This window comes from Cololabis saira, chromosome 2, assembly GCF_033807715.1.
Source record: "Cololabis saira isolate AMF1-May2022 chromosome 2, fColSai1.1, whole genome shotgun sequence".
NCBI classification, from domain to species: Eukaryota; Metazoa; Chordata; class Actinopteri; order Beloniformes; family Belonidae; genus Cololabis; species Cololabis saira.
In genome coordinates, this window is record NC_084588.1 from 53,728,231 (window position 1) to 53,868,314 (window position 140,084).

The window sequence follows — 140,084 nt, forward strand, 5'->3', positions numbered from 1 at the left end:
CAGCTGCACGTAGAGACATGGCGGTCTGATGAGGGTGAACTCTGACACTTTGGTCGTTATGATTATTATGTTTGGAGGAGGAAGGCGATGAGGAGGCATCACGATGCTGCAGCCAGATCCCCCCCCCCCCCCCCCCCAGAGGAGGATAATGACGCCAGCGTGTCCAACACGGTTCAGATGGAATGATTTATTCATAATCATGATAGCATAATAAAACAACGAACATTGAAAGCACTGACAGTTGAACCCAAAGTCTCTCACACACAGCATGCACCACGCCGCCCCCCGGGCCCCCCGGGGTCGCCCGGGGTCGTCCTCTTCTGTCCTCCAGTCCGTCAGTTCTTCCTTGTTCTTTCTTTTAATCCTTTAAATATATTTTGATATAAAAACAAGCCCACATATGATGAATCAACCATGTTTGTGAACTCTCACCTCTCACCCCCGTCTCCTCCTCGTGTTAATCCTGCCCCAACCCCCCCCCGAATCCAACCCCCCCCACGAATCCAACCCCCCCATCGCCCCGAATCCAACCCCCCCCCCCATCGCCCCAAATTCACCCCCCCCCCCATCGCCCCGAATCCAACCCCTGCCCACAGACCCGCTCACTTCCTGTTTACCTTCTCCTCGTTGAGGGGGGAAATAAAAGTCTCAAACTTGAGTTATGGTTCTGCATCAAAACGACGGCGTGCCTACGGCGTGTGCTACGCGTCGACGCGTAACACACGCCGTCACTGACGTCACCTCCTGGAAATTGTAGCTACGCGTGGAGGCGACGCAGACCCAACGCAGACAAGAGGGCTGTGATTGGTTTCCAGTTTGAAGCAGTCGTGAACTTTCAGCCTCTTTTCTTCGTGTGTGTGTGATTTTTTTTGTTTTGTTTTTTTGCACAATAGTTGTCCTTATCTCTTTGATTCACTGTGACCAGAAAAAGTCGGATAAACCATTCAGGAAAAGATCGCTAACTAGCGGTCGTGGGGGGAACTGCACCGTGACGAAATGGAGTGACGGAGAAGTCCGAAGGTTCACGACGGCGTCACGGTGACGGCGTCACGGTGACGGCGTGTGCTCTACGTTGGTTTGATGCAGAACCATGATTCAGGCTTTAAGTGGAGATGGTGGCGGTGGGGGAGGGGGGGGGGGGGTTACAGCAACAACAACAACAATAATAATAATAATAATAATAGTAATAATAATAATAATGATAACAAAATTAATAACCTCCCTGAAAAAAATAAAGCAATTAAAAAAAACAACAAAAAAAACCTTTTTAAAAAAGTGGTAAAAAAATGAAAGAGTCCGTGTGTCCGAGTGGGGGGGGACGTCTCTGCAGACGGGAGGCACTTTGGCGCCGCGCGACGGCCCGGCAGCCCGACAGCACGGCCGAGGGAAGGGCTGGAATGACGGCTGGGCTGAGAGGCGAGCAGAGACACAGGGCGCCACGGGGGGGAATGATGGAGGGATGGAGGGAGGAATAAAAACTAAAGAGAGAGAGCACCTGACAAACGTGGAGGAAAAGGCCAGCCCCCCCCTCCAGGTAATGCCATGTCTCAGGGAGGGGAGGAAGGTGGGGGGGCGGTAACTGAAGGCTGATTTACGGTTCCGCGTTACACCGACGCAGAGCCCGCGCCGCACAGCCTGCGCCGTACGGCCCTGCGTTGGTGCAACGCGGAACCAGAAATCAGGCTTAAGAAAAGCAGCTTGGACCAGGTGAGAGAGAGAGCAGGTGAGCGGTGGGTGGGCGGGGTCAGAAGGGGGGTGGGCGGGGCCATAAGGGGGGGGGGGGGGCAGTGGCCCATCAGGAGGAGACGAAGTTGTCTGGCAAAAGCTATACAACACAAACAGGAAAACAGTCCTAGTGTGGAAGCAGAGGACGGCTGGTGGACGCCTGCGGTGGGGGGGTCGGGGGTCGGGGGTCAGGGGTCAGGGGGGGGCACGGCGTCCCAGTCCCGGGTCAGCAGGAGGGGGGTGCAGCGGTCCAGCTCCGCGCCCCCGCCCCCCCAGCACCTCCTCTTCACAGGTACAGCTCCTTGGCTCTGATATGCTGCAGCTTCTCCCTCAGCATGCGGAAGGAGGGCCGCACGGCGGCGTCCAGGGTCCAGCACTGCTTCATCAGGTCGAACACCACCGGCGGGCAGCCGTCCGGGGCGTCCATCTTGTAGCCCTTCTCCACCCGGGGCACCACGTCCTTCAGCGGCTGCAGAACCAAACACACACACCAGCTCCCGTCAGTCGTTAGAACCAATAACTACCAAAACACGGAGAACCAAACACACACACCAGCTCCCGTCAGTCGTTAGAACCAATAACTACCAAAACACAGAGAACCAAACAAACACACACACACACACACCAGGGGCCTGTACTACGAAGTGGGATTTGGGGTTAGCGAGGTAACTTCAGGTTTAACCCTGGGTTTTCAGGACTACGACGGTGGTTCACTTCTTACCGGGGTACATCGCCATGGTAACTTATGCTGAACCGCTAACCTGCTCCGGAGCAGGTTATGTTCGAGATACAGATCGCCGGGTGTAAAAGCACCGCCCACTGACCAATCAGCTCTCTTGGAAAATGGCATGCCCTTTCGAAGAGAATCCAGTGGAGCTTGGTGCGCGGATCGTGAGAGGATCCCTCCGAAGAGAACGCGTATTCAGGGACCCTCCTGTCTTCTTCTTGTCATTTGTTTTTCTGTTTGCTGCAAGTAATGTCAATGCTATTTCATTGTGCTTTTGTATACTGATATCATCCTAAAACAGAGAGTGATAGAAACACTAAAGCCTTGTACTTGTTGTACTTCTAAGATATGAAAGTGAGCCTACTTACCGCTTTGAATTATGTTTTTATATTTATTTTTTATTTGCTCCCATGTGCGTTTTACTCCGCTGGGGTTGCAGCTGAAGGGATGAGGCTACAATTGTCATACACGCCATACGAATACATCTAAGCAACACATGCATTCAACAGAATAGACAACTGTAATTATAGTCAGATCTACTTATGCCCTAATGATGGGGCAGTGATGTTTATATCCCTATGAACTTACGCATTTATACAGTCAGCGATCTTTTGCCAGCTGTCTTTCCTGCATTTTGCAGCTGCAACTGTGTTGCTTTTTGCCTGTATTCTATGCCTATACTCATCATATTTCCGTCAAATTATTGTTTGCTCTTCGCTACTGAAATAAGCGGCTCTGACAGCGGACTTCTCCATGCTTGCGATTGGTCATGCGCTGAAAACACCGCCCCTTTTATGTGCACGCGCTCATATCCAGATTGGAGAAACCTGGGTTGATATACCGAGTTGATAACCGCCGTCGTGTGACCGCTTAGCGTGATTGCAATTGTCCCGCTTAGTGAATCTGGATAAGGAAAAGATATCCTGGGTATGTTGAACTTGCTTCGTAGTACAGGCACCAGCTCCCGTCAGTCAGAACAACTAATACAGGGTTCATACACTTTTTAACCAACACATTTCCATGACTTTACATGACCTCTAAAACCAGGCTCGCCACCCGTCCCTTGAAATACGGAATTGTTACGTAATTGGGAATTAAAAGTTGCGTTCCGTATTGAACCAATACGGCCTTATATTATGGTCTTATTTATTGATGTAATAATATACAGGTGAAGGTTGGAAAATGTGAATATATTGCAAAACTTCATTCGTAGTAAATTCAACTAAAAGGTTAAACAAATATATTATTTCCCACTACATTCAAAGTGAGAAATTTCAAGCCTTTATTTGTTATAATTTTGATGATTATGACTTACAGTTTATGAAAACCCCAAATAAAAAATCTCAAAGAATTTGAATATTTCATGAAATCAATAAACAATTTAATCATCAAAATTATAACAAATAAAGGTTTAACATATCTTGCTTTGCATGTAAGACTGTGAAACTATGTAATATATTAGTTTCACCTTTAAAGTTGAATTATTGAAATAAGTTAACTTTTACACCATATTCTTCACCTGTAGGTTTATATTCTACATGTGGGCTGATGTGGACATACGTAGCATAGGAAGCTATTTCAGTTGCTCTATGGTTGTCTGTCTGTACAGTCATGCAAGGTCAATGCTATTAAAGCACTTTAAATCAAAGCATTTTGTTTTTTCATATAAAATAAACACATTTCTATGCAGTTTAGAAGTTTTGGGGATGTCCCTTTTTTTTTGGCTCCTGCGCTGCTGAAATCGGGGCGCGAAATAAACTATGTAAAAAGTCACCACAGTGGAGATCTAATGGCAATTATGGTTTTATACAAAATAAACATGTGTTTAAACTAACACCGATATACCAGCAATATGTTGCAGTATATGTTTTATAGTAATCTAATATAACTAATAATAACTGTTGGATGCTACAGTCGGCACGTCACGTGTTTTCACACGTGACGTGCCGACTGTAGCATCCAACAGTTATTTGTTATTACTAAACTTTATCATTAACAGAGAAAAATAAATTCCATGACTTTTCCAAAACATTTGGGGTGAACTTATGTGTGAAATTTTAAGAAAACACAACCTTTCAACTTTTGAAAACTTTGTGAATTTTAGTAGTCTTAAACTGGTTTTTAAATGTTTATATAATCATGTTTCACCTCTGTTCTCTGAAGTGGTTATTAGGCATCAGAGCTCTGGTAGAGTAACCACACGGGCCTGCACCAATGGTGACTGTTGTATCCCAAAGTACAAGACCTCTTTTGGTGAGTCGGTTTTTTCTGTGAAGGGTGCAAAACTCTGGAATTCTTTACCGACTAATTTAAAATTAGAAACATGTGGCAATATTTTCAACAGAGGACTCAAACTATGGCTCAAGTCTAAACAACAGTGCCTACATGAATAGGTCAGGTCTGGTTCTGCTCTTGAATGTTGTCTTTGCTTTATATCTTATGTCATCCTCTAATTTTATTGTATATCTTATTGTATTGTATTTATATTATTTTTTTAAAAGCCTCCTGTGGACAAGTGTTGCAAATTAGCATGTATGCTAAAACACTCAAACAGTGCATTTGGTTTGTCCTATGTTATTGTGATGTCCATACCAAATAAAGAAATATAATAATAATAATAATAATAATAATAATAATAATAATAATAATAAAACTTTTCCAGGCCTTGAAAATGACATTAATGACAGGAGACCTGAGCTCAGTGCAGGGCCCTCCCGGGGTTGGTAGAGGATGGCAATGCCCAGGACTGTCACTTAGGTAGGAGCACGGGGTGGTAAAAATAGGAAAAAACCGGGATAAAAATATAAAAAAAAAAAAAAGAAAATGACATTTTCAAATTCCATGACTTTTCCAGGTTTTTTGGAAACGTAAGAACCTGCTAATAACCACCAAAACACGGGACTGTAAGAGGTGAAGCTAAATAATGAGTCACGCTGGGAGTACAGCCAGTTATTCTGAAGGAGACGGATGTAAACGTCCCTCCTGCAGGACTGAGACACACCGCCCCCTGCTGGCCGGGGGGAGCACTTACAATTCTAGGGTAAGGCACTCGCCCGAAGGAGTAAATCTCCCACAGGAGGATTCCATAACTCCAGACGTCCGACTTGGTGGAAAACCTCTGTGGGACAAAAGGAAAAGGCACAAATTCAGGGTTTTTTATTTACATCCAAGCATTTAAAAAATGATTAAGGACATCTTAAACCTTCCAGACGGAGTTACTACTACATTTTTTTTTACTACTACTGTCATTTTAGCAGAACCTTTATCCAAAGCGACTTACATCTGAGAGAACAAACACACCATTTCGCCCGGAGAGCAATTAGGGTTAATATAAGGCCTTGCTCAAGGGGCCCAAGGTGGTTCATCTGGGTTGCTGTTCCAGGGCTAGAGATGCACCGAGTAGGATTTTGAGGGACGATCACTGATCACTATCAAAGCAGTATCTGCTGATCCTGATATTGCAGATCACAGATCACAACGTGAAATCCATAAATTCATCAATGAGAGACGACTTAGACTCGTGTAGTTTTCTAGCTTTGCTTCAGGGGGGGACCGAGCTGCCGATGCACAAACGCCCGGCTCCTTCTAGGGCTGGTTTTAAAACTAATCTTAAAAACTAATTTTTATGCACTATTTTTCATTTCATTCTTTATTTCATTCAAAAAATAAAACAAACAATTCAATACAAATACAAATGTTCATAAATTGTGAATGAAAAGGGAGCAGAAAGAAGAAGAATCTTATCTGATCTGCCCCTTTTTCCAAGAAATAAATTCACAAATGAGATAAATTAAAAATTTAAAAAACAACAACTAAGTAAATAAAAAACTAAAATAAAATAAAATTACTGCCGTCTATGGGTATGTCAATCAAACTTAACTAACATATTTCATTATATTTACTTAACATACAGGCTTTAATTGTTCTTTTGAATGTAATGTTTGATTTGGATTCTTTGTTTTATTTATTCAATTGTTCCATAAACTGATTCCTTTCACAGAAACACAACGTTCCATCAATTTAGTCCTGAATCTTAGTTTTTTTTAAATCTCTAGCAATCACTAGAATTTAACTTGCCATGATTGTTGTATTTCATTTGTGTTTTATGTTTTACGTTGTCTGTTTTGTTTTTATTTTCCTTTTGCTTGTCCAGCACTTTAGTCAGCTGTTGTTTTTAATGTGCTTTAGAAATAAACTTGAACTTGCTGTGGTAATAATTATGTACAACATGTGCACCAACACAGACAACAGTCTGTGAACAGTTCCTGTGAAAAAGGCATCTTTTTTGCCAATTGTTCAAATCTTTATAATTATAATCTACAATTACCAGGTAATATTATGGAAACAACACACACTTTCTTTTACAGTCCAGTTTCACTTTAATTAATGGGTAAATATCAGGTAATTATTTCTGTACTTAATGAGGAAGTACCAGGTAATATTATGGAAACAACACACACTTTCTTTTACAGTCCAGTTTCACTTTAATTACTGAGTAAAAACCAGGTACAAATGTCTGTACTTATTGGGTAAATACTTAGGAAATAGAATTACTGGCCAAGTAACTACAAGGTAAGTACCTGGATTACCAGGTAAAACATGGTAACTATCAGGTTAATTACAAGGTCAATAGAGTCATTTACACCCTCGGGGGAACATGCACCAATCCATTGATAATACATAAATCAATAATGAATGGGTAAATACCCGGTAGTTATCCATGAACTGTATAGTAAATACAAGGTAACTACATGGTCATTGAAGTGTAATTAGCTGGTAACTACCTCAAATATAGGTTATCATTTCCTGGTAGTTTGCAGAAAAATACTTAGTAATTACCTGGTACTTACTTAGAAATAATTCATGTAATTTCAGAGTAATTACATGGTAAATTGACTGGTAGTTACCAATATTAACCTAGTAAATACCTGTAATTTCCCTCATAGTTCCCATCTAATGTCTTTGTAATTACCTAGTAATGTTTAGTTTAAACAACCAGGTAGTTACCATGTTATTACATGGTAAATACACATGATTACATGGTACAAGAAAATACCTAATAATTACCTAGTACTTACTGGGTAAATTACCCGGTAGTTACCATGTAATTACCTTGTAAATACAAGGTACTACTAGATAATTACAGTGTAATACCATGGTATTACCTGTTATTACTGTACTGTAAAAGAAAGGGTTAGCAGTGTTGATGTTTTCTAGAGACGGTCACGCCCCCGTAGGAGAACTGGGTCTGATGTGGGAACGCACGCGCTGGCGGAGGTTTGTTGTCGTAAACGTCATCGTATCGGCTGCTTTGAACTATTGTTTTGAACTCCGATCTAAACCGATAGGGGTTTTATCGCAGATCCCGATTGGTTGCTGATCGATCGGTGCATCGCCAAGTTAAACCATGGATCTATTAAAAAACTGGATCGGACGTCAAAAATGGCCGCCCATTCATTTCAATGCATTCTGCTCAGCCAGCGCATAAGCCGAAAAAATCTCTGACTTCCGGGTTTACTTCCGCATACAGCGGCCCATAGAGCATGCTCAGTTGAGTCACCTCCCATGATGCTCTGGGGCCTCCCATCATGCCCCGGGGCAATGACGCGAGTATTAATATAATATGTATTAATATAATATCTTAATTAATGTATATTATTACATGTATAGTATTACATATATTATTAATGTATTAATATAATATAATTACATAATATATATTAATATAAACATCCGTGGAGTGCACAAACACGGCTGTGACGTCAGCCGTGACGTCTCGCCCAGAAAGAGACTTTTCTTTGACTTTTCTGGCCGTTATAAAACATTTTTGACGGATATAAAGTCCATGACTTAAAAATATAGAATACAAAGATTAGTAATAGCCGGTGATTCCAGCTGGAGGTGTCCTGTGAACAGTTTTAGAGGCTTCTCTTTTACTATTGCGGTCTATGGGAAAAAAGCTTTCTGGGCCGCATGGGATTTTCTGTTGCAGTACCGCGGCTGGACACTGGGGGAAACCGGCGTGCTGCTGAGTGCGAGACCCGGGGGCTGAGTTAAACTGGAGCAGTCGTCTTTCATTCGGAGGAAATCCCCTTCCTCTTCCTTTCCCCCTCACCTTCTCCCGTATGGCCTCGGGGACCCCCCCCCCCCAGAACGACCCGGTTCTCCCCTCACCTTCTCCCGGATGGCCTCGGGGACCCCCCCCTAAAACGACCCTCACCTTCTCCCGTATGGCCTCGGGGAACCCCCCCCCCCCCCCTAAAACGACCCGGTTCTCCCCCTCACCTTCTCCCGTATGCCCCCCCCCCCCCCCCCCCCCAGAACGACCCTCACTCTCCCCCTCACCTTCTCCCGTATGGCCTCGGGGAACCCCCCCCCCAGAACGACCCGGTTCTCCCCTCACCTTCTCCCGTATGGCCTCGGGGAACCCCCCCCCCCAGAACGACCCGGTTCTCCCCTCACCTTCTCCCGGATGGCCTCGGGGACCCCCCCCTAAAACGACCCTCACCTTCTCCCGTATGGCCTCGGGGAACCCCCCCCCCCCCCTAAAACGACCCGGTTCTCCCCCTCACCTTCTCCCGTATGCCCCCCCCCCCCCCCCCCCCAGAACGACCCTCACTCTCCCCCTCACCTTCTCCCGTATGGCCTCGGGGGACCCTCCCCCCTAAAACGACCCGGTTCTCCCCTCACCTTCTCCCGTATGGCCTCGGGGGACCCCCCCCCCCAGGACGACCCGGTTCTCCCCTCACCTTCTCCCGTATGGCCTCGGGGAACCCCCCCCCAGAACGACCCGGTTCTCCCCCTCACTCTCCCCCTCACCTTCTCCCGGATGGCCTCGGGGAACCCCCCCCAGAACGACCCTCACTCTCCCCCTCACCTTCTCCCGTATGGCCTCGGGGGACGTCCACTTGACGGGCAGCTTGGCCGTGTCCTGTATGGACGACGCCTCCTTGGTGAGGCCGAAGTCGCTGACCTTGGCGATGTTGTCGTCGGACACCAGCACGTTCCGCGCCGCCAGGTCTCGGTGGACGAAGTTGTTGTTCTCCAGGTATTCCATGGCCTCGCACACGTCGCTGGGGAGGAGAGGGTTAATATTACTGATCATGGTTTACAGCTTAAGAAAACTCAAATATCCTATCTCAAAAAATTCGAATATTCTGGGAATCTTAATCTTAAACTGTAAACCATAATCAGCAATATTAAAATAATAAAGGGCTTGTAATATTTCAGTTGATTTATAATGAATCCAGAATGGATGACATTTTTGTTTTTTTAATTGCATTACAGAAAAATAAAGAACTTTATCACAATATTCTAATTTTCTGAGACAGTCCTGTATGTATTTTTTAGAAAAGAAAAAGATCCTCTGACATTTATAAAATAGATTATTTTACTCAAATGTGACCGAGACCTTTATCCACCTAAACTACATGACCTTCTTTTACTCTTTACAAGTGTAATTTGTTGTATTTTAATAAGGAATCTTGCACCCGTTTGCATCGTTGAAGTTACTGCAGGAAACTGTTGATACAAACGTAACACGATCTGCATCTTTATAATTATGACCCCTAGTTTCAGCGGGCATAGACCCTCCACTTCGTTAAAATGCTTTTATTGTGAAATATTTGCAGAAAGCTGTTGGAGGAAATCTCATTACCTTCCAATGTCCAAGTTAGCGCTTGAAATTATAATAATGTAAAAAAACTAAAAAAAACAAAGAAGAAAATGATAAGCACAGAAATACATTTCATAATGTTGAGAGGATACTGCATAAATATCCTTTTTGTTAGATTTTCATACCAAGGAGCTGCTGCTGATTTAGGATTTTTTATTTTGTTCTGGAAAAAGCAGTTTCTGCCAAATCCCCCCCCAACTTGAACTTTGTGGAGAAACCACTAAGAGTCACTAAGAGACAGTCCTGCTGTCAGGAAACGGCTTTAAAAAGGTAAAAACTAAAGAACTGATGGATTCCTCTTTTTCTTCTCCTCTTTCATAAGTTCAGCTACAGTAAGTGTCACAGTTTCCTCTGTGAAGGAAGTATTAGAACAGCTTCACTTGCAGGATGTTTAATGTTTGCACTCGTTTGTCAAAAGCCCCAGAATGAGTTCAATAAGAGATCAAGAAGATAAATTAATGTTTGAACGCTCCTGACTCGCAGCCACAGTAAAAGCATCTATCAAAGACAATAACTCTTTATATCCTGACGTCTGAAGAGCTCGTTGTGGTGATTAAACACCGGTGTTTTGTGCAGAGGGGATGAAGAGGGATGGAGAGGACTCACAGGGAGAACTTGAGTAAGCAGTCGCCGCCGAGAACGGTCCGCCCTCTGGAGCGCAGGTAGTCCACGAGGCTGCCCTGCAACACGGGAAAAACACTCAGTCCAGAGTAATCAGAGTACTCAGGTCAACAATAGAGGGTCTGCATTGACGTCACTTTCCCACTGGACCAGCCCCCGTACTCTCACTGAGTGGCAGAAACATCAGCAAAAACAGCCGTAACTAGTGTGTTAGACGGGATAACAGCTGATTATCTGCTTAAATTAAAGGCAGTTGGACTTGACAGTAGGGCTGGGCGATATGGCAAAAAAAGTGATCACGATTTTTTTTCCCATATTGAATGATCTCGATTTTTAATCACGATTTTTTAAATCAGAAGATCCCCCCTCCCTTCTGGAATAAAATAGAAAGAAACCAGAGATTAGTTTTTTTTTATTAACAAATAAAGCAAATAGCATGTTTTAACAAGAATCCAGAATGCTACCAGTGGTACCCACCGAAAAAACTAGGGATGCACCGAAATGAAAATTTGAGGCCGAAACTGAAGCGGAATAAAATTTAAAGACTTGGCTGAATACTGAGTACTGAATAGCCTACGGAATGCGGTTGTTCACAGTTTTTCATTTATTTTGCCATTTTTTTCACAGTTGCATAGATAAAATTGCAATGACATTATTAACAACAAAAACAAGTAAACTAATGAGTTGAGCCACTGTCAAGCAGCTGGCGATGCGGTTGCTTAAATTGACCAAAAGGTGGCTCTCTAACATCACAGTTTGTGTACTGTGCGTGACTCTGACGCTGGTTGGTAATTAAGGAGTTAAAACTCACTCGCCACTTACAGGACTCAGTAGCCAGCAGAAACGGCAGTTTTATTACATTTATTAACTGTAGTACCGCTATTATGAGAGGTTATTTCTCACAGTATTAGCCTAAAGGGACTTGAGGCTGATTTATGGTCCCGCGTTACACCAACGCAGAGCCTACGGCGTCATCTGGTGAGCTCTGCTTGTTGCCTCCGCGCTCCGACACATTCACTCCGCTGAGCGCGCACACACGCACGCACGCACACACACACCCATGTCGGGGCCGCGGAGTTTCTGAAGTCGGCGGTGATCAGAGTAATTTGTGGTACAAGCAGAGCGAATCACAACTTTAATGAGTGCGGTTCGAATACACAATACATCCATCACGAAGGGCATTTTGTGAATCCATCACACCCTCCTCCTGTACGCTCGGAAGAAGTTGTCCGGCGAAATAAATAAATAAATAACCGCTAACCGTGAGTCCCGGTCGGCTCGAAGCTAAGCTAACGCTAGCCTGCGGTTGTTGTCTTGTAGTTTTATTCTCTCTGGTCACGCTTGCTCCCACCAGTGCAGGGGAGGCAGATGTGACTACTTTACTGCCTATGGTCATGCAACTTGCCGCGGCATGTCATGCATGATCAATTAATGCAGACAGCGCGGTGCCAGGAAAGCGGGTTGTGATTGGTTCTCGTGCACTTTGCTGCAGCATGTTTTGCACGTGATCGAGAAAGTAGACCCACAGCTGATCACCGTGATCGAACTAAATTTGATCGCGATCACAAATCGAGATCGTATAATTGCCCAGCCCTACTTGACAGTGACCCGTACAGTTACCCCAAGAACCAGTGGTCCATGGACATTAATATTTGGTACAGTTACCAAGAACCAGTGGTCCATGGACATTAATATTTGGTACAGTTACCCCAAGAACCAGTGGTCCATGGACATTAATATTTGGTACAGTTACCAAGAACCAGTGGTCCATGGACATTAATATTTGGTACAGTTACCAAGAACCAGTGGTCCATGGACATTAATATTTGGTACAGTTACCAAGAACCAGTGGTCCATGTACATTAATATTTGGTACAGTTACCAAGAACCAGTGGTCCATGGACATTAATATTTGGTACAGTTACCAAGAACCAGTGGTCCATGGACATTAATATTTGGTACAGTTACCAAGAACCAGTGGTCCATGGACATTAATATTTGGTACAGTTACCAAGAACCAGTGGTCCATGGATATTAATATTTGGTACAGTTACCAAGAACCAGTGGTCCATGGACATTAATATTTGGTACAGTTACCAAGAACCAGTGGTCCATGGACATTAATATTTGGTACAGTTACCCCAAGAACCAGTGGTCCATGGACATTAATATTTGGTACAGTTACCAAGAACCAGTGGTCCATGGACATTAATATTTGGTACAGTTACCAAGAACCAGTGGTCCATGGACATTAATATTTGGTACAGTTACCAAGAACCAGTGGTCCATGTACATTAATATTTGGTACAGTTACCAAGAACCAGTGGTCCATGGACATTAATATTTGGTACAGTTACCAAGAACCAGTGGTCCATGGACATTAATATTTGGTACAGTTACCAAGAACCAGTGGTCCATGGACATTAATATTTGGTACAGTTACCAAGAACCAGTGGTCCATGGATATTAATATTTGGTACAGTTACCAAGAACCAGTGGTCCATGGACATTAATATTTGGTACAGTTACCAAGAACCAGTGGTCCATGGACATTAATATTTGGCCACGAATCCAGTTTCCTGATATTTATTTGTACTTAATTTCTACGCCGGGGAAATACACGAAGCAAAGCTTGAAGGCTTACAAAAGTCTTGACGCTTGGTCCGACTTCAAGGCAGGATTTGTTGTAGAAATTAAAGTGATGAGGACACTAGAGTTGTCCCGATCCGATCACGTGATCGGAAATCGGGGCCGATCACGTGATTGCAGACTCGATCCGGACTCGGACGTTATGAGCCGATCAGGAATCGGATATATATACCCAGGTAAAAAAGTAATATACTTTAATGTACTAAAAATGTACTTAATTTTCTGAAAGTACATTTCCAGCACATTTTGACTTAATGTGTTAAAATAAAGTAAACCAAAAATATATTATAAATGTATTAATTACAAATGTATTATTCCCTCAGTAGTACTTAAGTTTACTTAGATAAAGTACACTACTTTGTACTAATACTTAAATTCATATTAAGTATATTCATATAAAATATACTAACATTGAAATATATATAAGTGTTTTATTAGTATATTAATTTATTATGTACTTTGAATGCCTTAAATATAAGTTTAATTTTAGTATATTTGCATCTACTTTTATTAAGTGCACTTTTAGCAACCTTTTTATAAGTTTACTTTTATAACATTTTTTTTCATATCATTGTTAGTATAGTAGTGTTAAAGTGCACTTAAAATAAGTGTATTAATAATTAAAAACTACTTCAGTGGTAAATTAGTGTATTCTTCATAAGTACACTATAAACCAGAACAAATTCATCAGTATTTAGCCACTTCTTTTAGTGTGCTTAGATCAGTTTAAAAGCATGTAGAATAACAGTTAATTTCTTTAGCTGACCCTTTCTCTTCAACCTTTTAAAATATTGTATTTTACTAGCAAAATGCAACATTGCTGTTATGTAATAATACCTTTTCTAATTGAAAAAATATCCTTACATTTCTATTTCAATTTTAAAATGTTAGCAATTAGTGATACAAAGTACATTTGGATTACTTCAACACCACCGTTGTTTTTATGCAATACTTAAAAATCCATCCATCTATTCTTCAAATTTAATGGTGAATTATGAATAAACATGAACAGCAACAACATAGAGCACCTTTCAATTGACCATATGCTTTTATATAATGCAGTAGTCACCAGTATTTCTAATTTAAAAAAACAGTACAACCTTGTGTATTTCTTATCATCACATGGAAAGTACATATTCCAAAGCTTGGATTGTTTCACTTACATTTTACAGCAATCAAAAAACACATAACATAACTGAAAAATTAAGTCTTTGATTTTGCATGAAAACAGTTTGTTAAAGTTCAACATTTTGAGGCCAGGTACAGTGCCTTGAAAAAGTATTCACCCCTATGATTTTGTTTGTATTTTGTTATACCACAACTGTTAGACTATTACTATTACCATTTTTGTTTTAAGGCACACCAAGAATACACACTGATATGTAATCCCTATTTTTTACAATTTGGCAGTGAAAATTTGCATGTGGTGCATTTTTCACATTTTTCAAATTGACCCTGAAGTACTCGCGGCTGCGCTGCCGCTGATTGGTTTCCCCCGAATGCAACCTGCTTGAATGAAGCTGAAGAAAACGTCGTCATAGTCGACTTACAATGGCGCAATTCAAGTTCGGGATGTTTTATTTTAGGGACAACACAATTCACGTCGAAAGTACTGACATTGTGACACCTCAGTACAGACAGCAGCTTGTTCAGGTATTAAAAACGGCCGGACCTGTCGAGTGAAGACGGATGGATACAGGTATGCTGGCCGACCAGGAAAGCACCTAAAAACAAGGAGGCCGCAAAACCGCTCCTACTCGGAGGTTTGTACTGCTCGTGCATGGTGTGAAGTATTTTATGAATGAATATTATTTCTACAATGACTAAACAAGTTAATAGGCAAAGCTATCATTCACATGCTGCATTAGCTAATAACTAGCTAGCTAGCTGTTGGCGACAGCTAATGCGTCAATTAGTGCAAACATTTGTGAGCATGCTGTGTGGAGCATGTTTAGCAAAAGTTTTGTGTGGTGCTAACCATAAATGGACAATTGCCACAATGTAAAGAAAAGAACAAGAACAAAATTGTTTGTACAAATTTGTTCTGCTAGCACTTGCCAGCCACCAAGTGTTAGTGATTATTTGATAAAGAATTTGCCAGTGGCTCATGCTAATGATTGTTAATGTTAACCTTGTATGTAATTTCAATTTTTATGTAACTGTGTTTATAAAAAAGACTTAAAGTGACTTGTGTATCATATTAGATTGACCGTGGTGCATTTCACGAGACATACAAAATATCTAAAATATTGAGCAAAAGAGGGAAAAAACCTGGTTTTGACAGTTTGTCTGATGTATGGTTGTGGTTACAGACAACTACAAGGAGTTGATGGAAAGAAAAGAAGCCTTCTTCAAGGATGAAGACATCTGGCACATGGCAGTTGCAAGGAGAAGGTCCTCACCTTGTACCACAACATATGACGGAAGCAAACCAAAGGTTATTTTTGTTGCTTGTGTTGGTAGTTTATTTAGAAAATATACTTAGATTAAAACACCTGTAGGTTCAAAATGCTGCTCCATTTCTTATACTTACCAGTCTTGATTCACTGAAATCCCTATTTGTAGGTTGGTTATGCTTTTAATATTGTCTCGTCATCTTGTTTATGAAAAATGATATGAAGTGAATGTCACCCACTGAATAATTTTTGTCTGAAACTATAGAACTTGAGTGATGAATTAATCTGTTTGAATATCCCAAAATGCACTACAGTAGCTAGTAAAACATTTTGTTTCTCCTGCTGGCTGCAAAGATGAAAGGGAAGAAGAGTGGCATGTCATACACATAAAATCCTTAATGAATTTATGACACTGTAATACTATGATGTTTTATATTTGAATTGTTTTTCTAAAAAATCTGTGGTATAGTTCATATGTTGTTGTCGTCATATAATACATTCTTTCTCTTCAGTACAGAAAAAAAGAATTACTGCAACTTCCAGTCTCACTTCAGATGAAGATGAAACACAGATTGACCCATCACAAGTTCTTCAAACAAATGTAAGTATTTACAGGAATAAGGGAATATTGTGGGAGGATAAGACACATTTTTCATTATAAGTTTAAGTCTATTTTTCCTTATTATCATTTTGTTTTTCTGCCTCCACCCTTGCCTTGGCCATAGCCAGAAGCAACATGTTTCAGGTTTTCCTCGTGTATGTAAGCCCCCTTCTTGCTAATGTGATAACTTTGGAAAAGCATGATTTGTAATACCATTTTATTTGTCCTTTTCTATTTTACAGATACAGTTATTGCTGAATTTCCAGGAACAACTGTCTGATGTGAGAGCAGTGATTCGGAGAAAATGCAACAATGAGAATTTTGTGACCAAAAAGAAACAGTAAGCAGTAACATCAGTAACTGATTGTAATAGTTTTTGTTTGTTTATTCTTTGGTGGACATCCATTTTGAGTTTACACAAACTGTGTCAATGTTTCAAAAGTCAGTTTAATGTTCATTTCTGTCATTACTAGCTTCTCTGCGGTGCACAGCTAGCACATCTATTGTTTCTTCTGAAGCTCAAGCTGTTCAGGTCTCTGTAAAATTTGTTGATAAACTTTTTTCTTTTTTTTTTGTGAACTTAATATTACTAAAAATAATTATCTGGGGTCAAATGATCCAAATTTGAAAAAAAATGTTACGATGAAGAGAAACTGTTTGAAAATGTTGTTTAGATGTACTGTACCAACACTACACTTTACATATTTAAGTTGTACTTAAATGTACTTGATTTATGCACATTTTTCCTGCAATGCCGTGCATGTTAAAAATAAACTTTTTTTCTACTCCAAGTATGTTCTAATTATTTTTTATGTTTACTTAAAAGTCATTCCAAATTCAAATTAATTATGAAAAAATTGTACTTTCTGTGTACTATTGAAGTGTATTTTAATGAAGTACATCTAGTATACTTCCTGCGCACATAATTAGTGTACTCACAGTGTACTATTTTCGATGTGCTAACAATGTACTTAGTATACTAATGATATATCATTAGTGCTACTTAAGACATACTGAAGTACAACTTAGTGTACTTATCTGTACTATTTTGAGACACCATTAAGATGAAATATAATATACTTAAGTACAACTTTTTAATTTTTATTAAATTTTTGTAAATATATTTAAAATGCAATGGCAACACATTATGATTAAATTAGAAATACATTTCCACTCACTCATCACTCATCTTCTCCCGCTTATCCGTTACCGGGTCGCGGGGGCAGCAGCCTCAGCAGGGATGCCCAGACTTCCCTCACCCCAGACACTTCCTCCAGCTCTTCCGGGGGGAGTCCGAGGCGTTCCCAGGCCAGCCGAGAGACATAGTCTCTCCAGCGTGTCCTGGGTCTTCCCCGGGGTCTCCTCCCGGTGGGACATGCCTGGAACACCTCCCTAGGGAGGCGTCCAGGAGGCATCCGGTACAGATGCCCAAGCCACCTCAGCTGACTCCTCTCAATGTGGAGGAGTAGCGGCTCGACTCCGAGCTCCTCCCGGGTGACCGAACTCCTCACCCTATCTCTAAGGGAGCGTCCAGCCACCCTGCGGAGGAAACTCATCTCGGCCGCTTGTATCCGCGATCTTGTCCTTTCGGTCACTACCCAAAGTTCATGACCATAGGTGAGGGTAGGTGCGTAGATTGACCGGTAAATCGAGAGCTTCGCCTTTCGACTCAGCTCCCTCTTTACCACGACGGTCCAGTACATCGACCGCATTACTGCGGACGCTGCACCGATCCGCCTGTCAATCTCACGCTCCATTGTTCCCTCACTCGTGAACAAGATCCCGAGATACTTGAACTCCTCCACCTGAGGCAGGACTTCTCCACCCACCCGGAGAAGGCATGCCACCCTTTTCCGGTCGAGAACCATGGCCTCGGTCTTGGAGGTGCTGATTCTCATCCCTGCCGCGTCGCACTCGGCCGCAAACCGCCCCAGCACATGCTGGAGGTCCCGGTCTGATGAGGCCAACAGGACAACATCATCTGCAAAAAGCAGAGATGAAATCCTGAGGTTCCCAAACCGGATCCCCTCCGGCCCCTGGCTGCGCCTAGAAATCCTGTCCATAAAAATTATGAACAGGACCGGTGACAAAGGGCAGCCCTGCCGGAGTCCAACATGCACCGGGAACAAGTCTGACTTACTGCCGGCAATGCGAACCAGACTCCTGCTCCGATCATACAGAGACCGGACAGCCCTCAGTAGAGGGCCCCGGACTCCATACTCACTCAGCACCCCCCACAGAATGGCACGAGGGACACGGTCAAATGCCTTCTCCAGATCCACAAAACACATGTAGACTGGTTGGGCAAATTCCCATGAACCCTCGAGCACCCTGCGGAGGGTATAGAGCTGGTCCAGTGTTCCACGACCGGGACGAAAACCGCATTGTTCCTCCTGAATCCGAGGTTCGACTATCGGCCGTAATCTCCTTTCCAGTACCCTGGCGTAGACTTTCCCCGGGAGGCTGAGAAGTGTGATCCCCCTGTAGTTGGAACACACTCTCCGGTCCCCCTTTTTAAACAGAGGGACCACCACCCCGGTTTGCCACCCCAGCGGTACTGTCCCCTTCCTCCATGCAATGTCGCACAGGCGTGTCAGCCAAGACAGCCCTACGACATCCAGAGACTTGAGGTACTCAGGGCGAATCTCATCCACCCCCGGTGCCCGGCCACCGAGGAGCTTACGAACCACCTCGGTGACCTCGGCTTGGGTGATGGATGAGCACGCCTCCGAGCCCCAACCCTCTGCTTCCTCAGTGGAAGGCATGTCAGTCGGGTTAAGGAGATCCTCAAAGTATTCCTTCCACCGTCCGACAATGTCCCCAGTCGAGGTCAACAGCTCCCCACCAGCACCATAAATGGTGCCGGCAGAGTACTGCTTCCCCCTTCTGAGGCGCCGAACGGTCCTCCAGAATTTCCTCGAGGCCGACCGAAAGTCCTCCTCCATGGCCTCCCCGAACTCCTCCCAGACCCGAGTTTTTGCCTCCAAGACTGCCCGAGCCGCGGCCCGCTTGGCCTGCCGGTACCTATCTACTGCGTCAGGAGTCCCACCGGCCAACATAGCCCGGTAGGACTCCTTCTTCAGTCTGACGGCATCCTGTACTTCCGGTGTCCACCACCGGGTTCTAGGATTGCCGCCACGACAGGCACCGGAGACCTTGCGTCCGCAGCTTCGAGCCGCCGCGTTGACAATGGAGGCAGAGAACATGGTCCACTCGGACTCGATGTCCCCCGCCTCCCCCGGGATCCGAGAGAAGCTCTCCCGGAGGTGGGAGTTGAAGATGTCCCTGACAGAGGGCTCGGCCAGACGTTCCCAACAGACCCTCACAATCCGTTTGGGTCTGCCCGGTCTGTCCAACCTCCTCCTCCGCCAGCGCATCCAACTCACCACCAGGTGGTGATCAGTTGACAGTTCAGCCCCTCTCTTCACCCGAGTGTCCAAGACATGCGGCCGAAGGTCAGATGAAACGACAACAAAGTCGATCATTGACCTCCGGCCTAGGGTGTCCTGGTGCCACGTGCACTGATGGACACCCTTATGCCTGAACATGGTGTTCGTGATGGACAAACTGTGACTCGCACAGAAGTCCAACAACAAAACACCACTCGGGTTCAGATCGGGGAGGCCGTTCCTCCCAATCACGCCTCTCCAGGTATCACTGTCATTGCCCACGTGAGCGTTGAAGTCCCCCAGTAGAACAATGGAGTCCCCAGTTGGAGCACTATCAAGTACTCCTCCCAGGGACTCCAAGAAGGCCGGGTACTCCCCACTGCTGTTCGGCCCGTAGGCACAAACAACAGTGAGAGACCTATCCCCGACCCGAAGGCGCAGGGAAGCGACCCTCTCGTTCACCGGGGTGAACTCCAACACATGGCGGCTGAGCTGGGGGGCTATAACCAAGCCCACACCAGCCCGCCGCCTCTCACCCTGGGCAACTCCAGAGTAGTGGAGGGTCCAGCCCCCTTCAAGGAGCTGGGTTCCAGAGCCCAAGCTATGTGTGGAGGTGAGCCCGACTATCTCTAGCCGGTATCTCTCAACCTCACGCACAAGCTCCGGCTCCTTCCCCCCCAGCGAGGTGACATTCCATGTCCCCACTGTGAGGGTTGATGTCCAGGGATTGGGTCGTCGAGGCACCCCGCCACGACTGCTACCCAGCCCACAATGCACCGGCCTGCCATGGTCCTTCCTGCGGGTGGTGGGCCTACTGGAAGGCGGACCCGCGTCGCCGTTTCGGGCTGAGCCCGGCCGGGTCCCACGGGCAAAGACCCGGCCACCAGGCGCTCGCCTACGAGCCCCGACCCCAGGCCTGGCTCCAGGGCGGGGCCCCGGTGACGCCGATCCGGGCGACGTAACGGTCCTTGATTTGTTTTTCTTCATGGAAAGCTTGTGAACCGCTCTTAGTCTGGCCCGTCACCCAGGACCTGTTTGCCATGGGAGTCCCCACCAGGGGCGAAAGTGCCCCCGACAACATAGCTCCTAGGATCACTCGGGCACACAAACCCCTCCACCACAGTAAGGTGGCGGTTCAAGGAGGGGCAATACATTTCCAGTATATTCTAAATGTATTAATAGTAATCTGAAAAGTGGATTAAAGTATACTTTAAATCGAATTAAAGAACATTTTAAATAAGTACAGTATTAGTAGAGAAAATTGTACTTAAGTATGTTTAAGTTGATCTTAATGGTGTCTCAAAATAGTACAGTCAAGTACACTAAGTTGTATTTAAGTACGTCTTAAGTAGCACTAATGATATATCATTAGTATACTAAGTACGTTTTTAGTACTTGAAAATAACACACTTTGAGTACAATAATTATGTGCTTATGAAGTATACTAAGTGTGCTTAAATTTATTATGCTAAAGTATACTTTTTTTTCGCCTGGGTATATATCAGGGTTTCCGTTGTCCAGTAATTGCCGGACTTTGTCCGGTAAAATATGCCGAAATCCGGTATTTTATAATCTCTCCGGTCAAAATGTCCGGTGAAAATACTCACTGGCGCCGACATCCACGTGTGCGTTGATTTATGGTTCCGCGTCGCACCGACGCAGAGTCTACAGCGTAGGGTTCGCGGCGACGCGCACCCTACGCCAGACCCTACGTTGAAGGCTCTGCGTTGCGCATGCGCGGAGAGCACGCCTGTTTGTTTTGAAGCTGAAGCAGCCCTATGCTATCATGTCTGTTGTGTGGAATTACTTCAGAGTGAACGAGGAGAACAATGCTGTCGCAAACTGTAAGATTTGTCAAATGGGGATTTCGAGGGGTGGCAAGGACAAAGCTGCTTTTAACACCACAAACCTAGTTCTAATGTTGCACTAGTAGTTGTTCTACTTCTAATGTGAAGAAAAATGTTTTATACTGACATAAGAATGTTCAAGCTGCCTACCTCCTATGTGCTCAGTTTACAGTACACATGTTAAAATATAATAAAAGGGTCATCCTGCATAATTTTCTTTTCTCTTCTTCATTTTTTATTGTTTTATAAAAGTATCGGATCGGGACTCGGTATCGGCAAGTCCTCAAAATCAAAGGACTCGGACTCGGGGGCAAAAAAACCTGATCGGGACATCCCTAGAGGACACCGAACCTTATGATTTGACCGTTCCAGTTGTTTCTGCAAATTGCAGCGATCCATTTGTCTCTCTTAAAGCAGCACAATGTAACTTTCAGCTTTTGTTGAGTTTGGCGGCTCCTTTGGACAAAAGCGGTAGTGCTTTACCAGTAGTGTGGCAGGGTTCCTACCATGCTCCTCAAAGTTACATAGTGCCAGTGAAGGCGATACAGACCCCTCAGACCATGACAGAGGTTCATTAAACCTGTCGTAAGTTGATGTACCATCACAATGTCTCTGGAAATGTTACATTAACGTGGAAAAGTTACATTGTGCTGCTTTAAGCTTATTTTTCGTCAGTCTGTAAAACGATAACTCCGATTACAGTCGATCGCACAACAGCTCTTTCTCATTTACGATGTTTTCCAGTTGCTCAAACTGAAAGTTTTGTGAAGTTAATCAAACTTCTGAACTACTTAGTCCTCATGAAACCATCATGTTAACAGATGACAGGGCAGCCCTTCCTGAGTTCTGTCAGGGGGTCGACTGTCCCACAACTGTCTCATTGTTAGCTTGGAGCATCTGTTAAAGACCCCCATGAAGTTCCCGTTTTTGTCCAGGAAGTCATTTGACCCCTTGACCTTTGTGTTCTTTTAAAGACTTTAAGCTAAAGATGTCTGTTTGTTTCTTCATACCAAGAAGATTCATACTCTTTAACTGAAAATGTCACATGTGTGACCTTTCTAACCTCGATGTCTGTTTCTCCATCTGTTTTCGTCCAATTGTCCATTCACTGTTCACTGTTCCTAATATGGTAATGTTCCTGTCAAAGTGTCTCAATAAAAGCTGATGCAAAGGAGGAGCCAGCGAAGCATTTGTCGAGAGCATCCGAGAGAGCCATGTTGCTCTGCAAGCTCCGACTTTGCTTCCCTTCTGCAGAAGGCCTTAAAAATCATTCTAACAGTCTCTGTGTCTTTCCTGGTTATGAATTTATGTTATGTTGATTTGGGACCCAACAGTTTACGCTGCCACTCAGTCTTTCTGACACTCAGTCTTTCTGACACTCAGTGGGAATAACCTGCTGTGACGTCCTGCTTATTCCCTCTATAAAAATGCGGCCCGAGTTGCAGACACTAAAAACCAACACTTGTGACGGCGGTCCGACCTTGGCCATGTACTCCGTGACGATGTAGAGGCTTCCTCTCTCCTCCACGATGACGCCCAGCAGCTGCACCAGGTTGTTGTGCCTCAGCTGCCTGAACAACAAACACACAAACAAACAGCTCTTACACGTCCAACTAAACCAAACATCCTCACAAACCACAGCACAGCTGAGAAATATACCGTATTTTACGTATTATAAGGCACGATATCCATGAACGGGTCTGTTTTCAGACATAAGCTGCACCGGGTTTTAAGGCGCACGATAAATCATACAGGACCCTCTCAGAAAATTTGAATATTGTGATGAAGTTCTTTATTGTCTGTAATGCAATTAAAATAACATCATACATTGTGGATTCATTACAAATCAACTGAAATATTGCAAGCTTTTTATTATTTTAATATTGCTGATTATGGCTTACAGTTTAAGATTAAAGCCGAGGACACACCAACCCGACGTCGCCCGCTGTCGGCCGACTGCTGTGTCGCCTCGCGTCGCCTGTGTCGGGCTGGGTCGGGCTCAAAAAGAAGCATTGACACACCGCAAAGACGACACCCAACGGCCGACTAGCGCGTACGTTCTGCGCATACGTGAGAGGTAATTCCCCTCCAGACCAGCAGGCGGCGCTAGTCTGTATTCAGGGGCTCAAGGAAGAGGACAACGCTTTTTTTTTTTCAAAGCTTTATTGAGAAAACACAAGTGCAATATAAAACAGCGGCGACCAGACGGCACTACCACCTGCAGCTCTGTGGAGAATTACCGCTGGCTGAAATAAATCATTTAGGAAGATAAATGTTGGTTTAATAGATGAAATCTAACAGTTGTAGCTACGTCTGGTAAGAAATTTGCTCCGGAAATTTCGGGATTTCTTCCTGCCGGCTCCGGAGCTGATTTATGGTCCCGGGTTAAATCGACGCAGAGCCTACGGCGTAGGGTACGGCGTACGGCGCGCGTCACCGCGTAACCTACGGTGTAGGTTCTGCGTTGGTGTAACGCAGAACCATAAATCAGCCTTTATTCTGGTTTCTGGCGAGGTTTGAAAAAGACTTCGCAACAACGGGCAAACGAGTGATTATGTACATTCACTAAGTGAATATTATGAAAGTAAAATATATATTTCTCGCTAGAAATGTAATCAACACGCATTTTTATGCAGAAACTAACTCAAAATATTGATTTTATTCACAAAAAAATAAGAAATGTCCGCCATGTTTTTTTTTTTTATTCAGTCCGCAAATGACGACAAAAAGCATTCTGGGAAATTCTGGGAACAGCCAATCACAGAGTGAGCTGTTTGACCGACGGCCGACGCCGATTCGACATGTGGAATCGGCTGAAAAGCTGCCGACGGGGGCCCGACCTGTGGCGACGTGCGGGACACACCGGGGAAACTAACGACAGACGCACCGACGCTCAACGACGGCCGACAGTCGGCTTGGTGTTTCAGGGCCTTAAGATTCCCAGAATATTCAAATTTTTTGAGATAGGATATTTGAGTTTTCTTAAACTGTAAACCATGATCAGCAATATTAAAATAATAAAAGCTTGCAATATTTCAGTTGATTTGTAATGAATCCAGAATGTTTGACATTTTTGTTTTTGTAATTGCATTACAGAAAATAAAGAACTTTATCACAATATTCTAATTTTCTGAGACAGTCCTGTAAATAAAACCAGAATAGAGGATTGTCTTGAACCTGAAAGAACATTACGGTACAGGGAGGTCTTACGTCATGACGGAGGCCTCGGCGATGAACGCCTGCGCCGTGGCGTCGTTTTTGATGCACTTGACGGCCACCTTGGTTCCTCTGTAGTCGCCCACCATCACATCTGACGGAGACCAACACAAGTTTATCTTTTTTGTTTAACTGATAAGAAACCGATTATAGCTTTGCTGTAACGAGTGAAAACGCGTCTCACCTCCGAACTCGCCCTTGCCGATGGTCTGGAGCAGTTTCAGCTCTTTCCTGTTCAAGGCCCAGCCGCCTGGAGAGGGAACAGAACCAGAGGTCAGAGGTCACGCTGTGTCATTTCAGTTCATTTAATTCTTTATTTCATTCAAAAAATAAAACAAACAATTCAATACAAACACAAATGTTCATAAATTGTGAATGAAAAGGGAGCAGAAAGAAGAAGAATCTCATCTAATCTGCCCCTTTTTCCAAGAAATAAATTGACAAATAACAAATTCAAAATTTAAAAAACAACAACTAAGTGAATAAAAAACTAAAATAAAATTACCGCCGTCTATGGGTATGTCAATCAAACTTAACTAACATATTTCATTATATTTCTTAACATACTGGCTTTAATTGTTCTTTTGAATGTAATGTTTGATTTGGATTCTTTGTTTTCTTTATTCAGATTGTTCCATAAACTGATTCTTTCACAGAAACACAACGTTCCATCAATTTAGTCCTGAATCTTGGTTTTTTAAAGATCTCTGTTCCTTTTAAGTTATACTTGCTTTCTCTTTTTTCAAATCTTTTCTGAATGTTGATTGGTAAAGTTTTCAACGTAGCGGAGCTACAACAACAAAAACACAAAAACACAAAAACACGCTCCGATCTTTCATTTCTCTGGCGTCTAAAACCGCCGGAGACGATGGAAACGGCGAGGAGGAGCGGGTTATCCACAACGACCTCCGGCGTTAGCGAGGCTTCAAACACAAAGAATGAACCCCACACGGTTGATTAATGCTATTAGAGCAGCTAATGCCGGGCTAATCAACCTTCAGGGGGTTAGGGAGTGTTTGTGAGGACAGTAAATAAAGAACTGTCCCTGAAGACGAGCGGAATGAGCTCTTACTCCTGGAGAACTCGTCCTGCGCCGCCACCGTCCCCTCCATCAGTTTGGGTTTAATCAGTCTGGTACAGAGGCCGTCGGCGTCTTTGGTGTAGTGCTGCAGAGACGGAGAGACGAGGGGGAATTACAAGATTAGTAGGAAAACTCAGGGTCACAGTAAAGAGCGTGGAGCACGTTGGAGATCAAGAAACTTTGACTGTGTTTCCAGCATCAATAACCCTTTTAAAACCTGAATATTATCAATAACCCGGTTACACGGCCATGTAAACACCAATAACCCCTTTGAATAACCAGAATTTGCTCATATTCTGGTTTTTAAAAACCCAATATGAGCCCTGGGTTCCTCCTTTTAAACCTGAATATTGGGTCATGTAAACGCCAAACAGAATATTCCCATCAAACGGAACATGAATCTGTTTTCTGCACATGCTCTGTTCACAAGGAATCCTGGTCTTTTGAGTCCAGGAAGTTCTTCTAAACACGGAGAAACAAGACCAGGAGGAGACTAATCACTTCATAAATGTAATGAAGGATATGAACATTTCTGCATTTGTAGACGCTAGAAAGTACCGGGATAGAAGATTTACAAGAAGGAGAGAGAAAAGTTGAAGCAGCATTTGTTTTGAATTTGGATACAGGAAGAAGAAGCAGAAATGACGGGAATTGCGTCATTCCTCTTTTTTTCCTTTTTTTTCCATTTTTTTCTCCCTTTTTTCTCTTTTCATCTTTTTTTCCTCTTTATCTTTTTTTCCTCTATCTTTTTCCCTTTTTTCATCTTTTTTTTCCTTTTTTTGTCTTCATCTTTTTTTCACCTTCTTTTCTTTCATTTTTTCCTCTTTTTTCTAATCTTTTTTCCTCTTTTTTTCCTCTTTTTTCCCCTTTTTTTTGATAGCCAGATTTACAAGAAGGAGAGAGAAAAGTTGAAGCAGCATTTGTTTTGAATTTGGATCCAGGAAGAAGAAGCAGAAATGACGGTAATTGCATCATCACGTTCTCCGCGCGTCGCTGGTTTGATCCAGATATCCTGAATGATTAATTATCATGTAAACGGAATATTCTGAATGTTTCAGTTACAGGAATATTAGCAATAACCTGAATTTTGACTGATGTAAACGTAGTCAGTGTTGATGAATTAAATCACGATGGGCAAAACTGTTTGCAAGCTTTTGATCTGCAGAACAAAAGCAGGAACATGAAGCAGCAGAGATGAGTAGATGGTGTGAGGCGTGATGAGGAGATTTAACCGTTATCATCGAGCATCAGTGTTGGGCTGAGCCGTCAGGAGGGACAGCAGGATCCCGCTTCATTTCCATTTAAAAGTAAAGCAGGAAGAGCCGCTGGGAGGATAAAGAGCCTTTCCCCTCCGGAGGAACAGGTAACGCTCAACTTACATTCACCATTTAGGCTCAAGTCTTTTGATTTCGATGCAAACGGAGCACAAAAGTAGGCCTGTGTTGAAAAAATCGATTTCCCAATTCTAAATCGATTCTCATATTAATTCCTAAAAATCGATTCATATGTCTAAAGATCGATTTTTTTTTTCCTTTCATTTATGTTTTTTTTTTCCATCATTACATTACATTTTGTTTTTTCTTTATTTTTTTTCTTTTATTTATTTATGTATTGTTTTTTTCATCATTACATTACAACTTTTGGTTATTTTTTTGTTTATCCCCAAAAAAGGAATGTTTTGTTGGACAGGAGAATAACTGGTGCCATGTTTTTGTCTTTAAATATGTTTAAAGGTATGAAAACATTAAAGTGTTAGGTTATAATTGCATAAATTGTCTATATTTCATTACTTTATATACTGTCTTGGGGTTACATTTGCAAAAAATGCTAAAAACCAAATGCTCAAAAATTAAAAACCAAAATAAACCAAAAATGGAACAAATAAAAACGGAATGTGGGAAAAAATAAAACTGATTTCATCGTCTCTGTTTCCTCCTGGATCTGTTTGGTAATTCTGACCCAGATGTTTCTGTTTCAGTTCTATCAGCATTCTGGGAGCTGATTGGTCCTTACAGCATCATTAGCTGCAATACTTGCTGTTGAATCTCAATATAATACTAGTATTAATATGTTGCAGAACTACAGTCATATCATTCATGCAACAGCTGAAAAAACTGTTTTATTAACACTAACCCAAATCAATATCGGAATCAAATCAAATCTTGATAATCGATTCTGAATCTTAAGAATCGGAATCGAATCTTGACATTTGAATCGATCCCCAGCCTTACACAAAAGAGAGAAAACTAACTGAGAGTTCTGGTCGTGCAATCGTTGGCCTGAGATACAGAACAAAAGGAAGAGAAATTCTCTGTTTATCATCAGAAACTAAAGCAAAAGAGTGAACTTAGTGAGCAATACTTTAAATCAGAGTCCCCTGACAGAATGGGAAAGACAAAGATGCAGAACTGCAGCAGTTCCTGCCGCGGCCAGCAGGGGGCAGCACGGCGCAGGGAAATACCCACCACATCTAAACAAAGGCTTTAACATTCAACACTTCTCTGGGATAAAATTATATTATTTATCACAGCATAGGAGGGGTTTATCATCTTGGAAATTACACAGTAAAATGAAGGGCTGATTAATTTTAACTTGTTTTTATCACTTTTATATGACGGTTATGTTAAAAGCATGGCATGTCTAGTGATGATATTTGGTTTTATTGTTTGTTTCTATGAAAAGAACGGTGTCCTTGAGTGCTGGAAAAGGTGCCTATAAATAAACTATTATTATAATAATGATCATTATAATATGTTGCAGCTGAAAGTGTATTTTGGTTTACGATTGTCTCAGCTGAATAAAGAGCGATAGTGTAAACAGACGTCGTTAACAATGTACTAAAAATACACAGATTGTGCACTAGACTGTTCATGCCGTTGTGTAATTACGCAGTTAAAACGCCGCAGGCGTTCGCTGCTCGTCTGGCGTGTGTAACGTTGTTGCCGCGGCGACGACGGCTGACAGGAAGTGAACCCGGATCCGTGTCATTTAGGCCTGGGGATCCATTCAGATTCTTAAGATTCAGAATCCATTATCAAGATTTGATTCTATTCCGATATTGATTTGGGTTAGTGTTATTAAAAATGTTTTTTCAGCTGTTGCATGAATTATATGACTGTAGTTCTGCAACATATTAATACTAGTATTATATTGAGATTCAACAGCAAGTATTGCAGCTAATGATGCTGTAAGGACCAATCAGCTCCCAGAATGCTGATAGAACTGAAACAGAAACATCGTGGGTCAGAATTACCAAACAGATCCAGGAGGAAACAGAGACGATGAAATCAGTTTTATTTTTTCTCACATTCCGTTTTTATTTGTTCCATTTTCGGTCTATTTTGGTTTTTAATTTTTGAGCATTTGGTTTTTCCAGGGAGGAAACAGAAATCGGTTTGATTTTTTTTTTTCCCATTTTTGAGAATTTGGTTTTTAGCATTTTAAGCAAATGTAACCCCAAGACAGTATATAAAGTAAAGAAATATAGACAATTTATGCAATTATAACCTAACACTTTAATGTTTTCATACCTTTAAACATATTTAAAGGCTAAAACATGCACCAGTTATTCTCATGTCCAACAAAACATTCCTTTTTTGGGGATAAAAATAAAAAATAACCAAAAGTTGTAATGTAATGATGAAAAAAAGATACATAAATACATAAAAAAAAAAAAATCTAAAAAAAAAAAATGGATCTTTAGACATATGAATCGATTTTTAGGAATTAATATGAGAATCGATTTAGAATTGGGAAATCGATTTTTTCAACACAGGCCTAGTGTCATGTGTCGTGTCTGTAAGCAGAGGGCCGGTGTTGATTTTCAAAGTTCATTTCTTGCACAATGTAAAACTGATAATATGAGATGTTGATTATTTGATCCTTCAAAATAAACTACCCATGACATGAATTGCATTACACTTTGTGAACATTATACGATAAAGAGAGAAAAAAAAACTATTCTATCGCTTTATTTGATATTCATTCAGTCATTGGCCTTAATTTAACCAGGCAGGTAATTAAGAACATTCTTATTTATAATAACTGTTGCTGTTTCATGTTCTGTTTTCGTGTGTAGCAATCGTCTGTTGTTGAGTTTATGTTAACCTGTGTTTTTATGTATTTTAGCTTAGTTTTTACCTCTTAATCTCTATTCTGATGTAGCTTTTTTATTCGGAAATGTTTTATTGATTGTATCTAACAATTCTTTCTTTTAGGTTGACTATTTTTACAACAGTCCAGGGACGGCGGATGCAAAATAGCCTTTTTGGCTCATTCCGGCACATTTTACATTGGTTTAAATGTGTTATTAATGTGCATTGTCCCTGCAATCTAAACCTTTAAATAAAATAAATAAATAAATAAATAAATAAATAAATAAATAAATAAAATAAATAACGGCCTGGCAAGAGACAAGGACCACTTGGGGGGGAAAGGAAGTAGTTTAGGGAGTAAAACACAGTAAAGTTGTAGCTCTACAAATGTAGAAAACCATTAGGGAGCATTTTTTGGCAAAGCAGCAGAAACGGTCAGAACCCCGGGTGAACTCTGCCGGGGCCGCCGGCCGGCACAGCTGAGGACGCCTCGCACAAGAATGTGAGGAATCCCAGCACGGGCTATTTACAGAGAGAGCAGGCCGGCTGCTGAGGAAGAGGAGGATGAAGAGCAGGCCGGCTGCTGAGGAAGAGGAGGAGGAAGAGGAAGAGCGAGTGACGGCACCGTGAAGGAGAGAGAGATGGACGACAAAGAGAGCAGGACAGGAGGATGCCAGATATCCACAAGGGTCCGTGTGAAATCACAAAATAAAAATAGAGAAATAATCCAAAATAATCCGTTTCCCATCTTTTGTTTTGATAATAAAAAACGGAAAACGGATCGTTATCCATTATCCGTTATCCGTTTTCCGATTTCATTGATGTGTTTGAAAATCTAAATTGGGAATTAAAACAGCGAGTGGAAAACTCTTTTCTCTATTTCCTGTTCGTTTCCAAGGAAACTGAAAACAAGGATTGGACAAATGGGGGGATATAAGAATACTGCACATGCGCAGTAATAAATGAAGAAAGTTGTTTCTGGTTCTTTTGTTGATCAGATTGAAAATTAACAGTTTTAGATTTTTTTAATGTTGAAACAGAAAATAAATCAAATATAAACCTGGGAGTGAAACATGAGTTTAATGTGTAATCTGTCTTCACTCCGTCATGAAACTGCAGTGATGTTGTGACAGTCCGTTCAGCTGCAGCGTCCAATCAATAATCAATAACATGTACTGAACTCTAACATACTGGAAACCAATAGGAAATAGAGAAAAGAGTTTTCCACTCGCTGTTTTAATTCACAATTTAGATTTTCAAACACATTAATGAAATCGGATAACGGATAACGATCTGTTTTCCGTTTTTTATTATCAAAACAAAAGATGGAAACGGATTATTTTGGATTATTTCTCTATTTTTATTTAATCATTTCAAAACAAAAAACTGATGGCCGCAAAGTCCACGGACCGTGGGGGGTTGATAACAAGAATACCAAGAATGAACGAGGGATGAACGTGGTACCACTGCCACCTGGAATAGAACTGTCTTGTAGTGTATAAGATTGCAACACATTTGTATTTATATTTCCATCATAATATACAAACTAAGTTTGACTGATGTCCATTTTATGAAACATCATGTGGCGCGACCTTTAAAAAACAACCATTTTTGTAAAATACTGAAAACTTGTAAAAAGTTCTTAAAAAGAAAAGATGTTAATTTATTTTAATATGAATCACGGTTGCACCACATGACCTTTTTTAAGGCTAGTGCCAATTCATCTTGACAAAAATCACTTAATTTAAAATGTTTATATGAATTTTTGTGCACACAACATTCTTAATGTTTGAACTACTGCAATAGATATTCTTTTTAAATTATTTTAAAATTGACCTGCTGGAAATCCTTATTGGTCATTGACCCGTAAGTAATCGTACGTCAGTACAAACATAATGTCAGTAATGCAAGAACACAGTCCATATCCACATGGACTTTTCCTTTAAAGAAAAGACTCAACACGTTGAAAAAGCCGGCCGATCTTTTCATGTGAGTTATCTGATGGAAGGACGGGTGGAGGAAACGGTGACGGAGGGAGAGACGGAGAGAGAGAGCTTTCACCCTTTCATCCTCTCTGATAGAGAGGAGCTGGATCGGATCAGCGTTTTAATTGGGCCTCGTGTCTGCCCCGAGGTGTCAAGTAACGAAGTACAAATACTTGGTTACCTTACTTAAGTAGAAAGTTTGGTTATCTATACTTCACTGGAGTAATTATTTTTCAGACGACTTTTTACTTTTACTGCTTACATTTTCACGCAATTATCTGTACTTTTTACTCCTTACATTTTAAAAACAGCCTCGTTACTCTATTTCATTTGGGCCTTTAATAAAAACTATCCAGTTAAATTGCTCCATCCGGATAGAGTGAATTTGGTTGTGGTTGTTTCAGATGTTCTTGTCCAGTTTTGTTCTTACATCCGTTCCCTCAGATTCCTGCAACTAAACTTGGATGTACATTCCAATAAAGGTTAGGATAAATGATAACATGAACATGAAGTTTGACTTTTTGCACCATTACAATACTTATAGACAACTAGTCATCATATCTGCTGCTCTCTGAAACACATGTTAATGCTCAATAGTACACATATATGCTTCTTTAATATATTTATATTAACACATGTTAATGCTCAATAGTACACATATATGCTTCTTTAATATATTTATATTAACACATGTTAATGCTCAATAGTACACATATATGCTTCTTTAATATATTTGCATTATACTAAGATACATTCATTTTCAATGGCTTTTGTCCTTAATGGCTTTTTCCCCTTACATTACTTTTACTTTTATACTTTAAGTAGTTTTTAAACCAGTACTTTTATACTTTTACTTGAGTAAAAAACTTGAGTTGATACTTCAACTTCTACAGGAGTATTTTTAAACTCTAGTATCTATACTTCTACCTGAGGAATGAATGTGAATACTGAAGACACCTCTGATTGCTGCGCATATAAAGGCAGCTCACGTCAGGACTGACGAGAGCGTTTCCACGGACCCTTCACGAAGCTAATAAACTAAAACTAGAGTAAAAGCCTCACCTCCACCAGCTGCATGAGGTTCTCGAAGTATTCCTCCTCGTCGATGGTGAGCTTGCCGTTGTGGTAGATGATGCGGTAGTGCTCCACCTTGCCGTCGCAGCTGACGCAGAGCGTGTAGTCGCCGGGGTAGTTGGTGCTCTCCCGGACCAGGAACAGGCCGGTCTCGGGCGGGTACAGGAGCCGCTCCGCCTGCTCGCGGGTTATCTTCCCGTGGAACCAGCTGCAGGGACGGAAACGCCGGGAAACCAGGGTCAGACGGGGACAACCGAGTACAAAGTGTGTGTGGCATTTAGGGGTGTGCAATCAAGGGTACCTCACGATTCGATTCGATTATTGGAGCTTCGATTCTTCGATTATAACGATTGTCGATTCGATTATTGGTGCCACGATTCTTGGATTATTGTGATTTTTAATGCTTTTTTCCATACCAGATTGATTTTGTCTTCATCTGTGGCTACATTTGTAAATAAATAGCCAATCAATTAACTCAGTTCCTCTAACAACACTCATTAAGTAAATAACAAGGTTTTTTGAACATTTGTATTTTTCAAAGACACTAAATAATGTATTTTATGACTATGTAAACATTTGCTCTTTGACTTCCTTAACTTTGACCAGGGAAAGCTGCACTTGCATGAGAGCGCCCTCTATTGGTGAAAACACTGAAAACGGTCAAGCCCTGGATTTAATGAGTTCATTAATTCAAGTAAACTAGATATGAACTTAGTGTAAACATATCTGCCATATTTACAGTGAACAATAAGAAATGTGCATTCTTGAAAATGAAATGATTCAGCAGCTTATTCAGTCTGGAATCTGGATAGGATAACTTAAAAAAAAAAAAAAAAACATTTTTTTTTTAATTAATCGATTCCAACGCATCGCGATACATCGACACATCGATGAATTGCACCCACCTCTAGTTGCATTGTAAATTGCCCTAGTACCGTATTGGCCCGAATATAAGACAGTGTTTTTTGCATTGAAATAAGACTGAAAAAGTGGGTCGTCTTACATTCGGGGTCTAGATGTTATACCCATTCACAACGCTAGATGGAGCCAGATATCTTTAAAGTATATGCTGAACTAAACTCCCCAGGCCAAAGCGAACCACTGTCACGAAGAAGAAAAATAAAAAATAGTATAAGAAAGAAAAGAGAAGAAAATAAGAGAAGAGATAACAGAAGATGGAGAAACGAGAAAAGAGGGTGGAAGATCGGCAGGTAAACCGGCAGCTGAGGAGAAGTTATGATGCAAACTTCAACATGATGATTTGAATGAGGCAAAATAACACGCTTTTTTTCTCCAATATATTATTATAATCATTTGTTTCAGATGTACTGTAATTATTTTCTGTATAAAAACTGAATTTGGTGTTAAAAAAGTATTTTTTCAAACTTGAGTCTTGGAAAAGAGGGGGTCGTCTTATAATCAGGGTCGTCTTATATTCGGGCCAATACGGTATGTACGAATTAAAACAGTAAAAAAAACAACTAAAAACAATAAAAAAAACAGATAATTAAAACAAACTACACCAGTTTAATCCTGGTTGTGATGACAGTGTTGTTCCTCCAATAGCCAGGATTTAAAATGTCTGGTGAAAGGTTTACGCTAGCGTCTGAAAAGGTTGAGCTGTTTTTGCAGGTGACAGACATTCATATAATCATGTACGTCTTCATAAGGCTCTTTTTTGGTTCTACTGCACAAATATTCACCAACAGCATTGATGTTCTGGTTGTTCTGGTTGTTCTGGCTGCTGATCAGCACAATATCTACAATGTTTTTGTGGCAGGGTGGAGGTGCAGCCAGCAGATTGGGCACAGGTGTGCCCAATCAACCTCTCCACCCTGCCTGGCTACATAAGAAGTGGCTGCACACCAGCAAGAGGTCTCTGCTGGGAGAAAGTTCTGCTGGTGCACGTGTGTGATTGAATAAAGAGTTCCTGCACTAAACCCTGTGTCCTCTGTCCTGTTGGTCGGCCCCAGTGGCAACGAGCTTGCTACAGTGGCGCCCAACGTGGGGCCCGACAGGATGGAGGAGGGATGCGGGGAGCAGACCCTGGAGGCGCTGGCACAGGTACTGGCAGACCTGGCAGCCCTGTTGCAGGGCCAGGGGGAGCAGCAGCTCGCAGCGCTGGAGGCGCTGGTGGCGCCGCAGCCAGCAGGCCGTGAGGCGGAGGCTGCAGGCTGCCAAGTGGCGGCTCCTGAGGCAGCCCTAGCGGCGGTGGGACCCGCAGCGCAACCCACGCCGGAGGTTCGTCACGGAGACGGAGGTCGCGGAGACGGACCAGCGGCCGGAGCAGTGCTGCGTCGGGGAGGGGGTGGTCCTGGACGCACCCCGGCCGCGGATGCCGTCTGGCCCGAGGCCGCCCTGGGCCCGGTTCCGAGAGCGGCCCTCTCGGCGGTCGGCCCGACGCCATCCGAACCTGGATGGCCTGGAGGTTCGGATGGCGGTCATTGCCTTCTTTTCCCGCGAGGGTGGGGAGTTAGTTATGCCGGATGGACCCCGGCCTGAGTTGGGCGATGGGGGTGTGTGGCAGGGTAGAGGTGCAGCCCCTCAGGTGATTGGGCACAGGTGGGCCCCATTACCTCTCCACCCTACATAAGGAGCAGCTGCACTCCAGCAAAGGGGTCTCTGCTGAAGGTGCTGGTGGATGTGTGTCTGCAGTGAAGGAGTGAATAAACGAGTTCCTGCACTAAACCCTGTGTCCTGTCGGTCAGCCCCAGTGGCAACGAGTTTGCTACAGTTTTGTTTTGGTTATCTTCCCGTGGAACCAGCTGCACGGACAGAAACGCGGTGAAATGAGGGTCAGACGGGGATGAACTGATAATACTGTTAATGCAACAGTTGAGAAGTTTGATTTGTGTGGTTCTTATTCAAAAGTGGAGTTTATACAATCAGAAACACCCAAATCAGAACTCCAAATGTGATCCCACTGGCTATTCCCGCCCTGGAAATCATTTACACTTTCACCCAGCGTCTGGAAAGAGTTGGAAGAAGCAAAGTGGGAACCGGCGGCACTTCCAGTCTGGAGTGGGAAGAGGGTGGGGGGGACGGGGCTCTGGGGGAGTCACTGGAAATGTACCTGAACCCAAACAACAGGAAACACTGGACACACACACACACACACACACACACACACACACACACACACACACACACACACACACACACACACACACACACACACACACACACACACACACACACACACACACACACACACACACACACACACACACACACACACACACACACACACACACACACACACACACACACACACACACACTCTGCAGGGCAGAGCCGGAAACTGACACAAAATAACAGGAAAACCCAAAAACTGCCTAGACGAGGCCGGAGTGGGTCGGGTTTGTAGACCCGGGGCTGGGGGGGGGCGGACGGGGGACCCGGGGGGAGGGGGGGTCTGGCCCGGGTCTGAGGGGAACCGGGGCTGGGGGGGGACCCGGGGACCCGGGGCTGATTCCTCAGCCTGCTCGGATACAAACACGATCAGCTGATGATCTTCACATGCTACGATAGCATAAAGGGCTATTGTTCCTTTACTGACGGCTCTTTTCCACTAGAACCCACTCAGCTCGGCTCCACTCTGGTTCTTCTCCACCAGGGTCTAACGTGCCGAGTACCGTGTTTTCTGCACTATAAAGCTAAACCTAAAAGCCTTTAATTTTCTCAAAAACTGGCAGTGCCTTATATATGATCATTACGGTAATTTCTGTTACTGTAGTCAGGGGGATTGTGGGTAATGTAGTCAGGGGGATTGTGGGTAATGTAGTCAGGGGGATTGTGGGAAATGTAGTTGGTGTCGCAGAAATAACGGCGCTAAAAACGTCAGGAATGGTCACAGACGTTCAAGACAACATAATAATGGCGACTTTGACAAGACGGAGCAAAGCTGGTTTTTATTTTGTTAATAAAGTTTGACATACGGTACTTTTCTTATTGTTTTTTTTTTGCATTTGCTGTAGGATTTTGTAGCATTTCCTGTAGCAGCTCCATCAGGTAGATACGTAACTCAACCCCAGACACTATAGTCGGTATTTTACCAGATATTTAGTTAGTGTAGCCTTATAATGCAGTGCGCCTTATATATGGAAAAGGTTTTAGAATACGTCATTCATTGAAGGTGCGCCTTATAGTGCAGAAAATACGGTAGATACTTTTTCTGTAACTATTCTACTGAGGTTCTAAACAGCTGAGTCGGGCTGTGACATCATCACACTCCAGGCCACCGATTGGTCGGGGGGTTGGAGTCAGACGTCTGAGTCAGGATGTGACATCAGAGAAAGAGACTCTGACGGAGATTCTGGTTCATTTTATTCCACCAGCAACGGCAGCAGAAGTATCAAAATATCCAAAATCAGGTCATTTCTTTCATCTAAAAACTTAGAGACAGTTATACATGCATTTATTTCATCCCCGTTAGATTACTGCAATTCACTTTTTTCATGCCTCACTCAGCAAAATCTAAATAAACTACAGTTAATTCAAAATGCAGCAGCCAGACTCATTACCCGGTCCAACAGGAGAGAACACGTCACACCAATTTTAAAGTCCCTTCACCGGCTCCCAGTCCGTTTTAGAGTGGATTTTAAAATTTTAATTATTACTTTTAAGGCTGGCTTCGTGGCGCTCGAAACCCGGGGACTGTTGAGGGGGGCTGATAAGAGTGGGGGGCCGAGGAAGGCGTTGAGTTGAGGGAGGTGTGGTTATCAGTAAGTGTGTGTGTAGCGGTAAGTCCGTGAACTTCGCTCAGAGCTGCTCTCAGCAAATGTCCTTGATGTTATCAGGCGGCTCGGTCAGTTCTGAAAACAGGGTCCGCAGGTGGTCGTGGGAGACGGGAGGGCTATTGGGGGAAGAGTCACCCTGTTTACATTCCACCAGGAAGATTGTGACCAGAGCGATCGGCCAAAACCATGATCAGCAATAATACAATTTTAATTATTACTTTTAAGGCTGGTATGGGGCTAGCTCCTGATTCCATAGCTGACCTTTGACCTCACCCTGGGATCCTCTGGTGGGTCATTCCTGGACATTCCTGGGTCTAACTTAAAGACCAAGGGTGACCGGGCCTTTTCTGTTTCAGCCCTCGCTGATGGAACGACCTGCCGGAGGAGATCAGGGAAATAACACACTGTCTTCTTTTGAGTCACTTTTAAAAACTCACTATTTTAGACTTGCGTTTAACTGACTGTGTTATTTGTCTGTTTTTATTATCTCTCAATTGTATCTTAATATTGTACTAATTGTTTGTTTCCTGTTTTTAATTGCATGTAAAGCACTTTGTGACTTGTTTTTGAAAAGCGCTTTATAAATAAAGGTATTATTATTATTATTATTATTATTATTATTATTATAAGTCTGTTTGGTGATCCAACTCTGAGGGTCAGATGTTCATAAACCTGGTGCTGAGGAGAGAATTAAAAAGGGATCTAGACGGAGATAAGGAACCATCAGGAGATCTGTCTCTTCATAGCTGCTCACGGCTCCAGCTGACTTTTCAGCAGCAGAGACAAACTAAAGAAAATTAAAAAGCGTCACTGCTTGAAGCTTCTCTCTCTCTCATTTTTAAACTTGATATTGATTAATGTTGAAGTACAATCTTGAAACGTTGAGAAGAGTCGAAATGTCGGGATTAAAAAGGAAAGGAAAAAGGAAGATCCTCCAGGTTCTCCATCTTTATCTATCATCTCCTCCAGGTTCTACATCTTTATCTATCATCTCCTCCAGGTTCTACATCTTTATCTATCATCTCCTCCATCTTTATCTATCATCTCCTCCAGGTTCTACATCTTTATCTATCATCTCCTCCATCTTTATCTATCATCTCCTCCAGGTTCTCCATCTTTATCTATCATCTCCTCCAGGTTCTACATCTTTATCTATCATCTCCTCCAGGTTCTCCATCTTTATCTATCATCTCCTCCATCTTTATCTATCATCTCCTCCATCTTTATCTATCATCTCCTCCAGGTTCTCCATCTTTATCTATCATCTCCTCCAGGTTCTACATCTTTATCTATCATCTCCTCCAGGTTCTCCATCTTTATCTATCATCTCCTCCAGGTTCTACATCTTTATCTATCATCTCCTCCATCTTTATCTATCATCTCCTCCATCTTTATCTATCATCTCCTCCAGGTTCTACATCTTTATCTATCATCTCCTCCAGGTTCTACATCTTTAGTGTTGTTCTCTTCTTCCTTTAGATACACAATCAAATATGTCTCAGCAGCTTCTCCAACCTCCTACTTCTGCTGCAGGTGAAGGATTGTAGTGGAAAAGAAACCAGGCCGAGTTGAGATGTGAAGAGTTGGTACTAGTGGAAAAGTGCCATTAGAGGTTATTGCTTCACATAAGAGCTGAAGCTAATGATGAAGCATCACATTTATCACCTTTACAGGTGTATTTCTGTCGTGTTACAGCACCGGCTAATGATCTGGTACCTGTGGCCTGCAGGTGTCTTGGTTTTTAATAAGTGTAGTAATTGTAAAAGTCATTTTCTCCATCTCCACGGATCCCACAACCATCAGGAAATCCAGCGATTTACGCCACTCCGTATGTGCTGGGTCAGATTAGACGGCGACGGCCACCGCGCTCGGGTTCTCCCCACAGGGTTTGACTGGTCAATGGGTGGTAATTAACTGGTCTAATTGATTTATCCTGTTTTCCTGTGGCTGACTCCGTCACACACACGCCTCCTCCTCCTCCTCCTCTTCCTCCTGAAACAGCACTAGCCCTTGTGGCTAAGCAGCTTAATACGGGTTGAGTTGATTAGATCAGTGCAGCAGCGTCTCCGATGGACAGCAGCTCTTTAACTCCCACTAATCTGAGCGTGGGCGCCAAGTGGAGGCTCGTCATGGCGGAGACGCGCGGGGAAACACCCGCCGCTTTGTCCCCAGAAATCAGCTGCAGTTTTCAGAGAAACGGCATCACGCTGAGACAAGAGAGTCCTGGAAATGTGGTAAACAAGTGGATCAGCAGGACGGAGGAAGGAGGGCGGACAACGAGGGCGGAATAGCCCAGATTTCTTTGAGATGATGCTATTATTCTGTGGGGCAGAAATCTGCCACAAGGGGGCGGCGGAGAGAGAGGAGGTGGATGCAGGGGGGCCGGAGCAGAATAGAATAGAAGACTTTATTGATCTCCCAGAGGAGAAATTAAATCGTGCAGCAGCCAAACACACACGCTCAACGGTTTATATAAAAAATGTAAATAGAAATAACCAATAAATAGTTAAATAATAAAAAAAGAGTAGTGATGCACCGAAATGAAAATTTGTGGCCGAAACCGCAACTAATAATAAACCGAATACCGAACATGGTTCTTCAGCAGTTTTTCATTTATTTTGCCAATTTTTTCACCATTGCATAAATCAAATACATTTGATTTAGGCTTTTCAAAGAAAAAAAACTTTTACAAAATTACAAGGTAGAAAATATCTATTTAACGTAAAAAACTGAACATGTTTTAATTTCCAGCATTATGTTGTTTTGGTTCCACCTCCTGGTGAATGTTGGTAAAATTCTTACGTGGTTACTATTTGGTTGGCCAACGATTTATGTTTGTGGTGCAACAGTTACGGAGCGGCCAGTCTATTTCCTTATTTTACAACGCCGTTATTAATTGTTCGTTTTTTTTCCCACTTATTCCACCGAAAGTGTTTTTTTGCCATTTTCGGCCGAACAATTTCGGTTACCCAACAATCGGTGTATCACTAAAAAAGAGCAATATAAAATGTAGAAAAATGAGTAATATACAAGAGGAAAAAATAGTAAACACAAAAAAAACGGATAAAAAAACCCCAAAAAAACCAAACTGCTAATATTTACACGAACCAGAAGCAGCGCCGTGTGTGGAGCCGTCCGTGTGAGCAGGGGGATACGAGACCACAGCTGAACTCTTATGTAACCCAGAACGGGAGGACAGCTCCTCTCCTGAGACGTGTTAGTAATTCATGACAAAAATCATCCACGAGCCCCGAAAAAAAACAGCGTCTGGTCGCCGGAGTACGAAGGAAACACATCAGGGAAGGAAGTGAATCCACGACGACATCCACGTCAAAATAATCAATCAAGCCAATGTCAAACAGGCCGATAATGAGAATGTCTCTGTGACTTTATGAGAAGAAAGAAGAAAAGTGATAGCTATACAGGACTGTCTCAGAAAATTAGAATATTGTGATAAAGTTCTTTATTTTCTGTAATGCAATTAAAAAAACAAAAAAGTCATACATTCTGGATTCATTACAAATCAACTGAAATATTGCAAGCCTTTTATTATTTTAATATTGCTGATTATGGCTTAGGAGTTTAAGATTAAGATTCCCAGAATATTCAAATTTTTTGAGATAGGATATTTCAGAATCAGAATCAGAAAAAGCTTTATTGCCAAGTCAGACATAAATCAGACGAGAGAACTATTAACGAGTGCACCATTAATACGGACGCCATTTTTTAGAGGAAGGATGACACTGGGATGGAGGAGGAGGAAAAAAAAGGCATCTTCACACTGTGTATTAATACCTAGTGTCAAGGTGCAAAAAAACACAGCCCAGTACATCCAAGTGATCGCCGCGGCTTCGTGGCGCTCGAAACCCGGAGACTGTTGGGGGGGCTGATAAGAGGGGGGGGCCGAGGAAGGCGTTGAGTTGAGGGAGGTGTGGTTATCAGTAAGTGTGTGTAGCGGTAAGTCCGTGAACTTCTCTCAGAGCTGCTCTCAGCCAATGTCCTTGATGTTATCAGACGGCTCGGTCAGTTCTGAAACAGGTCCACAGATGTTCCTGAGAGGGGAGGGCTAGTGGGGGCAGAGTGCCTTGTTTACATTCCACCAGAGAGATTGTGACCAGAGCGATCGGCCAAAACCGCCCTGTCAAGGCCAGATTATAGAATCAACAATTATATTGCAAACCAGGCAGCCTCAGTAATTTTCCGTCTGCCTTAAGTCTCTGGTTCATCAATGGCGACTCCAATCAGACGAATTTGTGATCAATTTCCACCAAGCCGAACTTCCAACTTCTCCAAGGTCTTCTCCATCTTGCCAATGAGCTCAAAGACGCCGCCAGCCTGCAATTCTGTCCGAGAATCGCATCCAAGTTACGGTTTTGCTCCCCCAGCGTTAAAGTCTGAGTGTTGATCACCTTGCTTGATCCTTCAGCCACGTCCGGCAGCTCTGAAAGAGCCAAAACAGCTGTCGACGACTTACGCGTTTGTCGGTAGACCAGGAATCCCCCTACTCCAATTAGAAGAAATCCTGCTATCATGAATCCAATTATGAAGCGTCTTCAACGTCCTCAACAGACAGAATCTTGAGGCACAAAGGTTTCCAGTTTTTGTAGGAATCCATTGTGTATCCAGCTTAAAATGTCCCATCGGGGCAGGAGGGCTCCCTTACCCCCTGACTTCTTGTCGCAAAAATTTGGTCAATTGTGCTGAGAGACCAGTTAATCAATTCCATGATTGTAGAGTTTCGGAGGAGTGAAAAGGAGAGACTCTGAAGACAAGACAGGACAAAAGCAGTAGCAGGGCAGATGGATAAGGGAGAGGAGCAGAAAAAGCGTCCGCCTTCGTCAAGAGCCGGAAAAAGAAAGAAATTTGAGTTTCCTTAAGCTGTAAGCCATGATCAGCAATAATAAAATAATAAAAGGCTTGCAATATTTCAGTTTATTTGTAATGAATCCAGAATGTATGACATTTTTGTTTTTGTGATTGCATTACAGAAAATCACAATATTCTAATTTTTTGAGACAGTCCTGTATACAAATATGGAAATAAATATAGATTTAAAGATTGGAGGGTTAACAAAACTAACAAAATAGCATAATGAAAGCATCTTAAATCAATAGCGCATATACGGATCAGTCGGTTCAATCTGGGTTTTTTCATATCGGTACATTTTAGCTCCGAGTTCAGAAGAGTTGGATGGAAACCTGAAGATTAAACTTCTTCCTCCCACACAATTACAGTCATCAAATGTCAGAATAACCACCCGTGGCTGAAGTGTCTTTTCATGAAACAGAACTACCGCTCAACGTGGATAACGTAAAGTTTCCACGAGGCCGTTTCAGGACACACGACGGCACAGACGCAGCGTCAGGCCGGAGCCGGACAGACAGACAGACAGACAGACAGACAGACAGACAGACAGACAGACAGACAGACAGACAGACAGACAGACAGACAGACAGACAGACAGACAGACAGACAGACAGACAGACAGACAGACAGACAGACAGACAGACAGACAGACAGACAGGGCTGAAGCTTTCACTGGTGCTGATGAGGAGACAGAAAAAAGTCTATTAAAAAGCTTCCTGCCATCAAGATGTTACAGACTCAGAAAAGCTGAGCAGATTTATGGCTGATCTCTGCACGTAAAGACCTCGCGCTCCCGGGATCGTAAACCCGGGAGTCGTCACAGGAGGAACAGTGGGGGCCGAGGTTCGGCCCGTACGCCGTACTGCACATCTCCACTGAAGATCACGTCTCCAGAAAAAAACATACCGGATTTTCGGGACTATAATAATAATAATAATGACTTGGATTTATATAGCGCCCTTCAAGGCACCCAGAGCGCTTTACAGAAATCATTATTCATTCATTCACATTCTCTCCGGTGGTGGTAAACTACATTGTAGCCACAGCTGCCCTGGGGCAGACTGACGGAAGCGTGGCTGCCATATCACGCCTAACGGCCCCTCCGACCACCACCAACATTCATACACATTCAAACACATTCACACGGGGCAAGGTGGGTAAGGTGTCTTGCCCAAGGACACTACGACAGCAAACTGGGACAGAGCGGGATTCGAACCGCCGACCTTCCGATCATTGGACGACCCGCTCTACCACCTGAGCTACTGCCGCCCCAGACGTACCTTTGTATAAGCTGCTGGTTGAAAACCTATGGAAAAAGTAGCGGCTTATAGTCCAGAAAATACTGTAATTTCAGTCCAGTTCTTGTAAGTTTTTTTTTTATAATTTAAAAAGTCAAACGTACTTTCTGCAATACAATTAAATATTAAAAACAAAGAAAGCATGACATAACTGAGCAATCCTCCATCAGGAAGCTTTTTATAACTTTAAAGTCAAACATCAAACTTCAACACTCCATTTGAAGGTTTTTAACGGCTTTCTGCTTTTCACGCTCGGCTTTCCCGTCTCATTTCGTTTGTCTCCTGTCTCGTTACGTCTCTGAATTACTCCGGCTTCAAAGAGGGAGACGCCGCTCAGATCTGACCTCTCCGGCGGTGACGGAGACGACGGCACGACGATTACAGCCCGAAGACTGGAGGAGAATTCACACCGTCTGAAGTCGACGCAGACGGGGGAACGATAGCACCGTCACACACCCGAGTGTGCTTTTCAACACAACTCACACACACTTCTCAGGCCGTACAGTCGTCTCTAAGGATGGGAATCGAGAACCGGTTCTTGTTGAGAACCGGTTCCCAGTGTTTCAATTCCTTGGAATCGTTTGCCTTTTTTGCAAACGATTCCCTTATCGATTCCAGTGGGAGCAAATCACGTCACCAAGCACGTTGCGCAACGTGCGCATTCGCGCCCAGCAGGAAAACACGGGGACAAAGTGGCATAAACGCTCTAAAGTTTGGTTACATTTTACCATAAAGGATGAAAACAGGGCGACAATTCTTGCAATGTGGACATTTCAACAACGGGGGGAAACTGTTAGGACTCAGCCGGCTGATCCGCTGGGAGTGCGGAGTCAGCCGGCGTGTGGTAAGAATGATTTATGGTTCCGCGTTACACCAACGCAGAGCATACGGCATAGGGTACGCGTCGACACGCACCGTACGGCGTACGCTACGCCGTAGGCTCTGCGTAATTCATGCTTTAGAAGAGCTGCGCGCTCGGCCACGCGGACGTGCCGGGCGCTCCGGAGCTCCTGACACAGCTGCAGCTCGTCAGCTCATCTATGGGAGAAGTTAAAGAGCTTCTACCGCTAGATTCTCCTTTCATCAAGGCAGGGAAGAGAATCAGGCCAGAATAGATGAATGTTACCAGCAGTGACTTTAAATCGTCTCTGGGAACAATGATTGTCATGTAAAGCTTGTGGTGTTGAACATGTTACTGGACATTCTTGTGTAATTGCCACAAAATAATTAGTTGTATTTAGTTAATTTCTACAGAAGAATATTTATTTTATTATTTTATATTAAATACATATTTCATATTACAAATAATTTAGTGGGGACCCCCTGGCACCATGGAGGATCCCAATGCTGGGGGCGTCTTAAGACCTCACTTATATTTTTTTGTTCAAAGATATAAAACAAAGATACAAATTTAGATACCATTTTTGATACTAAAATTGTTTGTTCTCCTTTTTGCTAAATGAGAATCGATAAAGAATTGAATCGTTCGGCAGGATCTCTCTGGATCTCTGCAGGATCTATCTGAATCTCTGCTGGATCTCTGCAGGATCTCTCTGAATCTCTGCAGGATCTTTCTGGATCTCTGCAGGATCTCTCTGGATCTCTGCAGGATCTCTGCAGGATCTCTGCAGGATCTCTCCGGATCTCTGCAGGATCTCTCTGGATCTCTCTGGATCTCTCTGGTACTCACGGCATCAGGCTCAGCTTCCCTCCAGACTTCACTCCTTCCCTCTTCTGGACATAGTTGGCTGGAATGGTTCCCTCTCTGCCCACCGTGTTCCTCGCTCGGTACCAGTTCGGATCCTGAAACCGTCAAAACGGGACACGTTTTAAGTTTATTTTAGACGGGACAATGCATATTCATGAACACTACATTAATCAGTGTAAATACACCAGGTTTTAGCAGAAATTATAGTTTCCACCCGCTAGTCCCCACAGAAAACAAACTATTCAGTCAAACAAGGGAACAAACGTAAAACATACATAGTAGCAAAACAGATTTAGCAGCATTTAAAAGCAGGATGGATTGTATCTAAAATGACTTCAGTCTAAAGTGACTTGAGCTAAAAAATGCATATTACGATAATGAAATACCAGCGATGGTAATATTATGGTACTGAGAATATCCAAGTTGTGTCACATACAGTACAAAGTGTGTGTTGCATTGTAAATTGCCGTAGTATGTACGAATTAAAACAATAAAAAACAGATAATTAACATTAAAACAAACCACCAGTTTAATCCTGGTTTTGATGACAGTGTTGTTCCTCCAATAGCCAGGATTTAAAAAAGGTGAAAGGTTTACGCTAGCGCTAGCAGGTGACAGACATTCATATAATCATGTACGTCTTCATAAGGCTCTTTTTTGGTTCTACTGCACAAATATTCACTAACAGCATAGATGTTCTGGTTGTTCTGGTTGTTCTGGTTGTTCTGCTTGTTCTGGCTGCTGATCAGCACAATATCTACTATGTTTTGTCTGTTGGCATCGCCTTTTACCTAGAAGCTCCAGGCCCCGGCTCACAGGGCTGCTGGAGAAGATACCCAGACACGCCAGGATGGGAATTTTACATTCTAGAGCAGGGGTGTCAAACTCATTTTGCTTGGCGGGCCGGATTTTACCAGTTTTTTTCTCGCGGGCCGCACGCTCAAAATAACAAAAACGGTGCGGAAAATGTTTTCTCTAATTCTTTTTTTTTTTTACTATTGTTATCTAATCCAATATCAGTTTAGTTAATTTGAAAGGAAATATGCACTTTGTTTACACTCTAATTATGTAAAATATATTTCTTCAGGATCTTTTCTTGAAATTTCTCGTTTTTTTTCAAATTATGTAAGATACTTTTAATATCATTTTACAAAGATAAACAGAAACAAGTATGTTTTTTTTATATTTCGCTTTTTTATAGGAAATTTAATTAAAAGCAAAATCTTTCTTATTACATCCGAGAGTGTTTCTTTGTGATTTAGAGATTTTTCCAGTACAATTAAGTGTATTTATTTTTAAAAATTGGCGCGGATATTTACGCCAGTGTGCCGAAAAAGTCAGCACTTCTTTTTTAACTGTTTTACTTTGTCACTATCCTCGTGTTCAAAACTGAAATTCTCTGAATAAAAATCTTCTATCATCTTTTTTAGCAGTGATATTTTTCCTGTGAAGATATATAATAGTAGTCAGTTAATAAAAATAAACGGCCGTCTACAAAGAAATAAAATCGGCAAATGCATTCTAAAAAACTAAAAAAATGTCAAACTGCTGCATCTGCTGCACATCTGCTTTGATTTGTAGAAGAAATATATTATCGGATATGCTGCGATTCATGGCAATTATTTATGCCTTTCTTTTTAGTAAATTAACATTTGACACCCCTGTTCTAGAGAGATAGTCGTTTATGAACCCTGGAACTCTGGAGAAGCTGTTTTATTTAGGTGTACGTGTTCGCACACTTTCTTCTAGACTAAAAAAACTCAAAATTCAGAACCTGATCTTTGATCTTGAGTGAACTCTCTCTGAGATGTAAATACTTTAATAGCTAAACTTTCCTGAGAGGTGATGAGTGCATGAGGACGTGAGCTGTGAGAGTTTCTCCTCCTCTCTTACCCTGGTGACTCCGATGATGGTCAGCACGTCTCCTTTACAGAAGGGCAGGTCCTGTTCGTTGGCGGTCTGGAAGTTGTATTTGGCCACGCACTCGGTGCCAGTCGACCACGGCGCCTACGACACAAGAAAGTGTGAGATAAATGAGATAAATGAGATAAATACCCCAGATCTCTGCTGGTCCTGGGTAGTTTGTGAAACTACACTGAAAAAACTCAAAATCTTACCAGGAATATTTGTCTTATTTCTAGTTAAAATGTCTCATTTTTAGTCAAAAAAAAATCTCATTCCACTTAAAACAAGATTCATCACTGGAAAAAAACAACAATTTTCACCTGTTTCAAGTAGATTTTCACTTGAAATAAGTAGGAAAATCTGCTAGTTGAACAATGTAATGAGAAGATAAATCTTGTCCCACTGGCAGATTTTTCTACTTATTTCAAGTGAAAATCTACTTGAAACAAGTGAAAACTGTCAAATAAGTTATTTCTCTGGTAATGAGTCTTGTTTTAAGTGTATCCCGACATTTCAACTTTTTTCTCAAAATTTCAACTTTTCTCTCGACATTTCAACTTTTTTCTCAACATTTTTCTCAAAATTTCTAGAAAAAAAAAGTCTAAATGTCGAGAAAAAAGTCAAGAAAAAAAGTCTAAATGTCGTTGGAAAAAAAAACAAAACAATTTTCACCTGTTTCAAAGTAGATTTTCACTTAAAATACATAGAAAGATTTTTTTTGCTTGTAATAAGAAGATAAATCTTGTCCCACTGGAAGATTTTTCTACTTATTTCAAGTGAAAATTTACTTGAAAAAAGGTGAAAATTGTCAAATAAGTTTTTTTTCTGGTAATTACTGGTAAGATTTTGAGTTTTTGCAGTGTGTTTGAGCTGATCATTCTCCCCGGTGACAGTAAAGCTGTCCTGAAGTTAGTTGACCTCGAGTTCCCCCCGTCCCCCGCCCTAACCATCCATCATGTGATGATAAAATAACATGGATCAGATGAAATGACATGACGCTCTAAAGCAGAGAGATCATGAGACACCAGTGACCCTCACGATGATGTGGAGGATCTCGGTGACCTGCAGCTTTGCAGGGATGGGTTTTTCCTGGTGCGTTCCTTCAACGCTCCACTGGGACCTGGACAGTTTGGAACCCGGGGTCAAAGCTTGAAGCTCGGCATCATGTTTCGTTTCTGTGCACCTCCCGTGATGATCAGGACACACGGTTTTGGGGAGAGTCGTCAGCATGTGAGGGCAGGGAGGAATCAGACCGAGAATGGAGGGAATAAGCATGACGTCACGGATGAGACTTCACAGCAGGTTACGCCCTCTGAGTGTCAGAAAGACTGAGTGTCAGAAAGACTGAGTGTCAGAAAGACTGAGTGTCAGAAAGACTGAGTGTCAGAAAGACTGAGTGTCAGAAAGACTGAGTGTCAGAAAGACTGAGTGTCAGCGTAAACTTTCAGTTTGAGCAACTGGAAAACATCTAAAATGGGAAAGAGCTGTTGTGCGATCGACTGTACTCATAGATATAGCGAGTTATCGTTTTACAGACTGCCCAAAAATAAGTTCAAGAGAGACAAATGGATCACTGCAATTCTCAGAAACAACTGGATTCCAGGCACCGAAACGTGGTTTACTGGTTCCCATTTTGTATCAGGTAATGTTGGATTTTTGGGTAGCTAACGTTAAACGGTCAAATCATAAAGTTCGGTGTCCTCATCACTTTAATTTCTACAACAAATCCTGCCTTGAAGTCGGACCAAGCGTCAAGACTTTTGTATCTTCAAGCTTTGCTTCGTGTATTTCCCCGGCGTAGAAATTAAGTACATATAAATATCAGGAAACTGGATTCGTGGCCAAATATTAATGTCCATGGACCACTGGTTCTTGGTAACTGTACCAAATATTAATGTCCATGGACCACTGGTTCTTGGTAACTGTACCAAATATTAATGTCCATGGACCACTGGTTCTTGGTAACTGTACCAAATATTAATGTCCATGGACCACTGGTTCTTGGGGTAACTGTACCAAATATTAATGTCCATGGACCACTGGTTCTTGGTAACTGTACCAAATATTAATGTCCATGGACCACTGGTTCTTGGGGTAACTGTACCAAATATTAATGTCCATGGACCACTGGTTCTTGGGGTAACTGTACCAAATATTAATGTCCATGGACCACTGGTTCTTGGGGTAACTGTACCAAATATTAATGTCCATGGACCACTGGTTCTTGGGGTAACTGTACCAAATATTAATGTCCATGGACCACTGGTTCTTGGTAACTGTACCAAATATTAATGTCCATGGACCACTGGTTCTTGGTAACTGTACCAAATATTAATGTCCATGAACCACTGGTTCTTGGTAACTGTACCAAATATTAATGTCCATGGACCACTGGTTCTTGGTAACTGTACCAAATATTAATGTCCATGGACCACTGGTTCTTGGTAACTGTACCAAATATTAATGTCCATGGACCACTGGTTCTTGGTAACTGTACCAAATATTAATGTCCATGGACCACTGGTTCTTGGTAACTGTACCAAATATTAATGTCCATGGACCACTGGTTCTTGGTAACTGTACCAAATATTAATGTCCATGGACCACTGGTTCTTGGTAACTGTACCAAATATTAATGTCCATGGACCACTGGTTCTTGGTAACTGTACCAAATATTAATGTCCATGGACCACTGGTTCTTGGGGTAACTGTACCAAATATTAATGTCCATGGACCACTGGTTCTTGGTAACTGTACCAAATATTAATGTCCATGGACCACTGGTTCTTGGTAACTGTACCAAATATTAATGTCCATGGACCACTGGTTCTTGGTAACTGTACCAAATATTAATGTCCATGGACCACTGGTTCTTGGGGTAACTGTACCAAATATTAATGTCCATGGACCACTGGTTCTTGGGGTAACTGTACCAAATATTAATGTCCATGGACCACTGGTTCTTGGTAACTGTACCAAATATTAATGTCCATGAACCACTGGTTCTTGGTAACTGTACCAAATATTAATGTCCATGGACCACTGGTTCTTGGTAACTGTACCAAATATTAATGTCCATGGACCACTGGTTCTTGGTAACTGTACCAAATATTAATGTCCATGGACCACTGGTTCTTGGTAACTGTACCAAATATTAATGTCCATGGACCACTGGTTCTTGGTAACTGTACCAAATATTAATGTCCATGGACCACTGGTTCTTGGTAACTGTACCAAATATTAATGTCCATGGACCACTGGTTCTTGGTAACTGTACCAAATATTAATGTCCATGGACCACTGGTTCTTGGTAACTGTACCAAATATTAATGTCCATGGACCACTGGTTCTTGGGGTAACTGTACGGGTCACTGTCAAGTCCAACTGCCTTTAATTTAAGCCGATAATCAACTGTTATCCCGTCTTCTCCACTAGTTGCAGCTGTTTTTCCTCTATAGAGGAGAATAGAGGGGCTGCAGAGATGTGGCGAACTGACTGCGTAAATGTGTCTGTATGCATGTTTTCATTTTAGTAACCTAAACTACCGTTTGATCAGGCATCCTGGCATCCACGCTACCTGATTCACCCGGACTACACGTGATCATCACCCGAAGACGAGCGTCAGACGAGCGTCAGCGGCGAGGAACGATGTGGTGATGGAGCAGAAATCTCTGCTGACCTTGTCCGTAGTGTCAGCCGTTACGCAGTTAAAATCCACTTTTAATAAACACTGCCTACGAGTGCAGCCAGAGAAATCTGCAGCAAAGATTCATTCCAGCAGTTTTCACTCATGTGCCAACGTCCACTGGGCATGGGTGGCTGTTTGATAAGTTTATACGGGTGTGGATGGATCCAACCTGCTTGTTTTAGTCTTTAATACTGTATCATCTGATAGTGTGTGCATTGTGTCTTTATGAATATAATAGGAAGTAGTCACTAAAGAAGGTGCTCTTTAAGGCTATTGCATCATCTTTTGTTGCATACACACACTCCAATAATCAAATCAAGTGCAACATTCCCATGAGCCTTTGCAACCCGACTGAAAAACTGCAGTTTCAGATTTATAATCAGCATTAGAGTTCTTGGCGGATGTTTTTCCACCATGGGGAGGATTTCTAAACGGCCTTGTATCTTTTGAAGGGGTCAGTTTAAAGAGCATGGTGGCGACGCCAAAGCTGCTCGTCCTGCTGACGTGAGAGGAACAAAGCTCGGCACCGGCTGGGGTAAATGAAGGAGAAGAAAAGGTTTTCCAGTAGCGTTTCATACCGTACTGTTTTCAGAAAAGTGTGGCTCATATAATGTATTTCTTCACTGAAGTGTAGCATATGTTGAGCTGGTAGATGATGCTGACATGATGCTGTATGCTAAAGCCAACATGCTTGTCAGGAGGTTTCACTACTGCTCGTCTGAGGTTAAGGTCAATCTGTTTAGAGCATACTGCACCCCTGTATATACAGCCCCCTTATGGGTGAAATACACTAAAGAGAGTATGAGAAGCTCCAGGTGGCCTATAATGATGCACTCAGGATCCTGATGAAAGTTCCTAGGGGTGGCAGCGCTAGTGGGCTTTTTAAGGACCAGGGGCCTCATCTATAAAGCTTGCTTGCGCAGAAAAAGCGCCTGAAAGTTGCGGAAGCCACCTTCTACGCAAATCCTCGGATCTAAAAAGAAAAAAATAACCGAAAAATCTGCGTATCTTTACGGCAACCCTGACCCTCCCGTAAGAATTGACTTAAGACACGGGGAACTGGCGACGCAGGCTGTGAGGTGGTGAAATGAAGCCAGATTCATGTCATACTCTTAATAATGTCATCACATATCACAACATATATCAGACTTAAAATAATAAAATAAAATAAAATAGCGCTGATCGTGTCCTCTGTGTGTGAAGCTCAGTCAGTCAGGACTCTGGTGGAGCAGACGGGGGCGGCCGCTCCGAGCCCACTACTCCACGCCGAAGAGGAAAAAAGAAAGTGTTCTGATTAAAATAAGGAAAGTTGGACTATATAACAATGGTGTTCATAAGGATAAAGTTTTCAAAAAAATAAAAATTAAAGTAATAGTCTCTTCTCTCCGTGTGTATCTGCCTGTCATGCACGGGTACGTGCGCGCATGTTGTGTTTACTTTTAAGCCTGAATTATGGTTCTGCGTCACACCAACGCAGAGCCTACGCCGTAGGGTGCGCGTTGCCGCGTACCCTACGGCGTAGGCTCTGCGTTGGTGACGCAGAACCATAAATCAGCTTAGAGCAGCTCTGAGGGGAGGAGGGGGAGCTGGTCCCGTCCCGTCTTCCCATCGAGAGTCTTGATGATTTGCAATCACAGGTTGAGCCTACCGTAAAAAGTGGGGGGGACAAAAACGTGATTTTGAAAAGACGGGGGGACATGTCCCCCCCTGTAGCGCCGGGGAACTCACGTTGTTTAGCGCAGCAACGGCGTTCTGCTACCCCCTCGCTTTATTTTATCCACTATTTATATACTTTTTCTACTTGTACTGTGACCACCAGATAATGTGGTTTTCCTGTCCTCCACCTCATCCTCAACATTTCGATCTCAGATCTCAGTGAAATTTAGTGGCTGGATACTTCTCATTCATCCTGAAGCCAAACAGGCTGCAGGAAGCTGCTGCGCATGCTCAGCAGGCTCATCCATATGCAAAAACACACCATTTATGGTATGGAGTGGGCGTGTAGAGGGAGGGATATGAGGCGGATTCAGCTGCGCAACCTTCCAGCTGGACCGTGATTTATGAAGCGAACATTGCTTGCAAGTGTGCGTGCACGCGGTTTTATAGATCCAGATATTTTTTTGCGCCCGGCATTTTCGGCTTTTGAGTGTACGTGCACTTTTAGTATGACTCCTACGCACTCCATTTTAAATGAGGCCCCTGCTCTTCCCTCCTTTCAAGCCTTGCTGAGAATACACATGTATAAGATTAAGGGTCGCTTACATGCATCACAGAATGATATTGTAATAGCACTGATTAACCCTCGCTACAGCTCGGTTCGCTACCAATCGCACATGTGGAAACATTGGTACGCATGCCTTTTATAGTTTTTATTGCTTTTATTTATTTTAATGGTGCTTTTATTTGTTAGCTCTATGTGTATTTATATTATCATGAATCATTGTCTTTGTTGTATTGTATGTTTCCTTTACCCTCTTTCCCTGCTGACTACGGTCGATAATAAAGATGATTGATTGATATAGTCCAGCTACTAACCTGTCATTCACTGTTTGGACCAATCGAGTTTGAACAAGTGACAGAGTAACTTAAACCATCTAACCTTTACCAATCTGCTGCCCAGTGATATCTCTGTAGGAAGGGTTTTTCTTTTACACAAGAAATTATATTAAATGTTAGTGCTGGGCGGTACCGGTTCATACCGAATACCGGTGTTTATTTTTCTTATGATATGAATTTTTCATATACCGTAATACCGGTGAGTATGTACAGTAGCTAGACAACGTTGGGAACGTAGCGCCGCTGGACAGTGTTTGTGAGGGGACTGTTTAGCAGCAGTGATGCACTGATTGTTCGGTAACCGGAATTGTTTGGCCGAAAATGACAAAAAAACACTTTCGGAGTTCGGTGGAATAAGTGGGAAAAACCCGAACAATTAATAACGACGTTGTAAAATAAGGAAATAGACTGGCCGGTCCCGTAACGGTTGCACCACAAACATAAATCGTTGGCCAACCAAAAAGTAACCACATAAGAATTTTACAAACATTCACCAGGAGGTGGAACCAAAACAACATAATGCTGGAAATCAAAACATGTTCAGTTTTTTATGTTCAATAAATATTTTCAACCTTGTAATTTTGTAAAAGATTTTTTTCTTTGAAAAGCCTAAATCAAATGTATTTGATTTATGCATCCTCCTCATGACAGTAAAATAGGCCATTTTAAGCCAATTTACTGCAGCAATTCCTTTCCAAATCATTAGAAAATGTGGTTAACACCCAGTTGTGCATGAAAAAAAAAAAAAAATACTGTGATATACCGTGAAACCGATGTAATTTTGAAAAATACCGTGATATACATTTTTGGTCATACCGCCCAGCACTATTAAATGTTCTTTAAAAGTTGTACATGCACTCGTATCCCAAACTTTCACAGAACTTTCCGGTATCCCAAAGCAGCTTTTAATGTGTAGTAATTCCTGTCTACGAGGCGGCGGTGAGAGCCGGGGCCGCACACTGGCTGCTCCGTTAATGAGTGAAAGAGCTGGAGACGAAGCTCAACACAAAGCTCTGGCTGTCAAACGTTAACTCCAGTTAGATCACGACCGCTCCAACACCAGCCATGAAACGCCGCGGGACCGGAGTTTCCCACAGACTGACTGGGTGAACGACCACCAGACGACGGCTGTGGTTTTATTTCTCTGCCGTTCCCATCCACCGTCAGGCTGACGACATGTGAAATGAAGCGTCGGAGGAATGTAATGACACGCTGCGTAAATGTATATATTTAATGGGTGTAAATGCAGATGACAAAAACAGTTTTTTTTTTTTTTCTTAGTCACATTAAATCAGGCGGTACATAAGTGCTTTATAATCAACATAGTTTGATGGTGGGAACCAAAGATTAGTCTCAATAACTCATTACGTGACCAAATGTGAAATATGATCACAATTTCTCCGGCTGCTGAAGAGAAGAAGAGTGTTCTTGGAGAAGATGCCGTCACAGAAAAAGTTATTCCTCCTCCCAATTTGTTCCCATACGAAGGTGAAAGACAAACTTCAGCAAATCCCCTCAAGATTTTCAAGACATATCAGGTACATCAGAATTGAATAAATAAACATCACGACTCCCATCACAGTTGCTGCCGACACAGAGGTTTGTGATAAATAATAGTATGTGATGATAATCACATTTTCAGAATCCAATTTAAAATTGTATTACTTGCATATAAAGCCCAAAACGGCTTAGCTCCGCAGTATTTACAAGACCTGATAGTGCCTTATGTTCCTGGCAGAGCTCTCCGTTCTCAGAGTGCAGGTTTACTCGTAGTTCCTAGAGTATCTAAATGTAGATTTGGAGGGCGGGCGTTCTGCTATCAGGCACCATTACTTTGGAACCAACTTCCAATCTGGGTTAAGGAGGCTGACACCACCTCCACCTTTAAAACTAAACTTAAAACCTTTCTGTTTAGTAAAGCCTATAGTTAGTGTTTAGTAAACCTCTAGCTGGTGTTGGTAAATCTCTAGGTAGTGTAAACTCTAGTGTGTTAGAGTCGCTCCTGTAGTTTCTTGTGCTGGCCCCCCCTACTCCTCCCTTTTTTTCTCTTTTGTACATGGTGCAGCATCCTCTGCCGGTGGTGAAGAGCATCTCTGAATGCACAACACTGGAACCTGCAGCGTGGGAGTGAGAGGGGCAGGGTAACGGCCCGGTCTGGCGGGGGAGAGATTTGTCCCTCAAGACTCCTCTCCCTGTCCCTGCCCCTTCTCAACCTTTCCCCGACCTTGAACCCCAACCTGGGACTTGCTGATAAGGCCGGAGCTTCGGGAGCTGCATGCTGGCCTGCGGTCCCCACCCCCGGTCATCCTGTTGCTGCTTCCACCTGCCTGCGGTCCCCACCCCCGGTCATCCCGCTGCTGCTTCCACCTGCCTGCTGTGCTGTTGCCGTCCCTGACCCCCCAGTCTGGCCCTCGGCAGGAGGGTCCCCCCTTATGATCCTGGTCCTGGTCCAGGTTTCTTCCTCCTAAAGGGGAGTTTTTCTTGCCACTGTTTGGCTTAAGGTTTTTCTCCCACTAGGGGAGTTTTTACCTGCCATTGTTTATGTAATAATTGCTCGGGGGTTTATGTTTATGTTCATGTTCATGTTCTGGATCTCTGGAAACATCCTAGAGACAACTTTTGTTGTATGACGCTATTTAATAAAATTGAAAATGGAATAATAATGAAAAGCTTACGTGGATCCCGGACATGGTGAAGGGCGTTGGGCAGCGGGTCCTCAGGCAGCAGCGCTCACTGTTCACTTGGTACCATCAGAGCTGCAACGCACAAAGGCCAAGAGGTCAGCGGGAACGCATCCAACAACAGTGTGGTAATAGTTCTGGGAACTTCTTGGTTCAGACGTCCCGGTACCATTTCTTTCCTTTCTGATACTTATTACAAACCCTGCATGATCATGACTGTCATTGTTTGGTGGCCTAACTCTTTCTAAAGCATTAAATAAGCACACGATGCAAACAATAATTGCCACAGATCTTTTATCTAGGGTTGTCCCGATCAGGATTTTTTTTTCCGATACTTTTTCCCGATCAGATACATTTTGGCAATTAATTAAAAGTTTCTTTTATTGTCCATTGGAGAACAACATGGACATTTATTTCTACAAAGCTTATCAGCACTGGCGCCACAAAATGTAAAAACATGAAATTGTAAACTAATACAAAAAGTTTAGAATAATGCAATAACAAAAATAAATACATTTAACTTCAAAAGAGGAAGTTGAACGACATCCAGTCAAACTCACAAACACAAGAAAATTAAAATACTTTCTGGCTTAACCTTAGTGCAACATTCTGAATGGATGAAATGAATAGCAGCAGCTTAATGAACATGAACAGATATTAAATTTCACAATTCAAACCTGTAAATCATGTTAGTTTAGCTGGTAACCCTTTCTTTTACAGTACAGTAATTAACCAGGTATTACCATGGTAATTACACTGTAATTACCTAGTAGTACCTTGTATTTACAAGGTAATTACATGGTAACTACCGGGTAATTTACCCAGTAAGTACTAGGTAATTATTACGTATTTTCTTGTACCATGTAATTATGTGTATTTACCATGTAATAACATGGTAAATACCTGGTTGTTTAAACTAAACATTACTAGGTAATTACAAAGACATTAGATGGAACTATGAGGGAAATTACAGGTATTTACTAGGTTAATATTGGTAACTACCAGTCAATTTACCATGTAATTACTCTGAAATTACATGAATTATTTCTAAGTAAGTACCAGGTAATTACTAAGTATTTTTCTGCAAACTACCAGGAAATTATAACCTATATTTGAGGTAGTTACCAGCTAATTACACTTCAATGACCGTGTAGTTACCTTGTATTTACTATACATTTCATGGATAACTACCGGGTATTTACCCATTCATTATTGATTTATGTATTATCAATGGATTGGTGCATGTACCCCCGAGGGTGTAAATGACTCTATTGACCTTGTAATTAACCTGATAGTTACCATGTTTTACCTGGTAATCCAGGTACTTACCTTGTAGTTACTTGCCCAGTAATTCTATTTACTAAGTATTTACCCAATAAGTACAGACATTTTTACCTGGCTTTTACTCAGTAATTAAAGTGAAACTGGACTGTAAAAGAAAGCGTGTGTTGTTTCCATAATATTACCTGGTAATTGTAGATTATAATTATAAAGATTTGAACAATTGGCAAAATGTCTGATAATTAGCTCCCCTTTACCCCCAATTAGAAAGTTGGACCACACCCCCTCACACACACCCCCTCACACACACCCCCTCACATATACCCCCTCACACACACCCCCTCAAACACACACACCCCCTCACACACACCCCCTCACACACACCTCCTCACACACCTCCTCACACACACCCCCTCACACACACCCCCTCACACACCCCCCCTCACACACACCTCCTCACACACACCCCCTCACACACACCTCCTCATATACCTCCTCACACACACCCCCTCACACACACCCCCTCACACACACCCCCTCACACACACCTCCTCATATACCTCCTCACACACACCCCCTCACACACACCCCCTCACACACCCCCCCTCACACACACCTCCTCACACACACCCCCTCACACACACCTCCTCATATACCTCCTCACACACACCCCCTCACACACACCCCCTCACACACACCCCCTCACACACACCCCCTCACACACACCCCCTCACACACACACCCTCACATATACTTCCTCACACACACACCCTCACATATACTTCCTCACACACACACCCTCACACACACACCCTCACATATACCCCCTCACATACACCCCCTCACACACACCCCCTCACATATACCACCTCACACACACCCTCACATATACCCCCTCACACACTCCCCCTCACACACACCTCCTCACACACACCCCCTCACACACACCCCCTCACACACACACCCCCTCACACACACCCCCTCACATATCCCTCCTCACACACACCTCCTCACACACACCCCCTCACACACACCCCCTCACACACACACCCACACACACACCTCCTCACACACACCTCCTCACACACACCCCCTCACACACACCCCCTCACACACACCCCCTCACACACACACCCCCTCACACACACACCCCCCCTCACACACACCCCCTCACACACACACACCCCCTCACACACACACACCCCCTCACACACACACCCCCTCACACACACACCCCCTCACACACACACCCCCTCACACACACACCCCCTCACACACACACCCCCCCTCACACACACCCCCCCTCACACACACACACCCCCTCACACACACCCCCTCACACACACCCCCTCACACACACCCCCTCACACACACCTCCTCACACACACCTCCTCACACACACCCCCTCACACACACCCCCTCACACACACCCCCTCACACACACCACCACCTTGTAACAAATGCGCCAAAACAGGTGTTTTGGTGCATGTACCCCGAGGTAAGTGACGTTAAATGCAATAAATGCAATAAAAATCCTGGCTATCAAAGCATCTCACTCCCAACCAGCACAGAGAACAGGAAGTTGAAATGAGAAGGAGGAAGTAGCTGACACACAATTTCCAGTGCTTTCAGGGAGGGAGGGAGGGAGGGAGGGATGGAAGGAAGGAGGGAGAGAGGGATGGAAGGAAGGAGGGAGAGAGGGATGGAAGGAAGGAAGGAGGGAAGGAAGGGAAGGGAGGGAGGGAGGGAGGGAGGGAGGGAGGGAGGGAGGGAAGGAGGGATGAGGGAGGGATGAGGGAGGGAGGGGGTGTATTTGGAAAGCATGTGAGAATTGGTACTTTGAGCCAATTACTACGACTCTTGATGAAGACGATTGGAGAACGTCTAAAGTATCATCGTATGGATCTCCTGGAATATCTTTCTCCATCTAGTTAAGAGTCTCTCCCAGCTGTGATTGGACGAGAGGCAGCATTCACCTCAAATACCTCATACGTAATCTCTGATACGAGTCAAATGACCACGCACTCCAAAGATTATCTAGATATGATTTATAGTTTATTAAAGTCACCAGTTCTGTTCCCTTTAATACAAAAGAACTGGACGATCTCCGTCATCGCTGACACATGAAGATGATGCAACTAGTGATGCACCGATTGTTCGGTAACCGAAATTGTTCGGCCGAAAATGGCAAAAAAACACTTTCATGTTCGGTGGAATAAGTGGGAAAAAAACCGAACAATTAATAACGGCGTTGTAAAATAAGGAAATAGACTGGCCGCTCCGTAACGGTTGCACCACAAACATAAATCGTTGGCCAACCAAAAAGTAACCACATAAGAATTTTACCAACATTCACCAGGAGGTGGAACCAAAACAACATAATGCTGGAAATCAAAACATGTTCAGTTTTTTATGGTCAATGGTCAACAAATTTATTTGATTTATGCATCCTCCATGACAGTAAAATAGGCCATTCTAAGCCAATTTACTGCAGCAATTCCTTTCCAAATCATTAGAAAATGTGGTTAACACTCAGTTGTGCATGAAAAACAAAAATACCGTGATATACCGTGAAACCGATATAATTTTGAAAAATACCGTGATATCAATTTTTGGTCATACTGCCCAGTACTAGATGCAACCCCGTCAGAAGACCCGGCCACCAGCCGGCCTTCTCCCCGTCAGAAGGCCCGGCCACCGGCCGGCTTTCTCCCCGTCAGAAGGCCCGGCCACCGGCCGGCCTTCTCCCCGACACCGGACATGGCAGCGCAACAGGAAGCGGCCTAATTGCAGACCATCGCAGACGTGTATGCGAACTGACAGAGCCAAATATATCCGAGGCCGGGCCGCTCTGGTGAACCCGGAGACGACGCACTCCTTTCCCCTTTGGCCAGTCTTCACTTCTGCAGCAGCGCGGTGTAAAAACGGAGCAGCCGCACCGATATCCAGCAGTGAAGGAAGAGAGGAGACCGATATCCAGCAGTGAAGGAAGAGAGGAGACCGATATCCAGCAGTGAAGGAAGAGAGCTCTTCAGGAGCTGCTTGAGTTAGTCAAACGGTTTTCAGTACGGCCAGTGACCTTTCCACTCCAGTTTCTATTGTTTAACATGCTCAATGTACGAATGTGGTTTTAAAAACTAAACATTTCTACTTTAGAGTCAAAGTCATGGACTACGTTTACATGCAGTCAAAATTGGGGTTATTGCTAATATTCCGGTTACTGAAACATTGGGAATATTCCGTTTCCATGGTAATTAATTATTCAGGATATCTGGATCAAACCAGTGACGCACGGAGAACGTGATGACACAATTCCCGTCATTTCTGCTTCTTCCTCCTGTATCCAAATTCAAAACAAATGCTGCTTCAACTTTTCTCTCTCCTTCTTGTAAATCTAGCTATCAAAAAAATGAAAAAAGAAAGAGGAAAAAAAAAGAGGAAAAAGAGGAAAAAAATGAAAAAAGAAAAAAAAGAGGAAAAAACTGAAAATAGAAGGTGAAAAAAAGATGAAGAGAAAAAAGATGAAAAAAAGGAAAAAAGATAGAGGAAAAAAAGAGGGGAAAAAAGAGGAAAAAAATAGAAAAAAAGGAAAAAAAGAACAAGAAAAAAGATAAAGAGGAAAAAAATAGGAAAGAAATGATGAAAAAAGAGGAAAAAAAGAGGAAAAGAGAAAAAAGATGAAAAAGGAAAAAAGATAAAGAGGAAAAAAAGAGGAAAAAAATAGAAAAAAAAGAAAAAAGATAAAGAGGAAAAAAGAGGGAAAAAAATATGAAAAAAAGAAAAAGGAAAAAAAGAGGGAAAAAAGATTAAAAAAGAGAAATAAGAGGAATGACGTAATTCCCGTCATTTCTGCTTCTTCTTCCTGTATCCAAATCCAAAACAAATGCTGCTTCAACTTTTCTCTCACCTTCTTGTAAATCTTCTATCCCGGTACTTTCTACCGTCTACAAATGCAGAAATGTTCATATCCTTCATTACATTTATGAAGTGATTAGTCTCCTCCTGGTCTTGTTTCTCCGTGTTTAGAAGAACTTCCTGGACTCAAAAGACCAGGATTCCTTGTGAACAGAACATGTGCAGAAAACAGATTCCTGTTCCGTTTGATGGAGATATTCTGTTTGGCGTTTACATGACCCAATATTCAGGTTTAAAAGGAGTAACCCAGGGCTCATATTGGGGTTTTAAAAACCTGAATATGAGCAAATTCAGGTTATTCAAAGGGGTTATTGGTGTTTACATGGCCGTCTAACCGGGTTATTGATCATATTCAGGTTTTAAAAAGGGTTATTGATGCTGGAAACACAGTCTTTGATCTTTAAGGTGGACCTGGTAGACGAGCTAGAAGACTAAACGGCTCCACTCGCTTGTTAAACCATCACATGAATACACGTCACCGTCGCTCTTCTCCAGTTTTGCAGTAGACTGATATTTTGATATTTTTACATTTTTACATCCGACTTTTGTGGACTAAACTCTGTTTCTTTTTAAAAGTGCCTGAACACACATTTGTGATTTATAATAACTGACAACTACTGCAACTGTCTTACTGCATTCATCATTTTTTCGGGTTTAGTTTTAATGATCTGTTCATGTTTGCGTCTATGCACCATCTGGTAACCACGTCATCCATGCAATATCTGTCTGAACCTCACACTCATTCTACCTGCTGTTTTTGCACTGTTTTTTTTCCTTTGCACTATTTTTTATCTCCACCGCAATGTATATACTGTTTATATCTTGTAATGATATACATCTTTCACTTTTTTACCCCTTTCCTTGCATGTGTGTGTTAAGTTACTGCTGCTAACACGTGAGTTTCCCCATTGAGGGAGTAATAAAAGGAATATCTTATTTTATCTTTAGAGAAAAAAAAAAAAACAGTATTGGAACGCTGCAAAGATGCTCTGAATCAGAACTTTCTTTTAGCGCAGAGGAAGTGGTGAGAACCCTCAAAAAGACCAGCAGCCGCGGCCGACGGCCAAACGCCACGGACATTTCTGTTTTCAACCTCGAGTCAATGCATTAAATGCTATAATATAACTGTAATTATTACTAACTATTATTACAGTTATTACAGCTATTATTATTATTATTATTATTATTAGGGCCCGAGCACTTACAGTGCGAAGGCCCTATTGTATCTGTAGGAATTCTTTATTATTATTCATGTGATGAAAGGAGGGCCTTTTTTCCCCCTAAACGTGCCCCAAAAGTCACCAAATTTTTCACCAAGCCAGGCCTGGTGATAAATTTGATATTTCATGGTTTGCATTAATGGGCGTGACCTAATGGCTCAACAGCGCCCCCTAGAAAACTTTGTTCCTCAAGCCCCATAATACGGTTTGACGTACATGCACGAAAATTGGTACACACCTGTATCATGTCACAACTTAAAGAAAAGTCTCTTGGCGCCATGGCCGAAACCCAACAGGAAGTCGGCCATTTTAGGGGCGGCAGTAGCTCAGGTGGTAGAGCGGGTCGTCCAATGATCGGAAGGTCGGCGGTTCGAATCCTGCTCTGTCCCAGTTTGCTGTCGTAGTGTCCTTGGGCAAGACACCTTACCCACCTTGCCCCGTGTGAATGTGTATGAAAGTGTATGAATGTTGGTGGTGGTCAGAGGGGCCGTTTGGCGCGATATGGCAGCCACGCTTCTGTCAGTCTGCCCCAGGGCAGCTGTGGCTACAGATGTAGTTTACCACCACTGGTGAGAATGTGTATGAATGAATAATGATTTCTGTAAAGCGCTCTGGGTGCCTAGAAGGGCGCTATATAAATCCAAGTCATTATTATTATTATTTTGAATTAATCATGTCATTTTGGCGCAATTTATGCCATTCCATCGGCAATTAATACGGCCCGAACCGTAACGTGCACCCAGGTGTGTTATACATCAAAATGTGCGTCTCCATCCTGCGACAACACGCATTACTTTTCTCTTTCAAAAGTGTTACCGTGGCGACGCTAGACGCCAAAAAGCGCGCCCACCCTTCATCTGATTGGTCCATATTTGATAGTCACCAAATTTTGCATGCAAGACAGACTTGGTGATAAATTTGATATTTCATGGTTTGCATTAATGGGCGTGGCCTAACGGCTCAACAGCGCCCCCTAGAATACTTTTCTCTGCCATAACTTTTAAATGGTTTGACATAAAGAGTCGTGGGTGGTGTCATGGGACTCTGTAATGAGTCCTTGACCATAATTGGCCTGAATTAGTCCCGCCCCTTCTTCTGATTGGTTGTCCCTTTTTTCTGCTATAACTTTTGAATGGTTTGACATAGGAAGTTGTGGGTGGTGTCATCAGATTCTGTATGGAGTCCTTGACCTTCATTGGCCTGAATTAGCCCCGCCCCTTCTTCTGATTGGTTGTCCCTTTTTTCTGCTATAACTTTTGAATGGTTTGACATAGGAAGTTGTGGGTGGTGTCATTTCTGATATGCTTATGGGGGGCGGTGGCCGTGAGTGCGAGGGCCCGTTCATCGCTGCTTGCAGCTTTAATTATTATTATTATTATTATTGTGTAGCCTTGTGCTACTTCATTTGTTCTTTTTGCATATTCTATTCTGTTAAAAGGTGGGCAAGATAAGCTTTATGCTTCAAGCCCAGACCTTTTTGGTCAAAATAATCACCATGTTGACCTAAGAAAAACCTAAATGTTTATCTTGCTTATTGATTTTTATGCTTATAATTGACCGACTAACTAACTAACTATAACCCCGGTGTAAACGTGTGACAGCAGCTCTGCAGAAACCCCGGCGGGGTTCGGCTGAAGGAGCTGGTGAGCTGTTTCTGCCGGCGTCCGAAGCCACCAAGGTTCAAACCCGGTCTTCAGAAAGCAACGGGTCACGTGAACCGATGTCTCGTCTACTGTTTTACAGCCGGCGGCGGTAAAACCCTCAGGAAGACGCAGCTTCCCAGGTTGCAGGACGCGGAGCGGGAAGCAACGTTTGTTCACTCACTCACGCACGCACGCAATATTAAAATAATAAAAGGCTTGTAATGTTTCAGTTGATTTGTAATGAATCCAGAATGGATGACATTTTTGCATTACAGAAAATAAAAAGGACTTTATCACAATATTCTAATTTTCTGAGACGGTCCTGTATATATAATGAAATGTACGTGCACAAGTCACTGAGAGAATTATTAGCCGAGTCTTGCTGTCAGAGCTCCCTGAATAAATAAAAGCTTAGGAAGAAAATCACCAGAGAAGGCTGGTTTTAACGGAGACTGCTGTTAGCGGTTTCTCAAACGACTGTGAGAAAACCTCAAGTTGCATAACTGCAGATGCAGCCCGTCCCAGAACCATCTACACATTACAGCTGCTGCTGCTGCTGCTGCAGCATTAACAGCAGCATTAGCAGCAGCAGCAGCAACTCGTCCCAGATACGTCCGTTTAAATGAGCACTTCATGACCTATCTGACGGAAACTCATTGAGCCGACATTTAACAACATCTGACACGCTCAACAGGCAGAAACTTTCTGTTTTAAATCACTAAACTTCATACCTATTGAATTTCAAGCCCAGTTAGCAAAACTAAAGCCACACACTTTGCTCAAAAGAACGCTGTGTTTTCACTATCTCAGATTTCCTAGAATTCAGCTGCGTCCTGGATTTTAATGTCATTTTAACTAACTTTGTCATTTGCCATAACTGTTCCCTGAAAATATAATGTGATTGCCGTATTTTGCTGAAACGTCGTTAGGACGAGACAGAGGAGACTTTAATGAGATAGTGAGTCCTGGTGGTGGAACTGAGCCAAACGGAGCGGCGTGGATTGATCGGGCTTTGCTTCACATTTAGAGGAGAAACATCACTGAAGCTTCTCAGAGTAAAGAAGTGGGTCGACCTCCTGATTACAGATTAATGAAGCACATTTCCTGAAGGCAGAACGACCTGGAAACTTAACCAGGAAGCTGCAGGAAAGAAGCAGCAGGAAAGAAGCTGCAGGAAAGAAGCTGCAGGAAGAAGCAGCAGAAAGAAGCTGCAGGAAGAAGCAGCAGAAAGAAGCTGCAGGAAAGAAGCTGCAGGAAAGAAGCTGCAGGAAGAAGCAGCAGAAAGAAGCTGCAGGAAGAAGCAGCAGAAAGAAGCTGCAGGAAAGAAGCTGCAGGAAAGAAGCTGCAGGAAAGAAGCTGCAGGAAAGAAGCTGCAGGAATAAGCAGCAGAAAGAAGCTGCAGGAAAGAAGCTGCAGGAAAGAAGCTGCAGGAAGAAGCAGCAGAAAGAAGCTGCAGGAAGAAGCAGCAGAAAGAAGCTGCAGGAAAGAAGCTGCAGGAAAGAAGCTGCAGGAAAGAAGCTGCAGGAAAGAAGCTGCAGGAAAGAAGCTGCAGGAAGAAGCAGCAGAAAGAAGCTGCAGGAAGAAGCAGCAGAAAGAAGCTGCAGGAAAGAAGCTGCAGGAAAGAAGCTGCAGGAAAGAAGCTGCAGGAAAGAAGCTGCAGGAATAAGCAGCAGAAAGAAGCTGCAGGAAAGAAGCTGCAGGAAGAAGCAGCAGAAAGAAGCTGCAGGAAAGAAGCTGCAGGAAAGAAGCTGCAGGCCTAACGTTCTCAAGGAGGAAACGGCACAGCTGATGTCCAAGGCTTTGACACTTCAGAAATTGTTGATTAACATAATTATTAAAAAAAACAAACTAATGAAATAGGGCTGGACAAAAATGATAAAAAACAAAGCGTTATTCAACAATTCAAAAGTAATGGCTGATTTTGATTATTTAATTTTCAATACATTTTTAGTTATTGTTACTTTTGTAAGTTTCAAGTGATTTCAAGTAGTTAATGGAGTGATGTAATTGTAATTACTTATGTATTTAGTTATGTATTCATACATTTAAAATGTAAAGTTCTATAGGAAGTATATATATGTATAATTGTGCTTTTATATGAATGTATTTTAATTTTCATGGACCCCAGGAAGACTAGTTGGCGTTTTGCGTCCGCTAATGGGGATCCAAAATAAAAAACAAAACAAAACAAAACAAAACATAATTATTAAAAAAAACAAACTAATGAAAGAGGGCTGGACAAAAATGATTAAAAACAAAGCGTTATTCAACAATTCAAAAGTAATGGCTGAATTTCATTATTTAATTTTCAATACATTTTTAGTTATTGTTACTTTTGTAAGTTTCAAGTGATTTCAGTGAGAGTTGTGGGTTTTTCCTTCTTTAACTGAGGGGTACCAACAATTTTGTCCACATGTGTATATAAATATACACTATATAAACTACATAAATATCCCTATAAATATATATGTGCTACATACCCAATAAATATATAACATGCATTACATAATTTCAACAGATAAATACTACATAGATATCTAAACATATCTTAAGCAAGAATAAGAATACTTCTACTGTGATGGTGAGAGTACTCGCTAAGAGTTCTGACCTGTTGCTTCCACTCACTCACTCAATACTGGAGATCCATCAGATTCACAAAAACTGTTAAAGGAGAAACATCCACCCCATCTTTTCCAGTGTGCCACAAAAAAAAGTAAATAAATGCAGTAATGCTTTTGGGAGATTGAAGAAAAGTCAGAGAACCACTGAGAAATACCACTTAAACCTTTAAGTATAGTGCGTTTATTGTGAACAAACCAGAGATATCTCGATTTAGCCAGTTTGGTTTTTTCTAAAGAACTCTTACAAAAAAAGAGGTTTTAAAGACGCTCTTCAGAAAACCTGTGGGTTTATGCTGCGGATCGACCGTGAAATAGTAATTTTAAGTATATAGTTCACCCAGTTAAATCCTTCCACGTTACAATAAAACTCCTACTGAGGCCGTTCCACCGGCTTCACGTTGAATGTGCTGCTGAGTAAGGGTCAATGACTTGACGCCTAGATTTTCAGAAAAACAGATTTTTTTTTAATTCAAAAAAGGTTTAAATGGATAATAAAATACCATAAATATGACCTATCTGTCCCACATATGGACTCACTTGAATTTTACAAAAATACTAGTTATTTGGGATTTTGTTGTTGTTTTAAGCGTCAAAATGTCACGTGGTGCGACCGTCCCACCAGGACTCTTATTTTGAAAACTTATTTGAAATCACTCTAAATGTATTTAAATCAATCTTCTTCTATCTGGCAGGATTTCCAAAATGTCTTGTAGTGTATAAGATTTATACACATTTATATTTACATCATAATAAACAAAGTTTGACTGATGTCCATTTTATAAAATATCATGTGGCGCAACTATTAAAAAAAATAACATTTTTTGTATAATACTGAAAACTTGTAAAAAAAAAAAAAAAGATGTCAAGATGTTAAGAAAATGAATTTATTTTAATATGAATCATGTTTGCACCACATGACTTTTTTTTAAGGCTAGTGCAAATTCATCTTGACAAAAATCACTTACCGGTAATTTAAAAGTTTTGTATGAATTTATGTGTACACAACAATCTTAATGTTTGAACTACTGCAATAGATATTCTTTTTTTTTATTATTTTAAAATCCTTATTTGTCATTGACCCATGTATAGCAGATGCACAAAACTGACTGTAAAAGAATTAGAGTGAGGGTGACCAGCACCAGCTGGTAAAAGAGAAAAAATTAAGAAAAACATCAGCAAACTTTGGTCCCTGGCCAGTCGGTCGGTGCATCTTTAAAACTAAAGACTAAAATGTGACACTGTAGTGGGTGTCGGCAAAAAAGGAGGAGAAAATATGGAAATGTGATCTACAGTCTATGCAAATGACAGAACATAAGCTTAGCAACATAATAATAACCAGCATGGACAGCGTGCTCACGGGGCGGCTGCTCGGCCTCTAAAGCAGCGTCGACAACAAACACGGAAACTATTGGTTACGCCGGGACCACCAAACGTTCGCCTGATGCGTAAAAAAGAGACAACACATGAACACATAACACCGCCGTCCCTTTAACATATCATTTATATGTTTTTGATGGAACAGATTAATTGTGACTTTGGAGTAGATTTGTACCGTATTTTCCGCACTATAAGTTGCACCTAAAAGCCTTTAATTTTCTCAAAAACCGGCAGTGTCTTATATATAGGGTTGCAAAATTCCGGGAATTTTCAAAGTTGGAAACTTTCCATGGGAATTAACGGGAATATATGGGAATTAACGGGAATAAATAAGAAATTTACAGAATTGAAGGTTGGCCCTTAACAGGGAACTTAAATATAGTTGGGGGAAATATATTGTAGCATAGTCTTGGCTAAAACAACCAGATTTAATGCAAGTACACTCCTCAATCACATGCACACAGCACATTGCTTATTGCAGGGCTATTGAGGCCACGCCCCCTACATGCACTGTGCATTCCTCCATCACATGCACACAGCTTACTGCAGGGCTATGGAGGCCACACATTTGAGCTCAAAGCACAAGACTATTGAAGCCACACATTTGAGCCCACGGACTATATAAAGTCAAGTAAGTTTTGATAATATTATGGGGTAAATATATTTGATCTATAATGGTATTAATGTTTAACTTGCAAATATTAAATAAAAATGTATTAACACAGTAGCTAGCTAGCTGGTAAGTTAGGTGCTAATGTTTGGATATGATACAGTTTGTTTAAATTACCCCCAATTTCCAGTTAATTCCCATAAATTCCCAATAATTCCCATAAATTCCCATAATTCCCATGGAAAGTTTCCAATTTGGAATATTTCCAAAATTCCCCAGCTTAACTTCCCATGGAAAGTTTCCGGAAAGTTTCCGGAAATTTACCGGACATTTTCCACCCCTTTGCAACCCTACTTATATATGATCATTACGGTAATTTCTGTTACTGTAGTCAGGGGGATTGTGGGTAATGTAGTCAGGGGGATTGTGGGTAATGTAGTCAGGGGGATTGTGGGTAATGTAGTTGGTGTCGCTGAAGTAACGGCGCTAAAAACGTCCGGAATCGTCACAGACGTTCAAGACAACAACGGAGCAAAGCTGGTTTTTATTTTGTTAATAAAGTTTGACATACGGTACTTTTCTTCTTGTTTTTTTTTTTGCATTTGCTGTAGAATTTTGTAACATTTCCTGCAGCAGCTCCATCAGGTAGATGCTAACTCAACCCCAGACACTATAGTCGGTATTTTACCAGATATTTAGTGCTTAGCCTTATAATACGGTGCACCTTATATATGGAAACGTTTTAAAATACGTCATTCGTTGAAGGTGCGTCTTATAGTGCGGAAAATACGGTATTCAACATCGCCTAAGCCGAGACCAGAGAGGATCAAGACCAAGACCAGTTCAGCTCCAGACCAAAAACAAACCCAGTTCTGTCCTGATCCTGCGTGATTGTAGAATCATCCTGGATCAGAGATCAGATCTGTGTGGCGACTGCACTACCGCTATTTCTACACTATTGGAGGATTGACACGACTACTAACTAGTCCCTAACTAGTCCTCTAGCAGAATAACCAGCTCCAACACCCCCCTCCTCCTCAGAAACTACTAACTAGTCCCTAACTAGTCCTCTAGCAGAATAAACAGCCCCCTCCACCTCAGAAACTACTAACTAGTCCCTAACTAGTCCTCTAGCAGAATAAACAGCCCCCTCCACCTCAGAAACTACTAACTAGTCCCTAACTAGTCCTCTAGCAGAATAACCAGCCCCTCCACCTCAGAAACTACTAACTAGTCCCTAACTAGTCCTCTAGCAGAATAACCAGCCCCCTCCTCCTCAGAAACTACTAACTAGTCCCTAACTAGTCCTCTAGCAGAATAACCAGCCCCCTCCTCCTCAGAAACTACTAACTAGTCCCTAACTAGTCCTCTAGCAGAATAACCAGCTCCTCCCCCTCAGAAACTACTAACTAGTCCCTAACTAGTCCCTAACTAGTCCTCTAGCAGAATAACCAGCCCCTCCACCTCAGAAACTACTAACTAGTCCCTAACTAGTCCTCTAGCAGAATAACCAGCCCCCTCCTCCTCAGAAACTACTAACTAGTCCCTAACTAGTCCTCTAGCAGAATAACCAGCCCCCTCCTCCTCAGAAACTACTAACTAGTCCCTAACTAGTCCTCTAGCAGAATAACCAGCCCCCTCCACCTCAGAAACTACTAACTAGTCCCTAACTAGTCCTCTAGCAGAATAACCAGCCCCCTCCTCCTCAGAAACTACTAACTAGTCCCTAACTAGTCCTCTAGCAGAATAACCAGCCCCCTCCTCCTCAGAAACTACTAACTAGTCCCTAACTAGTCCTCTAGCAGAATAACCAGCCCCCTCCACCTCAGAAACTACTAACTAGTCCCTAACTAGTCCTCTAGCAGAATAACCAGCCCCCTCCTCCTCAGAAACTACTAACTAGTCCCTAACTAGTCCTCTAGCAGAATAACCAGCCCCCTCCACCTCAGAAACTACTAACTAGTCCCTAACTAGTCCTCTAGCAGAATAACCAGCCCCCTCCTCCTCAGAAACTACTAACTAGTCCCTAACTAGTCCTCTAGCAGAATAACCAGCTCCAACACCCCCCTCCTCCTCAGAAACTACTAACTAGTCCCTAACTAGTCCTCTAGCAGAATAACCAGCCCCCTCCACCTCAGAAACTACTAACTAGTCCCTAACTAGTCCTCTAGCAGAATAACCAGCTCCCTCCACCTCAGAAACTACTAACTAGTCCCTAACTAGTCCTCTAGCAGAATAACCAGCCCCCTCCTCCTCAGAAACTACTAACTAGTCCCTAACTAGTCCTCTAGCAGAATAACCAGCCCCCTCCTCCTCAGAAACTACTAACTAGTCCCTAACTAGTCCTCTAGCAGAATAACCAGCCCCCTCCTCCTCAGAAACTACTAACTAGTCCCTAACTAGTCCTCTAGCAGAATAACCAGCCCCCTCCACCTCAGAAACTACTAACTAGTCCCTAACTAGTCCTCTAGCAGAATAACCAGCTCCCTCCACCTCAGAAACTACTAACTAGTCCCTAACTAGTCCTCTAGCAGAATAACCAGCCCCTCCACCTCAGAAACTACTAACTAGTCCCTAACTAGTCCTCTAGCAGAATAACCAGCCCCCTCCTCCTCAGAAACTACTTACTAGTCCCTAACTAGTCCTCTAGCAGAATAACCAGCTCCTCCACCTCAGAAACTACTAACTAGTCCCTAACTAGTCCTCTAGCAGAATAACCAGCCCCCTCCACCTCAGAAACTACTAACTAGTCCCTAACTAGTCCCTAACTAGTCCTCTAGCAGAATAACCAGCCCCTCCACCTCAGAAACTACTAACTAGTCCCTAACTAGTCCCTAACTAGTCCTCTAGCAGAATAACCAGCTCCAACACCCCCCTCCACCTCAGAAACTACTAACTAGTCCCTAACTAGTCCTCTAGCAGAATAACCAGCCCCCTCCTCCTCAGAAACTACTAACTAGTCCCTAACTAGTCCTCTAGCAGAATAACCAGCCCCCTCCTCCTCAGAAACTACTAACTAGTCCCTAACTAGTCCTCTAGCAGAATAACCAGCCCCCTCCACCTCAGAAACTACTAACTAGTCCCTAACTAGTCCTCTAGCAGAATAACCAGCCCCCTCCTCCTCAGAAACTACTAACTAGTCCCTAACTAGTCCTCTAGCAGAATAACCAGCCCCCTCCACCTCAGAAACTACTAACTAGTCCCTAACTAGTCCTCTAGCAGAATAACCAGCCCCCTCCTCCTCAGAAACTACTAACTAGTCCCTAACTAGTCCTCTAGCAGAATAACCAGCTCCAACACCCCCCTCCTCCTCAGAAACTACTAACTAGTCCCTAACTAGTCCTCTAGCAGAATAACCAGCCCCCTCCTCCTCAGAAACTACTAACTAGTCCCTAACTAGTCCTCTAGCAGAATAACCAGCTCCTCCACCTCAGAAACTACTAACTAGTCCCTAACTAGTCCTCTAGCAGAATAACCAGCCCCCTCCACCTCAGAAACTACTAACTAGTCCCTAACTAGTCCTCTAGCAGAATAACCAGCTCCCTCCACCTCAGAAACTACTAACTAGTCCCTAACTAGTCCTCTAGCAGAATAACCAGCCCCCTCCTCCTCAGAAACTACTAACTAGTCCCTAACTAGTCCTCTAGCAGAATAACCAGCCCCCTCCTCCTCAGAAACTACTAACTAGTCCCTAACTAGTCCTCTAGCAGAATAACCAGCCCCCTCCTCCTCAGAAACTACTAACTAGTCCCTAACTAGTCCTCTAGCAGAATAACCAGCCCCCTCCACCTCAGAAACTACTAACTAGTCCCTAACTAGTCCTCTAGCAGAATAACCAGCCCCCTCCACCTCAGAAACTACTAACTAGTCCCTAACTAGTCCTCTAGCAGAATAACCAGCTCCCTCCATCTCAGAAACTACTAACTAGTCCCTAACTAGTCCTCTAGCAGAATAACCAGCTCCAACACCTCAGAAACTACTAACTAGTCCCTAACTAGTCCTCTAGCAGAATAACCAGCTCCCTCCACCTCAGAAACTACTAACTAGTCCCTAACTAGTCCTCTAGCAGAATAACCAGCCCCTCCACCTCAGAAACTACTAACTAGTCCCTAACTAGTCTCTAACTAGTCCTCTAGCAGAATAACCAGCCCCCTCCACCTCAGAAACTACTAACGAGTCCCTAACTAGTCCTCTAGTAGAATAACCACCCCCTCCTCCTCAGAAACTACTAACTAGTCCCTAACTAGTCCTCTAGCAGAATAACCAGCCCCCTCCACCTCAGAAACTACTAACTAGTCCCTAACTAGTCCCTAACTAGTCCTCTAGTAGAATAACCACCCCCTCCTCCTCAGAAACTACTAACTAGTCCCTAACTAGTCCTCTAGCAGAATAACCAGCCCCCTCCTCCTCAGAAACTACTAACTAGTCCCTAACTAGTCCTCTAGCAGAATAACCAGCCCCCTCCACCTCAGAAACTACTAACTAGTCCCTAACTAGTCCTCTAGCAGAATAACCAGCCCCCTCCTCCTCAGAAACTACTAACTAGTCCCTAACTAGTCCTCTAGCAGAATAACCAGCCCCCTCCTCCTCAGAAACTACTTACTAGTCCCTAACTAGTCCTCTAGCAGAATAACCAGCCCCCTCCTCCTCAGAAACTACTAACTAGTCCCTAACTAGTCCTCTAGCAGAATAACCAGCCCCCTCCTCCTCAGAAACTACTAACTAGTCCCTAACTAGTCCTCTAGCAGAATAACCAGCCCCCTCCTCCTCAGAAACTACTAACTAGTCCCTAACTAGTCCTCTAGCAGAATAACCAGCCCCCACCTCCTCAGAAACTACTAACTAGTCCCTAACTAGTCCTCTAGCAGAATAACCAGCCCCCTCCTCCTCAGAAACTACTAACTAGTCCCTAACTAGTCCCTAACTAGTCCTCTAGCAGAATAACCAGCTCCTCCACCTCAGAAACTACTAACTAGTCCCTAACTAGTCCTCTAGCAGAATAACCAGCCCCTCCACCTCAGGAAAGGAAGGAAGAGTAAATGTTACTGATTTAAATTGGACTTTATTTGGAGATGAAACCTGAATTTTAAATATTAAATATACAATTACCGACTTGAAATTACCTTATTTACCATTATAGTAATCAGATTACACCGTATATCAGCATCACTGAAATAGACCTGATGCTTAATCAATCACAGCGATGTGCAAATATTATTCATATATTTATTCAAACAAGGCCGTTATAAACACTAAACTGTAATTAAATACAGACACATGCAGATGCACCAAAATATTCAATCAAATGCAAAATACAAATAGTTTACAAAACTGTACATTAACAAGAGGAAGATGGTGATCACCAGATTCTGTCACCGTGGTAACGGCATCTCAATGATCCGAGTCTGAGACCTGGAGAGACCGAGACGAGACCAAGATCTCTAAAAAGTGGTCTGAAAAACTACAAGTCTACTTTGGAATAATAGCATTTATTTTCTTCACTACTCTGTTCGTGAAAGCCAAAGTTAAAAGATGGAAAAACAAAGAGTACTACTTCAGTCTTTCAGTGAGGCAGCTGTTGAATGGAAGACATATTTTGTTCTAATTCAAAAGATCCTCATGTATTTATTCCGGCCTCCAGACGTAGTGAAGGTTTAAGGAGGAACAGCACACGAGCAGGACGGCTGTGTCTGATGTGAATCACTCTCCCTGCGGCTGCAGCTGCTGATGCGTCTGTGTCTTTGTATTTTAATGTATTCTGCAGATGTGTGTGTAATCTACATGTTTGTGCCCAGACCCCCCGTGAGTAATCCTAATATAGAAACCTCTGGCTGAAAGAACAGAGAGATGATGCAGCAGGTGATGCAAACAGATTCCTCTTCAAGCCTCTTTGTTCTCATGCTTTTCATTTGGATGTGGAGACATTTCCCCCGTCACAGCCGTCGTTACTAATAAAAAAATAAATAAATAATAATATATATATATATATAAACTAATAAAAAAAAAATATATATATATATATATATATATATATACATTTTTTTATTAGTTTATATATATATATATATATATATATATACACACACTAATAAAAAAAAAATATATATATATATAAACTAATAAAAAAATGTATAATATATATATATATATATACACATTTTTTTATTAGTTTATGTTTATATATATATATATATATATATATATATATATATATATATATATATATATATATATATATATATATATAACCTCCGCACGACTATGATGGCTGGCATTAAGCTTCCTCACAGCGCCTAAATGAAATAACCATTCAATCAAAAGTTTAAAGTTATTAAACCAAAAAAAAGCAAAACTCCTAACTTCTATCTTTTAAAAAGCAAAGTTCTTAAATTAAGGTGTTTCACTGAGACTTTGTCAAACAAAAGTTATCTGTAAAAATGCTGCCTATAAGTGGTAGCTTATATACAGGACTGTCTCAGAAAATTAGAATATTGTGATAAAGTTCTTTATTTTCTGTAATGCAATTAAAAAAACAAAAATGTCATCCATTCTGGATTCATTACAAATCAACTGAAATATTGCAAGCCTTTTATTATTTTAATATTGCTGATTATGGTTTACAGTTTAAGATTAAGATTCCCAGAATATTCTAATTTTTTAGATAAGATATTTGAGTTTTCTTAAGCTGTAAACCATAATCAGCAATATTAAAATAATAAAAGGCTTGCAATATATCAGTTGTTTGTAATGAATCCAGAATGGATGACATTTTTGTTTTTGTAATTGCATTACAGAAAATCACAATATTCTAATTTTCTGAGACAGTCCTGTATATACAGGTGGTTATTGAATTTGAAGTTCCTTGCTTTTATTAACAACAACTGCACCTGAGCTCCTACTGTTTTAATAACAGAGTAAACGTCACTTCCAGCATGTAATGAAACCACTTAAGTGCACTGAGGTCTTGCAAAAGACAAAAAATGTTTGCATAAAATCACTAAAAAAGGGAAACATTTAGAGGGAAAAACGCAAGAAATGTCATTATTTTCAGTATCTGCACAAATGATCAGGAGGCTGAAAGAGGGAACGGTTGTGCGTGCTTGTTTTCAGAAAAGCTGCTAATAGATGTGATCCCTCCCTCATATTTCCATTTCATCATCACAAGTCAAAAGTTCAAAGATGCAGAATGTTTTTGTCCAGAAATCCTAACAAGTTCCACGGCAAAAAAATAAATACAAACCAATCAACAACACTGGCTAACACTGTGATTAGCACACAGCTTGGTTTTAATGATCCCAAACATCCTGGTCAAACCCAACTGGACAAAAATCACCTCAATCAATCATCAAGTTTATTATTATTAATGAACTTGTAGGGCTGGGCGATATATCGAGATTTTAATATATATCGATATATTTTCAAATGCAATATGGTACGAGACAATATCGTTTATATCGATTTAATTTTTTTTTTTTTTTTTTATGATTTTGATATAGCTTATTTTGTGACAAATTGACTTGAATGTTTTATTTGAGATTTGCACAAACGTTTTGTTATTTGCACAACTGTCAACCTCAGTGGAAAAGTCTGCCTGTTACTGTCTACATTGTATTAATTACAGTGTATTTTAATTTAATTGTTATGCAGGAAAGGGATATTTGTTTTATTTTATTCAAGAAGCATTTTTATTCTATATATGCAGGCAGTTTATTTTTATTTCATTTGTTTTATACATGTTGATATTGTGCAGACCTCTGTTAATAAAGGAACCTGTGTGACATTTGGCACGAGGCTTTGGATTAAAACTGACTGTTTTTTTAAGAAATGAAGCTAACAGAGATGCTAACAGAGATGCTAACAGAGATGCTATGCTATAATGCTTTGGGGGAAACCCCAATTATGGCACAGAAAAAATATGGATATATATCGAGTATCAACATTCAGCTAGAAGATATGGAGATATGACTTTTGGTCCGTATCGCCCAGCCCTATTAACTTGTGTTTCTGTTTTTGTCTCTTGTACGTTCAGTTAGTCTGTAACTTGGTGTTTTGCTGCTGCCTACCTGAACCAGGTCTCTTGTAAATGTGACCCTGGGTCTCAATGAGACTTTACCTTTATGAAGAAAAGTTAATAAAAAAAATAAAAAAATAAAATCAGGTCTACAGTAACTGGTTTTGGTTGCTACTTTTTTCACAGTTCTTCTTTTTTGGGGTAATATAGGTACAGCTTTGAAAACTATATATTTAGTGTAGAGTAGTGGTGGTGATGGGGGGAGTTAATGCATCAGCTCTGATGTTTTTAATAGTAAATAATCCAACTTTAGTTCCCTCCAAAAGCCTTCCCAGGACTGACTTGGGTACGAGCACTGGGTGATAAGAATGTGGGGGGGGGGGGGGGGGGGGTATTTGAGCGAGGATTTATTTATTTATTTTTATCAGATTTATAATAATATAATAAACAAATTCTTCTTCCGGCTCTCGGCGAAGGCGGACGCTTTTCTGCTCCTCTCCTTTATCTATCTGCTGCTGCTTTTGTTTGTCTCGTCTTCAGAGTCTCTTCTTTTCACTCCTCCCAAACTCTACAATCATGGAATTGATTAACTGGTCTCTCAGCACAATTGACCACATTTTTGCGACGAGAAGTCAGGGGGTAAGGGAGCCCTCCTGCCCCGATGGGATGTTTTTTACTGGATACACAATGGATTCCTGGAAACATTGGAAACCGTTGTGTTTGGTGATTCTGTCTGTCGAGGACGTTGAAGATGCTTCATAATTGGATTAATGATAACAGGATTTCTCTTGATAGGAGGAGGGGGATTCCTGGTCTACCGACAAACGCGTAAGTCGTCGACAGCTGTTCTGGCTCTTTCAGAGCTGCCTGACGTGGCTGAAGGATCAAGTAAGGTGATCAACACTCAGACTCTAACGTTGGGGGAGCAAAGCCGTAAACTGGATGCGATTCTCGAACAGAATCGCAGGCTAGCGGCGTCTTTGAGCTCATTGGCAAGATGGATAAGACCCTGGAGAAGTTGGAAGCTCGGCTTGGCGGGAATTGATCACAAATTCGTCTGATTGGAGTCGCCATTGATGAACCAGAGACTAAAGGCAGATGGAAAATTACTGAGTCTGTCTGTTCTTTAATACAATTGTTGATTCTATAATCTGGCCTTGACAGGGCGGTTTTGGCCGATCGCTCTGGTCACAATCTCCCTGGTGGAATTTAAACAAGGTGACTCTGCCCCCACTAGCCCTCCCCTCTCAGGAACATCTGTGGACCTGTTTCAGAACTGTACTGAGCTGCCTGATAACATCAAGGACATTGGCTGAGAGCAGCTCTGAGAGAAGTTCACGGACTTACCGCTACACACACTTGCTGATAACCACACCTCCCTCATCTCAACGCCTTCCCGGGCCCCCCTCTTATCAGCCCCCCCAACGCAGTCTCCGGGTTTCGAGCGCCATGAAGCCGCGGTGATCACTTAGATGCACCGTTCCGGGACGGAATGGATCTCATAAATCCCTGTTTCACTTAAGTGAAGACTTATTTGAATCAAAAAGTAACATTCATATCCAATTATATTATAATCAACAACGTCTTATTCAAGTATCAAAAACAACAACGAAACGTTGTAATCAGAAGCGAGTAGTCTGCAGTAGATTAAGAAAGGAGTCTGGTTCTGAGTCTAATCCACAGAATATTTTATTTAACTGAATAAGTAACCGGAGCGGAGCAGGAGGGAAGGAGGAAGAGAAGAGAAGAAACCCTGCCAGTAGTCGGACTCAGACGGCAGAAAACCGGCAGAAAACCCTTCCTGCCCGTCTGACGTAACGAGTGACAGGACCGCGCTCGCCGCTGATGACAGATTACACAAGCAGGGAGCCAGGAAGTGAAAGAAAGAAAGGAAGAGAGAGAATAACCCGCCCCCCCGGCCCCGCTGAGCCCCAGAGCTCCTGGCCAGGAGAAAGCAGAGGGAGGAAGGGAGGGGAAGTGATGGCTGCTTATTGTTTGAGCCCTGTGTGCTGTGGTTTTAGTCTCCACACTCGCCCAGGCGGTTATTTATATCCTCTCACACGCAGGCGGAGGCTGCAGCCCTTTTCTCCTTCTCATCGTTGCATTCATCATGGAGACTCAGTATTACAGGACTTGAAGGCTTACACTATGTTTTTGTTGTTTTTTTTAGCAGAGGATTTCCTCTTTTATCATTCTAACAGTATATTTTTCTGAATTGTATGCTACAATTATTGGTTTTAGAAGAATATGTACAACTAACAATAAAATCCGAGGCTTATTCTGACAACTAAGGACTTCAATTAATTTAAAAAGCAATCAAGTTATTGGAGACTTGTTTAAAACCGAGTATGCTGATGTAAGCGGCTGAAACTGAAATTCAGATTTTTGTCTGTGCGCCTACATTTCCCATGATGCAACCCATAAACTCATCAGTGGCACATTCTTGTTCCCAGAGGCAGAGAACTGAAAACAATGTTATTTGAATTAAGTTTATGCAAGTTAAGCAAATATTAAAAAGGCACAGCTTCTTGGGTTGAACACATGGAAAACCACAGTGGTGGCTCGATATCAGAGGAATTCAGAGAAAGCTTGGACTAAAAATGCAATTAGCAGAGGACATAGTAGTGCAGAATATCTGAAACTCTTCCTGGACGACCCACAATCCAGACCAGAGGCAACGGGACCGCAGATCACTTAGCCGAGCTTTAAGCCCAGTCCCAATACCCCCACTACCCCTCGTTTTCAACCCTACCCCTAAATTTTGCTTGTTCCCGTGAGGGTAGTGGTTCCAATTCCTCTTTCCACCTAGAGGGAGTGGAGAAAACTAGTGTAGCAGTTATGAATCTGTCCCTACGGATCCAGGGATTTCAGATCCTCACTAGCTGATCTAGGGACAGAAACATTTCCCAGAATGCTTTTCGTCGTCATTTGTGGACTGAATCCAAAAAAAAAAACATGGCGGACATTTCTTATTTTTTCATGAATAAAATCAATATTTTGAGTTATTTTCTGCATAAAAATGCGTTTTGATTCATTTCATTTCTAGCAAGAAATATATATTTTACTTTCATAATATTCACTCAGTGAATGTACGTAATCACTAGTTTGCCCGTTGTTGCAACCTCGCCAGAATAAAGGCTGATTTACGGTCCCACGTTACACCAACGCAGAGCCTACGGCGTAGGTTACGCGGCGACGCGCACCGTACGTAGGCTACACCGTAGGCTCTGCGGCGATTTAACGCGGAACCATAAATCAGCTCCGGTGCCGGCAGGCAGAAATCCCAATATTTTCAGAGCAAATTTCTTAACAGGCGTAGCTGCAACTGTTAGATTTCATCTATTAAACCAACATTTATCTTCCTAAATGATTTATTTCAGCCAGCGGTAATTCTCCACAGAGCTGCAGGTTTCTCCCCGGTTACTTTTACACCTGAAAAAATATTAAAACTTAATAAAGTGGCATATTAACAGCTACAGCTGAAATTAAAACAGCTTTTGGCTCTCAGATTCCTGATTTTAGTGGTGGTGCTGAAAGTAGGAGTAGTGGGAGTATTGGGACAGACCTGGGAAGATTTCAAGTCCCTAAAATCTGTCCCTTCTTTTTTAGGGCTAGTGAAAGAAAGTAGGGCTAGTGGTAGAAAGTAGGGGGAGTATTGGGATTGGGACTTAGTCATCGGGTCCTCGTGGCCAGTAAAACGTTCTCCGTCTCCCCGGAGGGCGTGACGATCAGAGGCCGACTTCAAAACCGTGAACATTGCTCAAGTGTTAATCACGGAGACACTGAGCTCTTACAAACATGTTTTAGGAGATGTGTCATCGTGGTTCATGTGCTTCTTCTCAAGCACATGGAGTACGAACAGTTACAGACGCCGTCCCAGTCCCAACAGAACCCTGCAGGAAAAGCCCAGCGTCCTGACGGCTTAACGCTGCTCCACGTCGTCACCAACACGAGTTCAGGGAGCGCAGGAAACGCTAGTCACGTCCCCACAAAGATCAGGCCAGAAACTTTGATTAAAAAGAATAAAAGAAGAAGATTGGATTAAGAAATGCTAAACAGAGGGAAGACCTTTGGCTTAAACCCGGCCGGGTTTAAGCCAAAAATGTTAAAATGTTTCACATTGAAATATTTGTTTCAGTTTTATTTTGAAGGAGTATTTGTATTCATACGATATATACATATACATATATATATATATATATATATATATATATATATATATATATATATATATATATATATATATATATATATATATATATATATAGATATATTTGCTTATGACCTTGTCTGGTTCTTGTCTCACGTACCTGCCATCGACTAAACCTATAAAAACCTCTTCAGGGCTTCAACAAAACCACCATTTTAGAGCCAAGTAGTCTTTGGATTATTGAAAAACTACTTGGGTAATTAATTGCAACATAAAATTTAAAATTAGACACGTGTCAACTAACAATAAAACACTGAAAATGATTTATTCTGCAAAAAATATGTGATTTATTTAACTTTTGTAATGAACAAAGTTTTGCTGGTCAAAAACAAACAAAGTTAGGTCAAGTTAAAATCCCTTTTGTGCATCGGACCTTACTGACCGTTTAAGATTTAATTAAAGAAGGACCAGACCAGGGTTATAATAGTTAGAAATTTTCATTTTAGTTTAGTTTTATTTCGTTTTGACTTTTTCTCCTTCAATTCAGTTAGTTTTAATTGTTTTTAGTGTGGGTTTGCTAGTTTTTATATTTTAAAAAATGCTTAGTTTTAGTTACGTTTTTATTAGTTTTAGTTTTGACGTCACGGACCGTGAGACGTTCAGGTGCCGTGAGACATTCAGGTGCAGTAGCTGCCAGGTGGAGATAAACGGCCAGAGCAGAATAAATTCATCATACCAAGAGGTTTATGACGGGGACGAAAACGGAGGAAATAATATCTATAATTTCAGTTCGTTTTAGTTAGTTTTCTAAACACGCAATATAGTTTCAGTTAGTTATCGTTTTTGTCTTTTAATATTCGTTTTTTATTCGGTTCAGTTAACAAAATTGTTTTTTCAATTTTAGTTTTCGTTATTTCGTTAGTTTTGGTGAACGATAATAACTCTGGGCCAGACGTGACGGAGGACGTGACGGAGGACGTGTAGTGGGTGAGAAAGGAGGAAAGGAGGACGGAGTTAGGGAGCGGCTGATTTACCGTGGAGACCCTGAAGGAACAGCTGGACGCTAAAGAAGACTGAAGAGCAGAGAAGTGGAGAGAAGTGGAGCTCTGCAGGCGTATATGAGTCTTTACGACGCCTCCGGGACGTCTCAAGTACGACCAGATCCACCAGCGCGTCACGCGTGTATTTAGAGTCCAGGGGAACATCAGCACAACTACCCCTAACTACGCCTAATCAAGCAAATCAAAGATTTAAAAGTTTTTTGGGAAACAATCAGAGCTGGTAGAGGAGCCACAAACTGTACTCAAGTAAAAGTACTGTTACTTCAGAATAATATGACTCAAGTAGAAGTAAAAAGTAGTCATCTATATAATTACTTGAGTAAAAGTAAAAAAGTACTTGGTGAAAAAACTACTCAAGTACTGAGTAACTGTTTATTTTTTTAACACAACCATTCAAACAGACAAAAGTACAAAATAATCATCTTCAGGCAAATTAAATCAATAAAATAATAATAAATTAAAATTAATAAAAATAGCTTAAATTAAAATAATCTTAAAGTAAATTTAAGTACTTTAATAAATAATAAAATAAATAAAATAATAACAGAATAAGAAAATAAATTAAGCACAAGTAGCACAACATTCCAAGCCTTTGTACTTTTCTTTTTTAACCAGCAGAACTAGAACAAACATGAACTCATAGAAACTCTGTGTGTGTTTGAGTCTGTGTAAATGTGACAAAACATGCAAAAACTAACATTTTTACCAAAGAATCACTCAGTGATGTCATGAGATTGACGCGTACGTGGATAAAAGGGATAAAAGAAAAGTAACAGCTCAACGTAGCCTAATGTAGCGGAGTAAGAGGAACAGTTTCTTCTTCACAAATCTACTCAAGTAAAAGTAACAAGTATAGTGATTCAAAACTACTCCTAAAAGTACAACATTTCCCAAAACTAACTCAAGTAAATGTAACAGAGTAAATGGAACTCGTTACTACCACCTCTGGAAACAAGAGATTTCCGAATCTGTACCAGACGATAAACAACTAGAAGTTCCAACTCACGGCCTGAACCAGACTCCATGATGTAACCAACTGATCACAGATCATTTCATTCTTTGGCAACCAATTCTGCCATTGATTTTTGTCAACTACGCCCTGAAACCCTAACGGCATTAGATCACATATCAGCAGTGATGAAGCTCAGTGGGCAGCATGGTAGAGGTTAGTGATGCACCGAATGTTCGGTAATTTGTTCGGCCGAAAATAGCAAAAAAAACACTTTTCGGTGTTCGGAATAAGTGGGAAAAAATTTAACAATTAATAACGGCGTGTGATGTCGCAATCAAACAGCGAACAGCGTGGAGTGAGGGGCGTGCGGTGTTAATGCAGCAAACATGTCAGCATGTCAGATCTTTACTTGGATGTGGGAAAAAGCAGAGGACACGAGAAATGATCCAGGTTAAGTTGGATTTGGGAAACCACTGGTGATGGAGACGGTTACGGACGCACAGCAGAGGAAAGATCGTACTACCGACGCGGTGGAGAAACATCACTGTCTGATACGACCAGATCCTCCAAGAAAATAACCCAGATTTTTACAATTATTATACAAGCCTTCATTAACTGGATTTGAACGGGAGAAAATGAAAAAGGATTATGAGAAAAAAATACAATAAGTATATTAAGATAAATTGTGACTGGCGGGTTTTTCACTGCACATATTTGATTTATGCAATGGTGAAAAAATTGGCAAAATAAATGAAAAACTGCGAAGAACCATTGGTCGGTATTATTCGGTATTCGGCCCAGTGTTTTTTATTATTTTCGGTTTCGGTTTCGGCCACAAATTTTCATTTCGGTGCTTCACTAGTAGAGGTAGTGGAGGTTAGGACGCCCAGAGCGAAATGGAAACGAGAGTGACCGAGTAAGAGGCTGAATGGAGCTCATAACGTTGCTGTTGAAGGAATTTGTTTTGCGTAATAACTAACTAGGCCTGTGTTGAAAATAAAAATAAAAATGTCTGATTCTAAATCTATTCTCATATTAATTCCTAAAAATCGATTTGTATGTCTAAAGATGGTTTTTGTCATTATTACATTTTCGCACAGTGGACTTTAATCCCAATAGTCGTGTAATTTAATTTGCGCATGCGTGTGGTGTGAAACTATCAAACAATGAACGCGGCATTCCAGATAATTCTCCTATAAAACCTCCGTCTTGGAGGACGGAAACTAAATGAAACAAAAAGAAATCAATGCAACTCGGGATGTCATCGCTTATGGAAACACTGCACCACTACAAATGCGAACTGTAGCGGAGATAGACACAATCAAAGTATGATAGATGTTACGTCTTGTCCAGGCAGTGTGTATTTCATCTGAATACCAATAGAAAATGCACCATCATTAATAAACGTGTGAAAATACACAGTCAGCCTTTGTGAATCCTGTTTTCTACAGCACATTGAGTAAGAGTCAACAGCCAACTGTAAACTTTTAAAACGTCAGTAAAAAGTCAGTCCTCTACTACTGAAGCTACAGTGTCCAGGACAACGGTCCCCTCCGCGGACACTGATGCTTCATTTTGCATCAAAGTTCTCGGTGCCAGCGTAGCACCAGTTTTCCCAGCGTAGCACCAGTTTTCCCAGCGTAGCACCAGTTTTCCCAGCGTAGCACCAGTTTTCCCAGCGTAGCACCAGTTTTCCCAGCGTAGCACCAGTTTTCCCAGCGTAGCACCAGTTTTCCCAGCGTAACACCAGTTTTCCCAGCGTAACACCAGTTTTCCCAGCGTAACACCAGTTTTCCCAGCGTAACACCAGTTTTCCCAGCGTAGCACCAGTTTTCCCAGCGTAACGCCAGTTTTCCCAGCGTAGCGCCAGTTTTCCCAGCGTAGCGCCAGTTTTCCCAGCGTAGCGCCAGTTTTCCCAGCGTAGCGCCAGTTTTCCCAGCGTAGCGCCAGTTTTCCCAGCGTAGCGCCAGTTTTCCCAGCGTAGCGCCAGTTTTCCCAGCGTAGCGCCAGTTTTCCCAGCGTAGCGCCAGTTTTCCCAGCGTAGCACCAGTTTTCCCAGCGTAGCACCAGTTTTCCCAGCGTAGCGCCAGTTTTCCCAGCGTAGCGCCAGTTTTCCCAGCGTAGCGCCAGTTTTCCCAGCGTAGCGCCAGTTTTCCCAGCGTAGCGCCAGTTTTCCCAGCGTAGCACCAGTTTTCCCAGCGTAGCACCAGTTTTCCCAGCGTAGCACCAGTTTTCCCAGCGTAACACCAGTTTTCCCAGCGTAGCGCCAGTTTTCCCAGCGTAGCACGAGTTTTCCCAGCGTAGCACCAGTTTCCCCAGCGTAGCACCAGTTTTCCCAGTGTAGCACCAGTTTTCCCAGCGTAGCACCAGTTTTCCCAGGTCCCAACAGGGGCTTCCTTCACAGCCAGAGGTTGAAAAACAAAGGGCGAGTTCCAAGTTAAGCACTAAAAAAGCCCTAAAACTGGGGATGGGAAGTTTCAGATTCAGGCCGACGGGGCTGGGAACTCTTAAGGTCCTTTTACACTCCCTTTCGTACATAAATAGACACGTCCGTTTCAAGTGTTGTCATCCATTGCCACCCTCGTACTTCCATGCGTCTTTTCGTTCCCTAGGTCGTTAAATCAATAGTAACAACAGCTGATAAGACGTGTCACATTCTCTGAAGAAGGTGGAAGTTCTGCCGAAACGGTCAGAAAAGTTTGAAGGTAAGACTTCGGATCCTTTGTCTGAACAAAAGATAACCACAAGGCTTATCAACACTGAAGACATAATGAACACAATACAACTATAAGTCAATTTGAGTTCATGTTCATGTCCACGTTTTGACAAAGAAAAAGACCAACAGTCTTGGCGAACATGCTGCCAGTTGAGGATATCGTGATACGGATGTCTGTTCCACCATTAAATGCATCGCAGCATATGGACAGATAATTCCTTTTCTCTGGTTTGTTCCTTTTGCTGGTGGCATATTAGCTATACTACAAGCAACAGGTCCATAAGGGCCTTAAAAACTGGCCAAATTACACATGTAGACCAGGTAAGAGATGGATGAAAGGGTTGGTCTTTTACGTCGAGCATGAATAGGCCTTTAGAGGTGACGTGCTCTCCCTGACAACATGCAACCACATTACCACCAACTAAATGAATATATGCTGACGTTTGCATGCATTACTCCATCATCATATCCTAATCCATGCTAAACTTTTAACAGGCATCAAAAACTGGCTTTAACAACCCAAGAGGTGAGAGAACGATAGAGGAATGTAGCTAGGGATGGGAATTGATAAGATTTTTCCGATTCCATTTTCGATTCTGCTTAACGATTCGATTCTTTATCGATTCTCTTATCTAAACTAAGGGCGACCGGGCCTTTGCTATCAGAGCCCCGTCGCTCTGGAATGACCTGCCGGAGGAGATCAGGCGAGCCACATCTCTGTCCATTTTTAAATCTCTTTTAAAAACACACTTTTTTTAATGTGCTTTTACTTAACATCTAATAATGTACTTTATAATATCCAATGTTATTATTTTCTAATGTTTTATTGTATTTCTATGTTCTTATGTTTTTATAGTTTTGTCATTTTATTGGATTCTGCCATTAAATTCTGCTTTGTAAAAGCACCTTGTAACTGTGTTTGGAAAGGTGCTATACAAATAAAGCTTATTATTATCGATTCTCATTTGGAAAAAAGGAGAACAAACAATTTTAGTATCAACTTTGTTTTATATCTTTGAACAATAAAATTTAAGTGAGGTCTTAAGACGCCTCAGCCTTGGACTCCTCCATGGTGCCAGGGGGTCCCAACAAAATTATTAGTAATATAAAATATGTATTTATTATAAAATAATAATAATAAAATAAATATTATTGTGTAGAATTTAACTAAATACAACAAATTATTTTGTGGCAATTACACAAGAATGTCCAGTAACATGTTCAACACCACAAACTTAGTCCCTGCTGGTGTCATTCATCTATTCTGGCCTGATTCTCTTCCCTGCCTTGATGAAAGGAGAAGCTAGCAGTAGAAGCTAGCGGTAGAAGCTAGCGGTAGAAGCTGGCGGTAGAAGCTAGCGGTAGAAGCTAGCGGTAGATGCTCTTTAACTTCTCCATAGATGAGCTGATGCTGCAGCTGTGTCAGGAGCGCGCTCCTAATTTATGGTTCTGCGTTAAATCGACGCAGAGCCTACGGCGTAGGGTACGCCGTACGGTGCGTGTCGCCGCGTACCCTACGCCGTAGGCTCTGCGTTGGTGTAACGCGGAACCATAAATCAGCCTGTAACACGCCGGCTGACTCCGCGCTCCCAGCGCATCAGCCGGCTGAGTCCTAACAGTTTCCCCCCTTTGTTGAAATGTCCACATTGCAAGAATTGTCGCCCTGTTGTCATCCTTTTTGGTAAAATGTAACCAAACTTTCGAGCGTTTCTGTCGCTTTGTCCCCGTGTTTTCCTGCTGGGCACGAATGTGCACGTTGCACAACGTGCTTGGTGACGTCATTCGCGCCCACTGGAATCGATAAGGGAATCGTTTGCGAAAAAGGCAAACGATTCCAAGGAATTGAAACACTGGGAACTGGTTCTCAACAAGAACCGGTTCTCAACAAGAACCGGTTCTCAACAAGACCCGGTTCTCGATTCCCATCCCTAGATGTAGCAGAGCTCTGCCTGCTGCTGCTTTCACTGAATCTCCTTCTCTTTTCATGGCAAAGCACGACAACTCCTCCATTCACACCAGCCGAGACGATGAGGAGGCAAAGCGCCGGCACGGCGACACAAAGACTCTCATTAGACGGAGCCACAGCGGGGTGCTGGTACAATATGGCAGCACCATCAGCAGCAGCACAACTTCCAAATCTCTTTAATAAAAGACGCATTCAGTGCAGCAGCACTGACAGCGTGGAGAAAAATCTGACTAAGTGGCAAAAAAGAAGAAGGGATTGGGTGAAAAGGGGGCAGTATAAAAGGAGATCCGGAGAGGGACAGGCGACGGGGAAAACTTAAATTGCAAATGACATTGGACTGCTATTATGGCTCAGATGAAAGATTATAAAGATTACCTACACAGTAAGTAATCATAACATTGAAAAAGAGAAAAGCTGTGGTCTAAATCTGTCGTCCTGGAAAACGGCTCATTTCCTTCTACACTGTAACCAAACAAATCACAGCCATCTCCCCAATTTATGTCTGACAACTGTTACATAAGGTTTCCTGAAGTGTTTGGCAGTTTAGGAAAGTGTTTCATTTGAGATACCAGAATAAGGACATGGAAAAAGAGAATGGGATAAAAGCATCTGATACCCAGAGGAGACATGGGAACGAACAAAGGGAGACACAGATGGAGAGGACAAAGAGCAGGCGAGCAAGGACAAAGAGCAGGCGAGCAAGGACACGGCGAGGAGGAGTCGGGAGAGATGGGTGGCAGCTAGGCCTGCGTTGAAAACATTGATTTCACAATTCTAAATCGATTCTCATATTAATTCCTAAAAATCGATTCATATGTCTAAAGATCGATTTTTTTTTCCTTTTATTTATTAATGTATTTTTTTTTTTCATCATTACATTACTTTTTTCCATGAAATAATATACAAAGTAAAGTTGTAAATTAACTGTAAACATTAATTAAATGTTAATAATAATACTATATAAAACGTAATTATATAATAATCTGGGGTCTGAATGAGAGAAATCAAATTAATTCATTTTCAGATTTTAAGTCTTTTACGGTGTTTCAATAAATAGCAAGTTCTTTTAAAACAAATTAGGAAATATGGCGAACCATTCATGAATTTACACCTTTATAAAACATATTTATCCAATTTTTTTTTTTTTTTCATCATTACATTACAACTTTTGGTTATTTTTTTTGTTTATCCCCAAAATAGGAATGTTTTGTTGGACACGAGAATAACTAGTGCCATGTTTTTGCCTTTAAATATGTTTAAAGGTATGAAAACATTAAAGTGTTAGGTTATAATTGCATACATTGTCTATATTTCATTACTTTATATACTGTCTTGGGGTTACATTTGCAAAAAATGCTAAAAACCAAATGCTCAAAAATTAAAAACCAAAATAGACCGAAAATGGAACAAATAAAAACGGAATGTGGGGAAAAATAAAACGATTTCCTCCGTCTCTGTTTCCTCCCTGGATCTGTTTGGTAATTCTGACCCACGATGTTTCTGTTTCAGTTCTATCAGCATTCTGGGAGCTGATTGGTCCTTACAGCATCATTAGCTGCAATACTTGCTGTTGAATCTCAACATAATACTAGTATTAATATGTTGCAGAACTACAGTCATATAATTCATGCAACAGCTCAAAAAACTGTTTTAATAACACTAACCCAAATCAATATTGGAATCAAATCAAATCTTGATAATCGATTCTGAATCTTAAGAATCGGAATCTAATCGATTCTTGACATTTGAATGGATCCCTAACCCTAGCGGTAAAAGACCCGGGACAGAAGCACCAGGACGGCCCGGGAACTTGGCAGGTCTGCCGGTCCTCAGTATTAACAGCCGTCATCATGAATAATACAGACCCCACCCATGTGTGCCAGCACGCTGAATTATTCATTCACAACCACAAACTTGCATTAGCGCTCACTGTTGGGTGCAGGCAGAAGGACTTAGACTTAGAAAGACTTCCCGACATGTGTGCGTTAACATAAAAGCAGCGTTTGTGTGCACACAATAAGAGCGCCACAAGCATGTTCGTGCAGACGTGAAGAGATTATTGATGCAGAACTGTGGACGCATTTCACACAAAAGGTGCTTTAATCATTCAAAATGCAAAAAAAAGGTGAGAGATAAATGATTTCCGTGAAAATAAGATGCAAAATTGCCTTTTAGCTATCATTACTCATTCAGCCACAATAGAATAACTCCAGAGACCAAACTAACTAGGTCACTGGTTTCTTTTCATAGACTAGATTAAGAAATGTAGCTCAATTGGCTCTGAAGAGACCTGGCAGTTGTAAATCAGCACAAAGAAGCTGGATGTTGCAGCGTATATCTCAGCACCGTGCACGTATGTGAAGGTCTGTGGGCGGACGCACACCTGACCAAAAACACCACGTATACAATTACACAACCGTGCTCGTGCAGTCGTGAAAACACATTAAACTACCGACTGCAGCCAGAGTCCTCCACCTCTCCACACAGAGCAGAAAACAGAGCATTCAGTACAGAAGAAAGCAGGTAAATACAACCTGGTCCAGTATCAGGCGATAAAAACATGTGCAGCAGTTTAACAGAAAACCTGCTCCAGGGTTGAAGTGCATGTGCATTTACAGGGTGATGTATGGGAGGAAAACGGTACATGTGGGCATCGTATGTGAAGAATGATGTTACCTGTATGAGAGGATGATGATGTGGGGATAAGGATGTTGGGGAGGCAGTGAGGCGGACGAGACACAGCTCAGAGGAGACTTGATGCTAATGCAGAGCTAATGTTTGGAGAGCCAGCAGCTGCAGATCCTGCAGGGAGCTCAGGCTTCGCTTCGGCCCGAGACACGCCGCATGTGATGGACCTGTTCACTCAAACCCCACAGTCAAGGGGTCTAAACCCAAAATGTTTTAGAGCCATATTGGACCAAAAACACAAAAAACAAATATGTCTGGAGGCGCAAAAAATGAAAAGTCTTGTATCAGAATTAGAATGAAGGCAAATGGTGAAAGGTGAAATGTTGAGAAAAAAGTCGAAATGTTGAGAAAAAAATTTGAAATGTCGAGATTAATGTTGAAGTAGAATCTCGAGAAAAAAAAGTCGAAATCTCGAGATTAAAAAGGAAAGGAAAAAGGAAGAAAAAAAAGGGGAAGAAAAGAAAAAAAAGGACAAAAAAAGAAAAAAAGAAGAAAAGAGAAAAAATAAAGAAGAAAAAAGGGAAAAAAAGGGAAAAAATGAAATGTTGAGAAAAAAGTTGAAATGTCGAGAAAAAAGTCGAAATGTCGAGATTAATGTTGAAGTACAATCTCAAGAAAAAAGTGAAAATGTTGAGAAAAAAGTGAAAATTTCGAGAAAAAAGTGAAGATTTCGAGAAAAGGGTTGAAATTTCGAGAAAAAAGTGAAAATTTCGAGAAAAGGGTTGAAATTTCGAGATTAAAAAGGAAAGGAAAAAGGAAGAAAAAAAGAGGAAAAAAAAGGAAAAAAAAAGAAAAAAAAGGTCAAACATTTTTGAAAAAGCTCCAGGAGCCACTAGGGCGGCGCTAAAGAGCCGCGGGTTTAGATCCCGCCACAGACAGTCATCAAGACTTAAACAGGACGGCTGAACTGGACTCATGTTTGGTACCGATCATTTATAAACACACCATTGGAATCCGTCTCAGCACAACAATAAATAAACAATGTACGGAGAATAATCTAGTCACACACGCACTGTACACCCAGAGAATCTCACTGACTACGTTTACATCAGTCAAAATTCGGGTTATTGCTAATATTCCGGTTACTGAAACAATTCCCGTCATTCTTATTCTTCTTCTTCTTCCTGGATCCAAATTCAAAACAAATGCTGCTTCAACTTTTCTCTCACCTTCTTGTAAATCTTCTATCCCGGTACTTTCTACCGTCTACAAATGCAGAAATGTTCATATCCTTCATTACATTTATGAAGTGATTAGTCTCCTCCTGGTCTTGTTTCTCCGTGTTTAGAAGAACTTCCTGGACTCAAAAGACCAGGATTCCTTGTGAACAGAGCATGTGCAGAAAACACATTCCTGTTCCGTTTGATGGGAATATTCCGTTTGCAGGTAAAGGTGCAAGTAAAGGCGGACCAGCTGAATCACAACAACAGAGCCATCATGGTATTCTGAAAACCTTTCAGAATAAGAGTCTGATCGTTGTAGAGATGGTGCAAAGTTTATTGGGCCAGCTTCACCGTTAACATCCAGATGACGTGGCCGCCCTGAGCCCACCCAGACTCTCTCTACAAGGAGAGATGGATTTGATCCCCTTGACTTTTGCTCATCATTAATGAGCTCAACAGATGATAGCTAGGTGTACCTGCTAGGCAAATGTATATTTGCTAGCGGCGCGTCTAGATTTCTAGGCTACTAAGCACCTCCTTTGCCAATAACAACACAGTCCTGTTTCCTGGCTGAGCCAAGTACAGAAAGCAAACATGGAAATAATCTACCACCTAATATCTAATTACGCTGTTAAAACTCAAAACAACATGAATTAGTCCAGAGAAATTTGAGATCAATAGCTTTATTTTTCTCTAATGGCGACTAACAGATCAGCAGAAATAGCAGAAGATCTGTGGGCTTCAGTTTGAAAATGTGAGCGTAAAAGTCAGATTTGTCAAGACAAAGGGCAGAGATAAAGTTAGGAAAATGTCTTCCTTTCATCCCGAATAAAATCTGTACTGGGAAAATTCATCAATAAAAAAAAATAAAGAAAGAAATAATTTCCACTAATCCAATTGAGTGAAAGTTTAGAGTCTCTGCGTTCATTCCTAAGTTTTATCATTTGATTCAAGCTCCAGCAAAACAATGCTTATGCTGGAAATTACAATAGCAAACATTACCATACAGTTGCAATGCATCATTTATACAACGTTAACCAGCTGTTCAGAACGTGGATACTCTCAGATACTCCTCGTCTTCTGAAGTTAAAAAAAAACTAAAGTAAAAGATGATCAGATAATCCAACACCAGACTTTGCTTCATTTAATGAAGACAGCTGCTACTGTATTTATGCTACATTCAGTTAATACATTTCTAAGTGATACAGCATCTAGTTTCTCCTCTTTCATGAGGATAGTTTAACATCTGGTTACAAGACCATCAGTTTTAAATGGCTAGGGGTGTAACGATACACTAATCTCACGATACGGTACGATACACAATACTGAGGTCACGATAACGATACGATACGATATTATAGCAGTATTTTTTTGAGGAACATATGACTGGAAAAAATTGTCTTTTATTTGAAAGACACAAAATACAAAACAATACTGTGCGTTTGCCCTATTGTTACAGTTTGTAATGCTTTATAACTGTTTAAGTTTTAAAGAGAAAGCCAGGCCAACCATTTTCCACAAACTGAACTAAAAGTAAATGTCAGGTTTGCATTATGATCTTCAGTTTCATACAAGTACAAATATTTAGCCACAAACTGAATAGTTTCTCTCATGTAGGATTTGACTTTTTTCTTTCTAATTTAAAAACTAAAATTAAATAAATAAATAAAAGTAAATATATACATACAATTTTACATCATAAAAAAGAACATCAACACGGCACTAGGTGCTGTGTTGATGTTCTAAAATCCTACACTGTTGAGGGACATTAAAGTACACTGGAACTCAGCAGAAGTTTCCCCGTGTTTATCCTACTCACCACCCCAAAAAGGTTTAATTTAATAAGGTAAGGCTTAACTCTACACCAGACTTACATAAGTAAACGTTCAGAACTCAAAACCCCCAAGAGTCCCGTGATCGGGACCAAAACGGGACTAGTTTCTTCTGAGCGGAGGAAGATTTTGGTCCGCGGGTCGAGCCGCGGTCGTTTCTAGTCAACACAATAGATTAATATTAATAATCCAATATCGCGATACAGTTTGTCACCTCCACGACACGTATCGTGACATTTTTGTATCGCGAAATTTCGTGGCACGATATTAAAAAATATATAAAGAATTTTTACTTTAATCCTTTAATGTACAAATATAAATCAATTTAAAAAACGGTACAAAAAGGAAATTCTGAGAAGTTATTTGATTGAGGAGTTATGTTAAGGAAAGATTGTGTTTGTTAGCTGGTTAGGTGCAAAGGCTCAACCAATGGGAAGTTCGGTAGCCTAATAGGTAAATTAGAAGCTATTTATTATTAATATTTATGTTTAATTTATAATAGCGGTAACAAAGGAGAAGGGTTAAATAAGTTTTACTTCTACCTGCTCCTTTTCAGACACTGTTTTTTTTTTCCTGTTTGTATTACGTTTTTGTTGTTTTTTTCTGTATGTTCTGAATTTGTTTTAAAATGTTATATTTTTTTTTTCCTTATGTGTTCGAAATAAAAAATTAAATCAATCAATCAATCAATAATCCTCTGCATCTCAAACACTGACTGGAGGAATGAGTGTGGTGATACTGTAAAAGTGGCATTACTGTGTATGAAACATTACAGGGCAGTTATGAGTTCAGTACCAGATTCACTGATATATCTATTATAAAAAATAAAATAAATCAGCTGATGCACATCAGATAAAAGCCACTGCCAACAATAAGCACCTTGGTACGTGTTCATTCTCTTAATCTGTTCATTCTCTTAATCTGTCATTTGAGAAAATCAGGGAAGAAAAAACAGCTTTTCTGAACCAGCCGGAGGAACGTTAGACGTTAGACGTTAGACGGAGACGATCAAGTCCAATCTTCCCTGATGGAAGTACAAAGAACCAGAGTTCATTTCATTCAGGAGGAATTACTGGGGTTTCCATCGCTCTGAATGAACGAATGAATGAATGAATGAATGAATGAATGAATGAATGAATAAATGAATGAATGAATGAATGAATGAATGAAGGAATGAATGAATGAATGAATGAAAGCAGAAGCATGTTCTGCCTCTAAAGTGTAACCGATGACTGAACCACAGAAACATAACTATTCTGAAGGAGATTGTGAAGCAGGTTTTAAAAGAAGAAGCTTCTCCCGCTGAGACAGAACACACCGTCATCATCATCGCCAGTGTTTACTCCCATTGTCTTTTCTTTATTATTATTATTTCTTCATTGAACGAGACAGACCATCACAATATAATAGTTCCCTCACCGGGTCAGTTATGTGTGATTATTATGTGTTTAATATTATGTGTGATTATTATGTGTGATTATTATGTGTGATTATTATGTGTGATTATTATGTGTGATTATTATGTGTGATTATTATGTGTGATTATTATGTGTGATTATTATGTGTGATGTGCAGGAGGACACACAGATTCCTCAGTAACAGCAGGAAGACCCAAAATTATGTTCATGTTGGGAAAACCCTTCGTTACACTTCCTGCCGGGGTAGGAACTTGTGTACAAATGTACAAAAAGCATATTAGTTCAATATTTCCAATAATATTGTATAATCCTGTATAGGCATGGGCAGTATGGACTAAAAAATTTATCATGATAATTTCTGGCATTTATCCCGATAACGATAAAAATGACGATAAAAAAAATACCAATTGAACTCCACCTTTGTAACTATAAATCTATCTCCACATTCAGTCTTTGGAGCCAAAACACTGCTCTAAAAGATACTAAATACTAAACTACAACAATTAAATTTAATTAATAAAAACCAATTAAATGAGTTACACCTGTACTGCAAAACTGGAATGACTCAGATGAAACAGGTTTGAAATGTAAGAACAGATTCAACATTTATTCTAACTGTTTGGCTTAAACAGTGGGATAACAGTGCAAACAGAACAAGTACCATGTCCTTCAAGTTTTCTTAGCTTATAAAATCACAAAGTAGAAAAAAATACAACCTGATAAATAAAGAAACAGGACCAATAAATAAAAGCCAATCGTTTGCACTCACTGTTTTTTTGCAGACTCTGCACATAATAGATGATGTTTGTTCCTCGTCTCTTTTTAAATCCAAACCAGTTCCAGATAACGGAGCTGGAGCCTCGTTTAACAACGAGATCCTTCCGCCATGTTTGTTACACAAAAACATCATCAACGGGAATTTATCGTTTTTATGACAAATTCTTACCGTGGGGAATTTTTTTGACGGTTTATCGTGAACGGTAAAATATCGCCCATCCCTAATCCTGTATAATTATGGAGAAACCCTCTGTGATTGGTGGGACACTGCGCTTAAAAAATGTCCACGAGTTCATCCCGCGCTCGTCTTACACTTATACAGTTTAAAGTTCTGTTTAGAGTCCACTTTTCTAAAGCTCGACTGTCACAGATCTATCCCAGTATCACTGACAAATGCCACAAATGTCCTGCTTCATCCCCATTTATCTCATATGTTTTACTCTTGCCCACTACTTTCTCGCTTTTGGTTGAATTATTTTGACACCATGTCATATTCTAGCCGGGGGAACTGCCAATGGGAATTAGCCAATAGGCTACATTTGGTGCATCTGCCTTTATTTTTAAACACGTAATGATGTGCAGTGTCCATCCTCATCAAATAAATAAATTAAAAAAATAAAAAAATACTTTCAGTGAATATAAAAGTCTCCCCCCATGTTTCCGTATTCTCCAGAGGAACCAGAGCCGCTTTACTTCAACTCAACTACACATTTTGGCTTTTATTTCCTTACTGGCGAGACGGCAACGTCTTCTCCACTGGAGTCGACTAAGGTTCCTCTAGAACTCAGTGGCTCAACGACACCAACCAATCAGTTTCCTGATATTTATATGTACTTAATTTCTACGCCGGGGAAATACACGAAGCAAAGCTTGAAGATACAAAAGTCTTGACGCTTGGTCGGACTTCAAGGCAGGATTTGTTGTAGAAATTAAAGCGATGAGGACACCGAACTTTATGATTTGACCGTTTAACGTTAGCTACCCAAAAATCCAACATTACCTGATACAAAATGGGAACCACAAATCCACGTTTCTGTCCTGGAATCCAGTTGTTTCTGTGTAATTAAGTGATCCATTTGTCTCTCTTAAGATTATTTTTCTGCAGTCTGTAAAACGATAACTCCGATTTCTTCTAAATCTATGAGTACAGTCGATCGCACAACAGCTCTTTCCCATTTTAGATGTTTTCCAGTTGCTCAAACTGAAAGTTTACGCTGACACTCAGTCTTTCTGACACTCAGTCTTTCTGACACTCAGTCTTTCTGACACTCAGTCTTTCTGACACTCAGTCTTTCTGACACTCAGTCTTTCTGACACTCATTGGTTTAACCCGGTGTGAAGTCGCATCTGTGACGTCATGCACGTTCCCTCTATTTAAGCAAAACAATTAATAAATAAAAAAAACACTCAAAAAGCTAAAATGCAACTGTAAAAATCCAAAGTGTAGCAGGAGCCAGCTACTAAGGGTTATCTCCAGCAACGCTCAACGATCCAGTTTATTCAGGTACTAGAATCCAGGCCCTTTGGTCCCGGGTGTCACTGTTTAAATAGAGACGTTAGTGGGCTAAGTGATGACAGCCGGATCACCTGACCCGCCGTGATCACCTGACCCGCTGCCACACAGACCCACAACATTCTGCCACCATGCTTAGTGAAAGCCCACGTTAGGGGAGGGAATCCTGCAGCTTTGTGACGTCACTGTGGAACCACAACATGAGGAGTGACGGTACGTTAGAGATGGAACCTCCAGGGCGCTTTTATACCGAGACGAGTGTTTGAAAGTGTGAGAGATGACCACTCAGATACAAGAGCACAACTAATTACTTTCCTGCATACAATCTAGATCAGCGGTCGGCAACCCAAAATGTTTTAGATCATATTGGACCAAAAACACAAAAAACAAATATGTCTGGAGCCGCAAAAAATGTAAAGTCTTGTATCAGAATTAGAATGAAGACAAATGGCGAAAGGTGAAATGTCAAGAAAAAAAATCGAAATGTCGAGATTAAAAAAAGAAAGGAAAAAGGAAGAAAAAAGAGAAAATAAAGAGGAAAAAAAGAAGAAAAAAAGGAAAAAAAAGGTCAATCATTTTTGAAAAAGCTCCAGTAGCCACTAGGGCGGCGCTAAAGGGTTGCTGATCCCTGATCTAGAGAAACTCCTGGCTGTAGGAAAAGCAACAAAATATAATCTGAGATAAGAAAAGGGAAGAATGAGTTAGTTAGATGCTTGTTAAGACTAGTTAGGATCATTAGTAGCGTCTCCTCAATACGAGCAAATCTCCCGTACAGTTACATCAGGAAATAGGTGGACTGTGACAGAAGTTTTATGTTTTTGCCTTTCCACCATCAGAATTGATAAAAAAAAAAAGATGTGATGAACGTTTAGACATTTGGCTTTGCTTTACAAGGCTGCACAAACATGTGGCATTTACCATTAAGGAATTATAGCCATTTTCAGGGTCTTTTTGCACAAATTCACTAAAGAAAAGCATTACATTTCCCAGATGCAACAAATTCCCTTGTTACCTCAAGACAAATAAAGCAAGTAAGAGTTTGGTTGATATCAGACGGCTCGTTACTGAAGCTCCTAGCATGAAGTTTAAAAAGATCTCAACTAGGGCTGTGCGATTAATCGATTTTAAATCTAAATCGGATTTATTAATCAAGAAGATGTTAAAAAAGGAAAATGGGAAAATGGATTTTCCTTTTTTGCAGCTGCATTACAGACGGAGCTCGTCTAGTCATCTTTGTTTGGTCAAGAAAATTGTAAATGTTGTCACTTTACTAAACTCAAGGAGGATTTACAGGATCTTTCAATTGCACTTCATTCCCAATAGGGACATTTGTTTGCTATTTTTCTATGAAAAATAAAGATAAAATATTTGAAACAATTTATTCCATTGTCTTTTGTAGTTTTACCAAAAAAAATCAAAATCAAAAATCGGGTTTTCAGAGAAAAAAAATGGGGATTTTATTTTTGTCCAAAATCGCCCAGCCCTAATCTCAATGCAAATGAAGGATAGCGAGACCGTAGGCACGATCAAGTCAATATGTACATGATTAAAGTGATTATTTTGGCATTTTCTTAAAAATAAAGAAGGTACTGCTGAGTTGGACAACATCAACAGGTTTGAAGACAACAGAAGAAAAATAAGAGGAAGATTAAAGAAGAACAATCCCTCCAACCTCAGTAGAATCAATAAACTCTGGAAAAGGCAGGACTATCACGTTCAAACTCTACAATCAATAATGTCCTGATGAACCTAAACGCCTCACAACAAGCTGCAAACCAACAGCAACATTCACCAAGAGGAAAACAGATTCCACTTTGCCAGAAAACATTGAAACAATCCTTCCACGTTCCAGAATCAAATAAAACCAGAGATAAACTTGTATAAGAATTATGGGAAGAGAAAAGCGTGGAGAAGGAAACGCCGTGCGATCCAAAACATTCCTCATTATAGGCCCATTTGTGGAATCCTCGTAAACCTGTGAGGATAAAATATAAAACATAAATCACCTCCTGACTAAAAACCTTCTCCAGATTCACAAACTCAACCTGGCACTTTCATAAAAGAACCATCGTCAACCTGCACCTCTGCCTGCCGATGTAGAGCATGTTCAATAATAGAAACCAGAGCAAGAGAGAGGGATGAGAAACATTGTTCAGACTTGGGGATGAAGGTGATTCTAACTATAGGGACTAGTGATGCACCGGAATGAAAATCTGTGGCCGAAACCGAGAATAATAAAAACACTTGGCTGAATACCATAAAACTCATATTGCACAGAAATAAGACGTGTGTGTGTCGTTACCTACTGAAGAGGCAGCTGGCAGTTTTAAAGTCTTCTCTTTCAACAAAGACTAGTTGTCTGACATGATACCAGAGAGTTTTTACTCAAGTAAAAGTACTGTTACTTCAGAGTAATATGACTCAAGTAGAAGTAAAAAGTATCATCCAAATAATTACTTGAGTAAAAGTAAAAAAGTACTTGGTGAAAAAACTACTCAAGTACTGAGTATTTTTTTAACACAACCATTCAAACAGACAGAAGTACAAAATAATCATCTTCAGGCAAATTAAATCAATAAAATAATACAATTAATTAAAATTAATAAAAAATTAAAAATAGCTTAAATTTAAATAATCTTAAAGTAAATTCAAGTACTTTAATAAATAACAAAATAACAGAATAAAAAATAAATTAAGCACAAGTAGCACTTTTCTTTTTTAACCAGCAGAACTAGAACAAACATGAACTCATAGAAACTCTGTGTGTGTTTGAGTTTGTGTAAATGTGAAAAAACATGCAAAAACTAACATTTTTCCCAAAGAATCACCCAGTGATGTCATGAGATTGACGCGTACGTGGATAAAAGGGATAAAAGAAAAGTAACAGCTCAACGTAGCCTAATGTAGCGGAGGAAGAGGAACAGTTTCTTCTTCACAAATCTACTCAAGTAAAAGTAAAAAGTATAGTGATTCAAAACTACTCCTAAAAGTACAACATTTCACAAAACTTACTCACGTAAATGTGACAGAGTAAATGGAACTCGTTAGTACCCAGCTCTGCATGATACAGATATAAGAAATGATATGAGCTTTAATCATGTTCTCTATTCAGAATATGCTGAAGACGCCCTGATGCATGTGTGGAATAAAAGCTTCATCTGCTTAATCAAACTGGTGAATAAAGCTTTACAGTCACATCAAAACTCCTCCTCCTGAGCTCCTGTACACGGTTCTGCTCAAACAGGAAGCTTTTTTAACAGTTTGACAGTAAATGCTTCTCCTTTTTGTCCTTTTCATTCAAATCTTCCAGAACACAGACCAGCGTCATCGAGCTGACATGTTGAAGGGAGAAATATATATTTTGTGTCCTGGAAAATGCCCTGAATTCCCAAAACACAGTTTCATATCAGCTCTGCACCTGCTGTTTATTAACAAATGTAACTGTGAGAGAGGCGCCCCCTGTGTGGCTTGTTCACACGGGACTGAGTTCGCGAGCTACGTGGCGGGAAGCCAAGACTTAGTAAAGTTATAAAGACGGGACAGCCGGAAGTTCGGGCAGAGTCAGCTGTGGGTTTGGTGCACGACGCCCAGCCGGGTTTTTTTGGCCACTCTGTCCAGGACTGTCGGCTCTCCAGTCTCCTGTGTCGAGGTAAGAGTATTATAAAGCCTAGCCCTGTGTAATTGTCAGTGATCTTGCTCTACCATTTGTGGGGGATAACTTGACACATTTATTCTAGCAAAAGAGCAATTGTGTGTGTGTAATGCTTGCTTTTCTTGTGGTAATAAAGGTATTCATATATCATTATAGCAAAAGCGAGTGTGTGTGTGTGTGTGTGTGATTCATTTTGTGCAGCCGACCACTCTCAAGCCTTAATTGATTTTTTCCCAAAACACATGTTATTTACGTATATTACGTTCAGCTGAGAACTAAGATTTCACCATCATTTTAAGCCAAGTACCCCAAAAAAAAAAACACCTCAAAAATTGAATGCCAACAAATATGGCTCTACATTTAATTGAATTTTAATTTCCAACAATCATTGCCCAACAATCACAAAAATAATGTGCTTAAAATAAAAAGCCACTTCAGGGAAACCATCATGATTGGGATCTCCAGCAGCTTCTTCTATCAACAGTGATTTTAACATATTTCCTTTAAGATACTTCCTCAGAGCAGATCATTCCAATGGCCATTTCTGATTTATTTTAGCATGTATTAACAAAACAAACACCAAAAGCATCTAGAAGAAGCTTCAGGCGTGTTAAACTCCCTGCAGGAGCAGAATACTGGATTCTGGTCCCAATAAGCTGCAGAAAAACAGCTTCTGTACCTGATGAAAAACAATAACGTCACAAAGAAGTACCTAGTAAACAGACTGTACAGCAGATGTACCAAATACACACGCATTAAGAACTTATAACAAGCATATACTTTGTTATTGACTCTAAGACTCCCAGCAGCTTGATGAATACAATTACCATGTTAGTCCCTTCATTTATTTGCAAGACGCTTAATGCAACAAATATTCCTCAAACCCTGATACGGTTGGATGTAAAGAGAGAGACCGGCCCGCTGATCGCTGTACTCGCCCTCACACCTGAAGAACCAGCCAGAAAGAGTCACAGCTTTAAGTTGAGTGCCCGTTCTTAGTTTTCTGTAATATCGGCATCAATATTACAATAGTAAGGACCTGCCCCAAAACTCCCACTACCCCTCGTTTTCATCCCTACCCCTAAATGTTGTGTGTTCCCGTGAGGGTAGTGGTTCCAATTCCTCTTTCCAGGAGTGGAGAAAACTAGTGTAGTGTCTGAATCTGTCCCTACGGATCCAGGGATTTCCGATCCTCACTAGCTGATCTAGGGACAGAAACATTTCCCAGAATGCTTTTCGTCGTCATTTGCGGACTGAATGAAAAAAAAACATGGCGGACATTTCTTATTTTTTAGTGAATAAAATCAATATTTTGAGTTAGTTTCTGCATAAAAATGCGGTTTGATTACATTTCTAGCGAGAAATATATATTTTACTCGCTTGCCCGTTGTTGCAACCTCGCCAGAATAAAGGCTGATTTATGGTCCCGTGTTACACCAACGCAGAGCCTACGGCGTAGGTTACGCGACGACGCACGATAAACTGAGCCCAGGTTGGGGATCTTAACGGTTACTTTTACGCCTGAAAAAATACTTAAACTTAATAAAGTGGCATATTAACAGCGCTACAGCTGAAATTAAAACAGCTTTTGGTTCTCAGATTCCTGATTTTAGGGGTGGTTCTGAAAGTAGGAGTAGTGGGAGTATTGGGACAGACCTGGGAAGATTTCAAGGGCCCTAAAATCTGTCCCTTCATTTTCAGGGGTAGTGGTAGAAAGTAGGGGGAGTATTGGGATTGGGCCTAAGTCTTCACTGAAAATACTGAGGATCATTTCCAAACATACACAGCTCTACTGTCCTCGGCCATTTGTCCTGATAACATAAGGACACAAAGCTGTGAAAGAGGAGTTTCTACAAATGCTGGATTATCACTCTCCTCTTGTCATTGGTTCCTCCAGGAACTCTCCGTTCACGATATACCGTCAAAAAACTCCCCACGGTAAGAAATTATCATCTCGCGATAAAAACGATAAATTCCTGAAAGAAAGAAAGAAAGAAAGAAAGAAAGAAAGAAAGAAAGAAAGAAAGAAAGAAAGAAAGAAAGAAAGAAAGAAAGAAAGAAAGAAAGAAAGAAAGAAAGAAAGAAAGAAAGAAAGAAAGAAAGAAAGAAAGAAAGAAAGAAAGAAAGAAAGAAAGAAAGAAAGAAAGAAAGAAAGAAAGAAAGAAAGAAAGAAAGAAAGAAAGATTCTCGTTGATGAGGTTTTTGATTAACAAACATGGTGGATCTGAGAGTGAGATACATTTATATTTACAAAGATGGAGTTGAATTGGTATTTTTTTTATCGTCATTTTTATGATACATTTTTTTGTCCGTACCGCCCATCCCTAGTGCAGAGAGACCCGTGGGTGCAGAGAGGCCCGTGGGTGCAGAGACACTGAGGCGTCTGTCGGGCCAGCGTTCCCTCCTCATCGCCACATTGTGCAGCAGCCGGAGGGCGTGGCGGCCAGAGCCGTCCGGCTGCCGAGGAGCCGTCCAGCCGCTGCCCAGATGGAGGTTTCAGTCACAATAGCAGTATTCTGCTGGGTGGCATGATCGCTGGGGAGGGGGGGCTGACGGAGGGAGGGATGGATGGAGCTGCTCCACCTCTGGATCTGCTCCACCTCTGCAGGTGCTGAACTAGGGCTGGGCGATATGGACCAAGTGATATCTGGATATTTTCTAGCTGAATGTTGATACTGGATATATATCCATATTTTTTCTGTGCCATAATTGGGGTTTCCCCCAAAGCATTATAGCATAGCATCTCTGTTAGCATCTGTGTTAGCATCTCTGTTAGCATCTCTGTTAGCATCTCTGCATATATAGAATAAAAATGCTTCTTGAATAAAATAAAACAAATATCCCTTTCCTGCATAACAATTAAATTAAAATACACTGTAATTAATACAATGTAGACAGTAACAGGCAGACTTTTCCACTGAGGTTGACAGTTGTGCAAATAACTAAACATTTGTGACAATCTCAAATAAAACATTCAAGTCAATTTGTCACAAAATAAGTTATATCAAAATCATTTAAAAAAAAATATATATATTTTTTTTTAATAATCGATATAAACGATATTGTCTCGTACCATATCGCGTTTGAAAATATATCGATATATATTAAAATCTTGATATATCGCCCAGCCCTATGCTGAACACACCAGAGAGATGGAGCAGTGACAGAAGTAGATGAAGGCCGGATTATTTTCCTCCCAGTACTGAACTTATTTATTCATTTGATTGATTATGACTTACAGCTTAAGAAAACTCAAATATCCTATCTCAAAAAATTAGAATATTCTGGGAATCTTAATCTTAAACTGTAAACCATAATCAGCAATATTTAAATAATAAAAGGCTTGCAATATTTCAGTTGATTTGTAAGTGTGTGTCAAATCTGAAAAACAATTAGTGATCAAATAAAACTACTAGTAATGATGATGATAAATCCAATGCACACATAACATGTAAGCAACATTATCATTTGCTTTACATAATGATTTGGAGAATCACGAGCAGGAAACACGAACCAGCCAGAAATGAATCCTCTCCGACAGTCACACAAACGCCGTCTTTACAACCTTCCCAGCTAAAGACAATCAAACCGTTGTGTCCATCTCATACTGGTCTGTACTAGTGTTGAAAAAATCTATTTCCCAATTCTAAATCGATTCTCATATTAATTCCTAAAAATCGATTCATATGTCTAAAGATCGATTTTTTTATTTTTTATTTTGGGGGGGGGGTTCTTTTTCTTTTATTTATTTATGTATTTTTTTTTCATCATTACAACTTTTGGTTATTTTTTTGTTTATCCCCAAAAAAGGAATGTTTTGTTGGACACGAGAATAACTGGTTCCATGTTTTTGCCTTTAAATATGTTTAAAGGTATGAAAACATTAAAGTGTTAGGTTATAATTGCATAAAGTGTCTATATTTCATTACTTTATATAATGTCTTGGGGTTACATTTGCAAAAAATGATAAAAACCAAATTCTCAAAAATTAAAAACCAAAATAGACCGAAAATGGAACAAATAAAAACGGAATGTGGGTAAAAATAAAACTGATTTCCTCCGTCTCTGTTTCCTCCTGGATCTGTTTGGTAATTCTGACCCACGATGTTTCTGTTTCAGTTCTATCAGCATTCTGGGAGCTGATTGGTCCTTACAGCATCATTAGCTGCAATACTTGCTGTTGAATCTCAATATAATACTAGTATTAATATGTTGCAGAACTACAGTCATATCATTCATGCAACAGCTCAAAAAACTGTTTTAATAACAGTAACCCAAACCAATATCGGAATCAAATCGGATCAAATCTTGATAATCGAGTCTGAATCTTAAGAATCGATTCTTGACATGTGAATGGATCCCCAGCCCTGGTCTGTACTGAACTACGATGCACCTACTCCGTCTGAAAAGAGGAAGTGCAGGTGTGGATCCACCGTCACTCTTCCTTCACTACTGGAGCGTGACACGATTTGCCGCTTTGCATCTACATGGTCTACTATGAAAACGCGGGACTCGTAACGTGCATGCATCCCCAACATTCATTTGCATGCTTGGATTTTACAGCTACAAGCACAATGCCAGGCTGAGGGAAAAGCAGATAACCCGGTAATAAATGAAGCCGGGTCGGTTATGCAGACTGATGCAACACAGCTCTCCCTCGCGGGGATAAAACCTCACACCGTCTGGGACGTCCTGTTGCTCACGAGTGTCGGCACACGGTTAATCTGTGCACTGGAGTCAACAGGAAATCTCTCTGTTATTGCTCTGGCTGGTTTAAAAAAAAGAAGGACAGTCAGAAGTATGGAGGGGAAATAAAAGAAAAGCGGGCGTTGTGTGGAGGTTGGAGGGGAAATAAAAGAGAAGCGGCGTTGTGTGGAGGTTGGAGGGGAAATAAAAGAAAAGCGGCGTTGTGTGGATTGTGTGGAGGTCAGCGGGGCCTTGGACCGGCTTCAGATGTGCCATGAGACGGTCGGTGTGACGAGGAGCCAGCACTTCCTGCTGAGTGCATAAGCCCGGCTCAAGCTTAACATGAGACAGTAACACAGCTCTGCTTTTCACAGCTTTGAGGATCGACCAGACCGTCCTGAGCCAAACCCCCCCCCAAATAAACTCAATGCTAATCAGAGGACAGACGAGAAACAGCCAAGATGCAGCTCTTCCTGCAGGCCGGTCCTAACGGCTCAAGATCAACCTCGGTTAGACCTGGTTCGTTTGCTCACAGGAAAAAATCGATTTTCCGATTCTAAATCGATTCTCATATTAATTCCTAAAAATCGATTCATATGTCTAAAGATGGATTTTTTATTCTTTTATTTATTTATGTTTTTTTTTTTTCATCATTACAACTTTTGGTTATTTTTTTGTTTATCCCCAAAAAAGGAACGTTTTGTTGGACACGAGAATAACTGGTGCCGTGTTTTTGCCTTTAAATATGTTTAAAAGTATGAAAACATTAAAGTGTTAGGTTATAATTGCATAAATTGTCTATATTTCATTACTTTATAAACTGTCTTGGGGTTACATTTGCAAAAAATGCTAAAAACCAAATGCTCAAAAATTAAAATAGACCGAAAATGGATCAAATAAAAACGGAATGTGGGAAAAAATAAAACTGATTTCATCGTCTCTGTTTCCTCCTGGATCTGTTTGGTAATTCTGACCCACGATGTTTCTGTTTCAGTTCTATCAGCATTCTGGGAGCTGATTGGTCCTTACAGCATCATTAGCTGCAATACTTGCTGTTGAATCTCAATATAATACTAGTATTAATATGTTGCAGAACTACAGTCATATCATTCATGCAACAGCTGAAAAAACTGTTTTAATAACACTAACCCAAATCAATATCGGATCGAATCAAATCTTGATAATCGATTCTGAATCTTAAGAATCGGAATCGAATCTTGACATTTGAATTGATCCCCAGCCCTGGTCACAGGTTCATTAAGGAAAAGGCACTACTAAGTTTCATACAAGCATGGCGTTTTACTCACGTAAAATGATTAAGAGGGAACCGAGTAGGACACCCCAGCATATGAGCAGCAATGACTGTGTTTCCAGCATCAATAACCCTTTAAAACCTGAATATTATCAATAACCCGGTTACACTGCCATGTAAACACCAATAATCCCTTTGAATAACCAGAATTTGCTCATATTCAGGTTTTTAAAACCCCAATATGAGCCCTGGGTTACTCCTTTTAAAACCTGAATATTGGGTCATGTAAACGTAACAGAATATCCCCATCAAACGGAACAGGAATGTGTTTTCTGCACATGCTCTGTTCACAAGGAATCCTGGTCTTTTGAGTCCAGGAAGTTCTTCTAAACACGGAGAAACCAAGACCAGGAGGAGACTAATCACTTCATAAATGTAATGAAGGATATGAACATTTCTGCATTTGTAGACGGTAGAAAGTACCGGGATAGAAGATTTACAAGAAGGAGAGAGAAAAGTTGAAGCAGCATTTGTTTTGAATTTGGATCCAGGAAGAAGAAGCAGAAATGACGGGAATTGTGTCATCACGTTCTCCGTGCGTCGCTGGTTTGATCCAGATATCCTGAATGATTAATTACCATGGAAACGGAATATTCTGAATGTTTCAGTAACCGGAATATTAGCAATAACCTGAATTTTGACTGATGTAAACGTAGTCATTGACCATGTTGCAGTTTGCTTCACCAAATTCCTCCAGAGATGAAGACCGAACCAGCAATACCTGCCAAATGTGAATACTGTATCGTCTTCCTGTTTGTGTCCTTTTAGAGATTATTTATTTTTATAGTTGTTGTTTTAATATATCTATTTTTTTAAATCATGCACCTTAAAGGAGCATGAGGCAGGATTGAGGCAGGATTTATGAAACAAATTCGTATACATTTTAAGTTTTCTAGTAATAATGTCAGATGAAGCGTTCCAAACCCAAAAGAATGTTTCCTCTAGTGTATCTCTCCGTTTCCTTGAACAGGCTGTTGCTGCAAAATGTGCTGCAATTGTGACCAGAATTTCCCGTGCTGTCCTGCGGATGTGACGTCACATGACGCTGCATGCACGTTCTCGGCGGCGCACGAGTAAACATTGGATACGTGTTTGAGTCATGGAGGAGCTTCAACTTGAATTGGGACTGAAAACAGATGCTGACATGGCTCATTTCTAGTGATGCACCGATTGTTCGGTAACTGAAATTGTTCGGCCGAAAATGGCAAAAAAACACTTTCGTGTTCGGTGGAATAAGTGGGAAAAAAACCGAACAATTAATAACGGCGTTGTAAAATAAGGAAATAGACTGGCCACTCCCGTAACGGTTGCACCACAAACATAAATCGTTGGCCAACCAAAAAGTAACCACATAAGAATTTTACCAACATTCACCAGGAGGTGGAACCAAAACAACATAAATCAATCTATTCCAGGTGCGTTTAGATGAGGAAATCAAACGTTAGAGCGTGGAGTGAAGTGGTGCAAACATGTCAGCAGTCTGGAAGTATTTTAGAGTGGCAAAGAATAAAACAAGAATGGCTGTTTGACATGAATGTTCTGCTCAAATATCTAGAGGGGAAACATCTGCAAAGTCTTTCAGCTACAAGTTTGATTTATCATTTGAAATGATAAAAAACCCTGAGCGCTTTAATGCATTTTTATTGTTTTAAGGCCTATGTTACAATGTTCAGTCAGTTAAGCCTAACGTAAGCTCAAAGATGGCCACAAAATGTATTTTGCTAATTTATTTATTTTAAGTTATTGTTCTTTGCTGGTATAATGTCTGCTGGAATATTTAAGAAATGCTGGGAAATTAAAAAATGTTCCGTTTTTTATGTTCAACAAATGTTTTCTACCTTGTAATTTTGTAAAAGATTTTTTTCTTTTAAATGCCTAAATCAAATTTATTTGATTTATGCAATGGTGAAAAAATTGGCAAAATAAATGAAAAACTGCGAAGAACCATGTTCGGTATTCGGCCAAGTGTTTATTATTATTTTCGGTTTCGGTTTCGGCCACAAATTTTCATTTCGGTGCATCACTAATTGTAAATCTTATTTAGAGCTGGATTTGAACATCACATGAGATTACACACGCGCTCCCGTGCCGGCTTCACTGTTGCTGCAGGAACCCCGACAGCCGTCGTGACGCTAATGAGTCTCATTTCTTATTCTTGCATCATGCTCCTTTAAACAAGATTGCATCCAATTTGGTTGTACCTGTACAAATGACAATAAAGACATTCTATTCTACGATGAAGTCCTCACCTCAACTGGCTCAAACCAGTCACGATAACAGATTTTTCCAACAGAAAAACATAAAGCTCTCATAAAAAGCAAGAGTCTTTCATGTCTGAGAGTCTTTTCAATTAATCAGTGTATGGATTATAGTTCTAGCGAAGCTAGTTAAAATTCAAAAGGAAACAAACACCTGAAACAAGATCTCTCCAAAAAGACGGTCCTTATACGTGTACGCCTCTGTCCCCGTTTAGATTCTAATGCAAAGGAGAACTGTTGATCAGACCGGCCAGGTCCATCAGCAACACCGTTTCCTCAGACCATAAAGACTCAGGCCCCGTTTCCACATAGCCGGGTATTTACAAAAACGGATATTTCCCCCTCTATGTTTTGAAAAATTCCATCGTTTACACGAGATCGTTTTCAAAATCTCTTCGTTTACACGAACCCGCATAAATACGCTGTTAACGTCATGCCAGCCAATCAGAATCCTGGAAAGAAACATCAACAAATGACACGTGTAACTTCCAGTTAAGGCTGATTTATGGTTCCGCGTTACACCAACGCAGAGCTACGGCGTAGGGTATGCAGCGACGCACACCGTACAGCGCATCGCCGCGTACCCTACGCCGTAGCTCTGCGTCGATTTAACGCGGGACCATAATTCAGGCTTTACTTCCAAGATGAACCAGAGTCTTTGGTTTGGAGTGACAGAGAAGTGGAGTTACTTTTAAGTGTGACGTTAGAATATAAAACAGGTAAAATACATGAACATATTGACGGTTACAAACTAATTGTAACCACAGGTGTCACTCATGACGCTGGTGACGTTTCTGTCTCATAACGTGACGTTCTGAAGCCTAAATGTCCGTTTCTCTCCGTTTACAAGCAAACGTGAAGACGGAGTTTTTGTAAATCTCCACTTTAGCCGGAGTTTTCAGAAATTATGGTTTTTGGAGACTTTGAGCTTCGTTTTCGTGTAAACGAACGAACAAAACGCATGAACGCCAGCGTTTTTGCTCCGTGTAAACGGGGCCTTAGAGCTCGCACAACACACCAACATGCCCGATAACACACACTGATATAACAGAGCAATCATCATGTTTATTCCCTGAGAATAACCTCCAGGTTAAGATGATTAGATATCTGCACAGCGTTCACCTAAACTGCATGTACCTGTTATGAAAAGTGAGGAACTTCACAGACGCTAAAACACTGTTACATCCGTCGTGCCAAGGCTTGCAAAGGTATGCACATTCAACATTTAAGGGTTACCTTGAACCACTGAAGTGGATAACGGTGCAAACTGCAGCAGAGAAAGAAGAGAAAGAAGAGAAGGAAGTCCCTCTGTAGGTGCAATTCTTAAGTTTTCACGTTGTTCTTTTTAAAATCAGCTACTGATTATGATTTCTATTAGGAATGGGTGATATATTACCGTTCACGATAAAACGTCAAAGAAATTCTCCACGGTAAGAATTTGTATCTCACGGTAAAAACGATAAATTCCTGTTGATGACGAAAGAAAGAAAGAAAGAAAGAAAGAAAGAAAGAAAGAAAGAAAGAAAGAAAGAAAGAAAGAAAGAAAGAAAGAAAGAAAGAAAGAAAGAAAGAAAGATTCCTTTTTGCAGTTTTATCGTCATTTTTATCGTTATCAGGATAAATGCCAGAAATTATCGTGATACATTTTTTAGTCCATACCGCCCAGCCCTACTTTCTAAACTTATTTAATGTGAGAATCTCATCCTATTTATTTATCTTTGAGCCAACACTGGAGTCGTGCAACGTCTGCAGATTGACCTCCCTCTGTATCAATGCTCAGAGGACAAAAACAAAGAAATCACATCATAATAAATAGATACCAGTGGAATAAACAGAGAATAACAGCAGCAGATAAGTGATAAGTCTATTCCGGTCATGTGCTAGTTATCAAACAGTACGTCCACCTAAAACCAGAGAGGTCCGGGTAGGAATGTTTGATATTTTACCGTTCACGATAAACCGTAAAAACAATCCCCCACGGTAAGAATTTGTATCTCACGGTAAAAATGATAAATTCCTGTTGATGATGTTTTTGTGTAAAACTGATTTATGGATCTGTGTTAAATCCACGCACAACGTACGTGAAGGAAGGAAGGAAGGAAGGAAGAAAAGAGGAAGGGAAAAGGGAAGGAGAGAGCAGGAGGAAAGAAGGAAGGAAGGAAATGAGCCAGAAAGAAAGAAAGAAAGAAAGAAAGAAAGAAAGAAAGAAAGAAAGAAAGAAAGAAAGAAAGAAAGAAAGAAATATAAATTCCCGTTGATGAGGTTTTTGTGTAACAAACATGGCGGATCTGAGAGTGAGATAGATTTATAGTTACAAAGGTGGAGTTGAATTAGTATTTTTTTATCGTTATCAGGATAAATGCCAGAAATTATCGTGATAAATGTTTTACTCCATACCGCCCATCTCTACTCTGTATCAACGCTCAGAGGACAAAAATAAAGAAATCAAATCATAATAAATAGATACCAGTGGAATAAACAGAGAATAACATCAGCAGATAAGCGATAAGTGTATTCCGGTCATGTGCTAGTTATCAAACAGTATGTCCACCTAAAACCAGAGAGGTCCCGAGCTTGCAATAGTGGAGGAAAACCTTGTGTAAAAGGCCAATAATCAGATCTATCCAGATCGATTATTCCCATCCTGGTCCCAGTGCAGCAGTGAGGGGAGCTGCGTCCATTACCGGACAGATCATTCACTCTCCTTTCAGGGCCTAATTTACAAGCACATTGCTTAAAAACACACATAAGAGCAAATGACTGCATTTCCAAATGTTTAAAGCGGATATATTTTGACATTTCAAAGTCAAACAAGCTAAATCACTACAGTCAAGTCCACCTCCTTTTCACGTTCATAACAACGTTGCACGGCTTCTTGTTTAAAAAAGGACTTAAAATGTTATCTGTGACACATAGATATAATTAATAATATAATATATAATAAAATAGCATAATAAATGTTGATATTTGACCACGTCACGTAAACACAGAGCAGAAGAAAAGGAAAAAGACCAATATGACACACAAGCGATGTGTCCGATAATGGAAACATGTGATTAAATAAAAAAGGGGGTGGCGAAATAAATCACCCTTGAATTAACCATTTGTAACGAAAGCAAACAACACACTTAATTGCAGCAGACGCCCGCTTACGGATGTGTGAATTGCACTGCTTATATTCCCAAAGGACACGCAAAAAAAAGAAATAAATCATAAAAGCTAGACTGTGTCCGATAATGGAAGCAGGGGTCGTTGCTGTGCATGTTCACTAGCGGCTGCGGCTAAAAGGGCTGATTTATGGTTCCGCGTCACACCGACGCAGAGCCTACGGCGTAAGGACGCGTCGCCGCGTAACTTACGCCGTAACCCTACGGCGTAGGCTCTGCGTCGATTTAACGCGGAGGCTTAAATCTCCGCAAAAGGGGGGGAACCTGCTCACAAAGAAGCGCTTTCCTGTCGCTGGCGAACACAAACCCACGGCTGAAAATAAGAAAAAACAACCCCATGAACGTTACAGCCAATAATTACAAGCCTGCTCTTGAACATCCCATGCTAAAAGGCTTCAGTCGGGACACAAAGTAGTGCGGCTGCGGCCAACTCACCCCGGAGAGATCCCTGCGCTGCGGAGCGACCAGATGTTGCTGCGGATCAGCGATGCAGAGCCATAATCGGGATAAAACTGCAGCGATGGGGGGCCTCCAGGGCCGGCGGGGTCGGTGCTGGACAGTCCCAGACGAGGCTCTTGAGGGGGAGGTTTGTGCGCCCTGACGGCATGTGTGTCTCCGTTTGCGTGCTTGTGCGGGACCGCAGCTCCGCCAGGCCTTTCTATGGGAGGAAACTCCGCTCAGCCCGGGCACCGCGCATGCGCAGGACCGCAGCTCCGCCAGGCCTTTCTATGGGAGGAAACTCCGCTCAGCCCGGGCACCGCGCATGCGCAGGACCGCAGCTCCGCCAGGAAACTCCGCTCAGCCCGGGTATTGCGCATGCGCAGGGGGGGGGGGCGACGCGGCCACGGGGGCGAGCGGTGAGCGAGGAGCGCGCCCCCGTGGCCGACAGGTGGGACTGTCAACTGATGGAGGACTTGTTACTCTGCACAAGGACACATTATGTTACATATATATATATATATATAATATATATATATATATATATATACATCCTTACAGGATTATAAGACACCAGAACAGAAAATCATCAATATACAATATCACACTCACTTAATTGGGAGCTACACAATGTACACCGGAAAAAACAAAATAAATAAATCAAATTAAATAAAAATACTTAAAAAAATACTTAATATTTCTTTCTCCCCAACAAAAACCAGAATGGATATTTTCACATATATGTTACTTTTCTTTGTTTATTATATATATGTATATGTGTATATGTGTGTGTGTGTGTGTGTGTGTGTGTGTGTGTGTGTGTGTGTGTGTGTGTGTGTGTGTGTGTGTGTGTGTGTGTGTGTGTGTGCGTGCGTGTATATATAGATATCTTTTGATTTTTGTATAAAAATTACATTAATTTTGATCATAATGAAATATAGTATAGGGGGTAGAATGTATAAGTTTTTACTTCTTTCTACTCCTTGTTAATTATGTTAATTATGATGGATGCATGTTTTTATTTAGATTTTTGTTTTGTTTTCTTATTTACATTTATTGATTATTGATTATTATTGTTTTGTTTTGTATTCACTACTGTTACATGTTCGAAATAAAAAAAATTGAATGAGAAAGTGTGTCCAAACCTTCTGTCTGTACTGTATATATGTATTTATATATAAATATATAAATACACACACACATACACACACACATATATATATGTGTGTGTATACATATATATATATATATATATATATATATGTGTCCTACCCCTATTCACTGATCATTTAACCTGTATTTATAAATATTCACATACTGAACTCACACTGCTAAATAACAGTATTATTATTATTATTATTATATACTGTAATTATACTCACACACATACTTATACATGCATACATACATACACATAGTTGAATATTTCTATATATTTGTACACTTTGTACACAGTGTCCCAATTAAATATAGAAACCCGGTCCTTGGGGTGGGTTTGGAAGGGCTCAGAATGTGTTAATGCTTGTTTAAAATCATAGTGGATGCCACCTTTGATAAGAAAATCATGAAAAATAAATAAAAACATTTGATCACAAAAAAAAGTTAGTTATTTCCAGAAACTTTTGGCATTAAGTCAAAAAAAGAGAAACAAGTCTTTCAACACAAAATCTTGTGAGGCAGTAAGTTTAGTGCAAACATTGCAAAGCTTTCAAACATATCACAAACATTTCTAATGTTTATTTGGTATTCTGTTTGAAAAGTTCCTTTTTTTCATAATTTAAAACTCTGTGGTTTCCAGTCTCAAAACACAGCTGTTTTCTGAGTTCAGGTGACATTGACATTTTACTGAATCAAAGCTTCGACAACATATGTAGGTTGAGAAGAACTTCCTGCAGCGGATATTTCACCAGAACTACCGAAACAAAAACATGTTTTACACCCAAAGAACATTAATACTTGAATATGAACGTTGCTTAATAAATGTCCCCAGAATAATGGATCAAATGTCTGTGATCTTTGAGACAACTAAAAATCAAGAAAATGAATCTTCCAGGTATTTCTGTGTCAGTTGAAATGGTTTTCATCATAAGATGCCAGTGATGACAAAGTTTTATCATAACCAGAAATGTGAAGTTTTTTTGTTTTGTACATTGTTCCTGTGATGTGTTAAAGAAAACAAAAAAAAAACTAAATGCTATTCTGTAAAGATCACATTTTCAAATACTACAACCATTAAGGGAACAAAATGAAGTATTAACAACAGCCCCTCTGGAGATAAGCCTAATATTCCTAAATCGAGTCAAATTGTCTTATATGAAGTAAATTATCTGCCAATATGGTAAGAAAACCATTATTGAAACAGTTTTAAAACTAGCTACCGTATTTTCTGGACTATAAGCCGCTACTTTTTTCATAGGTTTTCAACCGTGCAGCTTATACAAAGGTTTCTATTCTGTGGATTTTTCTTCCACCACTCGGGGGCGCTCTAACTGGAATTAGAATCAAAACTAAGACAAAATAAATGCAAAGAAGAATACAATACTTCTTCTTTAGCAGATAGAAGTAGAAGCAGATTTCAAACAGATAAATAGATAAATAAATAGCGGTTATTTTCTCTTGGTTCTGTCCCGTTTTAATCAGCAAAGTTGCTGCCGTGTTAAAAGACACTGTCTATTCAGACACTAAGATCTATTTAGGTACAAACATGTACATCATTTACAGTTCAGAATCCTTCTGTGCATGTAGTAAATATCTAATCTAACAACAGAAATATCTGCGGCTGAAATATCTTTTTGTTTAAATAGAGCGGCTTATATACAGGTGCGGCTTATAGTCCAGAAAATACGGTAAATAGTCCAGCCAGGAGACAAAAAGCTAATTTAGCTTTTTTACTTTCTTGTCCTTGCCCTGTCCCAATCCCCCCCTAGTCCTACTTTTCATCACTACCCGTTTTGTGCGTTCCCGTGAGAGTATCCATCCATCCATCATCTATACCTGCTTTATCCCTTGTGGAGCCTATCCCAGCTCATTTCAGGTGAGAGGCAGGAGTTACACCCTGGACAGGTCCATCACAGGACCACAAATAAACACACAAACCATGCTCACAACCACACTCACACCTACGGGCAATTTAGAATCACCAATTAACCTAATATGCACGTTTTTGGACTGTGGGAGGAAGCCGGAGGAAACCCACGCAAGCACAGGGACAACATGCAAACTCCACACAGAAAGGTCCTGCTGGGCCTGGGAGTCGAACCGGGGACCTTCTTGCTGTGAGGCAACAGTGCTAACCACTAAGCCACCGTGCTGCCCGTGAGGGTAGTGGTTCCCAATTCCTCTTTCCACTTAGAGGAATTAGTTTTCTTCACTAAAACTAGTGTAGTGTTTATGAATCTGTCCCTACGGATCGAGGGATTTGAGATGCTCACTAGTTTGATCTAGGGACAGAAAATTTCCCAGAATGCTTTTCGTCGTCATTTGCGGACTGAATAAAAAAAAAAAAAAAAAACATGGCGGACATTTCTTATTTTTTAGTGAATAAAATCAATATTTTGAGTTAGTTTCTGCATAAAAATGCGTTTTGATTACATTTCTAGCGAGAAATATATATTTTACTTTCATAATATTCACTCAGTGAATGTACATAATCACTAGTTTGCCCGTTGTTGCGAAGTCTTTTTCAAACCTTGCCAGAATAAAGGCTGATTTATGGTTCCGCGTTACACCAACGCAGAGCCTACGGCGTAGGTTACGTACCCTACACCGTAGGCTCTGCGTCGATTTAACGCAGAACCATAAATCAGCTCCGGAGCCGTCAGGCAGAAATCTCGAAATATTCGGAGCAAATTTCTTAACAGGCGTAGCTACAACTGTTAGATTCCATCTATGTTGTGCAACACAGAGGGGCTTTATCTGATCCAGTTATCGAAGGTTATTAATAATTGTATTAATAATTATTAATAATTAATAAAGTCGACTATTTATCAAATTGAATGATCAAAATGGTAAAAAATTCTCGGGGCACCACCCTGTTCCTTAAGCAGGGAAATGATAACTTTTACAGCAGAATATCAGTCTCAGAAATTAAGGTTTATGCCTAGTTTACAGTAATTGAAGGGTGAGATTCGAGCACTGAGCTCTGTCAAACAATCAGTTATGACCAAAATTGCATGAAACAACAACAACCACTCATTAAAAATCAATCAGAATTTATTTACATACGGGTATCAAAGCAGATGTAAATAAATACCCAAATAAATCCTGATGGCACACTACGTTATTATAAAACCATTAATTAACCAGAAAAACATCAATAGAAATGAAATGAAAGTTAAATGCATGGAATGAAAAAGAAATTAAAGCAATAATAAAGATGATACAGAACCTCTACAGTTCAAACGTGGCTGCAATGTTTAAAGATGGCGGGGCTCCTGTGGTATTTAAAGATGGCGAAACCCTCTTTAAGCCACGTGCAATTAGACCGGATGGTGATGCCGGTGTTTTAAACCGTGATCAACCGGCGAAACGTCGCCACCAAATGAACAAATAATAATAATAATAATAATTCATTTTATTTAACGGCGCCTTTCATGTCACCCAAGGTCACCTTACAGAATAAAAACAAAACAATACAATAAAGGAAATACAATAATAATACAGTAGAAACTATAATACATACACACATACACAATACATACAATTAGACAATCAAGGAGCAACAGTACAGATAACAGAACAGTATGGTGGGAGGTAGTGTGTGGTGACCGGTCAAAGTGAATGGGCAAGTTTAAACAGGTGAGTCTTGAGTTGCGTTTTTAATGTGGTGATGGAGTGTATTTGTCTTATGTGTGGGGGGAGGGAGTTCCAGAGTCTGGGTGCCGTACAACTGAAAGCTCGGGCACCCATGCTGCTAAGGTGTGAGGTGGGAGTAAAAAGAAGTCCAGCAGAGGTTGAGCGGAGGGTACAGGAGGGGGTGTATTCTTTCAGTAGGTCACAGAGGTAGGTGGGGGCTAGGTTATGAAGGGCTTTGTGGGTGAGGAGGAGGTTTTTATAAATGATACGGTATTGGACTGGGAGCCAGTGGAGTTGGATAAGAACGGGGGTGATGTGGTCAGATGACTTGATGCGGGTGATGATCCGGGCGGCCGAGTTCTGAATGAGTTGTAGTTTGTTGGTGAGTTTGGTTGGGAGGCCAGTGGAGAGCATTACAGTAATCGATACGGGATGTGACGAATGAGTGGACCAGAATTTCGGTGCTGGATTGGGACAGTGCTGGACGAAGTCTGGAGATGTTGCGGAGGTGGAAGAATGCAGTCCGGGTGATGTTGTGGATGTGAGGTGCAAATGAGAGTGTATTGTCCAGAATGACGCCGAGGCTCTTGACGTGGGGGGAAAAGGGTACCGGGAAGCCGTCGATGATGATGGGAAGAGCGGGAGAGGGTTGTGACTTGGTGAGGGTGGATTTGGAGCCGATGAGAAGAGCCTCAGTTTTATTGCCGTTGAGTTTTAAAAAGTTATTGCTCATCCAGGTATTGATGTCGTGTAGGCAGGTGGTGAGGGAAGCGGGAGGAATGGCAGCGGTGGGGTTGGAGGAGATATATATCTGAGTGTCATCGGCGTAAGTGTGAAAATGGACCCTATGGTGACGGAGAATTGAACCTAGGGGTAGGAGGTAGATGGTGAAGAGAAGTGGACCCAGTACTGACCCCTGGGGGACACCCATTGTGACACCCGTGCACCCGGATTTATGGTTCTGTAGTTGGACAAACTGTTGACGGTCAGTGAGATATGATGAAAGCCAGGAGAGTGCAACACCAGTGATCCCAATGCCAGCCAGGCGGTCCAGGAGTATTGGGTGAGAAATGGTGTCGAAAATAACCGTAATATGCACACAGTAATTTCATTAAAGGAGCTTGAGGCCGGATTGTGGCAGGATTTATGAAAAAAATCTGTATACATTTTAAGTTTTCTAGTAATAATGTTAGATGAAGCGTTCCAAACCCAAAAGAATGAGCCCTCTAGTGTATCTCTCCTTTGCCTTGAACAGGCTGTTGCTGCAAAATGTGCTGCAATTCGGTCCCGAATTTCCCGCGCTGTCCTATGGATGTGACGTCACATGACGCTGCATGCACGTTCTCCCCGTTCTCCAGTGCCGGCTTCACTGTTGGCTGCAGTACCCCCAACGGCCGTCGTGGTGAAGGGTGGCGCTAGAGAGTCTCATTTCTTGAAAAGGAGCCTCATGCTCCTTTAAACATAAATTCAGGTCTACACCAGTGACTGATCACCAAGACCGCAGCTCACACGTCCTCGGGAGTCCGGATCTGAGGCTGCAGGCTCCGTCGTCCTGCCGGGGGTTTCCAGTCAGTCTCCCGGCTCACGATCCCCCCAACAATCGCTTTCCTGGCGGGGATCCTCAGTCTCAGCGGCCGCTCAGTCTCTCTCCTGCTCCTAACTTCAAAGAAAAAGTGAACAGTGGCTGGAGCAACCTCACGCCGGCTCTCTGGTCCTGCGGCCTCAACAGCCGCCTCGTTGCGCACGGGGGCCGGTTCCTCCCTTCGGAACGTCGGCTCGTCCCGTGTTGTGTCGCCGGGCTGCAGGAGGGCCTCGCGGTCCAAGGCTGGAGGTCCTGGCGGGTTCTGGCTCCTGAGTAGAGGACAGGGCTCGGAGAAAAGAAAGGAGTTAGGCAGGGAGAGAGTCGAGAGCGCAGCGCTCTGGGATCGGACCTTACGCCCGGCCCGGTTGGTGCGGGCCCCGAAAAATCCTGGAACCCCCCCCCCCCCACAGCTCTTAAAAAGCTGCTGGACAGCAAAGCTCATCCGTCCTGACTCGTTGGCTGAAGAGAAGAGAAGAGAGAAGTCTCGGTGCAGCACAGAGTTTTTGTATTTCCCTCTGCGATGACGTCATCAGTGCCTCGCTCGGGATTGGGGTGCCCCATCCCGCAAGGCATGCTGGGGGTTGTAGTTCCTGACAAGGCACTGGGTGTGGTCCAACATCTATTAAACCAACATTTATCTTCTTAAATGATTTATTTCAGCCAGAGGTAATTCTCCACAGAGCTGCAGGTTTCTCCCCGGGACGACGGTGCAGGTTGACCCTGCAATCACGTCTGTACTCCGGCTGCTGCTGCTGTTACCATGGTAACAGCTGCTGCTGCTGCTGCTCCCCGGGGCCGGCGGCTCTTCTAATCTCCGAAAACATCGGATCAAATTTCTTAACAGGCGTTATTTGGATAAACTGAGCCCAGGTTGGGGATCTTAAAAGGAACCCTGGCTATTAAGACATGTAGGTCTTAAAGATAAATGTTGGTATCAATTATAACAATGTGATATAAAAAACCTTGTTGATGTCTTCGTTTTTATAAAATTTGAAAATATAATTTAACTCGTAGGTCGCCATTGTTGTTTACATTCTGGGTAGTGACGTCAGACGGTGGCTCCTGCTGGCCCCCGTCCACTGTTTTGACACCCAGAAACAGATGAAAACACAGCTAAACAGGTGACGGCGCACCAGAAACAGATGAAAACACAGCTAAACATTAAGGTGACGGCGCACCTACAAAAAAGTTAAAAAAAAATTAAAAAAAGCACCGCACCATACAGCATGAACTATAAAAACACCATAAAACTCAGATAGAGTAACAGACCACACGTTTCAACTAGCAGATAACCGATGCTACAATAAAAACCCCAGCCAGATCTGGCGTCATTAAATTAAATAAAGATGTTCTTGCCTATTTGACGCGAAGTCTGCGCCTCCCGTTTCATCAAAGTCCCGGGCCAGTCCCCTCAGTCTCTGGTCTGTCATCACCCAGCACCGACGCCGGTTTTAGGGGGCAGGGGGGTGGGCTATGCCCACCCAAACGTGCATCCTGCCCACCGGCGTCTCCATCCTGGCGACGGCGAGAGCGGAGAGCGGAGCGCTGCGGGCTGTAGAGCCACGGCTACGCCGGCGTGATTTGGACCGACGGCGTGAGACGCCGGTGGGTAGGATGCACGTTTGGGTGGGCTATAACGTGGACCCACGTGTTCTATATGATGTCTATGTTCAAAACAGTGTACGGGGGCCAGCAGGAGCCACCGTCTGACGTCACTACCCAGAATGTAAACAACAATGGCGACCTACGAGTTAAATTATATTTTCAAATTTTATTGAAATGAAGACATCAAAAAGGTTTTTTATATCACATTGTTATAATTGATACCAACATTTATCTTTTAAGACCTACATGTCTTAATAGCCAGGGTTCCTTTTTAACGGTTACTTTTACGCCTGAAAAAATATGAAAACTTAATAAAGTGGCATATTAACAGCGCTACAGCTGAAATTAAAACAGCTTTTAGCTCTCAGCTTCCTGATTTTAGGGGTGGTGCTGAAAGTAGGAGTAGTGGGAGTGTTGGGACAGACCTGGGAAGATTTCAAGGGCCCTAAAATCTGTCCCTTCTGTTTTAGGGCTAGTGATGAAAAGTAGGGGGAGTATTGGGATTGGATAAGAAATCCTCTTCAGCCGAGCAGCGTTGGCTGAGCGGCTCCTGGGCACCCGTCTAAACGCAGGAAACAGGAATGGTGTTCCAGCTGCTTTTCTGACCACAGAGGTCAGAGGTCGTCTCAGTGCTCAGCACTTTGTAAACACATTCACATCAGCAGAGGCCTTATCAGAACACTTGAAAGAGCAGGAAGCCGTTCCTCCTCAGAGATGAGAGGTGTTGCACGCCAAGTAGCAGCTGCCCAGAGGACGACGGCGGCACATTCCAGCAGTCCACAAAATCTCAAGTTTGGTGTCGCACTTGAAACACCAAACTTCATATTTTCAGTTAAATGAGCGTCCGTGGCAGCGCCAGTGCTGCCGGTGCTGCTAGCCGCGGTGGTTAAAACCGACTCCTGCAACTAAAGCTCGAGTCATTCAGCTTTGAACACTCTGATGTTTGTCTGCTTGGCAGATAAGGAATTCCCGGTCGTGAAAAGGCTGATGAATGTTAGATTTTCACTACAGTTCCCAGGACCGTTCTGTGCTGGTGGGGGTCTGGACTGGACTGGACTGGACGTGATGCACACGATGACAGATCATCTAAACCAGCCTGCCGGGCTGCAGACGGACAGAGTTCATGCACTTTTACAACTTTATTTTAACATTAAAACAGGATTTATTTAACATCTAAATGAATATACCCAGTACTGGAGTTGAGGGGGGATGAGGGGGGATGGCACCCATGAAATAAAAATGGTCCAAATCATCCCCCCCTGAAATAAAAACGGTCCAAATCACCCCCCCCTGAAATAAAAACGGTCCAAATCATCCCCCCCTGAAATAAAAACGGTCCAAATCATCCCCCCCTGAAATAAAAACGTTCCAAATCATCCCCCCCTGAAATAAAAACGGTCCAAATCATCCCCCCCTGAAATAAAAACGGTCCAAATCATCCCCCCCTGAAATAAAAACGGTCCAAATCATCCCCCCTGAAATAAAAACGGTCCAAATCATCCCCCCTGAAATAAAAACGGTCCAAATCCTCCCCCCTGAAATAAAAACGGTCCAAATCCTCCCCCCTGAAATAAAAACGGTCCAAATCATCCCCCCCTGAAATAAAAACGGTCCAAATCATCCCCCCTGAAATAAAAACGGTCCAAATCCTCCCCCCTGAAATAAAAACGTTCCAAATCATCCCCCCTGAAATAAAAACGGTCCAAATCATCCCCCCTGAAATAAAAACGGTCCAAATCATCCCCCCCTGAAATAAAAACGGTCCAAATCATCCCCCCCTGAAATAAAAACGGTCCAAATCATCCCCCCTGTAAAACTGCCATCCCCCCTTTCCATCCCTTATGTCATTTCATCAATGAATGTGGTTTTACTGCTATTTCAACATTTAGAGTCATCACCAGAAAAATAACACCAGAAAAATAACTTATTTGACCATTTTCTACTCTCAATTCTCTACTTTCCTGTTTCAAGTACATTTTCACTTGAAATAAGTAGAAAAATCTGCCAGTGGAACAAGATTTATCTTCTTATTACAAGCAAAAAAATCTTGTTCCACTGGCAGATTTTTCTACTTATTTTAAGTGAAAATCTACTTGAAACAGGTGAAAATTGTTGTTTTTTCCAGTGATGATTCTTGTTTTAAGTGTAATGAGATTTTTTTTACTAAAATGAGACATTTTAACTAGAAATAAGACAAATATTCTTGTTAAGATTGTGAGTTTTTGCAGTGATCCATGTTACTTATCCTGTGAAGGACAGAGTCATATTGATAAGTTCAGAAAAGTGTTTTTATTGTTGTGTTTTGATGTATTTGATGTAAGCCCAGTGGATATTTAAAGCTTACAGAAGGCTGCATTTAACTGCTGCTATGTCATTCCTGCAGTATTTCTGCAGGTGTTTTGGTCACTGCTATTATTTGTAATATATTATATTATTTGTAATCAGCACAAATTATCTGTCCCCATATGATAAAATCCCCCCTGATTTATTTTTACAACTCGAGTCCTGAATATGTCAGTAAATAACAGAAATGCTTTGTAAATCATAGCAGTTTCTACTGGGCTCTTTATGAAACATCAGTCTGAGCTTTCAGGAGCAAAATAATGGAGGGTGTTTTAAATCGTGACTCCACTAGATGGCAACATTTGTCTGTGCTGGTCTGTTCCAGCTGAACAGGCGTCAGGATGAGTGAAGCTCATGAAGGAAAGGATTCAGACATGGAAATAGTTCACTTGCAGCTGCTGCAGAGGCCGAGCCCCTGCTCACCCAGTCCTGCAGGAATAAGGAATAAGTAATAAGATAAACCTGCACTTCATGGTCGGCTGGGTGTCGCCCGGTGTCGCCACTCTTGATGCCTGGAGTCACCCGGACGTACTGCGGCCTCTGGGGGATTAGTCCATGGGCCAGAGGGCTGGGCGATATATCGAGATTTTAATATATATCGATATATTTTCAAATGCGATATGGTACGAGAAAAGGGAGCAGGCAGTTTATTTTTATTTCAAGTGTTTTATACATGTTGATATTGTGCAGACCTCTGTTAATAAAGGAACCTGTGTGACATTTGGCACGAGGCTTTGTATTAAAACTGACTGTTTTTTTAAGGGTTTGCCTCAGAAAAAATGAAGCTAACAGAGATGCTAACAGAGATGCTAACAGAGAAGCTAACAGAGATGCTAACAGAGATGCTATGCTATAATGCTTTGGGGGAAACCCCAATTATGTCACAGAAAAAATATGGATATATATTGAGTATCAACATTCAGCTAGAAAATATGGAGATATGACTTTTGGTCCATATCACCCAGCCCTAGGCCAGACCAGATATCAAAACCACTCAAGGTGACCAAACTTGCTTATAATTTTTGAAAAGATCCATGTCTGTAGATGATATTCTGGTATAATAACCTTCCTGAGTGGCAGCTGATCAGAGTTATCAGCTCATGAAGTTAAAACCCCCTTCAGAAAATTACATTTTAGATGCTTGTTTATAAAACTAAGCTGGTTCTTTATCTCATTGTTATGCCCTTTATGTCGTGTATTTGCAGATAAAGACCAGTTTGTGACATTAGTGGCTGTTATAGTTTCATAGGAGCCTAATGATGCTCTTCTAGTTTAAGTTTATACTAGTAATATTATACATTTCCTGAATCCTTATGGTCCTGTGAGTATTCCAGTTTTTGTATTTTGTGTCTCTGTTGTTCCTAGATGACACAGGGATAAAATATAGTATATCATTTAGGTGAAAATGGTGTAAAAATGTGTGTTGTTTCTAGTTTAAAGAGCTGCAGTGACCTCTATGTTGGTCAGAAAGATTCACATCTTAGCTTCAATGAATGCTTAAAAGGTTTCATTTAAAATGATACCAAAGACAATATAGTGAAACATTGACAGATTTCCTGAACATGAGTCTAAACCAGGATATGCAGCAGCATCTAAAATGTAATTTTCTGAAGGGGGGGGTAACTTCATGAGCTGATAACTCTGATCCAGCTGCCACTCAGGAAGGTTTTATACCAGAATATCATCTACAGACATGGATATGTTCAAAAATCACCAGTAAGTTTGGTCACCTTGAGTGGGTCTGACCAGTGACATTTTGGGCTCTGACCCCCGGACTAGATGTGAAAATCATCATTTCAGGAAAAGATGATGCTGATTTACAAATTGACACATATGACTCTGTCAATCATAGTGTCAAGAGTCAGAACAGCATTCTGAAGTTACGTGCACACTTGTTATGTTATGTTATGAATCTTTATTTCGGCTTGTACACACTTTTTGCAGAACAAGATGAAAAGGAAAGAAAAAACAACATTTCCTTTGCCGTAAAGCTGCAGCAGAAGCCGTAGCTTATAGTGCCGACCCTTTTTATCTTATGATCAGCAAAAATATGAGACATTAATTTTTACTCAGTGGAAACAAATAATACATAAAAAGACAAAAATAAGTAAGATAAAATATAAAATTGACGTTTCACATTCTAGAATGTCTTTGATAGTATACTTTATAATTATAGTGTTTTATATTTATTTACAGTATTTTCTTTAAACATTTCCTCAAACTTGAAGATAGAACTGCACATTTTTAGGTTGTTATTACAACTATTCCAAATTTCTCTAGCCTTAACTGATGTCCATCTCTTTTTAATATTTGTTCTTCGTCGTCGTCTCAAACATGAGTTTCCTCCTCAGGTCAGAGTTTCTTTTATCTGGAACAAATCCTGAATATAGTTTGGAAGCAGTTTCTGCTGCTTTAAAGGCAAATAAAACAGTTTTCTGCTCTACTATATCCTGGAATTTTGAGGACTCACTCATGCAAACTCAGGTCCAATCGATAAAAGCACACGGGGGTTTGCAGTCCAGACACTTACATATTTATCCATCACAGAGTTTGGTCAGAAAGACATTTAATCTGTATCCAATTAATTCTGCAGCGTGAGCAGAAAGAAAAAACATCGTCAGTCATAAATAGGGGTGGGCAAAAATATTGATGTGGCAATATATCGCCATACTTTGCTGGCCGATTCAGTATCGATATTCAAAATTTGAATATCGTTTAAAAAGAAAAAAAAAATCATGCTTCAGACAGGTTGTAAATCCAGTTCGACTTTATTATATACATCGGCTTAAATAATATTGTTAGTATTCATTTCATATTATGTCAACAATATGAAAAGAATATGCAAATATGTTGTAACTTTAGCTCATATAGTTACAATATTATATTATAATGCACTGACTGAAATTTTTATTTTTCATATACAGTGAAATTTTCGTCAGTTTTTATAAAACAACTTGATTCTGGTTAAGCAGCGCTGAAATGTGTCCATGTTTACACAGAATAAGTTAATACGAGCACTGAAATGTGTATGTTCGACATTCATTTAGTTTCAATAATTTTCTGTTAATTTGCACAGACAGAAAAGTATTTTTTGTGTAGTGGATTCAGTTCAGTCAATGAATTCTGAGTTTCTTCAGTGACACAGATATCGTAATGTGTCGTGGATTAAATGTCTTGCAACAAATCGATCGGTTTGGCTGAAGGGGCTGGGAGCGACGCTAACAGTGACTACGTTTACATCAGTCCAAATTCAGGTTATTGCTAATATTCCGGTTACTGAAACATTGGGAATATTCCGTTTACATGGTAATTAATCATTAATCTGGATCAAACCAGCGACGCACGGAGAACATGATGACGCAATTCCCGTCATTTCTGCTTCTTCTTCCTGTATCCAAATTCAAAACAAATGCTGCTTCAACTTTTCTCTCTCCTTCTTGTAAATCTTCTATCCCGGTACTTTCTACCGTCTACAAATGCAGAAATGTTCATATCCTTCATTACATTTATGAAGTGATTAGTCTCCTCCTGGTCTTGGTTTCTCCGTGTTTAGAAGAACTTCCTGGACTCAAAAGACCAGGATTCCTTGTGAACAGAGCATGTGCAGAAAACACATTCCTGTTCCGTTTGATGGGGATATTCTGTTTGGCGTTTACATGACCCAATATTCAGGTTTAAAAGGAGTAATCCAGGGCTCATATTGGGGTTTTTAAAACCAGAATATGAGCAAATTCTGGTTATTCAAAGGGGTTATTGGTGTTTACATGGCCGTGCAAATTCGGGTTATTGATCATATTCGGGTTTTAAAAGGGTTATTGATGCTGGAAACACAGTCAGTGACGACTGAGTTACTTCAGTTGCCAAACAAACAAAAAAAACAACAACAAAAACAAGTTATAAAAGCATGGTTGTCTTACCCTAAAATCTCTTCAGAAACCACTTTATATTACAAACCAAATTAACAATGACCAAATCCCCTGTAGAAAAGTAAAGCCTCACTAGTCGTCAGCGTGTCACTGGAAGGTCCACTGATTTCTGCACATTCAGAATGTTTTTGTTGGCTAAAAGAACTTGTGATATCATGCAGTTTTCCATTAATCTTTCCTGTTGACCTAAAAAAAAGTTTCTCCTAAAGTATTTCGCCTAAAGGAAGTTAGGTTTTCTTTTGAAAAGCTGCCCCATGTCGACGATGGAAGATAGGACTGTTTTTGCAGCTACAGCCCGGCTGTACCGTTATTTCACACAGCAAAAACTGGTTGGGGACCACCCCCCCCCCCCCCCCCCCCCCCGACTTGCCCACCCCCAATCACCCACATGCAAGTCCTGTGACGTCTGTGCTTCGTGTCTGCGAGGTGTTTTTTTGCAACTTGATATTGTGTATTGTATGATATTCAATGTGAAGATGTATTTTTTTTCTCCTCCCCCCCTATCCCAGTGTTACCCTTTGGAAAACAGGCGCATAATTCCATCAGTGCCGCCGCCGGTGTATCCGAAGTCAATAACAGTTTTCTAAACTGACTCAATAAAGCTGATTCTGATTCTGATTCTGATTCTGATTGCTGTGTACAATCGTAATAATTCTCTTTCTATTTTCTGATTTACGTTAACACAACAGATAGCTGTCACAGAAACACTAGCACACCACACATCAGCTGACATCTTCCCACTACAATACAAGATTAAAGCTGCAGTGGAAGCTTGTATGACTTCATGTAGATTCTTCAGGCCTGCACTGTAGGAAATGTTCGTAAAAATGACAGTGAAAAACTGTAAAATAGCAACAGTAAAAGACCGTAAAATCCAAAATAGTACATCACTGTAGTAGATACATTATATTACCCTAAATCAAGAAAGAGTACATAACTATACTTTTTACTGTAATAATATGTAGAAATCACACAATTTTATTGTAAAAATATAATTTTTTGGTAAAAAATTTGAAAATACCGTAATATCACAAGCATGTAATTACCCTAAAATTAACGGTATTATCCTGTCTAAATTACAGATTTAGCTGATGTTTACATTTAAATTTACAGTATAAAACTGTTCAACATTATGCAAAAACATACTGTAATTTCTACATGAACAGGTTTACAATATGTCTGTTTTTCATAGTAATTTACCGTAAACACAACAGTTCTCAACTATGAAATGTATGGTTGCCTGAAAAGCGTACTGTAATGTCATATACATTGTTAACGTGTTTTTATGGTGAAATTCTGGCAACCACCAGTATTTTACCGTAAATTTCACAGTTTTTTTTTTTACAGTGTGGACATTTAGCGGACGACACCACCCACGACTCTTTACATCATCAAACCATTCAAAAGTTATGGCAGAAAGTAGGAACTATCAGATAACGACTAAACAGATGAAGGGGCGGGGCTAAGTTTCACCAATTATGGTCAAGGACTCAAAACTGAGTCCGATGACACCACCCATGACTCTTTATGTCAAACCATTCAAAAGTTATGGCAGAAAGTTGAAACTATCAAATATGGACCAACCAGGGGCGGGGATAATTTGCGCTTTTTGGCGTCTAGCGTCGCCACGGTAACACTTTTGACTGAGAAAAGTAATGCGCGTCGTCGCAGGATGGAGACGCACATTTTGATGTTTAACACACCTGGGTGCACGTTACGGTTCAGGTGAAGAAATGGCCGAAGAAATGGCATAAAAACCACAAAAAAAAAAGAAAAATATTACTACAAGCGTAAAATACAATTTATGTTCCTCTACGGTAACCATTCAAAAGTTATGGGAGAAAGTAGGAACTATCAGATAACAACTAAACAGATGAAGGGGCGGGGATAATTTTCACCAATTATGGTCAAGGACTCAAAACTGAGTCGGTGTCAAACTCATTTTCCTTGTGGGTCACTTCCAGATCATGAATGAGCTGAAAGGGCGGGTTGTGGCAGTATTGAGGTTGCTGCATGATGGAGTGCAGGCAGCTGCTTTGATTACACTATGGCTTTTAATCTCTAGAGCAGTGTCTCCCAACCCTGGGGGGTCCGGACCCCCCCTGGGGGGGCGCCACAGATCTCTGGGGGGGGGCGAAACTTTGTCTGCTTTGAGGATATGCAGTTGTAAAAATTATATTTACACATGTTAGTTAAATAAAAAATCATAATAACACACCTAATGGAATACTGTAATCCAAGTCTGTATAAACCCACTTAGAAATATAGGTAACACTTTACAATAAGGGTCCCTTAATTAACGTTAGTTAATGCATTATTAAGCATTAATTAACAGTTTAATAATAGTTAAATAACCATTATTATGTATTACTTAACATTAATTAGCATATTAGTTAATGCATTAATAAACAGTTAGTTAATGCATTATTAAGCATTAATTAACAGTGTAATAATAGTTAAATAACCATTATTATGTATTACTTAACATTAATTAGCATATTAGTTAATGCATTAATAAACAGTTAATTAATGCCTACTGCTCAGAGTTAATTAATACATTAGTAAGCATTAATAAACGTTACATGATGTAATTATTTATCCTTATGTATGCATTACTTAGTATAAAGTAATACATTAGTTAATACATAAGTAAAACGTTAATAATGTCCCTAGTAATCGTTTAATAATGGTGTTTATTTGGAGTGAATATGCATTAAGTAACAGCTACCTAATACATCTACTAATCATTCGCTAATGGTGTACATGTTTACTGGATGGGCATTATTAAACAACTATTTAGAGTCTTAAGTAATCATTTCCTAATGGTGCTGTGTATGTTATCAGGTAGCTTACCTGACCTTATGAACGGTAACCTGACATAAACCTTAATAAATGTATAGGAGTGGCTCATAACCATAATTAACCATTAGTAAAAGCTTGCTGGGCCCTTATTGTAAAGTGTAACACATTTATCCCTTAGGTAACACATTATTAATGCTTAACTGCCTCATAAGCATTACTTAACCATAATTAACCATTAGTAAAGGCTTGCTGGACCCTTATTGTAAAGTGTAACACATTTATCCCTTAGGTAACACATTATTAATGCTTAACTGCCTCATAAGCATTACTTAACCATAATTAACCATTAGTAAAGGCTTGCTGGACCCTTATTGTAAAGTGTAACACATTTATCCCTTAGGTAACACATTATTAATGCTTAACTGCCTCATAAGCATTACTTGACCATAGTTAACCATTAGTAAATTAAGCAATCACATATAAAGAAGTTTACACTTTTTATTTAAAACAAAATAAAACAGATAACAGATAACATTTGTTATATGTATACATCTTATACATATATATATATACATATATATATGTCATCTATATATCAAAGTATATCAAAGTGTTACTTTGAAGGTGTAATGCTATATATTCCTCCATAAATGTTAGATTTACAATTAAGTAGGCAACTACTGAAATTAAATTATACAAGAACACATCATACACACCCATCATTCTTTAACCTCGAGCATCCCTTAAAATTAATATACACTTTTTACCCATAGTCCAAATTTGCCTCATTGACTACCATCTCATAAAAGTGCAATAAAAATGTAATACATATTTATTTTCACTTTCACCACATAAAATCTTTTCAACAACTTCAGACCTGGCCATAGATATAAAGTTAATTATAATCTTTAAACATTATTTTTACAACTCCTGATTTTTTTAATAGAAAAATCACAAAATATGCAATATTTTCAAAAATTTGGTTCAAAGTGAAATATATTACAGCATTGACTATGTCAATAATTGATAACATTTATTTTGATGCATTATTATTTTTGGAACAATGATTGTTCATTTAAAAAAACTTACACTCTTTACCTTCATGTCCAAATTTGCCCCATTTACTCCCATTATAACCACATATTTTTTATGTACTGTAATTCTTACCTATTATAATCTTTTTCAGACGAATTCCTAATAAATCTAAGCCTCTACCTTCAAAATACAGAGAAAACAGGTTTTATGTCTGGTGGGTCCAGCAAGCCTTTACTAATGGTTAATTATGGTTAAGTAATGCTTATGAGGCAGTTAAGCATTAATAATGTGTTACCTAAGGGATAAATGTGTTACACTTTACAATAAGGGTCCAGCAAGCCTTTACTAATGGTTAAGTAATGGTTATGAGCCACTCCTATACATTTATTAAGGTTTATGTCAGGTTACCGTTCATAAGGTCAGGTAAGCTACCTGATAACATACACAGCACCATTAGGAAATGATTACTTAAGATTCTAAATAGTTGTTTAATAATGCCCATCCAGTAAACATGTACACCATTAGTGAATGATTAGTAGATGTATTAGGTAGCTGTTACTTAATGCATATTCACTCCAAATAAACACCATTAGTAAATGATTACTAGGGACATTATTAACGTTTTACTTATGTATTAACTAATGTATTACTTAATACTAAGTAATGCATACATAAGGATAAATAATTACATCATGTAACGTTTATTAATGCTTACTAATGTATTAATTAACTCTGAGCAGTAGGCATTAATTAACTGTTTATTAATGCATTAACTAATATGCTAATTAATGTTAAGTAATACATAATAATGGTTATTTAACTATTATTACACTGTTAATTAATGCTTAATAATGCATTAACTAACTGTTTATTAATGCATTAACTAATATGCTAATTAATGTTAAGTAATACATAATAATGGTTATTTAACTATTATTAAACTGTTAATTAATGCTTAATAATGCATTAAAAATAATGTTTAAAGATTATAATTAACTTTATATCTATGGCTAGGTCTGAAGTTGTTGAAAAGATTTTATGTGGTGAAAGTGAAAATAAATATGTATTACATTTTTATTGCACTTTTATGAGATGGTAGTCAATGAGGCAAATTTGGACTATGGGTAAAAAGTGTATATTAATTTTAAGGGATGCTCGAGGTTAAAGAATGATGGGTGTGTACGCTGTGGGTGCGAAAGTTGTGTCATAGCTGTGTTTGTTGTTGTAGGTGTTTGTATACAATAAGCAATCAAACTGATGTAATCAACTATCAATCCTTGCATCCATAGCTTTGACACGTCTCAAGGAGGCTCAACAGTCCAGAAGAGAAGACAGTGATGATGAAGCGATGAGGGGATCTGAGATGCAGCATGACAGTGAAGACGACAGTGAGGATGACTCTGAATCCAGCTCTGAATCCAGCTCTGAATCCAGCTCTGACAGGATAAGGAGAAAAAGGCGAAGAAAAGCAAACATCGCTCTCGCCTGCGGGGTATGTGAAACGTATTTCTTGGCTGGCTTGAGCTGTATGTGTCTGTTGTCCCTACAAGTAGATCAATCTCTCATGACAAGCTGACAGGGCTTGAAATTAACTTTTTGACTTACTAGCCAAGTGGCTAGTAGATGAAAAAAGTTATTAGCCAACCAGATTTTTTACTAGCCAAAACCAAAACGTTGCTTTACTTTTGTATTTCGACATCATTTGTATATAGCAGTCATCGTAGTACCATATTACATCAATCCTGTTTTTCTATACGCTACAATTATCATTCAGTAGTGTACTACTATACTATTGGTGGAAAATGAGATTGCATGATGTGTTCTTGTATAATTTAATTTCAGTAGTTGACTACTTAATTGTAAATCTAACATTTATGGAAGAATATATAGGATTACACCTTCAAAGTAACACTTTGATCCTGTCCTGTCTGTATTTTCTATAATGCAGTAGGTGTATTGTATAAATAATGTGTTTATTCTGGGCTGGATAAAAATGTCCAAATGAGAACGAACAAGTGAATTTAAAAACAAGCAGCCTTTTTATTATTAGCTCGAAAGTGTCTTATAAAGACTACAACAACCAACCTAGCCTGTCTTAAGACAACCACAATACACCAGCTAAACCATTTAAGGAACTATACAGTGTGCCCCCTGCTGGTCAAACTGAGACATTGCATTGGTCCATTTTCTCCAGTTGTTCTTCAGAGTGTTTACTATTCATTCTTCAGAGTCAGACTCAGACGGTTCACCCGGAGTTGACATCAAGAATAAAAAATAAAAAGGTGCAATGGTGCGCACAGTATTGGGAATCTCAATTTGATTTATAAATGGCGCAAAAGTTGGGAATCTCGATTTTTCTAACTAGCCGTGGCAAGAAAATCTGTCTCGCCACTTGAGGAATTTGGGTCGCAAGTGGCGAGTGCTAAATTCAAGCCCTGCACGCTGATAGAGGGATGTACCAGAAGGACCAGTACGGTCCAAATGAATGTTCATTTCCAAAAATGATTAACCCCAAATGTGTCCATTTTTATTTAGCATTTTCCCCTCTTTTTCTCCCAATTTAGCCTTGATAATTCCCTGTGTGTGTCATGGTGTTTCCATGTACCTTGGTGAAGTTGTGCCAGAAAATCCTTCTACACTGTGTTGAGGTGTCACATATGGGATTAGTGTGTCTCGTGGCACATTGAACATTAACGGTAAAATACAATGATTTGTTTTTTTCTTCTCATCGATCTCATGATTCAAATGATACATTCCTTCTTGTTCTTGTGTGTTTATATTAGTTGGAGGACCAGGTGATGTGGTGAAGCGGTACAAGGAAGTCCTTGCCATTTTCCAGACGGGGAAGAATATGGCCAAATCCTTCGAGAAGTATGGAGTAGACAGACTTACTATTGTGAGGACTGCAGCGATTGCCGAGCTCGCAATAGCTGCTCCAGAAGAATATGATCAGGTGGAGCAGGGGGAGACGGTGGCAGACTTTGCTAAAAGATGCAAGGAGGTTATAAAGGCCACTAAAGTCATTTCTGCTACAATACATAAAATGAAGGATGATGAAATTATGCCAGCCTATCATACTGTGTTATTGTATTATGTTACTAAATAATGTTTGTTCAAAGCTCTCCTCTGTGTGAATTGTTGTTACGTATCTGTTATCACAGATGTGTGTGTGTGTGTGTATACATATATATATATATATATATATATACATATATATATATATATATATATATATATATATATATATATATGTATATATATATATATGTATAAGATGTATACATATAACAAATGTTATCTGTTATCTGTTTTATTTTGTTTTAAAACTAAAACTTAACTATGGTCAAGTAATGCTTATGAGGCAGTTAAGCATTAATAATGTGTTACCTAAGGGATAAATGTGTTACACTTTACAATAAGGGTCCAGCAAGCCTTTACTAATGGTTAAGTAATGCTTATGAGCCACTCCTATACATTTATTAAGGTTTATGTCAGGTTACCGTTCATAAGGTCAGGTAAGCTACCTGATAACATACACAGCACCATTAGGAAATGATTACTTAAGACTCTAAATAGTTGTTTAATAATGCCCATCCAGTAAACATGTACACCATTAGCGAATGATTAGTAGATGTATTAGGTAGCTGTTACTTAATGCATAATCACTCCAAATAAACACCATTAGTAAATGATTACTAGGGACATTATTAACGTTTTACTTATGTATTAACTAATGTATTACTTAATACTAAGTAATGCATACATAAGGATAAATAATTACATCATGTAACGTTTATTAATGCTTACTAATGTATTAATGAACTCTGAGCAGTAGGCATTAATTAACTGTTTATTAATGCATTAACTAATATGCTAATTAATGTTAAGTAATACATAATAATGGTTATTTATCTATTATTACACTGTTAATTAATGCTTAATAATGCATTAACTAACTGTTTATTAATGCATTAACTAATATGCTAATTCATGTTAAGTAATACATAATAATGGTTATTTAACTATTATTACACTGTTAATTAATGCTTAATAATGCCTTAACTAACTGTTTATTAATGCATTAACTAATATGCTAATTAATGTTAAGTAATACATAATAATGGTTATTTAACTATTATTAAACTGTTAATTAATGCTTAATAATGCATTAACTAACGTTAATTAAGGGACCCTTATTGTAAAGTGTTACCGAAATATATTTTGGTCATTTTAAAATACTAAGTTATTTATCAGGATAAAAACTTAAACACGTATTATTATATCATTATTCAACATTTAATCATACTACTACTCCGACAGGTTGTTAAAGGAAAAATGTTAAAAAAAATGTTACTCTCATATTAAAAGAGACATTTTTCAGAAATATTTTTATGTCCTTGCAATTATTTTTTGTGCGTATTTTATACATTGGTGACACAAAAGGAAGGTGAGAAAAACAAAGTACAGGGTAAATAAAAGAGAAATGTATCAAAAAAACATAATTAATGTTCATTTTTTCAATTAAAGACTATTTTGGTGCTAATACGTACGGGTCGGGGGTCTGGCTGGTTTTAGACACAAGTAGGAGGAAACAAGGAAAAAAGGTTGGGAACCACTGCGCTAGAGGGCCAAATAAATAGTTGTGGCGGGCCGGATTCGGCCCACGGGCCTTGAGTTTGACACTAATACGTCACATCAAGCTCCACACCAAAGCCAGACGTCTGAGCTGCACCATGCGTACTAATACATTTAGTTTTCTATTGACCTACACATGCCGAAGTGCTGATCATACAAGAGACAGAGCTTTGGTTTTTGCTAGGGGTGTTTTATCTTAAAAGTGTTCACAGTTAAATTTACAGCTGCATTCATGGGAATGCTCAACCATCACTTACAAACATACATCAAGTAATATTTTTTCTTAAATTACAAATGGACTGTAACAAATCCTAATATATTTTATTTCACCCTTGAGTTTAACTGCGACTGTGGAGGCTGAGAAACAGCAGCTGGAGGAGAAGTGAAGCAGGACACGGGTTTGAGAGACGCAAACACGTTATTCTTAACACATAAGGCTCAATGACGTGGCGCCTATATATATTTTCTGAAAAACAGACTTTTTTTTATATTCAAAAAAGGTTTAAATGGATAAAACAAATACCATATATATGTCCTACTTGTCCCACATATGGACTCACTTAAATTTTACAAAAAATACTAGTTATTTGGGATTTTGTTGTTGTTTTAAGCGTCAAAATGTCATGTGGTGCGACCGTACGACCAGGACTCTGGTTTTGAAAACTTATTTGAAATCACTCTAAATGTATTTAAATCAATCTTCTGCCCTATATGGCATGATTTACAAAGTGTCTTGTAGTGTGTAAGATTTATACACATTTATATTTCCATCATAATATACAAAGTTTGACTGATGTCCATTTTATGAAATATCATGTGACGCGACCATTAAAAAAACAACCGTTTTTGTATAATACTGAAAACTTGTAAAAAAGGAAAATTTTTAAGGAAATGTATTTATTTTAAAGGAGCCGTCTGTAAGAAATGTCCAAAACTGGTACTGCAGTCACTTTCCAAATATTGTTGAGCGGCGTGTACCCTCCCCCTCCTCCCCCCGACCAGAGGTTGCCAGGTAGGCTGCAGAATGCAGCAGGAACGTAGGCTGCCATGGCTGCCATAATTAGAGCCGAGCTGGCAACCCGGATGCAGAAACAATACTGACTTGGTGATTGGGAGATAGGTGGAGGGTGGAGCTTCAGAAACAATACTGACTTGGTGATTGGGAGATAGGTGGAGGGTGGAGCTTCAGAAACAATACTGACTTGGTGATTGGGAGATAGGTGGAGGGTGGAGCTTCAGAAACAATACTGACTTGGTGATTGGGAGATAGGTGGAGGGTGGAGCTTCAGAAACAATACTGACTTGGTGATTGGGAGATAGGTGGAGGGTGGAGCTTCAGAAACAATACTGACTTGGTGATTGGGAGATAGGTGGAGGGTGGAGCTTCAGAAACAATACTGACTTGGTGATTGGGAGATAGGTGGAGGGTGGAGCTTCAGAAACAATACTGACTTGGTGATTGGGTGATAGGTGGAGGGTGGAGCTTCAGAAACAATACTGACTTGGTGATTGGGAGATAGGTGGAGGGTGGAGCTTCAGAAACAATACTGACTTGGTGATTGGGTGATAGGTGGAGGGTGGAGCTTCAGAAACAATACTGACTTGGTGATTGGGAGATAGGTGGAGGGTGGAGCTTCAGAAACAATACTGACTTGGTGATTGGGAGATAGGTGGAGGGTGGAGCTTCAGAAACAATACTGACTTGGTGATTGGGAGATAGGTGGAGGGTGGAGCTTCAGATACAATACTGACTTGGTGATTGGGAGATAGGTGGAGGGTGGAGCTTCAGAAACAATACTGACTTGGTGATTGGGAGATAGGTGGAGGGTGGAGCTTCAGAAACAATACTGACTTGGTGATTGAGAGATAGGTGGAGGGTGGAGCTTCAGATACAATACTGACTTGGTGATTGGGAGATAGGTGGAGGGTGGAGCTTCAGAAACAATACTGACTTGGTGATTGGGAGATAGGTGGAGGGTGGAGCTTAAGAAACAATACTGACTTGGTGATTGGGAGATAGGTGGAGGGTGGAGCTTCAGAAACAATACTGACTTGGTGATTGGGAGATAGGTGGAGGGTGGAGCTTCAGAAACAATACTGACTTGGTGATTGGGAGATAGGTGGAGGGTGGAGCTTCAGAAACAATACTGACTTGGTGATTGGGAGATAGGTGGAGGGTGGAGCTTCAGAAACAATACTGACTTGGTGATTGGGAGATAGGTGGAGGGTGGAGCTTCAACATAAACATCAGTTGAGGGCTGCAACTCATCTTTTTAAACTGGAATATCCTGGCTTGAGTGCTGTTGTCAGTGACATAAGTATTTGAAATGAACATGATTTTTAAATGTCTGTTGACATATCTGGGTCATTTTATGATTCGTTTTATTATTGCTCTTACATACAGCTCCTTTAATATAAATCACGGTTGCACCACATGACCTTTTTTAAGGCTAGTGCCAATTCATCTTGACAAAAAACTCTGAAATCCCTTAATTTAAAATGTTTATATGAATTTTTGTGTACACAACATTCTTAATGTTTGAACTACTGCAATAGATATTCTTTTTTTTATTATTTTAAAATTGACCTGTTGAAAATCCTTATTCGTCATTAACACATAAACAGCCTTCCATGATCTTAGTGCTGATAGTTCAGTATGGACGTGTTTTTGAGACATTAACGCAGAGCAAATGATTGATTGCTACCTGCAGCTCGAAGGCCCGACGGACGTGGATGTGAAGCCACTTTTATGACTCTGTTTAAAACAAACAATCCTACATTTGGTGAGTGACAACTTACTAAAATAAAACCCTTCCCCCTGGACCGATCTCATTCCCATCATTGAAGACTCTCCTTTTCCTTCATGTTTCTCACTTTCTGAGGCGACAGAAGCAACATGGGCTCGGCCTGAGGAGACGACATGTTTCCCGGTCTCTGCTCTATGTCCACCCCCACTCCCCCACCCCCCCAAAGGTTTGCGTGACAAAAGGAAAGGCAAGAGAAAACATCACACAGATACGAACACCTGCACCTGTATCCCAACGAGCTGTGGTGACAGATTGGGAAGGGCTAAGGGAAGCCTGGGTGGGATGGCTTTAAAAAGAAACCTGTATAAGGCCCAATCCCAATACTCCCCCTACTTTCTACCACTAGCCCTCCCTCACTTCACCACCCCTAAAAAAGAAGGGACAGATTTTAGGGACTCTAAATCTTCCCAGGTCTGTCAGCAGCAGCTGTTACCATGGTAACAGCTGCTACTGCTGCTGTTACCATGGTAACAGCAGCAGTAGCCGGAGAACAGACGTGATCGCCGGGTCAACCTGCACCGTCGTCCCGGGGAGAAACCTGCAGCTCTGTGGAGAATTACCACTGGCTGAAATAAATCATTTAGGAAGATAAATGTTGGTTTAATAGATGAAATCTAACAGTTGTAGCTACGCCTGTTAAGAAATTTGCTCAGAAAATGTTTAGATTTCTGCCTGCCAGCTCCGGAGCTGATTTATGGTTCCACGTTAAATCGGCGCAGAGCCTACGGCGTAGGGTACGGCGTACGGCACGCGTCACCGCGTAACCTACGCCGTAGGCTCTGCGTTGGTGTAACGCAGAACCATAAATCAGCCTTTATTCTGGCGCGGTTTGAAAAAGACTTCGCAACAACGGGCAAACGAGTGATTATGTACATTCACTGAGTGAAAATTATGAAAGTAAAATATATATTTCTCACTAGAAATGTAATCAAAACACATTTTTATGCAGAAACTAACTCAAAATATTGATTTTATTCACTAAAAAATAAGAAATGTCCGCCATGTTTTTTTTTTTTTATTCAGTCCGCGACGACGAAAAGCATTCTGGGAAAGTTTTTGGTCCCTAGATCAAACTAGTGAGCATCCGAACACTCGCTGTGAAGGGATAGATTCATAACCACTCGCCCTCGTTTTCCCCACTCCCCCTAGATGAAAAGAGGAATTGGGAACCACTACCCTCACGGGAACGAGCAAAATTTAGGGGTAATGATGAAAACGAGGGGTAGTGGTAGGATTGGGACAGGGCCTTAGTGTGTGAGCAGCGTCTGAGACTCGATCAGCCCAGCCGGGCTCTCAGACGACCAAAACAAGCTGTGCCGACAACGATTGTGTCACATGAAGCCGAAGTTGGACTCTTGGAGTCCGTCAGTATCGTAGGCGGCTACTGGACCGCTCATAAATAGTTAGTACTCTTTACGAGTTATATTTCCAATTTCCACATAAACTATTCTCCCGTTTTCCTCAGCAGTTTTCTACGGAAGAGTATCAGGGCCATGCAGGAGAAAAAATATTTTGAGAGGCGAAGATTTTTTTTTTATTGTGCAAGTCGAGAAAAAAGTCGAAAAGTCGAGAAAAAAGTCGAAACGTCGAGATTAATGTTGAAATAC

At 40.9% G+C, this 140,084-nt stretch overlaps 1 protein-coding gene and 1 long non-coding RNA gene across 2 annotated transcripts; one reads left to right on the plus strand and one right to left on the minus strand.

Annotated features, from left to right (window-relative positions):
• Positions 1 to 565: 565 nt before the first annotated feature.
• Positions 566 to 113,215, minus strand: LOC133418341 (tyrosine-protein kinase CSK). Its single transcript, XM_061706936.1, has 13 exons — positions 112,946 to 113,215; positions 56,516 to 56,596; positions 47,585 to 47,698; positions 45,674 to 45,786; positions 33,069 to 33,288; positions 25,919 to 26,012; positions 25,031 to 25,096; positions 24,841 to 24,940; positions 23,111 to 23,201; positions 10,734 to 10,807; positions 9,330 to 9,525; positions 5,484 to 5,570; positions 566 to 2,194 (listed from the first exon to the last, which is right to left on the minus strand). Exons 2-13 carry the CDS (start codon positions 56,528 to 56,530, stop codon positions 2,012 to 2,014), a joined length of 1,353 nt encoding a protein of 450 aa, XP_061562920.1. The 5' UTR covers positions 56,531 to 56,596; positions 112,946 to 113,215; the 3' UTR covers positions 566 to 2,011.
• LOC133421875 (uncharacterized) lies at positions 15,039 to 16,721 on the plus strand. Its single transcript, XR_009770704.1, has 4 exons — positions 15,039 to 15,160; positions 15,710 to 15,834; positions 16,311 to 16,394; positions 16,637 to 16,721. It is a non-coding gene; the product is annotated as an uncharacterized LOC133421875 (long non-coding RNA).
• Positions 113,216 to 140,084: the final 26,869 nt, after the last annotated feature.

Coding starts and splice junctions, on each gene's coding strand:
- LOC133418341 (XM_061706936.1), bottom strand. Junction 33,289..45,673: donor GGGAAGCTGAGCCTGATGCC/GTGAGTACCAGA, acceptor CCGTCCCTGCAG/CTGGTTCCACGGGAAGATAA. Junction 9,526..10,733: donor TGCTTACTCAAGTTCTCCCT/GTGAGTCCTCTC, acceptor TCTCCTCCCCAG/CGACGTGTGCGAGGCCATGG.